At 44.9% G+C, this 144,179-nt stretch overlaps 1 protein-coding gene across 1 annotated transcript; it reads left to right on the top strand.

Annotated features, from left to right (window-relative positions):
- Positions 1-61,380: 61,380 nt before the first annotated feature.
- SMU1 (SMU1 DNA replication regulator and spliceosomal factor) lies at positions 61,381-122,718 on the top strand. The gene is made up of 12 exons (XM_086961692.1): positions 61,381-61,527; positions 72,450-72,660; positions 78,000-78,152; positions 79,370-79,480; positions 80,867-80,995; positions 81,894-82,013; positions 82,260-82,376; positions 86,603-86,730; positions 103,303-103,429; positions 108,506-108,673; positions 112,371-112,523; positions 121,566-122,718. Exons 1-12 carry the CDS (start codon positions 61,502-61,504, stop codon positions 121,662-121,664), a joined length of 1,542 nt encoding a protein of 513 aa, XP_086817818.1. The 5' UTR covers positions 61,381-61,501; the 3' UTR covers positions 121,665-122,718.
- Positions 122,719-144,179: the final 21,461 nt, after the last annotated feature.

Below are 144,179 nucleotides of genomic sequence, written 5' to 3'. Positions count from 1 at the left end.
AATGCAAAACTCAGGGTCTACAAGATAAGAAACATTCCTTTTATTGTTAGAGATGATGACTCTAAGGAGCTAGAGAAGTTGGTTTCTTTTGGGGTGATAGAACCAATATAAGCTTCCGATTGGATTTCGACCTTATTTGTAGCCAGACAGAGCAATGACAAAATCCAGTTGTGTGTTGACTTACACCATCTAAATAACAACCTAATTGTGGACTAATTTCAATTACCCAAAATTAACAAAATTGTAACATGTGTTAAAGGTGCCAATTGGTCAGCTTGCCACCAATTTGTTTTTGACTCAGGATTCCTGGAAACTTACATCCTTTATCACCATTGAAGGATGTTTCCAATTTAAGTGGGTGCCGTTTGGCTTAGCGTTGGTGGCTGCAGTTTTTCGATGCTCAATGTTTCAGCTATTTAGCAAAAAAGTAATTGTAACATTCTTCCAGGATGATGTTTTAGTATTTTGTCAAAACAAAGATGAACATGATGACAGGCTGATGAGAGTGTTGAGTATTTTGGAACCAAAGGGATTAACTGTGAAATGTGTATTCCAAGTGCAAACTTGTAGAGCACGGTATTACTTATCTAAGTCATTTGATAAGTGAAGAAGGTGTTAAACCCAAACTATCTCTCATGAGAGCTCTAGAGGAAGCATCGGCCCGAACAGTAAAGATAATGTACGGTCTTTCATTGGGTTAGCAGAATTTTTTGCATAATATATCACATCAGACAGTTACTAAAGGGAAAAAGTACGTTTGAATGGTCTAGCCCAGTGGTTCCCAACCTGTGATCCGGGGACCCCTGGGGGTCTAACAAGCTTCCTTAGGGGGTCTGCGACTACTTAGAAAATGACATATTATTAACAGATTAAAAAAGTGCATATAAATAAAGAAGATAAATGTATAAATTAAAATGTTAAAAGATCTGTAAATGTGAAAGAATTGGAAATTGGATCCTACAAATTAAATTGGTATCCTCAGATTGATTAGTGGGAGCATTGCAGGTTCATCAAACAGAATATAGTATGGGCGATGAGTGGCCGCAATAGATTTTAGAAATGCTCCAACCTTTGTATTAAAATTACAATTTAGATTGTGGGTTTATTTATATTTCTTTGCTAATTAAATCAAATGTGTCATAATTTGTGTATTTGTTTGATGAATGTGTTTTTCTGTATTTTTTGTGTATTGTTTTTCAGTTCAAATTATCGGCATGCTTAGGTCAGAGTCACCGGCTTCCAGTTATGACTCAGTGGGGGTCTCCAGATTCCAATAATGATTTAGTGGGGTCCCCGGGTTCCAGTAATTATTAAGTGGGGGTCCCCAGAAGTCAAAAAGTTGAGAATCACTGTCCAATGTGAAGAAGAGTTTTGCATGATAAAATTGGCTATTGCCAATGCCTCTGCTTTGAAAAGTTCTGACCGAGGGCTGATAGCATTATCAAAATGGATGCCAGCAGAAAGGGTTTGGGTGCAGTTTGAACACAATTGGATAAGTTTGCACATGCTTCAAGATTTTTATCACCTGCTGAGGAAATATACCCTATCATTGAGCATGAAACATTAGCCTGTGCCTGGGCTTTAGATCACTTCAGAACTTTTTTATGTGGAAAACCTTGTATCATTGATCATGATCACAAACCCCTAGTTACAATTTTGACAACTGAAGGTACAATGAATGCCTCTTCTAGATTAGCCCCATTGTCTATGCACATGCAAGATTATAACTAACAAATTGTGTATGTACCGGTTAAGAACAATGTTGTGGCTGATCTAGAATGCTGATCAATATGCAAGAGCATGAGTTTGAGTGGTGGGGTGGATTTCAGGCAGCATTGGTGCATGATAGTGGCACACCAGCTGTTAAAGGGGAGAAATTGAATATGGAATATAAGAAGAACAGGGTCTTTTACAAGCAGTAATGACAAACAAGTGTGACAAATGGCCAAGGAAGGAGTATATGGGTAAATCTATAAGACCAGTTTGAGAAAGAGTAGCCCAAATGTTTTCAGGCTGATGAATCTTTACAAACTTTGCAAACCCCTATGAATGAAAATTTGATTCCAGAGCATTCATCTGAATCAGTGGCTGCTGACACTGAGGGACGTATTGGGAATCCTCAGAAATATATGTGCTGGTTTTAATTGGTTTGAATTTCCAGTGGCCCATCATTAAAGTTGAAGATAAGGCAGACACAGATTCAGTTTTGGGTTTCCTTGATCAGCTTCTATATATCGGAAGGCATACCTGCCACCATTTCGAGTGACAGTGGGGTGCAACTTATATCCAACAAGGCTAAACCGAATTTTGAACTTATTGGTGTAAAGCATAAAACTACTTCACTATACAATCCTAGTGGTAATGGTATGGTGGAGGGATTTAACCGTGTAAACAAAGGAATAATACAACTAGCTATGGCATGTAATGAAGACTGGACTACACAACTAAGTAAAATGGTATGGGCTTACAGAATTACTAACAACAAATCTACGGAAATATCTCCTTTTGTTATAATGAGAGGAAGGAATCCTACAACCAAGTAGACCCCTGGATGACTGTTTCGCCCAGGAGTGGAGCAATAGTCTATGAAAGATGGGTGTGGGAAAAACAAAGAGAGATATGGTAAAAGTAAGCTGTATTTTGATACAGAAAGGGGCTCTAGACCTGTGAAAGTTAAAGTCAGTGATTAGGTTCTGATCAAGAAGCCGGGTTTTGGTCCTAAAAGTGTCTGACAGTTTTATGAAGCTCAGGAAAGTGGTTGACGTTTTGCATAATTCTGTAAGATTGAGTAATGCTAACGTGTGGAATCTTAATCAGGAGACTGTAGGTCTAAATGAGGTATGGGAACGAGTTCAGAGGAAATCCCATAGGTATGATGATAATTTGCTGGAGGATTATGAGGAAAAAATGATGGGGGAGACTGCATTTAGGAAAAGAACATTGATGTAACCATACATTCTGATCAGAGTGTTCTGGAAGAGAGTGGTGATGCAGATACACTGAATTCTGATACTGTCATGAATGAAGAGAGGGAAGTGGGGTTGGAAGTAGTTGATCTTGGTAGTGGTGAGAAGCCTGGGTTTGATTCTGTGAACGGAGATGAAAAGATGAATAAATGAGCAGGAAGTTGAGCATGAGGTTAACAAAAGAAATAGGAAACCGCCGAAGTGGTTGGAAGATTATGTCTATATTAATATGGAAGTTATTTAATATGTTGTTTAGTTAATTTTTGTTTCATTTCTCTGTGTTAAAGGGTTGGTTCATTCCAACATTACTTTTTCCTGAATCTCATTTTTGATCTGTTAATATATGTTAGTATTATATATTTTTGTGTTATTTCTTATAATAATGGGGGGGGGGGTGTTGTGGGCTTGGTAATACTGTTCAATGCGTGGAACCTGGGATGATGTAGTAGTGCTCTGTGATGTTGCACAGAACATTGTGGGACTGAAGGATTGTGGGGTACGCAGGAAAAGGGACATCTGGGTGATGTTAACCGATTCAATGTATTCTTCAGGCAAGATAATGGAATAAAGTACTTTTCTCGTTCAAGCATCAAACCAATGTCCAAAAGAGGCTAATCAAAGAAACCCAGTGGTTGAAGAGTCGGACTCAAACCCCACTGTTTGTACATGGTCAGCGATAGTTAACTTCCCTTCTGTGCTGTCAAAACTCCGACCTAAAATTGATCGGCCATTTTCTGATCACAATTTACACTTACTACTATTTGTTGGGGTTATGTTGCCATCTAGTGGCTATTGTCTATAATAGCCACTTGCTCTCATCGATTCTCCAAAACCTTCTTAGATGTGTATCCTTCATAAATAATAAGAGACACATCAAACACATGCCAGCAGAACGATTCAGAAGAGAGACTCCATATTTTGAAGCAAAAAAAGCTTTTTTTTAGCTTTATCCCACCTGAAATTACCCCGTTTCAATACAAGTTAATAGGGAACATATATCACCTGTTAATGTTTTTGTAAATCTCCCTCGTTCTGCTTTCCCAATGTTAGCATGTATGACATCACGATAACTTATCTTCATTATTTCAAAACTTGTAACAAAAGTAAACCTTCTCACTCGTAATGTTCATATGTTTCCTCAAAACGATCTGTTAAATTATTCTCGCCTCACATTTTCTGGACTTTCCTTCATAATCTCATACATTCTCTTCAATAGCATAGAAATGCTAAACACCAGGCATATCGGCTTTATGGTGATTTGAAAAGTCTGCCAATGCATAGTGTGCTTCCTAGATTGCACTTCATGCCAGTATACCAAAACATGCTTATTTATGTCTGGTCTGCAAATGTGCACCACAAGAAAATGTTTAACTGGGTCACTGAATCACTAACCATGATTGACCTTGAATCTTGATGGAGTGGAGGTTTTGTTTTGCATTTCGCTCATTTGTAGGTGTGCATCATAATCATGTGTAGAGAACGCCTGCATTTAATTGTGTCTTGTGTTAGAATTGTGTATTGCGGTATCTTCGTGTCATATATTGTAGTTTATCGACAATAGTATGAAGAATTGACATGAGAGCTCTAGAAGAAGCATTGCCCGAACAGTAAAGATGATGTACGGTCTTTCATTGGGTTAGCAGGATTTTGTGCATAATATATCACATCAGACAGTTACTAAAGGGAAAAAGTAAGTTTGAATGGTCTAGCCCAGTGGCTCCCAACCTGTGGTCCGGGGACCCCTGGGGGTCTAACAAGCTTCCTTAGGGGTCTGCGACTACTTAGAAAATGACATATTATTAACAGATTAAAAAAGTGCATATAAATAAAGACGATAAATGTATAAATTAAAATGTTAAAAGATCTGTAAATGTGAAGGAATTTGAAATTGGATCCTACAAATTAAATTGGTATCCTCAGATTGATTAGTGGGAGCATTGCAGGTTCATCAAACAGAATATAGTATGGGCGATGAGTGGCCGCAATAGATTTTAGAAATGCTCCAACCCTTGTATTAAAATTACAATTTAGATTTTGCGTTTATTTACATTTGTTTGCTAATTAAATAAAATGTGTAATTCTTTGTGTATTTGTTTGATGAATGTGTTTTTCTGTATTTTTTGTGTATTGTTTTTCAGTTCAAATTATCGGCATTCTTAGGTCAGAGTCACCGGCTTCCAGTTATGACTCAGTGGGGGTCTCCAGATTCCAATAATGATTTAGTGGGGTCCCCGGGTTCCAGTAATTATTAAGTGGGGGTCCCCAGAAGTCAAAAAGTTGAGAATCACTGTCCAATGTGAAGAAGAGTTTTGCATGATAAAATTGGCTATTGCCAATGCCTCTGCTTTGAAAGGTTCTGACCGAGGGCTCATAGCATTACCAAAATGGATGCCAGCAGAAAGTGTTTGGGTGCAGTTTGAACACAATTGAATAAGTTTGCACATGCTTCAAGATTGTTATCACCTGCTGAGGAAATATACCCTATCATTGAGCATGAAACATTAGCCTGTGCCTGGGCTTTAGATCACTTCAGAACTTTTTTATGTGGAAAACCTTGTATCATTGATTTAGATCACAAACCCCTAGTTACAATTTTGACAACTAAAGGTACAATGAATGCCTCTTCTAGATTAGCCCCATTGTCTATGCACATGCTGCATTATAACTACAAAATTGCGTATGTACCGGTTAAGAACAATGTTGTGGCTGTTTTATTTATCTAGAATGCCGATCAATATGCAAGAGCATGAGTTTGAGTGGTTGGTGGATTTCAGGCAGCATTGGTCCATGATAGTGGTACACCAGCTGTTGAAGGGGAGAAATTGAATATGGAATATAAGAAGAACAGGGTCTTACAAGCAGTAATGACAAACATGTGTGACAAATGGCCAAGGAAGGAGTATATGGGTAAATCTATAAGACCAATCTGGGAGGTAAGATCTGAGTTGATAGTAGATAATGGTACAATTTTGAGAGGACAAAGAGTGGTTCCACTGCATACTTAGAGGACATTGTTGATCAGTTTAGGGCATGAGGGAAATTTGGGGATTGCCAGAACCAACTCCATTGTGAAAATTTTATTTTGGTGGCCTGGTATGGATCATGAGGTGAAAAGGTTTGGGAAAGAGTAGCCCAAATGTTTTCAGGCTGATGAATCTTTACAAACTTTGCAAACCCCTATGAATGAATGTTTGATTCCAGAGCATTCATCGGAATCAATGGCTGCTGACACTGAGGAACGTATTGGGAATCCTCAGAAATATATGTGCTGGTTTTAATTGGTTTGGATTTTCAGTGGCCCATCATTAAAGTTGAAGATAAGGCAGACACAGATTCAGTTTTGGGTTTCCTTGATCAGCTTCCATATATCGGAAGGCGTACCTGCCACCATTTCGAGTGACAGTGGGGTGCAACCTATCTCCTACAAGGCTAAACCTAATTTTGAACTTATTGGTGTAAAGCATAAAACTACTTCACTATACAATCCTAGTGGTAATGGTATGGTGGAGGGATTTAACCGTGTAAACAAAGGAATAATACAACTAGCTATGGCATGTAATGAAGACTGGACTACACAAGTAAGTAAAATGGTATGGGCTTACAGAATTACTAACAACAAATCTACGGAAATATCTCCTTTTGTTATAATGAGAGGAAGGAATCCTACAACCAAGTAGACCCCTGGATGACTGTTTCGCCCAGGAGTGGAGCAATAGTCTATGAAAGATGGGTGTGGGAAAAACAAAGAGAGATATGGTAAAAGTAAGCTGTATTTTGATACAGAAAGGGGCTCTAGACCTGTGAAAGTTAAAGTCAGTGATTAGGTTCTGATCAAGAAGCCGGGTTTTGGTCCTAAGGGTGTCTGCCAGTTTTATGAACCTCAGGAAAGTGGCTGACGTTTTGCATAATTCTGTAAGATTGAGTAATGCTAAAGTGTGGAATCTTAATCAGGGGACTGTAGGTCTAAATGAGGTATGGGAACGAGTTCAGAGGAAATCCCATAGGTATGATGATAATTTGCTGGAGGATGTTGAGGAAAAAATGATGGGGGAGACTGCATTTAGGAAAAGAACATTGATGTAACCATACATTCTGATCAGGGTGTTCTGGAAGAGAGTGGTGATGCAGATACAGTGAATTCTGATACTGTCATAAATGAAGAGAGGGAAGTGGGGTTGGAAGTAGTTGATCTTGGTAGTGGTGAGAAGCCTGGGTTTGATTCTGTGAATGGAGATGAAAAGATGAATGAATGAGCAGGAAGTTGAGCATTAGGTTAACAAAAGAAATAGGAAACCGCCGAAGTGGTTGGAAGATTATGTCTATATTAATATGTAAGTTATTTAATATGTTGTTTAGTTTATTTTTGTTTCATTTCTCTGTGTTAAAGGGTTGGTTCATTCCAACATTACTTTTTCCTGAATCTCATTTTTTGATCTGTTAATATATGTTATTATTATATCTTTTTGTGTTATTTCTTATAATAAAGAGGGGGGGTGTTGTGGGCTTGTTAATACGGTTCAATGCGTGGGACCTGGGATGATGTAGTAGTGCTCTGTGATGTTGCACAGAACATTGTGGGACTGAAGGATTGTGGGGTACGCAGGAAAAGGGACATCTGGGTGATGTTGGCCGATTCAATGTATTCTTCAGGCAAGATAATGGAATAAAGTACTTTCCTCGTTCAAGCATCAAACCAATGTCCAAAAGAGGCTAATCAAAGAAACCCAGTGGTTGAAGAGTCGGACTCAACCCCCACTGTTTGTACATGGTCAGCGATAGAAAACTTCCCTTCTGTGCTGTCAAAACTCAGACCTAAAATTGATCGGCCATGTTCTGATCCCAATTTACACCTACTACTATTTGTCGGGGTTATGTTGCCATCTAGTGGACATTGTTTATAATAGCCACTTGCTCTCATCGATTCTCAAAAACCTTGAATGTGTAATTATCCTTCATAAATAATAAGAGATACATCAAACACATGCTAGCAGAACGATTCAGAAGAGAGACTACATATTTTAAAGCAAAAAAAGCTTTTATTTAGTTTTCTCCCGCCTGAAATTGCCCCATTTCAATACAAGTTAATAGGGAAAATATATCACCTGATAATGTTTTTGTAAATCTCCCTCTTTCTGCTTTCCCAATGTTCACATGTTTGACATCACGATAACTTATCTTCATTATTTCAAAACTTGTAACAAAAGTAAACCTTCTCACTCGTAATGTTTATATGTTTCCTCAAAACGAGCTGTTAAATTATTCTCGCCTCACATTTTCTGGACTTTCCTTCATATTCTCATACATTCTCTTCAATAGCATAGAAATGCTAAACAACAGTCATATCGGCTTTATGGTGAGTGGAAAAGTCCGCCAATGCATAATGTGCTTCCTAGATTGCACTTCATGCCAGTATGCCAAAACATGCTTATTTATGTCTAGTCTGCAAATGTGCACCACAAGAAAATATTTAACTGAGCCACTGAATCACTAACCATGATTGACCTTGAATCTTGATGGAGTGGAGGTTTCGTATTTGCATTTCGCTCATTTGTAGGTGTGCATCATTTATTTATTTATTTATTTGCGGGTTTGTATAGCGCTTGATTCAACTCCCGGAGGAGTATCTCTGCGCTTTGGCAGCCACAACGGTAAGATGTATAGAAGTTTAGCTAGATTGGATGATTAGAGTTGGAACAGATGGGTTTTAAGTTGTTTCCTAAATTGTAGGTGTTCTGAGCATTGTCTGAGGGCTCTAAGGAGACTGTTCCAATGAGAGGGTCCAGCCACAGACAGTGCCTTACCATAATCATGTGTAGAGAACGCCTGCATTCAATTGTGTCTTGTGTTAGAATTGTGTATTGCGGTATCTTCGTGTCATATATTGTAGTTTATCGACAAATAGTATGAAGAATTGACGTAGGAAATAAATGTAAGTAGCAGAAAACACCAACATGAAGAAGCCGTGCTGTGAAGTTTGACACAACTCATGTATTAGATGTGTTTGATAATACTTTTTATAATGTGGTAATTGTGTTAGTCGAAATGCAGGATTAATGATGTCACTCATAATGTTTAAATGATGCACTATTATATTATGCAACTTGGTAGGCCTGAAATGCAAACCCTTGGCGACTATCACTTTAGGATTATTGTTCTGAATTTCATGGGCACTGTGGAAGCTGTTCTTTCCTACGTTTGCTTTGCAGGTGGAGAAGCATTCGTTTAGGCAAAATGATGTCTTTGTTTAGCGTTCAGCAGCTAGGCAAGGAGAGAAGAGGTTACAATCGTACGGCTTGGAGGCGATAAAGGAAAAAGTGGTTTGAACCAAGGACAAATTGCTGCAATGGGATTTACATGGAGTACACAGTGGAAAAGTATGCTCATGAATGAACCCATTGTGGAGTATGTACTAGAAGTGCATCATGGGAACTCTACCAGTGGATAAGGAATAGAGACCCACATTTCTTTGCATTTGGAGAGGGAGCATCTCAGCTCAAGCTCATTTGTGATAGTGGCTTTATGCTGCTTGACCCATCTCAATGATGGAGAGACTTCTTAGGAAGACTCCATGGCTGACACCTTTCCTCCTGATTCGGAATGTTTACTCATTAACATAGGGATGTCCCTATAGCGATAGAGTAGGGATAGATTTAAATGCCCTTCATTCATCATCCATTAATGCAGGGAAATTTGGACTCTTGCTTATTGATTGTCTGTATCCTCCTTCTTGAGCTAATAGCTCTGCTCATGTTTCACCTTCTGAATTGGGTGCGTAGATTTGGCTTTATGCTGTTTCCTTCATATATCTATACCCTTGTGTGTTGAGATATGTTTGTGTTAAATTATTTTTGGCTTTGTAATAAACTTAACTAACCTTCTTCTATTGTCCTTTGGTTATTATGTATCTGGAAGCGTTGTTTCTAAATTGACTGTGCATTTATGATTTTCTCCTCTTCACACTTTCATGCTGCTTAAAAGACCCATCAGAGTGTGTCTCTAGAGAAGTTCCAGAATGACTAGAAATGGCCCTTAACAGTTGGTGGCAGAGTAGGATGGTTTGCACAAAAAGTAAGGGGAGAATCTGGAACTGGTTTAGCATAAGAGGAGTCTAGAACCCCAAAAGTCCCAAAACAGACCAGTCGAGAACGCAAGGCGACTGAATCTGGCAGAGGCTGATGGAGCTTGACAATGCATCAAGATCAGCGGTGGAGTATTACCAGGATGCGTGTAGAACATCAGATTGTGGGAATGATTTGATTGTGTGATGCCTTGTGGAGTTAGAATGTGAGTTGAGGGAATATGATTTCAGGTCTGACATGGTCCAAGGATTAAGGTTTGAGGTGCGGGTCCCGAAGTGACCTAAGGTCCTGGGATATTGAAAGGTGTAGAAGACACCAAAATTGTGATTGTCTGACTGGAGAATTTAGGAGTTGTTCTGAGACGTCCGATTCAGGTGATCCACTCTGGCCGAGGGTTACTGTGTGTGAATGCTCTTGAGTAGTTGAATTCTATCAATCTTTTAGAATGGCAGACGATTACGGACTTAAGATGATTGTGTAAGCGAATGCGTATGGAGAGTGAACTGCTGCGAGAAGTGAGAGTGACGTCGGATTGTCCCACCTTGTGATAGGTCGGTTGGTGTAACGCCCTGCTGGGATTGGTTGGTGGTCAGCGGGAATACTCTGCAGCTGACAACATCATTTTGCCATATCAATTGAACAACTATGGCATTTTGTTAGGGAAAGTCATGAAAGGTGACAGAGATTATACAATGCTTTAGGGTGTTACGGGATCTCTTCAGAGGTGATGAAGGGGTTGTCACTCGAGTGGGCTAAGAGACGCCACCAGAGGATACTCCCGATCACTATTTGGCAACAAAGGGTAAGCTCCTAAATTGGCAAAAAATGACCGAAAAGGGGGGAAAATTGTCATTTCCATGCTTTATCACATTCAAGCTGGAGGTATTGAACCAAATAAGAGGGACGATGTTTGCAATGCAACCTTTGCCCAGACCCACACAGTTTGAGGTGTTAGATGTGTGGATGTGTGCAGCCCATGCTAGGCAGAGAGAGAAATATCAAGAGTGGATGAAGAAAACCATTAAGGCGTATCAGGATGCACAGTGGGATGCTAAGCTCAAGAGGTGGAGACTGGATACCATTGAGGGAGAAAGGTTATACCCAGTGTTGGTGGGGTTTGGAGAATAACAGGACTAGGGAAGAAGGGCAAATAGGAGTGGCAGTAGTTATACTGAGGATAACTTATTAGATGGGTTTTTAGCTGAGAGTCCACCACCTTACAGTTTACAATCAGAGAAGTGGGACGAAGCCCGGATGGCACTGGTAATGTGGGAGGTGTATCAGCCCCAGTGGCTCCTGATGCAGGGGTCGTGGGAATGATATTAGCAGGAACAAGGTGGACAGGAGTGTCCGTATTGGGACGCAGAGAACCGAATGGTGACAACACTACTTCACGGTTGCCAGAAGCTCTTACAGTACCGGTTACCATTTGATCTGTCATTCCTGTTTATGACTCAGGCCCAACCTTCGGGCACAGGAGCTCCCTGCTGCACACAACTCCCTGTGGGTCTGCTCCTTCGGCGCGTGCCTCGCTCCTGCAGAAAAGTATGTTATCCCTCAGCAAAGATGGCGGGAGGAGCGATGCTCTCTTCCCCCTGGAGCTGAATGCAGCTCAACCATGAATTCGGTGCCAGCTTTCTGCCTTGGATGTGAGCGCTGCGAGTGCCCGGATGCACAGTCGGTGCGATCCTTGCAGCTGGCACCCGATCCGGCCCGCTAGTGTCATGGCCTGGGCCAGGATTGCATCTCTGCTCTCCCCCCACCCTCCTCCGGCGACCCAACAGCTGACGGCCCGGGGAGTATTGTCCGTGAATCATAGCCCTCTCCCTTCGGTTGGGGACCCGACGAGTGATCACGGCAGTGGAGCTGAGCAGCGGGTTAGGGGCGGCCTACTGCACATAAAGCATTGTAACAGCTATCTGGGGGCAGCGGCAGGCACAAAAACGGGCGAGACATGCAGGGCAGTGTTTATATACCAACTCCCCTGAACTCTGAGTCAAACTGGAATCAGCGCTGCCTGACTTCAAAATGGCGCCTAGGGAGGGCATAATGCCTCGTGATAACTCCGAGCCATCTCTCGCCAGGGTATCCTTTCCTATGCTGCGTCCTCCCTTTGACTCTACTCAATGGAATCCTGCTCTCTGTGTTCTTCTTCTGGATTCTTGACTTTGGTGCTTCCTGCCATTTTTTATTTTTTTAGATGGTCTCCTTCTATACCAACGACCCAGACCCACCATTTTGTCTGACCTTTGTTTCGTTCCTTTTTCCCTCATGACTCCTCCTGATGACCCTTGATCGTTTTTCTCTTTTTGCTGGACTGCCTTAGATATATATATATTTGTAAATATGTATTATATAATTGTCCAAGCCTAATTGCTGTTAAAATGTAATCCTGTGTGAATTTACTATTTGTATATATAGAACTCTAGCCACTAGTATATGTAGTAGACCTTTGTACTTACTACCATTCCTATGTGATTTTAGAGTTTTTCTGTTTGCATCTCTTCCTTGAGTGACTTTACAACTTGTACATGTGCAATTTTTTCCTGTTCTTATCTCTTCCTTGAGTGACTTTACACGTTGTACATATGCAATTTTTTTCTGTTTGTATCTCTCATGCAACTCGTGTAATCCAATGTCCTTATGTAACGCAACTGGTACTTTTGTAAAGCGCTCTGACACTTTCGGGTAATGTTCGCGCTATATAAAATTGCATTAAATAAATAAACAGGAAGCCTTAGCCTGAGACAATCCATGCATGCGGAGGGGACTCTTTTAGGAGGAACAGGGAGTGCGAATTGGATTTTCTAACCTTTAGTGCCCATGGAATCCAGTACTGCTCTGGCAGTCATAGCTGATCCCGCCAGAGTACGGATTGGTTCCAGCACTATAAGCTTTGTACCTATGGTAAGCACCAGTTCAGATCCGCGAATATGGCAAACCCCTGTGAGAGGACCTAGTGGTATGTCTCATGAAGCAAGTGCAAGTCATAGAACCTCTGAAAATGAGCACGTATTAAACATCGCAGGCTTGAAGTCATGGTTGAGGGACCATAATAACAGCTACGAGACGAGAGCTAGAATAGTAAGCCGAGTCAGGATACCATCGGCCCGCAATGAAGGTGAAGCTAGTGGATGTGGTGAGAATGAAGGCGGAATTAGATAAGATCATCAATGGGAGTCTACCTCGAGACAGAATGGAGATCTTTGTTTTTTTTTAACTTTTTTTTTCAAATGTTTCCTTTGTAACAAAATACAAGTACAGTACCCATCCTGGAAGACATTCTAGAGTAACTTGTGATGTGCAATTATTCAAACCACTAAAAGCATCCTTTTGTAGTACCATCTGTTAAGAATATGAACACAAAAACATTCTTGTTACATCCATATACTAAGCTAGCACGTAGCAGCTAGACAATTTAGTTCTTGGAATGCGAGTGATGTCACTTACAAATACATCGCAAATAATACAATTAACTTCTACGGCAGACTATTATAAACCAATATTCTCAAATACTTTATCCCACACCAGTGCGCGGCATTTCAGTGTCCTCCCCTGTCACAGCAGTTTCTAACAGATACGACCTATATGGCCCCCATATGTCTTTCGGTGCACAACGCCCAGGCATCAGTTCGTTGTAGGCTTCAGACTGGGTATTACAATAGGCTAAATCCGTTTTCCAGACATCTAGCGTCGTCGGTAATGGGCCCTTCATCCATGGCAGGGCTACTCCCCTTTTAGCGAGCATTAATCCAATGGTCGCTAGCTTGCGCGCCGCTTTGGGAATCTGTTTGTCATAACCTACTAGTATTGCAAGTAGAGGTGTTTCTGAAATGACACATCCCAGCATCACGGTCAGAACTCTGATCACTTCCCGCCAGAATTTTTGTATACCTGTGCAATCCCATTCTAAATGCAGAAAGTGCGCATTTAGAGCCCTACATCTCAAACAGCTGTCTGTGTCACAAAGACCGTACCTATAAAGTCAGGCTGGTGTGTAATAAGTTCTGTGAATATACTTTAAGTGTACTAGTCGGTGTCGGCCGTTAGATGAAATCGGTTTTATCTTACTAAAGCACCAGGACCATTGTCACTTCTACACCCAACTCTTCCTCCCAAACCCTTTGGTACTTTTCTTTGGTCTGTGTTTTATGTGGCTTAAATAGTTTATACAATGTTGTAATGCCCTGTTGCGCAGTTGGAGCCTGTAATAAATATGCGAGGGAGGACATTGTGTCTGGTTCTGAAGCGCCAGTACCCAAACACACACACAATGCCTTACGGAACCTATAATAATGAAAGGCATCAAGCTGTGTGATCCCTTCTATAGAGGTCGTTACCTGTTCCCATGTTTTAGTTTCCCCGTTCGTGAACAGGTCTTCAAAGTACAATATATTAAGTTTACCCAGTGTGTGCATTACATCCTTATCATTGAGCAAAAGGAGCCAGTTGCACCACTTCAAAGGCAATTTAGGGGAGTAGATCAAATATATAATCATGTTTCTTAGCGATTTTGGAAAGCTGTTGTCCTGAGCTATGTACAGGGTCAATCTTTCGTGTTGAGGGACGTGCTGCCCCGGTCATAAATAAAAGCAGCTGCTTAGGAGCTATTATATTCTGTTCTATAAGGAGATGTGGTAGATGATTAGGCTCATGTATCCAGCTATGTGTGTGTAATGTCTGTGCTGCTCTGTAGTAGCGTTCCATGTCGGGAGCATGTAACCCCCCTTCTGAGTATGGTTTAATCAAAGTATCCCACTGCACTCTGGGTTGTTTACCAGCCCAGACCAATTTTAATAGTAATGTGCGCAACGTGTTAAAAAAGGATTGAGGCAGACCTATAGGAATATTAACGAACAGGAACAAGAAACGCGGGAGCACCACCATCTTTGCCAGGGCTATACGTCCTAGAAGTGAAAGCAGCAACTTTATTCATTTGTCTATGACCTCTGTCAGCCTCTGTATGGCACATCCGTAATTTGAGGATATAACCAACTCTGCGACCGTGTGAACCTTTATACCAAGGTATCGTACTGGATCGGTGGTCCACTCTAGAGGATATGTGGTCGGCATTTGGGTAGTAGCTGGGGTCAATGGGAATATTATTGATTTGTGCCAATTTATGTGTAAGCCGGAGTGTTTGCTGAACATTTCCACTACATGTAACACGGGTACTAGGTTTGTATCTGGATCACGGATGTATAACACCATATCATCCGCGTAGGCCGCTATTGTGAGATTATAATGTGGGGATCGCACACCGCGAAAAGCCTGATATTTGTGTATGGCACTTATTTGGGGCTCCGCGACTAGGGCATACAGCAGGGAGAAGTGACAACCCTGTCTCGTGCCTCTAGTTATGTCAATAGTTTGTGAAAGCACCCCATTTATCCGCACCCACACTGATGGATTTACGTAAAGCACCTTCACTGATTGTATAAAGACCTCTCCGACTCCCACCTTACGGAGAACTGCATACAGAAAATGCCACTCAACGGAGTCGAAGGCCTTCCCTATATCTATAAACAGTGCTGCTGCTTTGGTTTCCGGCATAATGTGTGCGATCCTACCGAACAATGTACGGAGATTGCCTGTTAAGGCCTTTCCAGGGACAAACCCTGTTTGTTCAGGTCCCACCAATATGGGCAACAGTGGGACAGTCTGTTTGCCAAGATTTTTGCAAACAGCTTAGTGTCCATATATAATAGTGATAATGGTCTATATAATGAGCAGTATTCTGGTGGTTTACCTGGTTTTAGAAGTGTAACTATTGTTGCTTCTCTCATTGATGGGGGCATTTGCCCCGTCCTGGCCATTTCTTCAAACAAGTTGACTAAGTGTGGTAGCAATGTGTCCTGATATGTCTTATAAAATGCCACCGTTAAACCTTCCACCCCCGGGGCCTTCCCATTTGGCATATCTTTTGGTGCGGCTATTATTTTAGTGGGCCTAAGTGGTCCAATAAGATGTTCCCTGTCATCATTTGTCAACCAGGTCATGATGATCTATGTAAGGTATTCGTCATCAGACTCCTCAGCAGTTGCCTCTCTAGAGGTGTATAACCCCTGAAAGTAATCAGCAAAAGTATCTAGAATTTCTGGGGTGATTTCAACCAGGTCGTCCCTAGTGTTACGTACATGTAATATGTGGCTGGCACCACGTTGTGGTTTGATAGTAGCTGCTAGTGTTGCACTAGGTCTGTCTCCTTCTGCATAGTGATGAGCTACTGCATACCTCCCCAAGTGTTTCACCTCATTGTCCGCTAAGTCATTAAAGTCTGTGACCAATGATCTAATTTGTTCTACTATGCATGGATCATCCGCAGTTTGCTGAAGTCTCTCTAACTCCTGTATCTTGTGTTCGATTGTGTGCACGTATCGATGTAAGCACCCCAGCATGATTTGATATCGTAACCCCCCTAATATATAATTTGAAAGCTTCCCATATGGAAGACATTGTAGGCACACTGCCCCAAGTTCGTCAGAAAATATTCATCAATATATTATCCATCTCTGCACGAAATACTGTGTCCAGAAGTAAATATTGAGGGAATCTCCAGGATTGTGTATGCAGGGCCTTAGTGGGGAGAGTTAAACTGAATGAGAGCGGGGAATGATCTGATAATGTACATGCCATATGTTTAACATTCTTAATTGAGGAGAGTAATATGGTTGATGCATACCAATAATCTATTCTAGTGTATGTATTATGCACTGCCGAATACTGTGTATACTCTCTGGCATGTGGTGCAAGGTGTCTCCAGACATCAAACAATCTCTCTTCTAATTCAATACTTGCCACCACCCGTGCAGCGCGTGATGGGAGTCTAACTTTACCTCGCGACCTATCCAAATCTGGATCTTGTATACAGTTGAAGTCTCCCCACCATAACATAGGTATATGTGTGTACTTTGCGACCTTCTGATGTACTTTCTGATAAAATGCTGGGTCTTCATGATTGGGTCTGTATATCCTCACCAGTAAAAACATGAATTGCTCTTTTCTACATTTAACAATTATGTATCGACCGTATGCAGTTGTATGCCCGAGTTACATCTAACCCAAACCAGTACTACCCTGGTATGTGAGGTGAACCCTGCAGCAATGCATATGCCTCTCAACCGTCTGTATGATAATAATCAGTTGTGGGTGCTAAATGGGTTTCTTGTAATATTGCCACAACTATACAATGTCTGTTTAAGTATGTGACCACTTTCCTTGTCTTCCTGTGATCATTTAATCCTCTTACATTCCAGGACAGGAAATGTATAATGTTTACATTCCCGTTTTCTTCAGACATTCTTTGTCTTTAACATCCTATTCCCAACAGGTATACATACGCATTGCACTTTTTGCTCATAATAAACCTTCGATGTTACATATTCAAAAATTCGAATTTCCTCCAAAATTCACTCCCCATAGCCCTCCCACTCCATATAAAAGAGGAAGATACGGATTGATAACTTACCCCGCCCTTCCCACCCTTCAACAATCCAAAACCCCAACCAATAACAACCCCTAACATTAGCAAAGTGTGGTGTACAAGTGAAGGCGAAAACAGCCCAGCCCACAGTGTAAAAAACATTGTGCACAATTAAACAAAGTAAGTCCAAGCCGCTCCTATAAAACTATATTATCTTACTGGTGGAAAAATAAACATAGACCATTATCGATCCTATTAGGGAATACACTGCAGCAGAAAATATTCGAAAATCAAAAGTTCCACTTATTGTAAGGATCATTTAGAGTTCTGGAATCATATACAGGTTGATCATTCATCTTCTGCTGCAGGTCTCGTCGCAGCTGCGCTCGAAGACCCTTCGTCGTCCACTGATGCCTCCGTTGTTTTGCCTACCCTATTCGCACTATACGTTTTAAGATCCTTTTGTATCTGGCTTGGGTCGGTGTAAAAACGTGGCTTGTCCTCAAAATTGACTCTTAACTTGGCTGGATATAACATGGCATAATCTAGCTGAAGATCTCTCAGCTAACGTTTCACCTGTCCGAATTTCTTATGTGCCACCTGTACCAGCGGTGTAAAGTCAGGGAAAATGGAAAGCTCAGATCCCTCATAGCGGAGGGTTTTCAAATCTCTTGCTCACCTTAATACAGCATCCCTGTCCCTGTAATTAAGGAGACGGGCTATCACCAGGCGAGGGCGAGCCACCAACGACCGATGCGCCCTCTCTACCACGAGGATATCGGAGAATGTCTCTCTACCCAGCAACTGGATCAATAATGTTTCGACAAATATCTCCATCTTGCCCATGGGAGTGGACTCAGCTAGACCAGGTATGCACACATTATTGCGCCGCAAACGTCCTTCAATGTCCTCGGCCTTATCTGTTATTGCTGTTAACATTTTATCCATACGTTTTTGAGTCTCTCCCATTTTGTTCTGAGTGTCTTCTGTTTCGGATATTCTGCGTTCCACCATGTCAATCCTTTCGCCGTGTTTATCCACTCTTTTGGACATTCAGTCCATTCTATACGATAAGGAATCCATCTTTGCGTTTATTGAAGTAAGACTGCATTGCATGGCCGCTAAAATTTGGCGTATGTCATCTTCCGAGCCCGTGTTGGCCATTGATGTCAATGCTGGTGTAGATTCTAAGTCATCCTCTCGGTTCCTGGAGGATTGCTTCTGGGTGAAAGGGATTTTAGTTTGAGTCTTGTTGTTTTCCCCATTTCATGCACTGTACAATGGCAAGGGTAGTATATCTTGGTCAGTTCTGACTCACCACTGGTGTGGGTATCTACTGATAATTACGTAAGGCCCACGCCTCAATGCCAACTCAGTACCGGTCAGGCGAGTCCCAGGGCACCCTAATAATCGTTCCCACCCTTGCTACTTATTTTTGAGAATAGCGATGCGCTGCTCAGTTCCCTCCGCATTTACTGGTGTAGAGACCGCCAAGTATTGTCACTGCTACTGAACACTGTAATATCACACGGCCGCTCCCTAAAGGTACCAGGATACCTCAGTGACCCACTTGTTCTACTATAAGGCCACAAAGTTCCACACGAGCATCAAGCTCTTAAAAATCACCTTCTCTAGAGCCTCCAGGGGCCGTATAGCGCGCCAAAACCCTTGTGACCTCTGCGACACAGCTGTATTTGCACAATCAGTACTCCAGAGAACACTATATAGCCACCACTCTGTATCCAGTATCAGCAATGTGTGAATTTCGCACCGCAAAGCATACCAGTGCCTAATTTAACTGTCCCCGCAGATAATGCATGCAAGGCTATCGTGGGTCTCTCTTCCACACAACATCGTTGAATTACAGCCTTTGTGGCTTTTACACCGCTCGACTCACCCGCAGGCCCAGTCCTTTCCGAGCTGCGGCACTCGCGTAGACCTGGCGCCGAGGGCCTCCGATTGTGGGCGGGGAACCAGGAGCAATCATGCACAGTACCTGAAGCGTGCGCACGCCTCACGGTGACATCTCACAGCTGCCCGGTCCGCACAAACGAATACGCCAAGACTCACTGCCAGCTCCCGTCTACAGCTCTTGGGAAGCAATGGCGATCGTCGCAGCTCTGACGGGTGGTCTGCGCTGAAGCCAAGATGGCAGCGGTGCGAGCTGCTCGGATTTCCAAGGCTTATCATGCCGTATCTTTCTCCCTCCAGCAACTGCCGCCGTCTAGTTCAGCCAATGCATGCAGCTAGGTTTCCGCCACCAGCGCATGTAATCTTGCTGTTTTCTTAGCCCATTTAACGCAGGATCTTGCATGATTGTATGAGCAGTCACCAGAGCTCTGTCAAGTTGCTTCCATCCACGAGCTAGGCAAGCCACGCCTCCGACAAAATAGAGATCTATGAGCCAGATGAATTGTTTTTTATGGCTAACAATGTCACCCACAGGGTAAGACAAGTACATAAGAAGTTATCGGATTTGGCTCAGAGGTATGGGGTAGATTTATCTTGAACTAAGACATTGCAGGGAAATAAGAGACTCACCTACAGTGACCAAGAGTTAGAGGAAAAGAGAGTGACTGGATTGAGGATGCACATGCGAGAACTGGTAACAGGGATAAGAGCGTGGAGTATGCTGGACAAGTGGGAAGAGAGGTGGTTGAGGAAGAAGAGTGCAAGAAAGGTCACAGGAGAGACACCACCTCGAGGAGGGGGAATGCAGGGAATAGAGGTATACCTGTTGTGGGAGGTGCTTAGTGGAGGGTATGCGCATGTCCCTTGGAGTTGGGGTGATCTTGCTGCGATCACGAACAATTTCCCAAGATTAAGAGACAAAGCTGCTGAGTGGTATAAGCAAGTTGATCGCTTTGTCAAGATCTCGAAAATGTTGTGGATTTATTTAAACACCTTGTTTGAGATCATGGCCCCCAGTGATCTGTGATATGCTTGTAAGATAGCTGTCGGGTGGCCTAGTGCTGAGCCAGAAAGTGAGTCAGTAACTCATGGTCCTTGGTCATTGGTTATGAAAAAGTACGATTAGGTGATCACATGGAAGCAATCCAAAATAGTCCCACATGACATCGATTGGATCAAGATAGATCGAACAACCGAGGAGTCTAAGGAGTCAGTACATGGCAATTATGAAAGGCTGCTATAAGCCTTCAAGCAGTGCAGTGGGTTAGATACCCTGACCCTAAAGACATGGGACAATTTGTATACAAATTTGTGACTAGACTGAGACCGCAGATCAGCCTCATGATCCAACAGTATCTGATCTGCCAGCAAAACAAATCCGTGGACGAAATCCTACTGTATATCAGGTACTGAAGTGATGAGGTGGACTCCAAACATAGGAGGATAAAAGAAAATGTATGTTAGTCCAAATGGGTAATGCCCCAAAGGGAGAACAGGTGCAGGGGATGATGGGAACTGTACCTCGTGGCCAGGGGAATTCCCCAGAAGAAGTACAAGTACAAGTTGGAAGGTTAACAGGTCAGGGAAGAGGTAGAGGTATCTCTATGGATCAGAAGACAGGTATAGATGCTGCCACTCTGAGGAAGTCCACTGCATGTCATTTTTGTCACAAGATCAGGTATTGGAAATGCGCGAGTCGTCTCAATCCGGCAAATCAAGAGCAGGGAGAAGAACTCATACAGATGGTGTGAACCAGTTACAGACAGTGACCAGGCCAAGATCATTTAATCCGGGAGGGAAACTGAACTAATTAGTGCAAGGGCCTTAGCCTCTGAGAATTCCACAGGGCAATTGGACATTCCACCAGATGCCTTTGATAGAGTCTCTGGATGGATTTGGTTTGGATCCGTCCTTTTACGGTGCCTGAGAGGGGAGGAAGACTGTACACTTGGCACAGTCTTAGAGGTAGACCAGAATGGACCATACGTAGAAGCAGAAGTGGATGGTCATCCCATTACATTCTTGATTGATACTGGTGCTACCCTTTCTATTGTGAGATCTGCAATAGCCCCAAACCTGCCCCTCTCAGGAAAACCGATCCAAGTTGTAGGGCGTGATCTGTTGTGGAAATTAAATTGTACCATCCACTGCACGCCGAAGGAAATTGAATTGCAAACCAATGATGAAGACATTGCTTTCAAATTGGCAAACCAGAACCTTAACACTACATTGTTTCCCTTACTAACAAAGGAAGACATGCCACTGGATCTCAGGGACACCATCTCACCAGTGGTCTGAGTCTTTACAGAATAGGACATTGGACTGATTCGAGGAGTTGAGCCAGTCCACTTACTGATCAAACCGAATGCAGAATTTCTGAGAATGCCCCAGTGCAATCTGACCCCAGAAACGGTAGCAGGGATTACACATGTAATTGAGTCCAGGTTACCACAGGGCATCCTAAAGGAGATCATGGGAAGTCCATGCAACTCTCCTATTATGGGTTTGTATTAACCTAGTGGAAAATATTGCATTTTTCCAAGATCTCAGGAAAATTAACAGCATAGTGATCCAATGTTGTCCTGTGGTACTGAATCCATCTGTGATCCTATTCTAGATTTCTTGTGAAGCTGAATGGTTTACAGTGACTGACCTCTGTCAGGCGTGTGTTCTCTGTTCCATGGCATGAGGAAAGCCAATTTGTATTTGGTTTTCATCTAGAAAACTATGTCTTAACGCTGTGTCATATCTCTCAAGGGTATACTGAAAGTCCATCCATTTTTAACCAGATCTTGAAAAAGAACATTGAGACTCTGAGGCTCCCCAAAAACTCAGTACTGGTCCAATACATCAATGAACTTCTCATTGCGTCCGAGATGCTTGATGCTTGCAGGGACGATACCATTGCCTTACTGAACCACCTGGCTGAGAACGGGCATAGGGTGTCGCCAAGAAAGCTTCAGAAATGTCTAAATGAAGTACAGTATTTGGGCCATCGGACTTAAAAGGGCAAGAGGAATGTGTCACCAGAAAGGGTGGAGGCGATCATGAATATGAATCTGCTGAGTACACATAAAGAGGTCAGAATGCTTTTGAGAATTGTTGGCTACTGTCAACAATGGATTCCTAACTTTTCCTTGATGGCAAAACCTTTTCAGATGCTAACTCACAAGGATGTGTGTGATCCAGTGCCTTGAGACAACAATTGCCTACTTTCCTTCCTGGAGTTGAGAGAGTTGCCTTTGTTGCGCTCCGGCTTTAGGAATGGCTGATTACAACAAAGCATTTTCGCTGTTCTGTCATGAAAGGGAAGGTTGTGCTCTATCTGTGCTCACACAGACACATGAAGGTGCTCGTAGACCAGTGGCCTATTTCTCAGCTACTCAAGATCCTGTAGCTTCAGCATTGCCTGGATGTCTCAAATCCATTGCTGTAACAGGTGTCAGTATTGAATAATGTGAGAGCATCATGATGGGTCATCCTCTTATAGTATATATATATATCACACTTAGTTGAGCTTCTAATGACGAGAACCAAACCACAGCATTTGACAAATAACAGATTGACAAGGTACGAGCAGATGCTTCTTGCCAATAAGAATGTAACCCTGAAGCGATATTCTGTGTTAAATCCTGTTACCTTGCTACCCATTCCAAGTGCTAATCTGGAAGAATGTGAAGACCATGACTGTTTGTATGTCACTGAACTCTGTATGAAACCAAGGCGTGAAACTGTCAGTGAGCCATTGTCTGATTCCGATCAAGTCCTTTTTGTTGATGGTTCATGTTTAAGAGACAATGAAGGAAATCTGAGAGCAGTGTTTGATGTATGTACCATTTCTGGAGTGGTGGAAGCCACTTGGTCACAGAAAGTATATTCCGCTCAAGTGGCTGAAATCGTTGCCTTGACACGAGCATGTCGAGTCTCTTAACAAATACGAGTCACTATTTATACCGATAGGTAGAATGGGTTCGGTGTGGTTCATGATTTTAGATAGCTATAGTCACAGGAAGGGTTCTTAACATCATATGGTTCTCCTATAAGAAATTAGGAGTATGTAAGACAAATGTTGGAAGCGTTACCATTACCTAGGGAAGTGACTGTACTCAGGTGTGCAGCCCATGGAAAGTGGAATGATTTTGTAACTTCTGAAAATTTGTATGCTGATGAAGTTGCACGCTACTGTGCCTTTAATGCATGTGTCTTTAATTGAGAATATGCATGCAAGAGTACAGAGAAGACTAAACTCAATATGATGCTAGCAGAAGTTGACACATGGGATGAAGTGAAGTTTTTGCAAACGAAAGTTACATAGGAAGAACAAGCTGGTTGGATCAGAGCAGGTTGTGAGAAGGGGAAGGACGATACTTGTGTGTCAGCTGACGTAGGAAGGGATGCGATGGTGAGATTGTTCAGGCATACTTGGTTTAATCCGAAGTTTCTGGTGATTGGGGAAGCTGATTGTCATCGGTGTGTCACGTGCCAACAAATAAATGCAGGAAAAACGACTGTTGTTGCCTTGAGCCACATTGGCAGGTCAGGGGTTCCTTAAGTTGGATCCAAATGGGTTTTGTAGAGATGCCAGTGTGCAATGGTTTGAGGTACAGCTTGGTTGTCATGTGTATTTTTTCCCGATGGGTTGAGGCTTACCCAGCTAGGAGACGTGATAGCATCACTGTGGAGAAGTTATTGCAAAGGGAGCTCATTTCCAGATTCGGATTTCAAACTACATTTGGAGTCGGATAGAGACACACATTTCCATAACAAAGTCATGAAGTTGCTGTGTTCAGCTCTAAATGTGGATCAGATACTACATTGGACGCTTATTGCTGCTGTAGCGCTGTTGCTGGCGCTTCACCTGGACTCTCTCGTTGTTGCCTGTTGGACCTGCAACAACCACTCGCCGCACCCGCTCCGCGGGTGCCGCTTCGCCCTGTTGGCTGGGGGCTGCTTGGGAGACCTTCGAGGAAGCCTGAGGCTGGTGGTGGGAGCGAGGCGCAGCGGGGCTGCGAGCGTGTGCAGGGACTCCATTGTCCAGGAGTCCCTGCGTGACCAGCAAGACCTTCCGGTCCGCTCTCCCCGTGCCCCGCCCACCGCCCACAGGAGGGTACTTTACCTCCTCTTTTTGCTCTGCTCCCTGGGACGCTTATTGCTGCTGTAGCGCTGTTGCTGGCGCTTCACCTGGACTCTCTCGTTGTTGCCTGTTGGACCTGCAACAACCACTCGCCGCACCCGCTCCGCGGGTGCCGCTTCGCCCTGTTGGCTGGGGGCTGCTTGGGAGACCTTCGAGGAAGCCTGAGGCTGGTGGTGGGAGCGAGGCGCAGCGGGGCTGCGAGCGTGTGCAGGGACTCCATTGTCCAGGAGTCCCTGCGTGACCAGCAAGACCTTCCGGTCCGCTCTCCCCGTGCCCCGCCCACCGCCCACAGGAGGGTACTTTACCTCCTCTTTTTGCTCTGCTCCCTGGGACGCTTATTGCTGCTGTAGCGCTGTTGCTGGCGCTTCACCTGGACTCTCTCGTTGTTGCCTGTTGGACCTGCAACAACCACTCGCCGCACCCGCTCCGCGGGTGCCGCTTCGCCCTGTTGGCTGGGGGCTGCTTGGGAGACCTTCGAGGAAGCCTGAGGCTGGTGGTGGGAGCGAGGCGCAGCGGGGCTGCGAGCGTGTGCAGGGACTCCATTGTCCAGGAGTCCCTGCGTGACCAGCAAGACCTTCCGGTCCGCTCTCCCCGTGCCCCGCCCACCGCCCACAGGAGGGTACTTTACCTCCTCTTTTTGCTCTGCTCCCTGGGACGCTTATTGCTGCTGTAGCGCTGTTGCTGGCGCTTCACCTGGACTCTCTCGTTGTTGCCTGTTGGACCTGCAACAACCACTCGCCGCACCCGCTCCGCGGGTGCCGCTTCGCCCTGTTGGCTGGGGGCTGCTTGGGAGACCTTCGAGGAAGCCTGAGGCTGGTGGTGGGAGCGAGGCGCAGCGGGGCTGCGAGCGTGTGCAGGGACTCCATTGTCCAGGAGTCCCTGCGTGACCAGCAAGACCTTCCGGTCCGCTCTCCCCGTGCCCCGCCCACCGCCCACAGGAGGGTACTTTACCTCCTCTTTTTGCTCTGCTCCCTGGGACGCTTATTGCTGCTGTAGCGCTGTTGCTGGCGCTTCACCTGGACTCTCTCGTTGTTGCCTGTTGGACCTGCAACAACCACTCGCCGCACCCGCTCCGCGGGTGCCGCTTCGCCCTGTTGGCTGGGGGCTGCTTGGGAGACCTTCGAGGAAGCCTGAGGCTGGTGGTGGGAGCGAGGCGCAGCGGGGCTGCGAGCGTGTGCAGGGACTCCATTGTCCAGGAGTCCCTGCGTGACCAGCAAGACCTTCCGGTCCGCTCTCCCCGTGCCCCGCCCACCGCCCACAAACGCCCTATATATCCTACTCTGAGGCTTCCGCGACGCGGGACGCGCGCGGGTCTAAGCGCGGGGCGAAGACCGGGCAAAGAGCGGGCCGTTTGAGGCCGTTCGAGGTCTGAGCAGTCTGGTCTGGGCCCCCCATCTTGCATCTTCGCCTCGCACTTTGTGTTTGCCTTTTATTCTTTCCTGCCCGGGCTGTTAGACTTAGTTAGTCCATAATTGACAATATGTGTACCCGCGTCACACGCAATAGGGCGGGTAAGGGGGGGCCGGCACCTAACGGGCCCATGGACGATTTTATCACGCGGACAACCAAGGCTATAGACCATGAAATTGACAAATTGCAAACCAGAGTGTCCCTTGACCTGGAAGCGGCCAGGAAGTTGTCACTCGATTTTGCCTCACGTAAGAAATCCTCTCTTGGCCATATAGCTACAGCTACTTCCCCTAGTCATATTGGTAAGCGGGAGGGTGTTATAGCAGTGGTTAATGTCCATGATATGCCTGTTCTGCCCATTGCCTCCCTCCCACTCCCATCTCTAGGTCTACCCGCCTTGCCCGACGGCCCGCTCACTGTTGAGGACAGTCCTCTTGTTTCCCTTACTTGTTCCCAACAATCACTTGATATATCCCTGGCCTCTACCTCATATGGCGGTTTCGATAACATCCCGGGGAATCCCAATAAGAGAAAACGTTCCCCCAGCCCAACTTCCCCTCGGAAGAAATTGCCAACACAGGGTGCTAATCTGCCCATCAGTGGAAATACAATAGCCGCTATCAGTCCGGCCATGTCTCTCCTCTCGCCATTGGCTCCCGGGGGCGAAAACATTGTGGGGCAAGGCATGGTAGATTCTGGAGGCACCTCTCAACCTGAAAGATTAGATACGGGCTGGACAAACCAGGATGGGAGGGAGCGGGAATTTATAGGAGTGGTGTGGGAGTCTCTAAAAAATCTCTTATCTCCCCTGGACTTAAGGCTTTCCCGTATAGAGAACAATCTCCTCGAAATGGAGAAAAGTATCATCGCCTTGGCCACTCTTGGCCTAAGAGGCCTGGAACGCCAGGGGGTGATTGATAGTGACCCACGCACAGAGGTTCCTACCCAATCCCACACAGCTACTCCTGGTTTGCTCCCTAATCCCCCTTTGCCCTGTCCTACCCACCCTATCCCCAAACCCCGCACTAGGAATCTCATTATTGCTAACCCGCCCCCTCAGGCCAGGGCTAATACCCCAAATGCTCCAGCTACACAAACTCATACTGGCTCTACATCAGCTGTACCAAGAGCCCGGAACCCAATTAGCTCTAGCACCGGCCCTGCCCAGGCACCTCGCACCAATACTTCAACAGTGACACCGAGAGCCCAAAATCCAGCCAATAATAGCTCACGTCCCGCCAAGGCCCCCCGGAATAGACCCCCACCTCATTCTGCTAGGGGCCCCAACACCAGGAGCAACTTTCGAGGAGGTTATATAGACCTTCCTCCCGAAGCAAATGATTATATGGTGGTTTTGACGGGCGTCCCGGAGCTGGAGAATGGCCAATATGAAGACCAGCACTCGCTACGTAACAAAGTTATGTACTGGCTCAACACTTATAGGCCTATTCCCAATGGAAGGAGGAGTAGAGTCTTAACGACTCGAAGAGTTCCCTGGGTGGGTACTACGAGGAAATCGACCCCTGGTGACTGTATAGTCGTAACATTTGACGACGTGTATACAGCCAGGCACATTTGGGCTCCTGGGAATCAAGACTGGGGCTCCTCTATTGCCCCGAAGCCCTTATCATTCTTTTATCCTCCCCGTGCTGTATGTCCGCAGGGGGGCTTTTGGCCCACAGTTCCCCAACAGCCTAGTTGGGGTTTCCCTTCCACCGCGCTTAACCCAAGCAGTTGCTGGCCTGGAAGTGTAAATGCTGATGGGTTTGGTAGCCTGGAGGATGTCGATTGACTCCTAACGACTCCAACTAGAGTATTACCTAGCAATCACAATGGGTCCACATCGGGGAAGGGGAGTTTATCCTTGACGGCTAGTGTGGGTACGGCAAGTTGCTTCTCCCCTTCCCAGTCCCCAACACAGGCCCCCCCTACACTGGAACCGCCGACGCACCCTTCCTCTGTTGTATGCCCTTCTATTACACACGTAGCAGTAAATCTGATTGTCCCTGGAACCCCACCACCTGCAGCTTCTTTTCACTCTGCCAGGGTCACTGATATCCACACCATCTCCCCAGTTGCTGAGCCACAGCCTGGTAAGACCTTGATATGTGTTTCCCAGCTTAAAATATTAAGCTGGAATGTGGCAGGGCTTGCCCGAAACTTTAACAAACCTGATTGGGTCTCCTTTATGGAGCCCTTCGGGATTTGCCTTCTACAGGAAACTTGGTGCTTGGAGCCTGTGCACAGGGTCGGCTTCACCACCTACTATGTGCCGGCTTCCAGGTCTAAAGGCAGTAAAGGCCGCCCTTCTGGTGGCCTTATAATCTGGGTAAGTGTAGCACTGGGGTTAGTAGTAAAATATACAAATTCACCATCTCCAGATCTCTTGAGGCTTACTATGCAGTGCCCGGGGGGTAATACTCTAGAGCTCTTCAATATGTACCTAAGGGGGGCTAGGGCAGGGAACCTGAGCCCTCTGTCCCTAACTGGAGTTGAAGAGGAGCTAATCAGCTGCAACATTGACTCCCTTGTCATTTTGGGCGGGGATTTCAATTGTTGCTTTGAGCCTTTGGCCTGTGAGGACATCTTGGACACATGGGAGGACGATGCCAAGAGAGGCATTCCCTTGCTTGCTCTCGATCCCATCAGGAAATGGACCCAGAATGCCATTGATATCAACGCACTCTGCTTGGAACACTCACTCAGAGCCACTAATGGTCGTTGTAAGTCAGACGCTGGAGGAGTACACACTTACAACAGGATTGGACATACCTCCAGAATCGATTACGTGCTGTTAAATTTTAACCTGTGGGAATACGCCCTTGATATGGTTGTCCAAAAATCCACGGATAGTGACCACAACCCGTTGATCCTTGTGCTTGCTCTCCCGTGGGACCAAGGGGCCTCAGCAGATCCACCTCGGCCAACTTGGAAATCATCCCACGAAGTTGTTCCATCAAACTGCGGGAGGCGACTAAAATGGGCTAAGGTCGCTTCGGATGCTACAAGAATGGCACAAGTTCAATCCATAATGATGGAAGCCAAGTGTACAGCAAGCACGTTGGATTGTGACTCTCCTATCCTTGTGCCATTTGTGGAGACAATTGTATCACTTAGCAATCTCTTCCTGGTTCCTGAGGGGAGGGGGAGGTCCAAGCGGAGAAATGAGTCAAAGGGCAGAGACCAATGGTATTCTCACGCTTGCCGACAAGCAAAAAGTGAACTAATTATGGCGGTCAGCACTAAAGACCAGGCTTTGATTTCCCAAGCAAGGAAAAATTACAAGAAAACTCAAGTTGCAGCAAAGATCACTCATGAAACTAACTTCTGGAGCGATCTAATGGAGGCTGGTTTTAGAAAAGACTCAAGGGCTTTCTGGGCTCTGATTAGAGCGAGGGATAGGCCTGCCGACTCCCTGATTACATGTAATATTCCTGGGAAGGTTTGGTGGGCCCACTTTGCCAAATTATATTCCAACTCTCCGGGGGTATTGGGTCCCAATTGGAGCCCTAGTGACTTAGTACTAGCTAATAGCTCTCACCTTGGCCCCACTTTTTCACCTAGGGAGGTGGAGATAGCAATCAGGTGCATCGTTCCCAACAAAGCGGCAGGCCCAGATGGAGTCCCTGGAGACTTGCTTCGTAGCAATGTCGAGGTTTGGAGCCTATACATTGCTAAACTCCTGAACGAGGCAATGGTGGGTGGTGGTTTCCCGGATTCATGGAGGGGTGCGGAAGTTGTCCCCATTTTTAAAAAGGGCTGCAGGGACGATCCGGCCAACTACCGACCCATAAGTCTGCTTGATTCCACCCAGAAGGCAGCAGGGAAGGTAGTTCTGGGTAGGATCCTGCAGTGGGCTGAGGAAATGAAGGTTCTGTCTGACTTTCAGGCCGGTTTCAGAGCTGGAACCGGCACGATTGAGCAGACATTCCGATTCCTGATGCTTTTTTGGAAAGTGGTCAAACTGGGCAAGGGCAGTCTGTATCTCGCTTTCATCGACTTACGGACTGCCTTTGACCTTGTTCCACGTAACCAACTGTGGGCCACACTTGAGGGCATGGGCATGCCCGCGTACCTATTAGCCCTAACCATCAAATTCCACGAAAGCAATTTTGCCCAAATTAGATGGGGTCAGCAAGGCCAAAAAACATCTCGGATTCCTGTCGACAGGGGCGTCCGCCAGGGGTGCGTGCTAGCTCCCACTCTGTTTTCCCTATATCTAAACGGAGTGGTAGAGCACCTTCTCCAGCTATCAGCAGATGCTCCTTCTCTGGCGGGCAGGAAGATACCAACGCTCCTGTTCGCAGACGATACCCTGCTGATTTCGAAATCCCCGAAGGGCCTCCAAACCCTGCTAACGAGGTTTCAGGGCTTCTGCAACGCAAGGGGCTTGGCTATTAACATCAACAAAACCAAGTTCCTTGTGTTGAACCCCCCCAGGAAGACAGTTCACCCACCATCAATTGATGCAGTACCTTTAGAAAGGGTCAGGGAATTTGATTACCTGGGAATCAGACTTTGTGACACCATGTCTTGGAAGGCGCACCACCAAAAATCCACCTTGACATACAGGAGGGTCACGGGTGCCCTCTTAAAAGAGCATCGCGCCTCACCCCTCAAACCCATCGGGGTGATCCTCGACATATACAAGGCAAAGGCTGTGAGTGCGGCCCTTTACGGGGCCGAATTGTGGGGTACCCTGAAACTGGATGCTCTATCCCATCTGGAGAATAAATTTCATAAAGACCTAATGCGGCTCCCTCACAACTCTCCTACCCTACCCCTTCTACTCGACACAGGTACACGACCCATAGCTGACCAGGCCAAGTTACGTCCCCTCCTCCTGTGGGCCCGTATATGGAATGTCCCTGAGCTTTCAAGCTATGCCGATGCACTAGGTGAGCTTCTTTCAACCCCGGGCTGGCATAAGATCGGTTGGCTCGTTGGTGTAAAGCGCCTCCTTTGCGATCTAGGCCTCGGCGATGCTTGGGCTAGCAGATCCTCGCCACCCAAACAGCTGCTCAAGAAAATATTCTGGCTGTGGGTGGACAACGAGAGAGTCTCACAACCGAATATATGTAGATCAGCTAAGGAGTTCTTGGTTATCAAATCCCGCCCCTCTAGAGAACCCTACCTCGATGTGATCTTGAATCCAACAGATAGGGCATTGTATTTCAAATTTAGGGCAGGGGTTCTGCCCCTAAGCTCAAGGACAGCTAAGTGGAAACCACCATGGCAAACTGTGGAAACTTGTCCTTTCTGTACAACCAGGGTAGAATCTATTGCTCACTTGTTATTCGAATGCCCAGCCTACGCTGCTCCCCGTCGCAGATGGTTGAAACCGCTCTGCACAAGGCTGGGCACTCGGTCACATTTAGAGGCCCTACAGCTGTTAAAATCCGACCCTCAACCACTGTTTGCTTGTGGTCTGGCAAAATTTCTGGGGTGGGCCTGGAGGATAAGAACCGCGAGGAGGAAGCTCCTCCAGTAAGGATGCCAACTGACATTATAGTGCCCCGGCTACTTCCTGTATGCGCCCCTTTGTTTATGCAGAAATGATTATTTGTATATTTGCACAAATGTTTTTAAAAATGACGCTTTTCACTAGGTTGTATATTTATAAGATTCTTGTTGAAATTTTTTATAGTCTTGATGTATAACTGTGTTTTACTCGTATGAAGATTTTACTGTAATGCTTTTATGAAATGAAATATTTCGAAATAAAGCTATACATTGTAGCTACAGGCCAGAGGCATATGGAATTCTGGAGCTGATCAATGGTACTCTGAAATCGAGGTTGGCTTAAGTGTGTGCTTCGACATCTTTGAATCGGCCTGATGCTCTATCACTAGTGCTAATGAGTCTGCGCAGCATCTCTGACAGGAGAAATGGGTTGTTGCACCACTAAATGCTCATGGGAAGAGCAATGCATTTGCCTGCCATGCCTGCTAACGCACTTGTGAACATTTTGGATGATTTGGTCCTTGACTACAGTAAAGGGTTGGCTGAGGTTGTTCATTCTGTGTCTCATCAGGTTTAAGCAGCGACTGCACAGACATCAAGGGATCTCTGTCACAACCTGAACCAGGAGATTAGGTTCCCATCAAAAGACACGTGAGGAAGAACTGTCTTGATCCTTGTTGGCGTGGTCCATACCAAGTGATATTGGTGGATGTATGAGGATACAACGCGATCATTTATATTGCTGTACATTACATCGTGGTTTTTACAACGCAAGTCGTTAGAATGACTTCAGCTGAAGGGCGCTCAACTTAGGAATAGTATGATTTACTATTCCAACTCCAGCCTACGTAACAGTAGGGAAGGTGGTGGACTAGTAAATCGCACTATTCCTTAGTCTAGAGCGCCATCCAGCGCAAGTCGTTGTAACGACTTGCATTGTAATGACCGCAAAGTAAATGTATTGCGGTGTTTTGCCTGCGTTGTAAAGGTCGTTTTCCGATATTGGTAACAACGACTGCTGTGAAGTGTGGCAGAGTGCTGAATTGGGTCAATGCCTCATACACATGTCGAGTTTAGGGTCCCTCTGATGAAACAGCTCCTCTCCCAGAAGAATTTCAAGCCGTGACTGAAAGGTCACAGGAGGGGACGAGCCAAGCTGTAGAGGTACATGAAGAGGGTGGATGCACACCAGGTCGATCTGAGGGGGTCAAGCTACACAAGACCCTGGCATAGACTCTGAGGGAGACGGTACTGTTGTGAGTGACACAGAGTCTGATCAGTGGAAGAGGCTAGTGTGACAAGAAGTCATAGGCAGTCCAGGAAAAAAGATGCTGCAGCTGGGGCCTGGCCTGTGAGACAGAGGAGGAGGAACCTGAGACTCGCATCGGAAAGAGAACTTGCACCAATAAGTGAAACTTCAGAGTTGGATCTGAGTGAGACGGAGCAGGACACCGAAAGAGCAAGGAGGTCCAGAAGAGCTTGCGTGCCGGAGAGAGCGAGATCCGAGAACTTGGTGCTAGTGGTCAAGATATTGCAGTGAGTTCCTGGGCTTGAAGTAAATGCACTTCTGTCATTTACTGTTCCTTTCCCACCAAGCCTAAGTGGCTTATGGACTCTGGTGTTGGAAGACATGGAATTTCCAAGTTTCAGAGCACCGCAGCATCCTCAAGAGATTGCAGCATTGAGAGCTGAACTGCTAAAATGAGTTATTGAGGAGATTGGCTCTGACCTGATAAGGGACGTGAATTGAACTGTGAAATGTAAATAATTGTTTGAAGAAGATAACCTAGGCCCAATATCAAGAAGAGAGAGGTCTAGAGAGGTCTTCTGGGCTGTGTAAATCCTGTAAAGAAGGGACTATCGAAAATAACTTTCCAACACTTTAAAAGTTGTTCAAGAACTTTATCATACATGGAGTTTGAAGGAGAAAAGAAACTCTGTGTGCTATTTGAACAGTGATCCCGAGCTAATCTAAAATGGAGTCTGGAAATTTGAATCGTAGGGACAAATGTTTTGTAGGTGAACTCATTATTGGGGTTCTTGTAGTAATAGTTGTAGTCATTATAGAGTCAGTTTTAATATTAACCCCAAAGTGCAGAGCACTGGGTGGGAGTACATGGGATTTCCATACCTACTACTGCTGTCCCAAAAGAGGGTAGACTAGGATCTAAAAAAAGGCTTAATAGAGCCAACTAGTCGCTTCCTTCATGTAGACCTCTGTAAGGGAGATTATACACTAAATCCTTACACTAGGTTGCTGTTAAGTATCTAGACACTATGGCAGTTAGAGGTTGTTATGTGTGCATGCATTTACCCGCATCAGTTGAAGAGGGAATCACTTACCATCCCCTACCCCTGACCCATGGCATTAGTTGTAGCTTACTCCTTAGTATGTTCTATGGAAAGAGTCATTATGAGACCTACTTTTCCAATTATGATGTGGTACTTTCAGAAGTATACGCAAGAAGATGATGAACGAAGCACTGAAACATTTCAGACACTCACCCCCAGTCACAGATCTGGGTTGAGCCCATCATCGTTCTTTAGCTCACTTCATACTCCAGTTCAGACCCAGCCATATGCAAATCAGTCTTCACCCTTTGCCTCATGGGAACATTCCAGACTGACCTGCCAAGCCAGGTCTTCCCTAGACCAGAAACAAGCCTCCTGGGACTGGTTTCAGGACAACACCCCTCATCAGCCAGGCTATCTTGAATCCACTGGCAAAGTGAGCAGGGGACCCGCATCTGGGCATACCCTGCTAACTTAGAGCGAACAAAGCAAGCAAAGGGAGATGATGAACGGAGCACTGAAACTTTGAGGACACTCTCCCCCATTCACAGATCTGGGTTGAACCCATCATCATTCCTTAGCTCACTTCGCCACCCCACTTCAGACACAGCCATATGCAAATCAGTCTTGACCGTGTGCCTCATAGGAACAGTCCTGACCGAACTGCCAAGCCAGGTCTTCCCTGGACCGGAAACAAGAATCCTGGGACCAGTTTCGGGGCAACCCCCCTCATCAGCCAGGCTAGATTGCATCCAGTAGCAAAGAGAGCAAGAGACCCACGTCTGGGCATACCCTGCCAACTTAGGGCAAACAAAGCAAACACAAGGAGATGATAATCGGAGCGCTGAAACGTTTCAGACACTCACCCCCAGTCACAGATCTGAGTTGAACCCATCATCGTTCTTTGGCTCTCTTCGCCACCCCAGTTCAGACCCAGCCATATGCAAATTAGCCTTAACCAAGTGCCTAACGAGAACAGTCGAGACTGAACTGCCAAGCCAGGTATTCCCTGGGCTGGAAAGAAGCATCCTGGGACCGGTTTCGGAGCAACACCCCTCATCAGCCAGGCTAGCTTGAATCCAGTGGCAAAGTGAGCAGGGGACCCACAACTGGGCAAACCTTGCCAACTTAGGGCTAACAAAGCAAACACAAGGAGATGATGAACGGAGCACTGGAACTTTGAGGACACTCAACCACAGTCACAGGTCTGGGGTGAGCTAATCATCGTTCTTTAGCTCACTTTGCCATCCCAGTTCAGACCTAGCCATATGCAAATCAGTCTTGACCCTGTGCCTCATGGGAACAGTCCAGACCGCACTGCCAAGCCAGGTCGTCCCTGGAATGGAAACAAGCATCCTGGGACTGGTTTCGGGGCAACACCCCTCATCAGCCAGGCTAGCTTGAATCCAGTGGCAAAGTGAGCAAGATACCCTTGTCTGGGCATACTCTGCCGACTTAGGGCAAACAAATCAAACACAAGGAGATGATGAACGGAGCTCTGAAACTTTTCAGACACTCACCCCCAGTCACAGATCTGGGCTGAAACCATCATCATTTATTAGCTCACTTCACCACCCCAGTACAGACCTAGCCATATGCAAATCAGCCTTGACCCTGTGCCTCATGGGAACATTCCAGACCAAAATGCCAAAATGCCCTGGACTGGGAACACGCATCCTGGGAGCGGTTGCAGGGCCACACCCCTCATCAGCCAGACTAGCTTGTATCCAGTGGCAAAGTGAGCAAGGTGTGGAAATGTGGAAATTCTAAATTAGCATAAGCGGCAACCATTTCTTTAACAACAGATTTTATTGAGTTTATAACATTGTAAGCGTTTTCACAGTTCGTCCTTAAGTAGCTTTATCGTACGTCTCAAAACAGTCATCGCGGGTAGCAGAATAGGCGTTTTATTCACGCGTCAAATGGTTAAACAGTTTCAAAATACTTGGCAGTAGATAACAAAGTGTGCAGGGCGTGGTCTTTGGAGTTCCGGGAAAACAGTCTTCAGTTTCTCTCTCTTTCTCTAGGTCACTCTTCTCCGTAGGACACTCGTACCGACGTCTCCCAAAAGGCAAACAGAGGAACACTACCGTCACAAACTGTATATATTCTTAAAGCTCTAAGCGTGCACCCGTCACCAAGAACTTGGGGTCACCGAGACTCGTGGTATATTTATTTAGGAGGAAGGGTCTAGGTAGAGAGGAATGGGGGGAAAGGGAAAGGAAAGCGTGTTTCGCATGCAGCGTGCACCACTTTATTTATGCCACAAGCCCAACAGTCCTGTGCCCTACAACCTCCTCCTCCACCGTTCTCCCCACGTTACTTGCCTGGGGCTACGGTCCCCGGTGACTGTAGCAATGGGTATTGCGGTGTCCTGTTGCTTGGAGGGACAGCCGGATACGAGCACGGTGTGTGTTGGGGAAACCTCCCATGGGTCAGCTCCGCCGCTCCTCTTCTCCTCCTCCGTGTCTCCAGTGCCTGGACTCTCCACTCCGGCTCCACATGTTCCGTCTTCCGATGCTCTGTCCTGCGTAGCTTCGCCTCCTCTTCTGCAGCCGTCCGTCACAGCCTCGCCGCTTCCGGATCTCCAATCACCCGCCGGCCTACAGCGGAGCCAACGGCTCTCTTTTAGCTTCTGCCCGGGCCCCTGCTCCTCCTTTATGATGCAGACTAGACCGCTCAACTCCTCTGGTTGGAGTGGACCACTGGGCACCATCTGGAAGTTCCCGGCAGCTCGGTTGATAGGATGCTCTCTATCACATTGCCTCTCTTCTGGAGATGGACGATCGGGCCATTCAGCTGTCCGAAATCTGGAGAGATAATCTACATTCCCTTGGAACTATCCCGGCATTTGCAGAGTCTGAAATGAAAAAGGCTGTAAGTCTAAAAACCATCTTAGTACTTTAGCATTGGTTTCCTTATTGGTTGCTAACCAAGTTAGGGGAGCATGATCTGTAACTAAAAAGAAAGTCCTCCCCAACAAATAATACTGTAAGGATTCCATGGTCCACTTGATGGCCAAACATTCCTTTTCCATGGTGGCATAGCGTGTCTCCCTCGGGAAAAGTTTGCGACTCAGAAACGGCACTGGTTTTAGCAGACCTTGATTATCGGGTTGGTATAATACAGCTCCCAGTCCTTTATCTGAGGCGTCCGTTTGCAACACAAATGTCTTTTTGTAGTCTGGACAAGTCAAAATCAGTGCCTTGCAGAGTATAGTCTTTTGGGCTTCAAAGCTTTTCTCTTGCTTTGAACCCCACCTGATTTTTGCTCTTGAAGGTTTTCCTCTCAACAAGTCAGTGAGGGGGCTGGCCACGTCAGATAATTGGGGAATTATTCTTCGATAGTACCCGACTATCCCTAGGAAGGCTCGTACCTCTTTCCTCATGGTTGGTCTGGGAATATCTTTAATAGCTTCCAGTTTGTCAATTTGGGGTTTTAGGGTTTCTTCACTGATGGTGTAACCTAAATAGTTTGATGGGTGCCCAGAGTGGTCTTCTTTGAATTCATAGTTAATCCTGCCTAAGTCAAGGTCTCAAATACATTCTGTAGGTGTTCTAGATGGGTTTTCCAATCAGGGCTATACACAACAATGTCATCTAGGTAAGCAACGGCATAATTTTGATGAGTTTTTAGTAAAATGTCCATTAGTCTCTGAAAGATGGCCGGTGCTCCATGTAGCCCAAATGGCATCACTTTGAATTGGTACAACCCTGAGGCTGTGAAGAAGGCTGTCTTCTCTTGAGCTGCCTCTGTCAGGGGTGTTTGCCAATATCCCTTGGTCAAGTCAATGGTGGACATCACCCTAGCCTCCCCTAGTTTGTCAATTAGCTCGTCCACTCCAGGCATTGGATAATTGTCAAATTTGGAATTGGCATTTACTTGGCGAAAGTCAATGCAGAAACGGATACTGCCATCCGGTTTCGGCACTAAAACTATGGGGGAACGCCAGTTACTTTTGGAAGGTTCAATAATACCTGCCTGTAGCATCTTTTCTATTTCCTGTTCTACCGCCTCTCTCCTAGCTTCAGGTATGCGATAGGTTCTCACATTCACCACTCTTCCCGGTGGGGTGACAATATCGTGGGCTACCAGGGACGTTTTCCCTGGTTTTCCTGAACTAAGGGCAGAGCATTGGTCAAGCAGTTGCTCTAACTACCGTTTTTCCTCTACAGATAATCGGGGACCCATAGCTGGTCGGTCCTCCTGTTCGCCCCTCCCCATCTCCTGAGGTAACTCTAGTGGTGTGATGGTTACATGATTTATGGATTGGACTATCTTGGCCCCTTGGGATCCTGCGTTTGGTTCCTCCCACTTCTTCAATAAGTTAATGTGGTATGTTTGCTCCACCTTGTTAGTGTGTGGTACTGCTACTCTATAAGAAACGGGTGAAACTTTCTGAGTAATGGTATATGGTCCTTGCCATGTAGCCAATAATGTCTTATCAGAGGAGGGAAGTAAAATCAATACCTTGTCTCCCACCCTCAACTCCCTCAACTGGCTTTTCTTGTCATATTGCTCTTTTTGTCTACTTTGTGCTTTGTCAATGTTTTGATGGACAGTATCCCATAGGGTGGCTAAAGTTTCTTTAAGGGTCTGCATGTATCCTAACAGTGGTTTCCCTTCATCCTCTTCCTCCATCCACTGCTCGGCAGCCATCTCGAGCAAGGTACGGGGTTTCCTCCCAAATAGCAACTCGAATGGGGAGAATCCCGTGGACTTCTGTTCATGTGTCCTAATAGCAAAGAGTACGAGAGGTAACTTCCTATCCCAATCCTTCCCTGTCTCGCTTATCAGCTTCTTCAGGATGGTCTTAATGGTTCAGTTATACCTTTCCACTAAACCGTCGGTTTGTGGGTGATAGACTGCCGTTCTAATCTGTTGGATCCCTAAAAGTGAACATACTTGCTTCATGAGTTTCGCCATATAAGGAGTTCCTTGGTCTGTCAACAGTTCCAACGGAAATCCTACTCGGGAGAAGAAAGATATCATAGCTTGAGCCACAGTTAGCGTAGTCATGCTTGTCAGCGGTATAGCCTCCGGATATCTTGTTGCATAGTCCACTAGCACTAATATGTACTGATGCCCCCTGGCTGAAGGAATCAATGGACCTACCAGATCCATCCCTACACGCTGAAATGGAACATCAATAATGGGTAAAGGACAGAGGGGTACTTTCTTGTCTTTGGAAGGATTTATCAACTGACACTTTGGGCAGGTGGCACAAAACCTAGCAGTTTCTCTATACACTCCCGGCCAGTAAAATCGATCCAGTAAATATTTCAGGGTTAATTCCTGTCCGTAGTGACCCCCACCCGTCTGGTTGTGTGCTAATTGCAAAGCTTGTTCTCGAAAGGCTACTAGGACCAACAACTGTTCTACCCTTCCACTTGCCCCTTCACTTACTTGATTCAGTTATCCCTGTTTTATACAAATATAGGGTCCTACCTTCTCTGGGTCATTCTCTTGCACTTGATTCCAGGCATTCGTGAGGGTGCTGTCATCTTTCTGAGCTGCACGGAAGCTTCGTGCAGGAGTATCTCCATGCTCTGGGGAAGAAAGTAAACATGAAGCAAAAGACTGACAGGCACTGGTATACCTCTCTTTGTCCCTTCTTTTCTCATTTTTCGACTTATGTTCTCGGACTCTGGGTTGAACTAGGTTTTCGCTAGAAAATGGAGCCTCCTGTAACCATTCTGCTCTGGCTTCTTGCTCCGAGGCCTCCATTAAATAATCATGACATTTAGGCAAATCTGTTCCCAACAAAATATTTTCAGGAAGTCGAGGAGCTACCCCCACCCTCCGGACTTGTGGATAACCGTCTATTTCCAGTAAGACTTCTGCTAAAGGATATTCCTTAACGTCTGCATGAACACAGGAAATTAGAACGGTTTGTGGCTCACTGGTTAGAGGCTATATTTTTACAAACAAGGGGGACCCAAATAAGTACCTAAGGACCTTGGGCAATCATTTATTTCAGAAAACAGAGGTCCGTAGGGTTAAGTTATCAATAGGACAGATACAAATATAGACTCCAATCAGTACTATATTTTGTTTTCAGTACCCAGCCGGGCCTGAAAATTTATTTCAAAATATCAACATGTTTAAGAGACCATCAGAGAGGTCTGGTGCGAACGTTGATAGGGTACAAGCCTGTACCTATCCAAAAGTACATTCAGAAAGGAATAAAAAATAGGCAAGAAAGCAAGAGAAAGAGGGTAAAGAATATCAGGCAAAAAGAACATGGGAGCCAATTGTCCCTTGCATCAGTGGCATATTTGCATGGCAAGTTAAGACAACAAATTCATGTAACAGTTTCAACACTGTGGTAAGGTTACAGAATTTGGCAAAGTGTCGACGACGTTTTGATCCCCGGCTCCTAGTGAACTGGGATCATCATCAGGACATAAACATTGTTTTGCCTGTATGTGCTTTTTCTATGCTGACGGTCCTTACGAGTCTCCTATGGGCAGGGAGACACTGTGGGGTAGAGGCTGATGCCTCGATTTCCCGTTATACTACATATAGTATGGTGGCCATCGGTTCCTTAACCAGCTATGGCTTTCCGCTGTAATCGGCCAGTGTATTAAGTGACCCTTTGAGATGCAGCGTTGGATTTAGTATCTTCTAGATGAGACAGTACTTCTTCACTCGGGATTCGATTGAAGAGCGGGGCGGTGTGCGCGATGGCCATCCGCCGGCTTCCACAATCTTGGGAAGCCGGCGGATGGCCATCGCGCACACCGCCCCGCTCTTCAATCGAATCCCGAGTGAAGAAGTACTGTCTCATCTAGAAGATACTAAATCCAACGCTGCATCTCAAAGGGTCACTTAATACACTGGCCGATTACAGCGGAAAGCCATAGCTGGTTAAGGAACCGATGGCCACCATACTATATGTAGTATAACGGGAAATCGAGGCATCAGCCTCTACCCCACAGTGTCTCCCTGCCCATAGGAGACTCGTAAGGACCGTCAGCATAGAAAAAGCACATACAGGCAAAACAATGTTTATGTCCTGATGATGATCCCAGTTCACTAGGAGCCGGGGATCGAAACGTCGTCGACACTTTGCCAAATTCTGTAACCTTACCACAGTGTTGAAACTGTTACATGAATTTGTTGTCTTAACTTGCCATGCAAATATGCCACTGATGCAAGGGACAATTGGCTCCCATGTTCTTTTTGCCTGATATTCTTTACCCTCTTTCTCTTGCTTTCTTGCCTATTTTTTATTCCTTTCTGAATGTACTTTTGGATAGGTACAGGCTTGTACCCTATCAACGTTCGCACCAGACCTCTCTGATGGTCTCTTAAACATGTTGATATTTTGAAATAAATTTTCAGGCCCGGCTGGGTACTGAAAACAAAATATAGTACTGATTGGAGTCTATATTTGTATCTGTCCTATTGATAACTTAACCCTACGGACCTCTGTTTTCTGAAATCACTGGTTAGAGGCGGCAGACCCGAGAGCAGAGGACGGCCCGGGACCAGGGTTCGATTCCCGGCGCGGCAGGTTTCTGGACCAGGGTCAGCGGACTCGATAATTCTCTCGCCTCGGTGCCCACTCTGATCAGCGATCACACTCGGCAACTCTGGGCATTAGCTTGCCTCATCTTCACTAACGGCCCCACCAGACCGCCGGGGATGCCTGGTCTCACCCTGGAGATACCCATTAAGGGACCATCTCTCAGGGAAGCCAGGAAGGGTTTCGCAGCGGTCGAAGCGCCTTGGGACCCTACGGGTAAGTAGTGCGCTATATAAATGCCTATATATACATACATACATACATACATAGAGAGTTCAGGGGTACCAAGTCTTGCACTACTACCGTATGGTGACATCCTGTATCTAATAAAGCTTCAATAGGCTTTCCATTTAATCGGATGGCTTTCTTGTATGTTTTTCAGCACAGACCGTAACCAAAACTCGCCCTCGGGACCAACCCACTTCCTTTGGTTCAGAGCAGTCATTGTTCAATGGACAGTTTCGTGAGATATGCCCCCACTCTGCACACCTAAAGCATTGAGGTCCCACTGAACAGGGGAGTTGATTTTTGGAAAAGGCTTTGGGGCGGGTTTAGTGGTAGGAAAAGGGCGTTTTTCTACACTATCATTGGAAACTCGGGTTGCAGGTTTAGTGAATACAATGGGTGTTCTCCCCGTAGGAACTTTGAAGTCGGGAGACCAATGTTAAGCACAAGCTAGTTCGATAGCAGATTTGGACGTTAGACCAGGATGTTGTTTTAACCAGGCTCTAGTATTGGTAGGTAAAGCATCCAAATACTGTTCTAGAAAAATTTGTTCCGTAACTACTTCCATGGAGGCCGTATGAGGCTGCAGCCACCTGTTCCCCAAGTCTCTGACCCTGTAAAACAATGCTCGGGGATTATAACCTGTAACCCATTTCTCCTTGCGAAAGCGTGCCCTATAATACTCTTGGTCACACCCTAATCTCTCGAGAATTGTCTTCTTAATCTCTGGATAAGGAGTTACTCCAGCTGGGATAGCTGCTTGGTACGCTGCCTGTAGTTCCCCAGACAACAACAGCACTACATATTGTCCCCACCTGTCTGCAGGCCAAGGGGCTGTGGTAGCAACTCTTTCAAAATTGGTGAAGAAGAAGTCAGGATCTTCTTCTTCTTGGAACTTTTGTAACACACTGCCGGGGATGTTAGGGTGGACACGGCCATTAGAAATTGCATCTGTAAGGCGGAGAATAGCTGTATCTTGGACTTTCTGGTTACTGGTCAACAATATTGCTTGCTCTTTCAAAGCCTCTTGAAATGACTCTCTTTCTTTTTGGGCATTCTTATTCTGTTGTTCAAATACTAACTGTAAATGTCTCTGACCTTCTGCCAGCTGCGTTATCATATCTTGCACAGTCACTGGTTGTGTCATCCTATATCAAATGACAGTATCTCACTTCTGACACCACTTTAAGCGTTTTCACACTTCGTCCTTAAGTAGCTTTATCGTAGGTTTCAAAACAGTCATTGACAGTAGCACAATAAGCGTTTTATTCACGCGTCAAATGGTTAAACAGTTTCAAAATACTTGGCAGTAGATAACAAAGTGTGCAGGGCGTGGTCTTTGGAGTTCCGGGAAAACAGTCTTCAGTTTCTCTCTCTTTCTCTAGGTCACTCTTCCCCGTAGGACACTCGTACTGACGTCTCCCAAAAGGCAAACAGAGGAACACTACAGTCACAAACTGTATATATTCTTAAAGCTCTATGCGTGCACCCGTCACCAAGAACTTGGGGTCACCGAGACTCGTGGTATATTTATGTAGGAGGAAGGGTCTGGGTAGAGAGGAATGGGGGGAAAGGGAAAGGAAAGCGTGTTTTGCATGCAGTGTGCACCACTTTATTTATGCCACAAGCCCAACAGTCCTGTGCCCTCCAACCTCCTCCTCCACCGTTCTCCCAACGTTACTTGCCTGGGGCTACAGTCCCCGGTGACCGTAGCAATGGGTATCGCGGTGTCCTTTTGCTTGGAGGGACAGCCGGATACGAGCGCGGTGTGTGTTGGGGAAACCTCCCGTGGGTCAGCTACGCCGCTCCTCTTCTCCTCCTCCGTGTCTCCAGTGCCTGGACTCTCCACTCCGGCTCCACGTGTTCCGTCTTCCGATGCTCTGTCCTGCGTAGCTTCGCCTCCTCTTCTGCAGCCGTCCGTCACAGCCGCGCCGCTTCCGGATCTCCAATCACCCGCCGGCCTACAGCTGAGCCAACGGCTCTCTTTTAGCTTCTGCCCGGGCCCCTGCTCCTCCTTTACGCAGCAGACTAGGCCGCTCAACTCCTCTGGTTGGAGTGGACCACTGGACACCATCTTGAAGTTCCCGGCAGCTCGGGTGATAGGATGCTCTCTATCACAAACATCAAATGGGCGAAACCCAGTATGCAGCAAATAAACAAATGACAGTATGTATGAGCATGAAATACTGGAGAGAGCCTCACCAGGAGGTCTGCAAAACATTTGCTCCAACATCCTAACCCACCCCCACCCCACCCCCCTCCCGCAACCCCTGTACCTTAAGGAACAATAAGTACATGCACGATAAAAAGAATAGATCCACAGCTACAACCAATTAACACATTAGATGGGGGAGTCATTGATGACCAGTCGTTAAATAGGGTCCGGGTTTGCTGGCTGTAAAAGGAAGGCCAGGTCGATACCCCTGTATTTTGCCCACCTGGCTCAGATCTTTCGTGTTTCTGCGGGCAACCCCATGTCTGAAATACTGATACTTCAGCTGACATACATTTATCTAAAGCTGTTTTCCATGCCGCCACCCCAGGGGAGAAGAAGATTTCCAATGTTGCGTGATGTCGCGCTTGTCCAGGGTGAGGCCTAGGAGCAGGACGTGTCTCTTATATCTGTCCTCCCTGCTATGAAGAAGTGTCAGTCGAGGGTCTGCCATGATGTCCCACCCCAATACCCGCCCCAGACAGGACAGCACACCCGACCAAAAGTGTTGTAGTGCACCGCAGCTCCAGACTGTATGAAAAAATGACCCTTCCTCAGAGTTACAGCGGAGACATGTAGGGGACTGAATAGCCCCCATCTTCCAAAGGCGAAGGTGAGTGTAATATACTCTGTAGAGGTATTCAAACTGAATCAGCCGGTACCTAGAGGATACAGCAGCATACCTGGGGCGGGCAAGGGCCTCTGTCCAATCATCATCTGTCAGGGCCGGTAAGTCCACCTCCTACGCCACCCTGGTCCAATGTATGTTCGTCTTAGCGTGCGTGGTCAATGTTTGATAGATCTGGCAGATTTTTTGCCCTCCTAGATCCCCCATTAACAGTCTACCCTCCAGAGGGTGGAATTCAGGTAAGGACTTGAGCTGCTTAAGCAGGGGGGACAGGGCATGGCGAAGCTGTAAATACTATGGAACTGAGATTTGTGTCGGTCAAACTCCTCCTGCAGCCTCTGAAAGGATTTAAGCGTGGGCCCATGCATCACATCGCCTAGTGTACATATTCCTATAGTACCCATCTACAAAATCCAGACAGGGTGGAGAAGGGCCGGAGGTTTGTGCCCTGCCAAAGGGGAGTCGTGCTTGTCAGCACAACCCACCAGCCCATAGACCGGGTACTTCCTCCCACAACACTTCAGAGTGTTCTTTGGATGCAGTCCCACTCATGAGTGTTTAATAGACTTGGTTTGTTTTACTTTAACTCCTGTGCCGATCTCTCTTTGTTAGTCTTCGGACCTGTGGAAGAGACGGTGACCCTGCACCAGTGTGTCCCCACAGGGGTACATTTCCACAATTGGCGCCCCCGTGGAGCCCCATCGGAGATGCAGCCATCCAAAGGAGTGGTCTCGAAGGAAGATCGAAATTATCACTGAGGAAGAGCACTGCATGAGAAGACCCTTGTCTTTGCAGCCAACGTGAACTTTCCAGTTTTCCTGACTTGACCCTCCGGGTGGTAGCCGGTCTCGACTGGGGCTTCTTTGGTGAATTTGCAGTGACCATTAGGTCGACCAGAGATCGGCAGGTGGGAGTTGAAGACTTCTGTTTGGTAAGGTCGCTGATTGTTGATTGTTTGGTTTGGTTTTGGTATTCATTCTTTGCAAAGACTGAAGGCAGGTATTTGGGGAATTTTTCTCCTTCTGAAACTTGTTTGGATAAGTAATATTTTACATATACTGGTAAAAGCATGCCTGCTTTGAGCACACTTCATAAGTGGTGCTGCTGTTGTAGTACTAGGACTATTTTGGAACAAAGTCAGCCGGCTCCCCCAGAGGGGACCCCAAATAGAGATAAGTACATAAAATATGGTATTAGTCCCATAATGTATGGCTCATTGTGGAACAAATACACACAGAAAGAGCCCCATCTACAGTGGCCAGTAAATGGGTAATTTGATACTAAAAAGGTTCAGTACGTGGAACAGTGTTTGTTCAAAAGGAAGAGTAGGCAAGATATGTTTGATTGTTTGCGTATGTGGGATAAGGAAGTGCGAAAGAGAGCAAAGAAAGCGGAAGCTATAGCAAAGAAAGAAAAGCGGAAGATGATATATCAGCAATGTGTTGAATTATGAGATAAGGAAATGCAGGAAGGAATAAAAAAGAAAGATAGAGACCGCGGATTGCGGATAAATGGCCAGTACCCTAATTGGCGTCCTGTCTAACCAATATTGATGTGTTTCCTGATGATTGTGTAGTAACTTAGTCCACGCTGATTGAGATATTTCAAGAGGATTTAATAAGATAAGTTACAGTATTGAAGTATAGATGTAATCAGCCCCACCAGGAGCAGCCAGCAAGGCTGTCAGCCCTTCTCCAACTGTCAGCTGCATGCCCCAACATTCTAAGTGACATCAACATTATAGAGTTCTACAGTGGAGGGGTGTAAAGCATGTAAAGCATTTTAACTAAGATATTACATATCCTCTTCTCTTCCAAATGAAAACAAAGATATTACATATCCTCTTCTCTTCCAAATGAAAACAAAAGAGAAGAAAAAAAAATGCGAAGAAAAAAAAAATGCATTCAGGTGTATTAGCTAGAAGAGAAAAGAGTGCTCGAAAGAAACAAAGCAAAAGAAGAGACAAAGAAGGCAACAAAGGTTAAAAGAAAGAAACAGATAGACATATCCTCTATTCTGATAATTATGAGAAAGAAACAAAGCGAAGAAAAAGTAATAAGGAAGAAACCATCAATGATTACCCACTGCACACAAACTGGCCAGGAAAGCATGCGAGTGAGCAATCGACATCAGGAGAAAAGAAGGTGACAGAGAAAGAGAAATACAATGTAAAACTCCTTCTCCATACATATTAAACATTTGAGTAATAAATAAAGATAAAAAGTACTGGGCTACAGAGTACTGAAAGTTAAAGAAATAGAGAAACGCCCAGTCTTAAATGGACCACTGCAAAAAAAACAACTCACAATATGATTGTGCAGAGGTATTAACAAGAGGGAATAAAACTAATGTGCGCAGTCAAAATAAAACATATAATCCAACTAGACACCTTAAGTAAGGTTACAACGTGCACTGTAGTGAAAGGAAAAATAAAATGACAAGTGTAATGTCATGTCCGTGTGAGGACGCACCTCGACCAGAGGAACCATGAAATGCATGGGACAAACACCCATTAAAACAAAAACATGGGACTAGAACCCATAAGAACGATGTAGAAGGGACTGACACCCACTACAGAAACATGGGACTAGGACCCATAACACGGGGTAGATGGGACTGACACCCACTACAGAAACATGGGACTAGTACCCATAACAACGAGGTAGATGGGACTGACACCCACTACAGAAACATGGGACTTGTACCCATAACAACGAGGTAGATGGGACTGACACCCACTACAGAAACAAAGAAAGGGAAAACACATTTTTGCAGGAAATTGGAACTAAAACTCATTCTTATGCTAACAACATACCTTTAAAGTACACATTAAGAAAGATTATTATGATGTAAAAATACACTAAAAGCATAAATATTTCATAAATTAGTGAAATGTAACATTTCTTCTTAGTTAGAGCTCATAAAAGTTCGACAAAGGTGTGCTTGTCACAACCACAAAACAGATTATGTTATGAAACGTCATTGTTGTGTCTGTCACTGTGTTGTGGCGCAGGCAACGTGGAGAGAACACCAGAGCTCGATCTTTGCCCTCGAAAAATATCCAGATTTAAATTGATGTGACACACTAGAATTCTAGAAAGCATTGTGAAAAGCTCTGTCGTTTCCAATGAAGAAAAATGCACAGTACCTTAATTTCATGACGGAGGTGTGTTTAAAATGAGTAAAGAAAGGCTTCACAAATGAAAGTTAAAGTTGGCTGTCCGACGTGACGTGAAAAACACACTCACTTCACTAGAAACTGTGCAGACTGCCAGTCAGCTCCAGACAGGCAGTCCTCACGGGTGACAAACAATAAACTTCTGATCCTGACGTTTTCTTCACGCACGTTGAGATGACGTGCTTACCGGACCAGGAAGAATAACTGACTGTCTCCCCGATGACGCATGCAGCACAATCGCCGACTCCCCTTGAGTCTTCTACTGCGTCATCATAATCTTTTGGAGCCTGCCCGGTGAAGAGCTCCCAGAGCAACGGACTTCTCTCCAGGGTGAGCATGCGCCAGAGACAGCACGGGACCCAGGCACAGCACGCAGGTGAGTGCGAGCCACGTCACATTTGAACATTTAAATTGGCAGTTTGACGTGGTAACAAAAACGAAATTTCAACAAGCCTTGGATAATTTCACACTTAGGTAGATATGAGCACTGTCACCATAACCAGAACTTTGCACTGCACATTTTCGCAGTATCAGTGAATTAGGCACTCACAGGCACACCAACAAGGCTCGTGCCAGAAAGCAGTTAAACTGTCATTTGAACGAAAATTGCTCATTATCAAAATAATGAACTGGACAGAAATGTACTTGACAGGTTTCACTTTTTTTTAAAATAAATACTCCGTGGATGTTAACTTTTAATAATAAAGAGAAACTTGCACCAACAATTTCTTTTCCACTTTCAAGCTTGGTAGTTCGAGTTCTCTTCCCAGTTTTCTGTCGCTGTCAATTTCAACACATTTCCTAAACGCTTTGCCTTTTCGCTTGCCAGAATCCACTTTGAAAAATGACCATAACTGTGCTATAAAGGCACAAAGCTTAATGTCACAGCGCTGCTTGCTTCCCAGAGTTAAAAATTAGAGTTCGTTTTTGAAAACAGCAAGAGAAACTGTAGAGACAGCAGGCAGACTTAAATTGCGTAAAGAACCGGTTTGTGTAGCATAAGAAATAGACGCTGTAGGAACAGTTACAACAGGCAGAGGCTTGAGGCTTGAACTGTAAAAGGAAGCGCAACTCCTTGTTTCTTGTAAATAGGGAAAGCTGTGAGGACACACAAACTGAATCAAGAGGTGCTGCTTGCGTCGCAAAGAAAGTCTTTTACACACACTGTAGGAACAGCAGGCAAAGTGTGTAGGCAAGTAACAGGCAAACAGATCACGCAGGACGCATACTGGCAGGCTTACCCTCATTGAAGAAACAGGAACTTGAACTGGCACTTAAGCGTTGAGGGCGACCGATGGGCGGTCACTGGTGGGGCTGATGTGCCAGATGAAGAGTTGGAGTAGTTGAAATTTCAAAACTTGCAGAGGTTGTGAGTAGGAACTCAGGATGTCCACAGCGGTCCTCAGAGGTGGCAGATGCAGGTTCTTAGGTTAAAATCGTCGCCATAAAATATGTAGTAACTTAGTCCACGCTGATTGAGATATTTCAAGAGGATTTAATAAGATAAGTTACAGTATTGAAGTATAGATGTAATCAGCCCCACCAGGAGCAGCCAACAAGGCTGTCAGCCCTTCTCCAACTGTCAGCTGCATGCCCCAACATTCTAAGTGACATCAACATTATAGAGTTCTACAGTGGAGGGGTGTAAAGCATGTAAAGCATTTTAACAAAGATATTACAGATTGTATCATACCGGAGCAACCCCGCCCTGTATAAATCCCCCATTCTGAGTGCCCCTGAGGGTGGTCCTTCTGATGAGGAGATCTCCCCCTCAGAAGAGATGGATAAAGATCAGCAATCCATGCGACAGACTCGCTCTACTCTGTCTAGTACAGATAAAGATACATTAAAGAGCAGTGCTAGAGAGGAATCTTGTCGGGCTACTACAGCAACGATTCTCACAAATATGGTTCAGGCTTGGGAAGATGCCAAACAGTTAGATTTTTTAGAAAAATTCTGTTGGGATGTATTATATAATTGGCAACATATCTCTGACGAACCAGGCCCAGAAGACTTGAATGCAGATTATAAGCAGTTAGGAGATGGGACTTACCCTTATAAAAACATATCTGATACAAATAGATGAGCGGTGAAACTACGGGATGACACATTAAAACTTCAAAAGGAAAAAGAATTAGCTAGAAAGAGTAAAGTGGAAGAAACAGAAAAGTCTCAGACAGAGAAAACAGATGTTCCGTTAGATGGGGACAATCCCATTAGTAGTAAAGTAGCTATGAAACCAATGCATGAAGCCCCACCCCTGTAAGTTCCCCCGAAGGGTGCAGGAACAAATGATGCTAAGACTTCTAATGATGCAAAGGGATATTTTATATTTAATTGGTCTACACTCCTTGGAGTAGAACAGATGTTATGGCCCTTAATACTGCCTTGCCCGACCCACGAAAAATCCCGCCGCCTTCTATGAGGAGGTGGAGGGAGCTGCCAGCTCTTGCACTATGACCTTAGTGGATATAGATATGTTCTTTGGGCTTATTTTGCCCCCTGATATGTGGAGAACAATACGAAAAATGAATGACATTGAGGCATTTGGTGACACCTGGGTAAAATTAGAAGAAATAGATACGGACAGGGAACCTGCTCAGAAACCCCTAAAGCTACTGTGACTCTCATACCCCCTAAGAAAATAGATTGGACAACGTTAGCGTCCTGTAAACAGAAAAAGGATGAGTCCGTTTCTGATTTCTTTTCAAGATTTGAGGAGACATTTCATGATTTTAGTGGCCATTCCCTGGCCGACGAAACGGGTAAACACCTGTTTGTTGACAAATTTGTTGCTAATATGTTACCTGAAATATCTAGTCACCTTAAGGCCAGTGAAAGTTCTTGGACCATGTCTTCCCCAGTTTCCCTTCTGACAATGGCCCAGTATTATGAACAACAGGAACAAGAAGCAAAAGGAAGGGAGGATAAAAAGGTTAAAGATTTGAAAACAAAGGTTATGATGGCTCAAGCGTATGGTCCACCCATTAGAGGAGATGGAAGAGGTGGACGTGCAATGCATACACTCCCTTTTCGGCCTAGATAAATTTACTGCAACATGTCCATTCTTGCTCTCCCCTAACACTCCAGATAACATTGTAGGTATCGATATGCTTAAATATTTTCATGCTACAATACGCTGCTCTCCAGAAGGTGTGCGTGTTATCCTTAATGACAACTATCAAATCATTAATAGATCTTGCCTTATCAATGAGGACGCCGCTTTGGCATCCCTGCCTTGTGCTTTGTGGGCTAGATCAGACACTGATGCAGGCCAAATGATTATTCCACCTGTACAAATTCAAGTAGGACAGGGTGCCTCGTTGCCTTGTTTGCCCCAATATAAGATATCTCGAGAGGGCGAGGAAGCACTAGCAGGTATTGTTCAGGATTTGATTAAAGTGGGTGTGGTGGAAGAGGTTCCCTATAATACCTGCAATAGCCCAATCCTTCCTATTTTGAAAAAGGACACTGATACTAAAATGTACAGGTTCATTATTGATTTGCGGGAGGTTAATAAAATAGTGGTGCCCCAATATCCGGTAGTTTCTGACATAACAACCCTCCTCACTATGGTCCCTCCCACTGCCACCACATTTTCAGTGATCGATTTAAAAAGTGCATTCCTTTCAATACCCATTAACCTGGACAGCCGTTATCTATTTGGATTCACACTGAAAAACAGATCCTTACGGTTCTGTAGAGCCTCCACAGGGCTATAAAGAAAATCTCTGCATTTGAAGTCAAGCATTAAAGAGACAAATTGATTCCTTTTCTGTACCAAAAGGGGTGGCCCTCATTCAGTATGTCGATGACATTCTGCTAGCTGAAGATACACCGGAGCAATGTTAAGAAGGTACATTGTTACTGTTATCGTTTCTTGCATCACATAATCACAAAGTCTCTAGGAAGAAATTGCAATATTGTGAACAGTAGGTTACCTACTTAGGTCACCTTCTGTCTATGGAGGGACGTGCGCTCACACCAGATCGCATTCGGACTATTCTAGACACTCCTGTACCTCGTACTCAAAAAGATGTCATCGCATTGATTGGACTCACTTTTGTAGGCTGTGGATCCCCTGTTTTTCTCACATTGCTAAACTTTTGTTAGCTCTTTTGACCAAATACACGCCGATGCCCCTCCCATGGACTGCTGAATGCCAGAGCACCATTCACCATTTATGCCAAGCCCTTTGCTCTGCACCAGTATTAGGTACCCCCGATTACACTAAATCTTTCACACTGTATGTACATGAAAGAGAAGGTTGTGCCCTCTCTGTCTTGGCACAAATACACAGAGATAAGCAACGCCCGTGTGCATATTTTCCATCTCACCTTGACCCAGTCGCTTGCACGCTGCCTGAATGTTTCCGAGCGGTGGCAGCAACAGCTATATCCATACGCCAGAGTGACGGAATAGGTTTGTCACACAAACTGCTGTGTTAGTACCCCATTCAGTTTTGGTCTTGCTAAACCAAACAAAGATGCAGCATTTGACTAGTGCCCACTTGACAGGATAAGAATTGACACTTTTGGCCCCCTATATCACGCTAAAAAGATGTTTGACACTAAATACAGCCACATTATTGCCATTTCCATCTACTCAGCCTCAGTCACAAAAGTCACATGATTGCATATTTCTCACTGAAGAACAAACAAAAGGTCGTGTTGACCTGCAAGATACTCCCTTCTCCATTACAGATGGAGAGTTATGGGTTGATGGGTCATGTTTGAAATTGCCTGATGGCACTACATCTGCTGCCTATGCCATTACGACACTCCAGACAGTAGTTGAGACAGCTCTTATCCCACAGAAATCAGCTAAAGCAGCTGAACTGATTGCCCTATCAGAACATGTAAACTTAGTATAGACCTGATTGTTAATGTCTACACCGATAGTCAGTATGCGTTCAGAGTAGCGCACAATTTTGGCCGCCTGTGGAACGAACACAGTTTTCTTACTTCACATGAAACACAGATAGTGCATGGAGAAGTAGTGCACAATTTTCTTACTGCCTTAACCTATCCTAACAAAATAACTATTGTCAAGGGCAACGCACACAAAAAGGTGACAGATAAAATAGAAGCAGATAATGCCTTTGCGGATTGCACAGCCCGTGAGAACGCAACGCAGCGAAGCACCACATCTATGTACGTGGTTAAGTCGCAAGCTGAACGGTGACATGATGCCATACAGGAAGTGTTGGATATGCAACAAGCTGCCTCCTCTGATGAATTAGACCAATGGGTTAAGGAGGGAGCTCTGGACGATGAGGGCTGTTGGAGGAGCAGGGATATGGCTAAATGGAAGTTACCCACTGCATACCGATACCATCTGATACATATGGCACATGGTCCAACCCAGATTGGTGCATCTTCAGTAGCAAAGTATGTTAAACAAGTCTGGGACCACCCTGATATTGCTGGTACGGCTAAAAAGATAGTCCAGTCCTACCTAGTTTGTCTCCAGTAAAACCCTGGGAAGGGAACGCAAACTCCAGCAGGGGGGTTTGCGATACCATCTGCACCCTTTGAGGTCCTTCGGATGGACTACATCCAGTTTGAGTGCTGCAATAACCTCAAGTATGTCTTAGTAGTAGTCTGCGCCTTTAGCAAATGGGTGGAGGCATATGCTACGAAAGACAACACAGCCCTCACAACTGCGAAAATACTCCTGAAGGAATTATTTCCTCGATTCGGCATTTGCCGAGTTTTATGGAGTGATAATGGGCCTCGTTTCATTGAACAGGTTGTAGAGTATGTTATGAAAGGGTTAGGGGACAAGCAGAAGTTCCATGCAGCTTTTCACCCACAGTCAGCAGGCTTGGTGGAACGTTATAACTCTACTTTGAAATTGGCAAAAATACACGCTTCCACTTCTCTGAAATGGCCTGATGCATTGCCCTTAGAACTGCTTTCCATCAGATCAATACCTCATACACACTCTGGGCTTACCCCTTATGAGGTAGTGTTCGGCAGGCCCATGAATATTTGGGGGGTTCCCAAGCCTCGCCCTATACACACAATAATGAGTGATTATCTGTCTCAGTTGACTGACAGTTTATTTTCTATTCATCAGCAGGTTCGAGAAGCTCTCCTGGACAGGTCGCAAGGTGAAGGACATGGCCTGCGTCCAGGAGACTTTATTATGGGGAAGGCCTTCCAGCGGGCGAATTGCCTGGAACCCCGCTGGACAGGCCCCAAGCAAGTACTCCTCACCACCTGAACTGCAGTCTGAGTGATCAACAGGAAGAATTGAACCTGTGCCAGTCACTGCAAGAAGGTTCTGCTTGCCTTGGTGGATCCTACTACGTTGAAAGATCACCGCGACATCTTGGTCACAGAGACAGGACGAGTTGCATCACCTGAAAGAACTGAAGAAGTTTTACCGGATCACACTATTCCCTGTACATCCAGGTACCTACTTCGATCCAGGAAGAAAGGCACTCCAGGGCAAAACAAAACAGGTGAAGTCATTGTCCTGAGTGGTTAAGCCTGGCTGCAAAGGGGGGTCAGCCTATTAGTGGCTGCTCGTCTCAACCTCAGTAAAGAAACCAACATCCACTCAGGACTCTTAGGGCGCTACCTTTCTTTTCGTTTGCTGAAAGATGATCCCCCTAAGGAGAAGAAGGGGATTGCTTCAACCATGTGCAATGGCTGTACACGTTGCACCCTTGGTTTGACTTTGACTGCTGCCCTTATCGCTACTGTAATGTGGGTAGTGGAGGAAGTAATGCCTGTGGCTTCCTTGCTCAACATTACTGCTACATCGCCTTCTACAAAGGAACACCATTATTTTGATTTGCCACAACATGAACAGGGGTATCGGCAACATCTGTGAAACAACTCATTTCTTCAATTGTTGCATCAGACACAGCAACTAAGCAATGCTACTAAGTGTTGGGTTTGTGGCAAGATTCCTCCTCGTCAGAACATAAAAGGAATCCCATTTCCACCACTGCTATTTTCTCACAATGGCTCATACCGAGCTTGGTTTGAGCGTTTATATGCTTCTTACTAATTTAATCTCTCAGAAACATGGGATGTGGGCAACCTCAATGCCAAACTGAATAAAGTATGCTACCCCAACGAAGATGGGAACCCACAAGTAAAGGGGACCCTCTTGGAGATGGAGAAATATAGTAGAGGGAATTGCAGCAACAAAATATGTGTATCCGAACTCTAGCTCGGCTAAAGGAAATGGGCCACCTGTTATCTCTGTTGTTCTGACTACTGGCCCCCTTTATGTACAGAGTACAAGCAATGTGCTAGTGGGTCATAGTAACTGTACTACAGCGTTGCAAATGTCCACGAGGGGCTTGCATCACATCATACTTATTTTGTTTGTGGAGCTAAGGTATGCTACTTCCCACCTTCACGCTGGTCTGGTACCTGTTACATAGCCTTCCTTTTACCACCTGTGTTTCTAGCTCCCCCAACATACCACCAAGATTTGCAATTGTTCAATAACCACGTTGGTAGTAGGAGAAAATGTGCATCAATGCCTCTGTATTTGATCAGACAGAGACCACATGGGAACAAAATACGGACTTTAATAAAGGATTTTTCTTCTTCGTTGGCCCGGTACAAATCAGTAAGCTGGTCGTCGCCTCACTCGTACAATGTAGGCAGTGATTAACCAGACAACTGCGGCCTTGGGAAACTTGACGGAAGAACAAGCATCAATCAGCATGGTCACTTTAAAGAATAACTTGTTTTAGATGTTGTTCTAGCTGACCGTGGTGGAGCATGCCGTGTCATTGGATCCAGTTGCTGTGTTTTCATACCGGACAATTCACCATCTGTCTATGCAGCCATCCCCAAACTACACAAGATAGCTACCGAAATACATCAAGACCCAGGAACATGGACTTGAACTGGGTGGTTTTGGAACATGCTTTTAGTTTGGGGTTTGAAAGAATTATCAGTCCTGTTCATATTGATAGCTATCACCTTCTCTTGTTGCTTGTCTATTCATTGTGGACCAATGCTCTATTCACTCTGCAGTTCTGCCTGTACCGCCTGCATATCACCTAAAGTGAATGTCCAAAATGTAAATGCCAGTTTAGCAGTGGAACATGAAATAAATAGACTAATGATCATAGACATGGAGGATGTATGATATGCCCCTTAGAAGGGACAAAAACTGTCTTCGCTTATGCTAAAAGGGTCGTCTGTGGAAAAGTATAAATTCTAAGTTAGCATAAGTGGCAGCCATTTTGACTGTTGCATCCATTTTATTTTGATTGTGCTCATTTTACTCTCTGCTGTTCGCCTTTTCACCCAGCCTGTGTCGTCACCTTTAGCTGACCTCTCTGACATGGTCAATCGGATGTACGTGCTGGGGGGCTGCAGCTGCCGGTGCACCTGGTCTCAGATGTTATCAATTGATTGCTTGTTGCCGCCATAAACATTCCTTACTACCCCTACTCATCTCCTGACCACCTGGTCACCCATCTGCTCTTGTGCTTAAACCTGTTTCCTCCAGTTTTCCTTCACATGCGTTTACACTGCCACAAATTATATATAAAGGTGATGGGCTTTGTATTCAATGTACTTCCTCCCACAACACTTCAAAGTGTTGTTCGGACTCTGTACCATTCATGAGTGTTTAATAAACTTGTTTTTTTTTTACTTCAACTCCAGTGCCGATCTCTCTTTGTTAGTCTTCGGTCCTGTGAACGAGAGGGTGACCCTGCATCAGTGTGCCCTCACAGGAACCAACGTGGGAACCCACGTCTAGTCAAACCCTGCCAACTTAGGGCAAACAAAGCAAACACAAGGAGATGATGAACGGAGCGCTGAAACTTTTAAGACACTCAGCTCCAGTCACAGATCTGGGTTGAACCCATCGTCGTTCTTTAGCTCACTTCGCAACCCCAGTTCAGGCCCAGCCAAATGCAAATCAGCCTTGACCTGTGTCTCATGGGAACAGTCCAGACCGAACTGCAAAGCCAGATCTTCCCTCGACCGTGAACAAACATCCTCGGACTGGCTTTGGGGCAACACCCCTCATCAGCCAGGCTAGCTTGAATCCAGTGGCAAAGTGAGCAAGGGACCCACGTCTGGGCATACCCTGCCAATTTAGGGAAAAAAGTTTCAGCACTCTGTCCATCAGCTCCTTGTGCTTGCTTCGTACTTTCAGAAGTACCTGTATATAAACATTCGAATAAGTATGATGCCCAAAGGAGAGTAGAAAGAATGGAAAGGTATTTGGACCTATTGTAAAATTAGACACTGCTTACGCGCATAGACATAATTTAACTTGCATACTAACAGAGATAGAAAATAAATTTATAGACCAGATAAAAGATAGACGTAGGGGATTAGTTAACAACGTTGATAACACGGATAAGGATTCTGATTGGACCAAGGAGGAGTTGGCCCATAAAGAAAGGTAGTTCTAGTCCGATAGCTCTAGATTGGCAACAGTGAGGAAAGCTTAACATATGACAAGCTGAGAGTAGTTACAATTCTCTATTTGTAGGACAGAGTGTATGAGATCATACATTTTTGGTTAATGGCCCTTGGAAGACATTTTTGCAGGAGTCATGGTAAGGGGAGCATATTTTCTGTGTGGAAAGAACGCCTATGTATGTTTGCCACGCAAATGGTATGCTACGTGTTATTTGGCAGTTGTATCTGCAAATATATCAGTTGGATGATTTGGAGAGTCCTGAAGGAAGATCGAAGAGTAGGGAAAAACGTGAATTGAGTGCTGGAGAGGTTATGGGAGACATCGTCAGAGCGATACAACCTAGTTTGGGAGTGGTGCTTAATGATGTCAAGATTAGGAGACTGTCTACCACAGTGGATACGTTGTCTGGTAACACAGCTAAGTCCTTGCTACTCATTGATGGGTAGATGGTCTCGACAAGGGGGCTGGTGATGAAGAATCGACTTACATCAGATGTCCTACTCGCAAAGGAGGAACGAGTCTGTCGGATGCTGAAGGTCTAACAGTGTTGTACTTATATCCGTACTTATATTCCTGATAAATTTAAAGAACTGAAGGGATATATTAGTAATATCACTGATATACACCATGAGATACAAGACTTGGCAGACGAAGGAGTTTGGAATAAGATTGAAAAAGAATTTGACACAGTTGGAAGGTGGTTTACAAATCTGTGAAGTGGAATCTTTAGATACATCTTAAAACTAATAGTGATTATTATAATCTGTATCATTGTTTTAGTCAAAATGGTACGGGCATAATAATGGCATAGAGCGAGACAGTTGGAGAACTCCTTATGGGAAAGGGAAAGAAGGCTGGAGAGACTGCAGGACACTTACTATGGGAATTTGAAGCGAATGGAGGAGTTTTGGCAAAGACAGCTAGCTACTACATCCGTTTAGGTTGGTCTACTCAACTAGGGATTTCGAAGATTATTATGATGACTCAAAGTCCTCAGAGGGGGAACTGATGGTGTGGAAGTTTTGTATTTGCATTTTGATCATTTCTAGGGTTGCATCATAATCACTTGTAGGGAGCACCCGCATTTAATTGTGCCTTGTGTAAATGTGAGGGTTAGAATTGTGTATCGTGTTAATGTATCTACATGACACATTTTAGTTCATTGACAAGCAGTATGAACGGTTGACCTAGGAAATAAATGTAACTAGTAGAAAACGTTAACATGAAGAGACCGTGCTGTGAAGTTTGACACAACTCATGTATTAGATGTGTTTAATAATAATACTTTCTATATTGTGGTAATTGTGTTAGTCGAAATGCAAGATTAATTATTCAACTTGAATGTTTAAATGATACGTTCTTAGCCAAAGTTATAGGCCTGAAATGCAAACCCCTGAGAACTCTTGCTTTAGCATTATTGTTCTGAATTTCATGTGCACTGAGGAAGCTGTTCTTTCTCACTTTTGCATTGTAGGTGGATAGGCATTCTTTTAGGCAGGGAATTGTCTTTGTTTAGCAGCTAGGCAAGAAGTTAGAGTCGTATGGCTTGGAGGTGATAAAGGAAAACATTGGTTTCACATGGGAGAAGGCACAGGAGTCAAGCACAAATTGTTGCAAGGGAATGTACATGGTGAACACAGTGAAAAAGTATGCTCAATACTGTACCCATTGTGGAATATGTGTGAGAAGTGCATCATGGGAATTCTACTGGTGGATAACTGGTTGTTGGAATTAGGGTTAGAGCCCCACATTTTCCTTGCTTTTGGAGAGGGAGCATCTCAGAACGAGCTCTTCCTCTTGTGATAGTGGCTTTATGCTGCTTGACCCATCTCAAAGGTGGAGAGACTTCTTAGGAAGACTCCATGACAGACACCTTTCCAACTGATTTGGAATGCTTACATAAGAATGTCACTATAGCAATAGAGCAGAGATAGAAGTAAATGCTCTTCATTCATCAGCTTTCGATGCAGGGAAATGTGGACTCTTTCTTCTTGATTGTCTGTATCCTCCTTCTTTAGCTAATAGTTCTGCTCATGTTGCACCGTCTAAATTAGATCAGTGGATTTCGCTGTATGCTGTTTCCTTTGTATATGTAGTCTCTCGTGTTGAGGTGTGTTTATGGTCAATTCTTTTTGACTTTGTAATAAACTTAACTAACTTTCCTCAATTGTCCTTTGGTTATAATGTATCTGGAAGCGTTTTTCTAAATTGACTCTGCATTCATGATTTTCTCCCCTTCACACTTTTAAGCTACTTAAAAGACCCATTGGGGTGTGTCTATAGAGAAGTTCCACGATGACTATAAACCTAATTATCATCAATCAATCAATCAAAAAACTTTATTGCGGTTGTTTATAACCATAAAAGCACATTAATTTCCAACAAATTACAAATTCATGGTGTCTTGAAGATAAGAATTCGCTACGTACATGGGAATTTCGGGCATGATACAAATGATAGAATTAAAAAACATTTGAGCATAAAATATCATCAGTGCACAAAAACACTTAAAAAATTTAAGTTATATGTACAATTCTAAAACAGTGAGAACATCACATTAATCTCCCGTCCCATACTAAGTAAAACCACTAAAAACATTGCACTAATCTCCCGACCCCTGCTAGATACGGCCTGTACACCCTCTAGCTAAAACCAGGATTTCATGCTCAGTGATTCCATTACAGAATAGGGGGTGCGATGCACCAATAAGGATCTAAGCCGAGTGTAGCAAGTTTCTGCGAATTGTCCACATGGAAAACAGAAACTTTGCTACTGAAACCACATAAACTGGGTTAGTATTGGTTCTTAGAATCCTAAAAAAAACGGCATGGTTCCTAATACCCAGATTCCTACACAGTTGTATTATCCATTTCTCCCTAGATTTTTTGTATGCCGCACAGAAGAGTACTACATGGACTGCTGTTTCTTCCTCTATAAGGCGTACAGGGCAGGGACTATTAGGGACTCCCGCCCATTTACTAGTAGTTGCAAATAGCGGTAGAGTACCATATCTAAACTGTAGGAAAAGCTTTTTAGCTGAAGTCGGCTGGATGGTATCTAGCACCGGCTCAAATTCGTAATGGCACTTAGAATCCAAAAACCCGTGTGTCAAGCTTGTTAATTTCACAGACCGAAAAATGTCCATCAATTTCAACTCTTTGAATGCATTTTTTTAATGTTTTTTTTATATCTCCGGCCAGAAGACCTCTGGTTTTATCCAGAGGTTTTCCATACCGATTGCACTAAAAGAGTGCCTTATAAAGGCTAACCAGGGTATACTACCTGCCCCTAATGTTGTCATTACCACTCTCAATTCTTCCCTGTAACTGGCTAACTCAGGGGTACACCACAACCGCCCCAATAAAGCAGCGGACAAGTTGCGATGACATCAGAAATTGGAAGAATATTAAAACCATCCTAAGCGGTAATAATGGAGTATTTTTCGGCAGCATCAGGATTTGTCTAATAAAATTGTCTGTTAATGTGAGGGTATTCGAGGGTTTATGCCCCTACAATTCCGCCCCATATAGGGATGCTGTCCTGGCTTGTACTTTATAGATTTTCAGAGGTGGGCCTATAATTTTTAAAACGCAATTCTTTTGTACTTTTAGGATTCCCCCCATGGCCTGCGTTAATCTCAGATTGGCCTTATCCATCTGCGGGCCCCACCCCATTTTATCATTCACTGTGAGGCCCAGATAATCGAAGACAGATACCCTTTCCAGGGGTCTATCCTCCATCATTGGATGAGAACAATTGGCAGAGTTAGCATTAAAAACCTAATCATCATCACTAAACCCTGCGTAAATTCAAAGTCCAACTCTTAAATCTTCTTGTCCTACAAGACTTTCATTTTTCAGACAAAGGACAACTAAAAGTATGTAATGGGAAAGTGGACATTCTGAAAAATATCCCTTGTATGGAAGAACATCCGCATAACGACCTATGCCACATTCGAATGTCTCAAACTTTAAATTAACCTCTACTTCACGTGCGCACTTCACCTATACACACTTTATCATTAGCCAAGGAAAAACCCCAAGGTTAATTAACCAACTTACAGAATGCATAACCGAGGGCTGCATTCTGTTCACAACCAACATATTCATGGGTACCTTCAACCATGACTGTGGAAAGCATTTATATCATTGCACTCATTAACCTAAGATTGGGAATGGTATAGGAGTTGTTATAACTTATATCACATTCCAGACTTGAGCTCCATCCCCGTCTTTTGAAGAGCTACGGCTGAAAAAAAGCCTGAGTTGACGGTTGTTGACATGCGTATTTTTTTCGTTTCCTTTATCTCCTTCATCCGCAGGACAGCCAAGACCGAGCAGACCCTTCGCCCAGGACTTCAAAATAACTTCATTGCTCAACGATTTCATCAAATGACCGATTAGGTTAGCGTTCTAGTTCTTTACTAGACCGCTCTGACTTAGAACGCATGGACGACCATAGAGATGTGCGTGCTGTAGTCATTTGTAAGAAAGAGCGCCCGCATGTTTTGATCCAACGGAAGTAAGTCGCCAAAAAGCGGAAGTTGTGATTGAACGCGCCGGAAGTTAATTCCTGGAGTAGTGTTGTCGTTTCTGAGCTGCTGGCACTGCTCCTACCGAAGGCTGCAAGATGTCCATCGAAATCGAGTCCTCAGAGTGAGTCTTTTCAGGGGCTTCAGAAGGGTTCGGTGGTACAATAGCGCTTACTGTAGGGGCGGGAGGAACCGGGGGTTGGAGATCTGGTTGTAGTCACCTAGTGCTTGCCCAGTACCCTGCCAAGGTTCTCTGCACACTGACGCTCGGTCTCAACATCGAGTTGCTATGTATGTTTGCTATATCATTTAACTTTCCCTAGTTTTGACCACTGATCAGACATTAGACCGTGCCACAGACAGTCCTGGCTTTAAACGTTTTACCCTTCGAAGTGTAGACTTCCTCTTAACTGTTGGTGGCTGAAAAGCTAGGGTCGCCGCAGCTGTCATATATCACACGTCAGTTGCCTTATTGCTCCACAGTGTTTGTCACAGATAACCCCTTGCTTTGATCAAGTGTTCGCCGTCTCTTCATTAAAATAACTACACATAGTTAATAAACGCCTTCATTTAACTTGTCTGATCACATTCTATTAATCAGTTCTTGAAATGTGCAGCAAGTGGGCTAGCTTTCCAACTCTACATGGATATAATAACAGATGGCCACTAATTGATCAGTCCTCATCCTCAAAACACCAATATAAACTGTCTGATAGCTTAAAAGAACATAACTTTTAAAGACTCTCCATTTCTTGGTATCTCAATTTTTGGTCCTCTGAGTAGTGTTAGCAACAAATTGCGCCTTGGGGCTTCTAGAGAGCTGAATAGACACTTCGATTACTTCCTTTCCTATTGTATAGCAAGAACTCTAAATCTTTTTTTGCGGGGATAATCGGGAGGTAGCTAGGTAATCACAGTTGCTTTAATAGTGGTTGGCATGATTTAACGACTTGGATCTGCAAGAACCATTACCCATCCTCCCAATTTTGCTATTCAGTGTAAGACATAATCTGTCCGTACCTTTAGCGATCAATTAGTATTCAAATATTTATTGTTTCTGGCACTTTAAATTTCTTTAAGCACTTTAGCTTGAACCTTCGGGTATATTTGTATGCTAAATATGTATCTGTATCAATGGCAGATCTTGGCCGTCAATCTTCACTCAAGAAGCTCTACATTTTTGTAAATTGTCACCAAGATACATATTGTAAACAATCAGACAATCTTAGAAAACCTGTTACTAGCTTTTGTTGCAATCTAAATGCCATTACCTTGTTGAATTTTAAAGATATTAGGAGCTCATTTTGTTTCATGCTTTTCACGCGTGGTCTGCTCTGCACAATGTGTTGTCTATTATTAGCGCACATTTTATATTAAAAAACCTTCATGCTTGCATAATTCTTTGTATCTTGCACTTGGCACTTTTATGGTCTTGAGTGTCTAAATAAACAATTTAAAGCCTAGCTTCGACCTCCACTGCATTGTTTCTACCAGCACACCTGTGCCCTCTTCGTTGTTTTGGGATAGGAATTAAAACAACAAATGTAATTACTAAACTCTCTAGCTTTTTCCTGTTCTTGTATTAATTTCTACTCCGATGTAATTCAAGCGTAGACATATGCTGTGCCAGCTAAGCCCGTTCTGGCACTGAGTCTTTGTGTTTTGTCTTATGCATTTTTTTAAATGCATTTAAGACATCGCATGGTGTCATATTGATGTATGGAGTATTTTTATATCGTGAACTTATCCAACAGGCAGCGGGCTGCTGTACTGGGTTAAAGGTGAATGCACAGTCAATCAGCGATTGGAGGTATATATGGATTCTGTGGAGGTGGATAATTACTATGTCATGATTTCGGGTGTTATGTTTTTTTAAATAGCGTAGTCTCTTCTGCTCTTTTCTATTTTGGAGCAATGTTGGTGTCATCCTGATGGATCTGTGGATGTAGTTCAAGATCCTCGGAACATAAATGGAGATTGCCAGTTGCTTTGTTTACGAGTCTCATTGTGCCCTGGCTGCAGGTGTTGCAAGAGTCACTGTAAGATGTGGGCTTGTCAGTCCAAGTGGCAGAGGTGCTCAGGAGTCTTATAAAAGTAAGAAAGAGGAACCCCTAGGACTTAAATGGACTGGTAGTCTGTGACGTGGTCAACAGAAGGAGTACGTGGCAATTCTTCAAGACCTTTAAAGTTGAATTCTAATCTTCTCTGAAGGGACACTATTTAGGAAAGATTCTTCTGACCCAAAAACTCGTATATTGTTCATTTCTATCAAAGTGAGAATACGTTTTTATAAAATTAAAGACCTAGTCCATCGTCAGTCAGGGCCACCAGTGGATGCGGGATGTGACACCTTTTAAATTCACAAAATTGTGTTGCTAGTGTGCACAGACTTCACACCCACATGCTCCACTCCCGAACAATCAGAACCAGGTAGGCAGACCACTAGCACAGGCCTACTTGCAGCTGGAAATGTTAAAGAAAAAGATCGCCATCAAATAGCCTCTGTCAAGGGGCCAGTTGGGTATTGCACCAGCCACCCACCGTGGAGCACCACCTGATGATGAAGCATGCCACCTAGGTGGATGGTGGTCTACGCATCTTGAAAAGGATACTCCCTGGGGCCGCAAAACAACTGAAACAAGTTCACACTATTGACTGTGTTTTCTAAGTAGCACCTTGCAAAACATCAAATTTTTTGGTTTATGTATTAGTGAAGGGAGGATATATGATGTACTGATCGCTTCCTCTTGTTCCCTTCTCAGTTGGCCATATTACTTTGAGCCTTTGATGAGGCATTTTGTGGCATGTAGGGCACACTAAAGGAGGCCACTGTGGAGTCTGAGATGCCCTGCAGCAGAGCTTTGTCACTGAATGGTTGCAAGAATAGAAGGGTTTGAACAGTAGTTTAGAAGTCGTTTTCTGAGAGAAATCAAATGTTTTAGTTTCTTAAGTAGAGATTGCATATGCTAGCCATTTTGGGGTTCTTGGTGTTGGTAATTATGCGTAATGGCTGTTCTAGGGGAGATTCAAGTGACTTATAATTAGATAGAAATTGTAGTTCATATCTGTTCAGGTTCCTGAAGTGAGCCTAATTTTGACTAGCTGTTGTTTGTTGCACTTGGTAAACATTAGGAATTCTGTCTTGGTGGTGTTGAGCTCCATTCTTGAATTTCAGTGCTCTACACCATTGACTCTTAACCTGTTTGTTGAAGGACCCCTGGGGGTCTGCTTAGTCTAACCAGGGGGTCTGCGACTATTTTACAAAATGAAACAATATTTCAATAAAAATATATAAGGCATAAACAAATAAAGAAGCAAAATTGAAAATGCGAAAAGTTTTCTATGCTTGAAAGTGAATTAGACAAAAAAATTACATTTTGAGCATTTGTGTGGAATATCCTAGATTTTCTAATTTTGTGTATTGTTTTGAGGTTCAAATCTTATGACTTTCTTAGGGCAGGGGTCCTTGGTTTCCAATAATGACTCGCATGGGTGTCCCCGGATTCCAGTAATGATTCAATGTGGGTCCACAAAAGTCAAAATATAAAGACCTGCTCCTCTACATGCTTGGTGCAATGTTGCCAAAGCAGGAGAGTCCTGTGTTGATCGCCTTGATGAAGTTTTTTTCCTTAGGTAGGCGTGCATGTGTGGGAAAGTCATTGATAAATGCTTCTTTTGTGGGGTGCCAACTTTTGCACAATGTAAGGACATAGGGAGGCAACTCACTGAATAAGTCTGAAGGATTATTTTGCTGATCCAGTAGCCAAAGCCTCATTAGTAACAGGTTGCCGTTCACCGATACAAAGGGCAGCGAATGGGCCTTAAATCAGCTGAAGGGGCACAAATGGTGATTACAAGCCTAGCTTGTGGAAATGAATAGCTGCATTGTAATTATTATTATTATTTTAACTTTTGTTTATTGGCATTTAGTAACATTGAATAAACATTACATGTGTACTTCCATCATACATATCTCCATTTACTGTAGAACCTTAGAACCCATTTGTGGGCCCCATCTGTTGCCTCTTTAACCCGTCGGAAGAACATTGGTGTCATGCTCGGACTACTCAAACACCGTTCTTCTCACCTTCTCAATGCCCCTAGTTTGTGGGTAAAAACTGGGTTTGGGGTGTTCATTTCCCAATGCTGTTTTCTGGGCCAGTATTGCCCGATGTTTGCGACATCTGCAGTGTGGATTCTACCCCGCTTAAATTTGACTTGTATGTGGAGTTACCGATCTTGACGTGTTGAGGGGCCCTAAGCCAACAATAACTTCAGACTGTGACTCAGGAGAAGGTGGCAACCATACTGGGATGATGCCAGCATCGTGGGCTCATTGCCTAACTACATGAGGGAAGGGGGAGGAAAGGGGGCCATGGCTGGGTTACTGGGGAGAGAAAGGTAGAGCCAGGGAGAGTGCCCCAATGTCCGCCCACCCTGTTGCTCACCCCTCTACTACTCCGTTTCAGTAGTCCAACTCTGCCTAAGTGCAACCATAGGTAAACATAGGTAAAACTTTATTTGCATAGTTACTTAAAACCATTGCAATGCATACAATTAATACAACCATATTAAAATGTTCCATATTTAAAAGTGAATGCTCCCTCATGAGCGTCGCAACATGACCTTCAAAAGACGTTTCAATGTCAATACAATTTAAATGTCCCAGATGTTTTTGTCTTTACTGCTTGTGAGAGGTTGTAATCCACTGTAAGATTTATCCAATCACTTAGTAAAATTTCCCCCATAGCGCAATGGACTACAAAGTGACGATCAGTTTGGCATTTTTAAGCGAGCTGCTTCGAGAAATTTAACTAACCTAGTGTTCAGTTGTGGTGCAACCAGTGTTCACCCAGCCATAGTGTCCTGTTCAGGTGACTCCCTATGCCCAACGTCAGCAATGGCTGCAGAACTGGATGAGTCAGGTGTTCTGTGCCTCCCTGTCCCCAGAAGTCCCTGAACATCTGTGAGCGTAGCTCAGATACAATGAATTGGCTCGCTGGGAGAGCAGTCTGCGCCATTAGGTCCGGCAATGGGATGAGGGCGCCCAGCGGGTAGCAATTGCTCGTTGTCACTATTTCCACCTCTGTCCAGGGGCTCAGCTGGCTAGTTTTGAAGTTTGTAATCAGTTCACAATGCGGAAACCACACCAACGGTAGTTCAGGCTGTAGAGTGCCCTACCCTCCGCCCGCCTACGAAAGTGACACCAACAGCTCAGTTCCCTTGCCAGGAGGAGTGCTGGCCTTATTATCCGCGATGCAGGCTGCAGCAGCTTCACAAGCAATGCCCCCTTGTTACTCTAAGCCCCAATCCGGCTGAGTTCTGGCAGCCTTGCCCCAGCCATCCTATGGCCCATCAGATCTGCACTGCCAAGTGATAGAGCTTGAAGTCCGGGACCCTGAGTCCTCCCTTAAGGGGTGTGCGGCAGAGGATCGCGAGAGAGCCCCGCTGACGGCCCCTGTCCCATATTACCCCCTCAGAAGGAGGTCCACCCACTGAAACCATGATGCTGGGACCCACACCGGCAAGTTCACAAAGTAATAAAGCAATCTTGGGAGCATGATTATTCTGGAGAGCGATATGCGCGCCATGACTGGAAGCTTCAAAGAGCGCCAGAAGGAGGCACAGGATGTCCTGAACCATGTCTCCTTTCCCAGGCTTCCCACGCACAGCTAGCAGGATTGTGGTAGATTTGGATACCGAGATATTTAAATGTGTGGGGTGCCCAGAGAATGTCCAATGGGCAACCGCTAGGTCTTGGGGTCTCGTGCATCACAGGAAGAATTCACCGTTTGGCTCGATTTACGCAAAGGTCAGAAAAAGTCTTGTATTCCTGAGGGAGTCGCAAGACAAGGCTAATATCTTCCTCCCCATTCTTCAGGTAAATCAGCATGTCATCTGCGAAAAGAAAGATTGTCTTTCTCCAACTACACTGCGATTCCCCTACCCCGGCACTCTGTTTTATTACATTCTGACAGCGGCTCAATAGCAATCCGAAAAGCAATGGGGACAGTGGACATCCCTGTCTGCTTCCACAGAAGATGTCCTATAGTTCCGACTTAGTGCGTCCAGTTTTCACCCTAGCTGTTGGCCTTGCATACAACAGACATACCCAGTTGGCCTATCCCTCTCCCAGCCCCATGCAGAGCTGAGAGAGGGATGGGCCACTGCATGGGAAGTCTCACTGCATGGGATCAAAGGCCTTTTCCAGGTCCACAGACCTAATTGTGGTCTGACCAATCCCTGCTGTGGAATATATGGGACGGCCGTCTGAGGTTGAGGGAGGTGTTATGGGCTGGGAAAAACCCATTCTGGTCCGCATGTATGAAATCGGGCTTAAGCGTCCCTTGCCGACAAGACAGGACCTTGCTCAGCACCTTGATGTCGACATTGAGCATGGAAAGCGGTCGATAATCCGCCGTGCCAGTCTTGGACAAGGTTGTCTTGGTGGTAAGGTGACCACTAGGGCCTTCCTCGTCGAGTCCGAGAGTCACCCCCAGCTTGGATGCCTCCTTATACAGGGCATCAAGTTTCGGTGCCAGTGTTGCCACGTATTTCGTGTAAAATTCCAGAGGGAGGACGTACAGCCCCAGTGACTTTCCAGTGGCCATACACTTGAAGGCAGCTCGTATTTCTGGGACGGTTACTGGTCCAGCTAACCCCTCAGCCTCTCCTGCCGGGATCCTCCAGAGTTCTATCCTGTCCAGGAGGACCCTGAGGTCCTCCAGCCAGTTCAACCCTTGCGGCCCATACAGGGAAACCTAGTAATCCCGAAATGCTGTGTTTATTTTTACTGTGTAGTACAGCGTGTACCCTCCCCATGTCACCAGACTAGTGATGATTGTACCCCTTCCCTCTGGGCAGACCAGCGAGGCCAATAGCTTTCCCAGTTTCCCTTCTTCATCGTGGGCAATATGTTCCCTATAATTATGGCACTGGGGGAGTTTTACAGCTGTGTTGTACTGTTCCCTGACCTCGTAATCTAGGGGGAGCCTCAAGTTCTGTACCCAGCGCGTTGTCTAGTTGATGTAATGTGACGTCTAATTAGGGCAACTCTCGGTCAAGCTTGTGAAGAATTCTCGCTGTTCAGCCTTTACAGTACCCACCCACATCAAACTTGAAGGCTTCACACTCCACCAGGCTGCTTGAAGCATGTAATATATAGCAAAATACAGCATCCTCAAGGGCTGCTTTGTGCAGGCACCACTTAGGAATCGCCCACGCTCGTTTACTGGCTGATCCATTACAGTATCTAGCACGCAATTTAAAATATCCCGCAAGCAGCAGGGCCTCCTGACAACTGACTCAACTGCATCAATAGGGAGCTCAGAAAAGGGGATGATCTTGGTTCAGGGTATATATGCTTCCCAGCCACACAGCCTACCCTCCATCAGAACATATCTACCTTTGTTTTCAGTTTTGACTGTTATGGCCTCAAAGGGAACTACCTCTCTTCCCCAAATAAGCGCCCTTCTTTAGAACGCAAAGTATATAATGGCGTGTATCTGACCACGCCAGCAACGTTTTAGTCTATCAGCCTCTGCTCTTGTGCGGTGGGTCTTCTGCAGTATAGCTTTGTGTACTCCCCGTCTTTTGAGGTAGATATATATTTTATCCACTAGTTTGCAATTGTCTGCTTGCAACAGGTCCAGCTCTGCTGCCACTGTGCCAATCTCTCGTTGTAGCGTGGTCTTCACAGTGGCGATGGCTGCAAGGATTATGTCTTGTAGGGGTTGGGACAGCTTCTCCAATAACTCCTCCGCCGGATCTTTCTCACCCTCACATGACTCATGGGTGGGATCCTAAATCTTAGACAGTGTCTTGCCCATCTCTGTAGCCTAATGCAGAATGTAGTCTGCCCTCCAGTTGTCAGCAAACTCCCCTCAACAAGCATGTGACTGTTAACGCATCGCACTCTGTCGCTACTCACCTCTCAGAGGCCAGTTGGCTGCTGATCCCTGCAGTTTGCCAGCTGCTTGGCGCAGAGGTCAGGCATCGACACAAGCACCCCCGAAACGCCTGGTCTCTCCTAATATGTTATTGCTCAAGTGGGGGCTCTCAGCACTTTCAGGTGTGTCCAGGGGGCGTCCGAACACTCTAGGTATTGCCTCCAGGGCATATGACCAGACCTCCCAACTCCTCCACGGAACCTGTCCCTCCTGCAATCCGCTAGGGTCTGCAAAACTGTAATTGGTTTAATGATTTTTCATTCTTGTATCTTCGTTTAAGTGCTTATGTAATGTCTTCCACAAATGTATTGTATTTTAACTGCCATGTGCTTTTTAAGATATTTCATATCGAAATAAAGCTTTGTACAAAAAAAAAATAGGGAGCTCGTTTCACTACCTAGGGGTACTCCAAGCAAACCACTCCAATATGACCTTGGACGCTGATCAATTAAAGATCTTATTATCTTGCGCCCGCTTCTCTATTGGGCTCGTCTGTGGCGTACACCTGAGCTATCTAGCTACGCAGATGGCCTCAGAGAAGTCATGAACATGCAGGGGTCCCATAAAATTGTATGGCTTACTAGGATAAAGAAGCTTTTATTGGCTATTGGTTTTAACATTGCATGGGAGACAGGTGTATCAGTGTCCTGGAGATCAAGAGAGCTTATTGGCTATGGGTTGATGTTTAAGATTCCAGAAATACCAACCTGGGCAGGTTGACAGATGAGTTCCGATTACACAAGACAGTACATCGTCTTGAACCCTATCTGGATTTCATTAGGAAACCCAGAGACAGGGCCTTATATATTCAGTTCAGACTGGGAACTCTTCCGGTTCGTGAAAGCACCTGCAAGTGGAAACCCCCCAACCAAACACCTGCCAATTGCCCGTTTTGTACTGATGCACCTGAAACCATCCCACATTTTTTCTTCGTATCTCGCGCCTATAGCAAACCTAGGTCGAAATGGTTAAGACCTGTCTGCTGTCTGCTTGAGACCAAGAATCATGCCTCTGCCCTTAGAATCTTGCAGACAGATCCTAACACCACCCTAGCCTGTGGGGTGGCCAAATTTCTTAGTTGGGCATGGGTGATCAGACTGAAAGTCCTAAGATAACTTTATAAGGCGACTGCTTTTTAATCATGTCCAAAGCTGTAATTGGTTTAATGATTTTTTATTCTTGTATCTTCGTTTAAGTGCTTATGTAATGTCTTCCACAAATGTATTGTATTTTAACTGTCATGTGCTTTTTAAGATATTTCATATCGAAATAAAGCTTTGTACAACAAAAATGTTATTGCTCAAGTGGGGCCTCTCAGCGCTTTCAGGTGTGTCCCGGGGGCGTCCCAACACTCTAGGTCATGCCTCCAGGGCATATGACCAGACCTCACAACTCCTCCACGCAGCCTGTCCCTCCTGCAATCCGCTAGGGTCTGCAAAACAGGTTCCTCATGTGCTTCCAGCCCCCTCTTGGGGGAGTAGAACGGGGAGGCTCGATTGGACTGCTCTCAGGCACTGCGTCCCGCTGGTACCGCTATTCGCGGGCACTCAGCTCCTTAAGCCATGGCCTCGATTTTACCAGGTGCTCCAGCCCTTACTACTTTTCTCGGCGCTGCCTGGCCTCTGTATCGGTTCCGCCGCTAAGGGTCAGCTTTGAGCATGCTGTGGGGTGCCCATATGCCAGACACAAGGTTAGGAGCACCAATGCCCTTCGTAGGTACACCTGCATGATATTTATTAGTCAGGAGGGACGAGGAACAAAGTGGTGAAAAAGGCAGGTTTTAAAAAAAAATTTAAAAGAGTTAGCTGACTTCAGTACCTAATAATAAAAAAGTGCCTACCACTTTTCAAACTGCAGTTTTTTTCGGGTTCAAGTCCAATATGTGACCAATAAAGTAGTACTGAATATTGTTAACTCATTTGTGGAAGAAAAGGACCGCAGAATGAATGCCCATTGATGCATTTGTTGGACAGATGGAAGGGGCGCAAAGTGCCTCAGGTGCTTTTAAATGCAGTCACTGTAGTGGTAGCTTCTTGTGGCATTTGAGAATATTTGTTGATAGAAGATGTGATCATTTTCCAGGCCAGTCTATAGTGAATAGCAGTGAAAAAGTTGGGAGATGATGGTATGTCCATTCATAAAGATGTGAAAATGGATCAAAATAATAGGATGTGGGGATGTACTGTGCAAGCCCAGAGGTCTGTTTATGTCATGGTAGCTAGAGTTTTCCTCCATAAAAGGACTGGTTTATGATGGGTATGGATGTGATCAAGATGATGATGTGCTCTTTCAGGGTTTTTATGCCAGGATGTCATTAGGAAATGTTTTCCCGTGGTCGCCTGCAATGTATAGTGGTGGTGGTTAGAGTTCTATGTGAAAAGAAAAAATACTATTTCATGATTAGTTTTCCCATGGGTTGCTGAAGGTGTTTTCATTTGAGGGTCGGATATTTAGTTGTTTGCTGTTGGGACATACGTCCTCTTCATAACTAGATACAGATTTGCTGGCCTGTTTTTAATGCGTTTTTCTGGCTTGCTGTTTTGTTTTGCTCCACTTGACATGTATGCATGCCTTGTGGAGGCACTCCATATTATTTTAGCTTTGCCAGACACACAAAAGATGATTGCATGAATGCTTGCAAATATTCTATACCTCTGGCAATCATGCTGGATAGCATTCAATGCCATTGTTTTTCACCAACTCTGCTGCTCTAGACAGAGACCGGCATTATTAATTCAGTATGAAGCCCGTTCTTCATGGGATCAGTCTATCCTGGACTTCAAGCTAGTCGCCCTCCAGAAATATATTTGCTCCTTGAAACACATTGTTCTACGGTTGATGTGTGCGTTGCTAGTGGTACAACATTTTCTTTCATGTTGCATACAATATAATTATTTAGTATATTCAATTCTATTAGTGTGCAGTAATACCAACACCATGAATTTAGCATCTTTCTAGATCAGTAGAGATGCTCGCTTGCTGCTGCTAGAAATATGTTAACGTTTTTCTTTAACAAGTCAAACATACACGTTTTTTGATATTCATGAATACTGTTTGAACAAGAGCAAGTAATGAAGTGTGTTTTCCTTTTTTTCAGTGTTATACGTCTTATGATGCAGTACCTCAAGGAGAATGGCTTGCATCGAACTCTCGCTACACTACAAGAGGAAACAACTGTATCTTTGAATACTGTGGACAGTATAGAGAGCTTTGTAGCGGATATCAACAGTGGTCATTGGGACACAGTTCTACAGGCCATACAGTCACTGAAACTGCCAGATAAAACACTCATAGATCTGTATGAACAGGTGTGGTGCTTCATTGATAAGCATATCTTCTGTACAACTGGTGTTTACGTGTATTTCTTCAGTGAGTGTAAATGTTTAATGTTGTATTTTTGCATTTATGTTGTAGTTAATCACTTGGGTCACATCAGCTTTCCTGTGTTCTCAAGCATGCAGAAAAGTAAATAAAAGAAACTATTTATTGGCTGAATGATGTTCACGGTCTTAGTTTACAATTGAGAAAGAGTGGCCCAATTTAAACCTACCTTAAATGTGCGCTTCAGTGCATCCTGTTTCAGACTTGCACTGATAATAGTTGAGGCAAAACATTCTGAAACAATTGATTAGTGTAGCTATCGGCCATAAACCCATCTTCGCTACTGTAGCGGGGGGGGGGGGGTGATAGTAAAGGTTTCTTGTGAGTAATCGTGGCCTACTCCTGACGTTGGTGTGACCTGATAATTTCGAGAAGCCTTATGAATCCTGCCGTCAGAAACCTTGTCAGTCTCCTCCGCTAAGTTGCTGCGTTTTGTTCCACTTTGGAATAGTGGAACGTGTATGCAACTCTTGTTTCAAAGCTGGTTTTCCTTACCAGTTACACAGTGATCACTAGAGTGGTTGTTCAGCCTAGTTTGCAAAACAAAGAGCCGCTCTAAACGGAAGCATAACTGGATATATATGCTCATCCCAACTCTAGGGTAAATGTGCAACAGTTCTGTTGTGACAGTTTACTGCTGTACAAAACCCGCCTTCGTTTTAAAGCACAGCCCATCACCACATCATTTTCCCTACATATATTGTAGACAAAAGACTGCTCTAACGTGTTCTTCTACTCCACTTTTTTTTCAGCACCTACTCCTCTCCTTGGCTGCAGCAACCATACTTCAGTTATTTCAAAACGCCTTGCACCAAAACAGCTAGCAATACACAAGTCGTGACATTGACATTGTGCTGCCCATTTTATCTCTTCGCATGCAAGTTGCTTTATTCTGACCAATACAGACATTCACAGGATTTCTTTCTAAACTGCTGCAGAGGGTTATATGTTCTGACTTGAATCGGACATCATGAAGTTATTTGCCCTTGTGAGCTTGCACTCATAAGCATGTTTAATATGTAGACACAGTAAAGTACAAAATGGACTCAAGTTTTTGTTGTGTGGTTTAGGGGAGCAGTATACGTTCATGTGGATATTGTTTTGTGGTAATTGTATTTAAGCAGGTGGTTTAACTATTTAATGAGTAACAGCCCTTTTTTTTAAATCCAGAAGTAGTAGTATATAAAGAACAAGGAATGTCCCTGGCTTCCCTGTTCCTTAGTCAGAAAGGGTAAAGACACGCGGTCTGGCTAGAGCGGTTCTTTGCAGTAACTTTATTGGAATCCTCTCTGGTCAAACTTCGAGTCCTATTGTACTTTACAAAATAATTGTTTTTATTTGTTTGATAACACCTTTCTACTATGACATTTGCTTTTGATATAACTGTTTAAACATAGACTATGTTAAACTAATTATTGACATTAGTTCAGTTAAGACAATGATTGCAATATGAAGATCTGTCTTCTAAACCTGTGCAATTCACTTGATGGCATTGGAGTGCCCTTTTGTAGATCTCATGCTGCTGTCTGATTACGAAAGACCTACGCGAACCTGCAGTGGGCATATATATTGCCTATTGCTTATCATTGATTGGCTTTATTGTTACTCTCCTTTGCTTGCTTCTTACTTAATGGCTCTCGTTTTTCTTCTTTTATTTATCCCTCCCCTGGAGATTAGTCTCCTGAACTACCTTTTAATTGGATGACTGACGTCCTTTCATTCCTCATTTTTTCTTTTTGGTTAAACAATACAATAGAGTGCTCTATCCCTTGCATCCTTCTGCCCAGCCCCGTATGTCTGTCTTCCCCTGTATACTGCTTTTCTCCTCCTCACTCCCCCACATCATCCGCTCCTCCATCGATTTCCTAAATCCTGTAGTCCTTTTTAGGGCTCGCTAATTATATCCCGCAGGGATTAATAGGCGAGTTTATAGCAGTTGAAACAAACTCTTGACCAAGGGCTTTGGCAGGCGCATTACTCACAGTGCATGTTCCCGTGCACGTGCTTGCCATTTGCTCCCCCCCCCCCCCCGCAACATCGCATCAGACCCGCCACAGCAATGCAGAGAGCTTCAGGCTTCAAAGGAATGCTCTACCCCGCCCCCTCTGCCACTTCACGTGCTCCGCAGAATCAGCCCTCCTCCCAGCGCTGCCTGTCCTTCAAAAGCAATTCACGGCAACTTGGTTTGATATCCATTGATTGCCGTCTACGATCATACAGGCCTCAAAATGGGGGATTCTGAGTCACACTTTCCGGTTTGTGCAGAGGTGGAAAAAGATCCTTGTCACAGAGAGCTAATGTCAGCGAGTGCGCACATTTTACAAGTACAAGAGAAAACACATGACTGTTTGTTTTTTTTTTTAGCTCTATCTTTTATCCAACAGTTAATTCATACCCACAGTCCTCTTTGATCGGAATCTCATTTCATAGGCTGCTTGCATTCCACCTTTATTCGCTCTCCCCCTTCATCATCTCATTAATTCCCTCTTTTGTCCACTTTTAATTCCTACTCATTTATTTGTATGCTTATTGTCTTTTTCTTTTACCTTCTTTTTGTTACACCTTTTCCTCTATTTTTGCATTGCATGCTAATTGAAATTGCAGCCTTTTTAATCCACTTTTATTCCTTCTTGCTTTCTTCCTTTTAACTTATTTTTTGCATCTTCTCTTAAGCCAATTAGATTAATTCATATGATCCCCTGCTCCCCAGCCTTCGTGCCTCATGCATGTGTATGTATTCCTTTTAAAATCTTTACTTTGAAATCTTGACTGTACCACAAACCCCCTGTCAATCCTGCGTTCTCTCTTTTTCTCTCATCCTTCCTCTCCCCCTCTTTCTCCCCGCATTCTCTTTCCAATATCCTCGGCTCTCTCCTTTTCTTACTCTCATTCCCTCTCTTTTTCACTCTCCCCTTTCGCTCTCCGTCCTTCTTTCCTTCTCTCTTTAACCTCAGCTCCCCTCTCTCTCTATCTCTCACTGTCTCTCTCTTTGCCTAGATCGCCCAAACTCAATTACAAACGCCTCTAATAGTGCTCCAGAGCCTCGCAGCAGAGAAGGCGCTAATTATATGGCACCAATGCATGCGCCCCACAGCTCAGACCCCATTCCTGTCAGTCTCCCAGCCACTCCGGTGCGGCCAGCGCCCCTCCCCTTAGGCCCCTGCTCCCTAGCTCCTTTTGGCACTCTCTCCTGCTGTTTTCCATCTGCCCACTGACCCAATTTCCATATAAAAGGATTCCTTTGAGGAGGTGATGCTGCCCTCGCGAGCCCTTTGATTCCCAAGCCTTCAATGAGGCCCGGAGTCATTGCATTGGGATGGCATGAATATGTTAAACAATTGACAGACCTGGGTGGGTAAAGCCCCCATACACCACGTCCCGCACCCCCAGCCCCAAACAAGCCTCAGAGATTAAGCCCTGCTTTATCTCTCAGGCTACAGGTGATAAAAAAAACCTCTAGAACTTGCTCAAAAGTGAATTCAAAGCATCGACAATCTTTATTTGTTTTCAAGACTTCATTGTTTTTTTTTTAGAGGGTGTCAATTGTTTCCAGTATCTGATGCCATTCCAGCTCCATTGACCACCTGGGGCCATTTTAGAGGGTTGAGTATGAGGGCAAAACACACCTGAGCTGGGGCCTCAGGGCAAAATTGTATGGATGCCAGAGTGTGTGCTTTTAAACTAATCTACCACAATATAACTGGAGCAAATGTATAGAATGATTTTCTTGGGAGCACATAACTAACCCCAAATAGCAACCAATAATTAATAACAACTAGATTAAGCAGTAAACCTGCGTTCCAGAGTAGCGTGCTACTCGGTGTAAATGAGTTCAACAGATCGACCAAGAGTAGTAAACACTATATAAATCCACCCTCCGACTCCAAATCCACCCTCCGACTCCAAATCCACCCTCCCGACTCCAAATCCACCCACCGACTCCAAATCCACCCACCGACTCCAAATCCACCCACCGACTCCAAATCCACCCACCGACTCCAAATCCACCCACCGACTCCAAATCCACCCACCGACTCCAAATCCACCCTCCGACTCCAAATCCACCCACCGACTCCAAATCCACCCACCGACTCCAAATCCACCCTCCGACTCCAAATCCACCCTCCGACTCCAAATCCACCCTCCGACTCCAAATCCACCCTCCGACTCCAAATCCACCCTCCGACTCCAAATCCACCCTCCGACTCCAAATCCACCCTCCGACTCCACCTCCACCCTCCAACTATACCTCCACCCTCCAACTCCACCTCCACCCTCCAACTCCACCTCCACCCTCCAACTCCACCTCCACTCTCCAACTCCACCTCCACCCTCCAACTCCACCTCCACCCTCCAACTCCACCTCCACCCTCCACCTCCACCTCCACCCTCCACCTCCACCCTCCAACTCCACCCTCCAACTCCACCCTCCAACTCCACCCTCCAACTCCACCCTCCAACTCCATCCTCCAACTCCATCCTCCAACTCCATCCTCCAACTCCATCCTCCAACTCCACCCTCCAACTCCACCCTCCAACTCCACCCTCCAACTCCACCCTCCAACACTCAGGAACACCACCACGTCACTCGGGGACACCACCACGTCACTCGGGGACACCACCACGTCACTCGGGGACACCACCACGTCACTCGGGGACACCACCACGTCACTCGGGGACACCACCACGTCACTCGGGGACACCACCACGTCACTCGGGGTCACCACCACGTCACTCGGGGACACCACCACGTCACTCAAGGACACCACCACGTCACTCGGGGGACACCACCAAATTACTCGGGGACACCACCACATCAGACTATATGAGCAAACATGACTCACCATATGTAACAGGACATACCTCTTCCATGACTGCTGTACTGGGGAAGTTTCCATGGCAACTCACTAAGTCCCCACCAAGCTAATCACTCTTTTGTATATATAGCACTTCTCACTCAGTGTTAAAATGTTGTGAGCAAGGCGGTCCTGCCGCCGAAACGCGTCAAGCTATCCGTATGGAATAAAGACCACTTTTCTTTGGTAACCTGATCCCACGGTGTCAGCGCCTGATTTCGTATGACAGAATCCAGTATTGGAAACTATATATATATATATATATATATATATATATCTGATGCTGTGCAGCATCTTCAAAAAGCATTGTACTTTTTTCAAGAAGTGTTTGAAAACATGAATTTTACTCCTATTTTGTATTTAATTGCTTTTTTCCACTCTAATGTTCTCCTTTTCTTGTTGTTGCACAGGTTGTTTTAGAACTCATCGAACTCCGTGAGTTGGGGGCAGCTCGATCACTGCTCAGGCAGACGGATCCAATGATCATGCTGAAACAAACGCAGCCAGAGAGATACATTCACCTTGAGAACCTTTTGGCAAGGTCTTACTTTGATCCGCGTGAGGTAAAGTTACTGTAGTAAAACCACAAATTTAGTACACACCCTCTGGCGATATGATGCATATAAATAATTAACTTTATGAAAAATAATTCAAGCAGCAAATGGTTTTAATTCTTTTAAAGCACAGTACTAGTCCAAGCACCACATTTTGACTTGGATAACACAGACCATATACTGGTGGCCATTACACACCTCCACCCTTTCAATAGCTGTCTTTCTCTATGTAGGAGCCCACAATATTCTTCTACGTTTTCCTCATGGAAGAGGAATCAAACTGCTTCTATACACGCGTTACTGTCTTCAGTGTCTTTGTACCACATGTTACAGATTTTTAAAGATGTTCATAAGCTCTGCTGGGGGTATAGTCAGTAGAACTCCACTGCTGTATTTTGAGGCGTATTTATAATTTAATTCCTTATCTTAGCCAGCGGTGCCCTGGCCAGATAATATAATAGGTCTGTGCCAATGAGGCCATGCTTGCAGAACTCCAGAGAGCCATGCTGTTAGTTTTGTTGACTCAATGTAACTGACTGTATTTGACCTAACCAGTGTACAGTCAAGGGAACTTTCTCCTCCTTTACTTGGCTTTCAGCCTTAATTGTGTGAAAGCTCAGCAAATGAGTACATCTTTTGTGAAGTGTAAAACTGAGGGTTTACTAACCTTAGATGAATGCCTAAAAACACAGTTTGAAGCCCATTTTTATTCATTACTAACGTTACTAAGCCTTCAGTAACTATAACTCATGCCCTAAGGTAACTATAACTCGCGCCCTCGCCAATCACTGCTAATAAACCCCACATATTACATCACTCATGGCATCTTCTATGACATCTTTGATAGTATCACTGCAACATTTGTAATGAAATTATTGATGAGAGAACTGCATGGTGGGAGCGCCAGTTAGTTACCTTAAGGTACGAGTTATAGTTACTTGAGATAACTTAAACTGGTGTATGTTTTTTTTTTCTTCTTAGTTTAAAACATTACTTTGTTACTGAACATTGCACCTAACTAGAACGTTACTTTAACCTTTGGTATTTTGATAGAAAAAATATATATATATCTATATCGTTTTATCAGATACAACTAGACTGGTTTGCCATGCTTATTTTTTAAAATGTTCCTCTTTCATTTATCCTTAAAAACATTTCATCCATTTCAGGTTAATGTTAATTGTTCACCTTTTTCATTATACATTTTTACCCATTTGCCTCTGTAGGCATACCCTGATGGAAGCAGCAAGGAAAAGCGAAGAGCTGCCATTGCACAAGCTTTAGCAGGAGAAGTTAGTGTGGTGCCTTCATCCCGTCTTATGGCGTTACTTGGGCAGGTAACCGATTCAGTTGTAACAGTATCATGTTCTAGAATGGCTCAGATAAGCAATGCCACCCTGAGATGTTCGACTGTTTGTGTTTCCGTCAATGCCTTTGATGTTCTGGCAACCTGTTAGAGGATCTCCTCACTTCTGTTGTTATTTTTGATGGGACATATACTATATAAGTGAGAGGCTGTGTCCAAAGCATACCCGAACCATAGATGAACATGAGGTAGCCTGAAATCAGTCTGTGGCAAGATTGTTGGTGGCACCTGCTTATAGTCACTGGGCAGTTTCTCTTTCCTATAATCTCTACCAGAAAACCATAGATAACTGTGGGTCTTTCACCCCTTCTCGTACTCCAGCATTTTCATGTGTGATATGCTTCTTGAATTTGGAAACTGTGCAAAAGTACATGGTGTCTATGTTTGCACTAAATTGGTCCCAGTGCAATATGCCATTTTCCTCTGTGAATATATATTTAAAAAAAAAGTTTGTTGTCCTGGATCCCTGCTCCAAACTCCATTTGAACTTGTTTCAGACTTTGATTGCAGCTAGGTGAGTGGGTTGGAAACTACTATTTTTTTGTGAGATGCTGAGCCATTCCGCCTCACCTAAAGTGATACATCACACCTTCCTTCCACGGCTACCAAAAAACGAGGGCATAGAATATACATATAATACCCAACTAGATACTTCTCATACTGTTGCCTGACATCTTTGCCATATTGACTGCCCAGTGTTCCGAAATGCAGTTAACCCGAAGACTCATGAATTCTGCTGAGAAAGCAGATTTCCACTCATTAGATTACACCGGCTTGGATTTAAACATCTAATTTAGATGTATTTACTTTTAGCTGGCCTAGTTCTACCTGTCAATATAGACAGACGTTTCTTATTGGTGCTAGCTCTGCCTGGTCATTGAGTTTGTGCATTTTTACTGACTTGTTGTACTTGGGTTTCTAAGGAGGACTAATGCTGGATTTAATGCAAGTCTTTTGCGCCGAAGACCTCATTATGTGCCCGCAGACTATATATTTTTTCCAGTAGAAGTAAATCAACCTACACCACCAGAGTGGTCTAAGCTCCAAGGTTCTCCTTATACCAGTAACACAAATTATGATCTGATAGGTGGGTGGTATCTGGCGAGTGGATCGGTCAGGAGCACCAGTCCAGGATTTTGCCACATATTCCACAAGGTTCAGGTCAGCCATAGAAGATTATATCACCCTCATCCATTATCTTTTGACCCATTACCCACGTCTGGATTAAAGCCACCCTGGAAGGGTTCGAGCAGAGTTAAGAAAACGCAGGCTGAATATATACCAGTTTTGTCTATAAAAAGATAACTGGAGAGGTGAAATAACATCTTTCTTTTTCTTCTTTGCCCTTTTCTTTCAGGCATTAAAGTGGCAGCAGCATCAAGGTCTGCTTCCTCCTGGTACGACCATTGACTTGTTCAGAGGTAAAGCTGCTGTTAAGGATGTGGAGGAGGAGAGGTTTCCAACTCAGCTCAGTAGGCATATTAAGGTGAGATTCCCCTGAAAACATTCACTTCTGAGCTGTACCTTCCCTTTTATTATTTCTCATGTGCTTTTTAACTTGTTGCTATGATTTTGTCCTTGTTAGATGTTTGATATATTGTTAAGTCCCGCCTTACAGGTGGTTCAGAGCACTCTTAGACAATGTAGGCACCCATAAATTCTGAAAGAATTTAAAGTTCACATGAACAATATGTATCAGTGGGTCTGCACTTCAAGGTAATTCTCTCTCGGTGGCGGTTTAAGCACTTATGTTGATCACTTGAATGGCCTGAACAACCAGTTTCTTCATGTAATTAAGGTGCATGACGCTAAAAGCACGTTCACATGGAGGAGACTTTCAGTCTGCCATGCATTTAAATGTGCACTGAAATTGAATCACTGACTTCACCTTCTCCATCAGCATACAAAGTGGGGCAGTAGCTTCTTGCTGGCCGAATGATTAATCCTGAAGAAGGAACAAAGCTATTATGTATAAAGACCCCACCCCATAGTATCCATCCATCGACCAACAGTTAGCTAGCCTTTCCATCTCAGAGGTTACATCATCTCTACATTGAGTGCCTGTACAACCCTCTGATATGCCTAACTGCTCACCCACTCTACCACAAAAAAGTGAGCATTTGGGGTGTCATTTGTGTCTCTGTAAACCAGTTTGGGTTTGACTGGACTCTTTACTCAGTGTACCTCTTTTTGGTCCACTATATAACGAGCCAGCTTCCTAAATGTAGCATCCAAATTTTCTAAATAATCACCAACAGTGAGTAAAAGATTATTCATAAGTCTTCTGGTTAAAAGTGTCCTAAATTCCTTCCTTCAGCCCGAAAATATAATCGCGAATAAAAATATTTTAATCAAACTGAATTGTATTTATTCCCCGTTTGCAGTTTGGCCAGAAGTCACATGTGGAATGCGCACGGTTTTCTCCAGATGGCCAATACCTAGTAACTGGCTCTGTGGATGGATTCATCGAAGTATGGAATTTCACTACTGGAAAAATCAGAAAGGTCGGTATAGCTGGGGAATCATTAAGCACTATAAAATGTTTCCAAATAAATACTTTCTGGTATTTTTTTTAATCCGTTTTTAAAATTGTATTTAAGTTCACTTGTACCTGTAAATCCAGCTTCTGTCTTTTAAAAAAAGACAATTCGCACAACCAACATTTTTACTACATAATGACATTAAATGCTTTTACTTTCACCTCAGAGTTAAGTGACAGATTGTTTGGTTTCTTTTTTCCTCTTCTTTAGGATCTGAAGTATCAGGCTCAAGACAACTTCATGATGATGGATGATGCTGTGCTTTGTATGTGTTTCAGCAGAGACACAGAAATGTTGGCAACGGGAGCTCAAGATGGAAAGATAAAGGTAAAATGATGTGGCATAATGTGTGTTTCTGATCTTATAGCCTCATCTCAACTTTTCTTTATAATTTTTTCTTTGTTGTGGGGCTATGCTGTGCTGCCCAACTGAGTGAGTTCATTGGATGTGATACTTGCAGACTGGTGGTTGGGACGAGGACCTGATCTGAGCATCAACTAACATTTATCTGTAGATGGATATATTGATATGAAACCTATACTTACCTGTGTTTCTTAATCCTTCTACAAATCTTTCATGTTGTCTGCCCGTTGATCTACCAGGCAATCAATGGTGACAAAGAGAAACATGTAACCAAGACGGAATGTGGAGAAGAATTAAATGTAAACGAGCACAAGGAAATATGAAAATTAAAAGAAAAGACAGCTCTGCAGAAATAAAGCCCAGATTCCTCCAGTGCAGAGCGACGTGACTGCCTGGAGACCAATTTTATGATCTACTTGAGTCAATTAGATTGATGCTAGAGAACAGGGTTTTCGTATTTAGGAAGAAGTGGCGCTCAGCTTATTAACGTTGGTGTGTTCGGAATGAAACAATTAAGTATGGTGCTAACTGTGAAGGGGAGGCCCTAATAACCCCTTACTCTGTGTAGGGAGACCCTACCACAAGTCCATATATCAACAATCCCGTGCACACAAACAGTATTTAGAACAAGCAATGCAAGTGTAGATCGAAAGCAAATGGTACAATATTCAACGTAGATGTCTTGGTTTCTTTAATTAGTATTTCTACAAGGCAGCCAGCCGACACGTGTTTCGTCAGAGTAACAGTGGTCTCCGACTCTTCAGGGCTGTATGAATGATTCAAAGCGCAGTGTAGTCTCTAGACCGGTGTTAATTGCAACCCGGTGAGGCACAAGTGTCATTCAAACTCGAGATTTCTATTTCCGTGGAAAACAGGTAGCTGGAGGGTGAAGCCACTGATGGCGTAATCGTGATGTCAGTGATAATTCCAAACCGGCACTCGCGCTGCTTGGTCCAGTCACGTAGCTTGGAATGAAAAAGTTATCTTGTAAAAAAAATATGCGGAAAAGCAAATAACGCCAGTATGGTCGCAAAATGGGACACAATCCTCCCATCAACCAAAGGTCCTAATACGATATAACGAGATAAATTCAGCGCCCATCTAAGTCAGACACGTGTGTGTGTCTGCCTCATCCACTTGAGCAGTGTGCAATGTTAGCGTCCTGGCGGCTCCACCTCAGTCCGGGAATCCGGAGACCACTGTTTCTCTGACGAAGCACGTGTCGGCTGGCTGCCTTGTAGAAATACTAATTAAAGAAACCAAGACATCTACGTTGAATATTGTACCATTTGCTTTCGATCTACACTTGCATTGCTTGTTCTATACTGTATGTGTACACGTGATTGTTGAGTTATTGAGTCAATTAGATAGCTGTATTTATCTTGCTGAAGAACTGTAAAGTGAATTCTGCTATGATGCTAAGTTGCATGGGTCTGTTAAAGACTGCTGCATTCATGTGAGATTAGTGTGCAAAAGGGGAAAATAAATCATGAGGAGCAAGACAAGAAAATTAGGAAGCAAAGGGCAGTGCACCCAAGGCAATAATGTGAAGTCATGAGTTGTGGTCATGAAGCGAGGTAGGGCTGGGAGGACAACTGGAGCTGAGAAACCAAAAACGTAATCTCCTTGAGTTGCATAAGTTTAAAACAAAGTCAGCCACATTTAAATCACTTGTTGACTTTCAAATGCTGAAGTGGAGCGCAAATTCCTGCACATTCTTTTCATGTCAGCGTATGCTTTGCCAGGTCATATAGCTGAGACTACCGGCTCATGACTTCTAGACCAGGGTCCAGAACTGTCTGACACAGACTTTTATTTTATGCATTTCTGGAGCTATTTAGGGAGTACATCACAAATTCAGCTTGAGGTGCCCATTCAGACTTTAACCGTTTAATCATAGAAGTGTCACAGGCACACAGAGGGTTTATATCAAAACAAACCACATAAGCGTGAGTCATTCTGAGGTCAAGGGCTACCCTTCAGTTGATATACATCTACTGCTTATTTGTTTCACCCTATGTAGCTGTTTGTAATATGTAAATCTTGTATATATTTTCATTTGACACGCAGTGGCTTATGTATACTAGTTAATTCCTAACAGCTGATTGTTATATGTGAATAACTGTATGTATCTCGGGTTGCCTCTATTAAGCTATCAGCTTTTCTTTCTGTATGTTCTCCATAAATGACTGCTAGTCTTTAAGGTGCTTTGATTTCCTTGGGTAGTTTCCGTGCGATACAAAAGTTAGTAATTAAATTCAATTGCGCAATATAACATGGTGGTCGGTTATACAGATGTGATATTCCCACTCCCAGAATTACTGATAACGTGGTTATCGTGTATTCCAGGATGCAGTACCATCACTGTATTCTGATTGGAGCCGCCGCATAGCTATTAAAATGAAGGATTTCTGTGAGAATCTGTGTTACCTCCTGTAATTCTCAATTTGTATTTTTTTTTAGCAATTTCACACATGGAAATGTCACAAACATTTAGTTAATGAAAGCTGTAAGCTGTGTGGGGGAGGGGAATCTTAAGTGCAGTATTCCCACATCTCTTGAAATTCCCAGTTTGGCTGGACACTCGAGTACCTACTGAATCAGGCATATGCTGTGGCATGGTTAGACTGATGTTAGGATTTGCTTAGGCTTTTCAAGCAAAGTATATTGTGGAAGTGTTATTGGACAATGACCACATACAAATGCTAGTCCACAAACTGCCATTAACCTTTGCTTAAATAGCTCTAAGCCAAACCTTTCAAGAAGGAGTCAGCCAGGAAAGGGAGAGAGAGCACAGCATTTCCATGATGCAAAGACTGTTCTGTTGTGAGATAGCATTACATGGTTCATACAATCTTTAGATTGTGAAGTATGGAGCAGCATTCACTAGCATGTATTGTAGCTCCTTTTATGGTCTCTAGCAATGTGTTTGTAACTTCTTGGAACAATGTGGTTGAAAGCAACAAGAGTACCTCCCATGTCTCAGGTTTGGAGAGGAGAGAGCTGTATTTGCAGGCCTTAAGCAGGGTGCAAAATCAGCTGTGAAATAGGTGTATGGCTGTCACTGTAGGTGGAATACATGAAGGCTTAAGTGAACACCAGAACCATTCTCCATGAGAGGAGCTGAGTAGGTAAAAGGAACTAGTGCCTGGAAAGTGGCACGGCAATCTGCAAGGTAGAGGTTGAAGCTGTCTTTAGATGGTTTAGGATTGGCAGGAGCCAGATAGCATTGTGAGATCTTAGTGGCTTTACAGCTTCATGTGGCATTTAGTTATTCACACTTAGGGCCTCTTGTCTTTCTTTTTTTTTTTTCTTTTTTTTCTTTGGTAGGTGGGGTGTCTTTTTAAAAAAAAAGTTTTTTGTAAAGTTGTAATTATTTTAAAAGGTGTTCTATAATGCTACGTGATCACAAGAAGTTCTCAAATGGTATGAAAATCATAGATTTTCCCATGTTGAATCTTGGCCACAGACAGTGCTTAATTTGAGCCTGTGGTTTCGGGTGCTCACCACCAGCACTTTGTTGTTAACACCGGCTGTTATACCAGTCTGTCACACGGTGGTGTGGTTTGTATAATTTTATGAGAAACACAACAACAGTTGTTTGATAATTAAATAAACATTAAAATCACTAATACCTGCGACCCAAAGCTATAAGAATAGCGTGGGTGGCATGCATTAGGCGTTTTTAATGTTTATTTAAAGTCTGAATCGTCACACTTTTAGGAGTGTGATGTACTATCATTCTTAGCCCTGGCAGGGGAAATAGGCAGTGGAAGGTGCAGTAGCCTCTTAAAAAGTGCTCCGGCACCCTTTTTGTAAACAAATTAAGTACTGGGCTCAGTTAAATTCTGCTTTTGAAAAGTTGATTTCCCGATGTCCATCCTCTTTACCTGAGCAGTAAATGATTTCTTATGATGATTCATATGATGAAATGGATTACTCCTAGTACTAGTTTTTCACCAGCTCTACACCTTGTATTTCTTCATTTGTAGTAGTTTCCCAAAAAATCTTCCCAAAACATTTAACTTGCCTAAACGTTTCATTGTTAATTTAATTGAGGTACATTTTAGCATACAATCTCCTAAATCCGAAAAGCATTGTTCTTTATAAACACATATTTTTTTGCTAACTGTAGTAGCTGCTATTCAGTGCACTTTGTCCTTTTGACCATGTTTCTCTGTCTTCCCTAGGTATGGAAGATTCAAAGTGGCCAGTGCTTAAGGCGGTTTGAACGTGCACACAGCAAAGGTGTCACCTGTCTCAGTTTCTCCAAAGACAGTAGTCAGATTCTCAGTGCTTCCTTTGACCAAACTATCAGGTGAGGTTTACATAAGAGAGACCGGTTTTCAAATGCATTTGTGTTTTTTGTTAAATGTAAACTATTCAGTGATGTTGCTGTTTTGATTACATTCATGTAAAGGATAATGAAGATATCCTGTGCTTTGCTGACCCGCATATGATGGGCTTGACCAGAAAGCTCCTTCCAAAGAAATTGTCATTTTTCCCTTATATTTTTTGTTGAGTTACACTTGTTTGTGTGTCTTGAAGTATGCTTGAGCCTAGCCATCACTTGCATGTCACCAACCATCCTCACTCAGCTCCTGCTTTTCCCCCTTATTGCTGCAAATGAAATGAGGGACAACCCTATATTCCTAGGAACCGTGGTGCTTATGACTTGAAAGTTCTTTCAGGGTCATTTACTCACATTTACAGTTTGGAAGATCAGTAAATAAATGAACCACAATCCTAAACATAATGCAAAGTTACCACATTTTAAAACCTTGGAAATGACCACAAAAAGTGTATGTATTGTATTGTATTGTAATTGCATTTATATAGCGCTTACTTCCCCTGACGAGGCGTCGAAGCGCTTTTTTGGCGGGTAGCACGCTACTCCTGGATCCATAGAGGATTCATTTTGAATTAGTATAGTGAAACATGCAAGTACATTTTAAGTGGTGGATAGGTTAGTCAGTTATTTGGATTTGGAATGATAGCAGAAGGATAGAGGAGGACAAAGGTTTGTATTTATCGCTCGCTTGTTGACGCATGCTATTCATGAAGCCTATAAAGGATTAGTGGGGAATTAATATGGTGAAATATGTGGTAATTTCAGTGGTGGATATTAGTCTGTTACTTGGAGTGAGAAGGATAGCGGAGAGATAAAAGGGGAAGAAAGATTTGCATTCATATAGCACTTGTTACCCCTGATGGGTGTTGAAGCGCTTTTCTGGCTAGTAGCATGCCACTCGAACTCATAAAGGATTAGTGTTGAAAATTAGTATAGTATAAATATGAAGTAATTTGAGTAGTAGATATGTTATCTGAAGCCCAAAGGGATCTTTTATGTAATATGCTTAGAGTTCAGGTTCAATAGTTGCACAGTGGTATGATATCCGTGCTAAATAATGTAATGGTTGCGGATTCTGAGTGATAATGTGAAAAGCAAATGGATAAAAAGCTGTGTTTCAAAGACAAAAAGCAGGAAAACTGTCATAGGATATATTTCTACTCTGAATAAATCTGAGGAATCCAGTGCCAGAGCATTCATTAAGTAGATGTTTAGAGCACAAGGTACACTTTGAGTGCAGTATTCACCAGGATGAAAGTCAGCCAACACTTTAGAAATAGCACCCAATGTACAGTGGGTCAATGTGAATTGAAACCTCATGATAGTCAGAGACCAGTGTGAATTGCAGGGCACAAGGACAAAGAACAGTGTAAGTCCTCACTGTCAAAGAGAGTGTGAAGTTATATGAACACTTCGCTTGGTGTTGTAGCTGTCAGCCCACTCAGTCACATAAGGTGCTACTTCGAAATGCCTCCTTTTCCCTCATTTTCCATTCTCCATGCATGTTAAGCAGTTCATGACAGCTGACCCTCACAAAAACTGTGTGTTGTATTTGGGAAAATTTAATCTGATTAGTTCTTCATTGTTTTATGCAGAAATGAAGCTATGCCCTCTGTGTGCCAAGAAAGGGACTGGGACTGAAGAACACAGTCTTAGGAGCAGGATAGAACCTGGCACATATAAGTAAGAGGGATTAATGTTAGGTTGTGTTCACTAGAATGGCAACACCCGTTAGAAAAGATCACGTGTCACCTCTTCTGTGCTGGAGCACGATGCCACTAATGTTGGAGGGAAAACTTTAAAGCCATTTTGTGGTGTTCTGGGGTAGTCAGATTTTACTGGGCAGTAGTTGGTATAACTAATGTCATTTACCTTTGTATCCTTAGGCGACAGTAGTAAACTGCTCCAATTGAAATGGCAAAGTTCTCCCTTTTTGTACTTGCCTGGATAACAAGGTTGAGAAATCAATGTTTACTGCATAAGGTGGGGGGGTCATAGAAACTTGGAAGCAATTGTACCACAATGGAAAATCCTTAAACTGGATGACCAGTTGGTACTTAATTATAGAATGAGAAAATGACTTTATTAACATGCAGTTAAAATATTCTTTAAAACTGATCTAAAAAAACTTTGAAGGTCAACTATTAACTTTATTATGGCTGCTTTTGTACTGGTTATGTGAAAGCAGTTTTAGCATAGAGCAGTTTGGGCAGTGTTAACTTTTGGGTGATGCTTCGGGTTGGGTTGTTAAATTTCAAACGCAGGACCCTATTCGCTGTAGTGGTGCTGTTCTGCTAATCTTTCAAGACCTCTCAGCAGCGACTCTCACCAAGCGTTAAACTTTCCTGTGTATCGTCTCTTTCCTCAAAGACAACAATGTTCACTACAAATTCCTTCTGGCTCCTGTTTTAGGGCGAGGGCAAACAGTGGGCGATACATTAAGAATGCCGGGTGCTGAGCCTATCTCTCCGTGACGCAGACTGCTCTATCCCCGGATATACTGACATCAAAAAACCAGAACTAGAAGATAGTGAAGAGCCATGGTGTTTGAAGAACTCCAAAGCAGGTAGAGATATTAGCAGAGCATAAGGCTGCCTTGGAGCAAGTTCTGAGAGACGTGAATACAGGAACCTGGATTTTCTGAGCGACAATCTCCTCCAGTACCTGAGTGCTGGGGGGAGAGGGGCCCTATATGGGAACCCACAGTGCACAGTCACTATGTATAAAACAATCAATTGCTATCCATCAATCAAACACATTTATAGAGCACGCTACTTACCTGCTAGGGTCTCAAGGCGCTGGGGGGGGGGGGGGGGGGGGGGTGCTGCCACTGCTCGAAGAGCCAGGTCTTGAGTTGCTTCCTGAAGGAGAGATGGTCCTGGGTCAGCCGTAGGTGGGTGGGGATGGAGTTCCATGTCTTGGCCGCCAGGTAGGAGAAAGATCTTCCTCCGGTGGTGGTTCTGCGAATCCGTTGGACGGTGGCGAGGTCGAGGCTGGCGGATTGGAGCTGGCGGGTGGGTGTGTAGAACGTGAGGCGGTTGTTGAGGTATTTGGGGCCCATGTCGTGGAGAGCCTTGTGTGCGTGGGTGAGGAGCCTGAACATGATCCTCTTGCTGACAGGGAGCCAGTGCAGGTCTCTCAGGTGGGCAGAGATGTGGCTGTGACGGGGGATGTCCAGGGTGAGTCATGCAGAAGCGTTCTGTATGCTTTGGAGTCTTTTCTGTAGTTTGGCTGTGGTTCCAGCGTAGAGGGCGTTCCCGTAGTCCAGTCGGCTGGTGACGAGGGCTTGGGTGACCGTCTTTCTGGTTTCGGTGGGGATCCACCGGAAGATCTTTCGGAGCATGCGCAGGGTGTTGAAACATGATGATGAGACGGCGTTGACTTGCTTGGTCATCGTGAGGGAGGAGTCCAGGATGAAACCCAGGTTGCGTGCCTGGTCTGTGGGAATGGAGGCGGTGCCCAGTGCAGGGTGCCACCAGGAGTCGTCCCAGGTGGAGGGGGATGGTCCGAAGAGGAGGACTTCCGTCTTGTCCGAGTTCAGCTTCAGACGGCTGAGCTTCATCCATTCCGCAACGTCTTTCATTCCTTCCTGGAGGCTGGCTTTGGCGGTGGCGGGGTCGTTGGTGAGGGAGAGGATCAGCTGGGTGTCGTCAGCGTAGGAGATGATGTTTAGGTTGTGTTGGCATGCGATGGCTGCGAGGGGGCTCATGTAGATGCTGAAGAGGGTGGGGCTGAGCGAGGAGCCTTGAGGAACGCCGCTGATTATCTTGGTGGCCGCTGAGCGGAAGAGAGGGAGGCAGACTCTCTGAGTTCTGTCGGAGAGGAAGGAGGTGATCCATTCCAGAGCTTTTCCTTGGATCCCGGCGTGGTGGAGGCGGGTTGTTAGGGTGCGGTGGCAGAAAGTGTTGAATGCGGCCGATAGGTCGAGGAGGATGAGGGCAGCAGTTTCCCCGTTGTCGAGCAGGGACCTGATGTCGTCGGTGGCTGCGATGAGGGCGGTCTCGGTGCTGTGGTTAACACGGAAGCCGGACTGCGATGGGTCGAGGGAGTAGTTTGTCTCGAGGAAGGCGGTCAGCTGTTTGTTGACTGTCTTCTTGATGACTTTAGCGGGGAAAGGGAGGAGCGAGATGGGGCGGAAGTTCTTGGGGTCCGCGGTGGGTTTCTTCAGGAGGGCGCTGATCTCTGCATGATTCCAGCTCTCTGGAAAGGTGGCAGATGCGAAGGAGTTGTTAATGATGTTCTGGAGTTGGGGTGCGATGATGTAGTCGGCTTTGTTAAAGATGTGGTGGGGACAGGGGTCGGTTGGGTAGCCGGAGTGGATGGTGTTCATCACGTGGGTGGTGTCTTCAGTGCTGACGGGGGTCCAGGTGCAGAGGTTGGTGGTGGGGGTCGTTGGTTCGGTGGTTGGGTGCGTGGTCTGGGCGCCGAAGCTGTTGTGTATGTCAGAGATCTTGTGGTGTAAGAACGGGGCGAGTGAATTGCAGAGGTCTTGCTGTCGTTGTTGCTGGCGCTGGTGTTGGAGAGCTCTTTGACGATGCTGAAGAGTTCCTTGCTGTTGTGAGTGTTGTTGTCCAGTCGTTCTCTGAATGTTGTCCTTTTGGTGGTGCGGATCAGCTGGTGGTGTTTGCGGATGGCGTTCTTGAGGGCTGTCATGTTTTCTGTTTACTGGTCGTGTCGCCAGGCTTTCTCGAGGGTGCAGCAGGATTTCTTGGCGTTCTAGAGGTCGTTTGTGAACCACGAGGCTTTCTTGCTGCCAGGTCTGCTGGGAGGATTCTTCAGTGGTGCAAGGGCATCGGCACAGTTGGTGAGCCACTGTGTGAGGTTGAGGGCTGCTTCGTTGGAGTCCGTAGTGGTGGTGGGAGGGTTCTGGCTCAGCGAGGTGGTGAGCTGGTCGGTGGTGATCTTGCTCCAGCATCTTCGGGGAACCTGTTGCTGGTGGTGGTGGGCCGTGGTTTTTCTTAAGTTGAAGTGGACGCAGCTGTGATCTGTCCAGTGTAGTTCGGTGGAGTGGCTTAAGGAGATGTGGTTGCTGGAGGAGAAGACTGGGTCAAGCGTGTGGCCGGCGTGGTGGGTGGGGGTGTTCACCAGTTGTTTGAGTTCGAGGTTGGCGAGGTTGTCCAGCAGGGTGGTGTAGTTGTTGTCATTGTTGTTATACAGGTGGAAGTTGAGGTCCCCTAGCAGGATGTAGTCTGAGGAGGTGAGGGCGAGCGGGCTGATGAAGTCTGCGATGGCTTCGCTGAATTGTGTGCGTGGTCCCGGGGGTCTGTAGATGAGGGTGCCTCTGTGGGTGGTCTTGAGGTCGGTGTGTATCTGGAAGTGCAGGTGCTCGGTGGCGGTGAGGGTGTCGTCTGAGTTGGTCGTGATGCGGATGGTGTTTCTGTGGACGATGGCGATGCCTCCTCCGGTTTGGTTGGCGCGGTCCCTCCGGGTGATCTTGTAGCCATCCGGGATGGCTATGGCGATGTAGGGGGCTGAGGAGGTGTTCATCCAGGTGTTGTGTCGAGGAGGTTCCAGAGTTCGACGGCGTACCTGTGGATGGAGCGGGTGTTAAGCAGGATGCACTTGAGGTGGTTGTTGCTGGTGCCTGGTCTGGCGGGTGCGGTGCAGGTCCGGAGGCAGGTGAATTTGCAGGCTTTGCAGGTGAAGGGTCCGTGGGTGCGTTTCGGGGTGGCTCGGTGGCAGGCGGGGGTCCGGCCGGTGTTGAGTGTGCGGAGGGTGGCGGCGTCGTAGCTCCATCGGGTTGGCTGGCAACGTCTAGGGCCAGGGGTCCTGGCGCCTGGCGCGGTCCGGGCGCCGACAGGCTTGCCATAGGCGCGCCTTTGGTGCGCCCGCTGCTCAGCCTCCATATGAGGGCGAGAGGGAGGGAGGAGCAGCTGGGAGGCGGGAGCGGGCGGCCAATGGGAAGCGAGGGAGCGGGGATGCAAGCGGCGGGAAAAGAGTGTCACAGAAGGCAAGAGGGGGCAGGTGGGGGGGAGAGACGGGCACAGCGGCACAAATAAACAAAAGGAATAACAAGGGGCACAAGAGGAAATGAGCGGGAAGTCAAAAACAGCCAAAAAAAACACAGACCATAGGGAGCAGTGAAAAACGAGCAACAGACCAGTCTGCAAGGCAGCAGACCACAGGAGCGGTAGTAGCGGTACACAGGGGGTCTGGAATGTGGCAGAGGGAGCGACCTACCTGAACAAAGGGTCAAGGGTGCTACTGGCTGAGGCGGAACCTTCACCCTGTACTGACGTCGATAGCACCTGCTCCTGATTCTTGTCTTCTCCTGTCAGATACCTTCTGACAGTGGTGAGTTTTTGGATACCGAGGCAATAGCCTCATTACTCCATATTCGTTTGGAATTTTGTAGTCGCTGTTTAGGTTGTCTTATTGGTGTGTGACGCTTTGTCACAGTTGAGGTTGTATCACATGGTCAGCTCAGTGATGGGCCGTCGATAGCACCTTTACTCCCCATATCCTTTATACTGGTATTTCTACTGTTCCCCCTTCCTGCCCTCAACATACAGGACTTGGAGGACTTGTATTGTAGTCTTATTCTCTGTTCACCTCCCGCGGTTTGACACTTGTTTGAGATAAATGTTGATATGTTTCATGTTGGGGGTTTGGGGAGGGGGAACCTGCAGCTTTCTTGCCATTTTTGGTACACCTCTCACACTATTTAGGGTACATTCATGTACTAGCAAATCACATCCCTCATGACTCTTAGCACACTCGCCATATCCAACAACCAGGGCCTTAACCCCTTTAAACATCAATCCATCCTTCACTAACTAACTCTAATGCCCACTAATGTGGAGCTCGTTCAAGAGACCCAACTTTGCAGTAGGATCAAATTTGCTTGAAATCACAGGATTTCCCTTGCCATTACTATTTTTCAGGTAAGAGGTGGTCCGAGAGTGTGGGGATTCTGATCCATCATCCGCTAGTGGTGGTGTAGTCTCTAAAAGATAAATCGGCCAATGGATAGCAATTAAGGGAACCTTTAGAGGGCAGCCAATCACATTAGCTTCCTTATGTAGTTTTTACCGGGGTCAACAGCATTTCCTGATAGAGGCAATCTGCTCTCACGGAGTGTAATCTCTCACACCAATTTTGATAGAGGGAGACCTCCATCTCGTATATTGTCCAGGGGTCAACACTGACCAATCGGGAGTGGAGGGTTGATGACCCTTTTAACATCAGAAAAACATGCTTTTAGAAGACTTGGGGCTGATAGTTGCTTACAGGACTCAACACCATCTGGAGTGAGACTACTTACACTTTTCTGGGGCACACAAAACCTACACTAGACTTGACTACCTCATTCTCGATAAATGACTAGTCCCAAGCCTGGTAGAGGCAGTCCAATGCCCCATCACTGGCCCAAAGCTCAGGAACTTTAAAGTATATTGCGATTGCAGTAGGGCCTTTTGAAGGACCCAGTCATAATTACCGGCATAAAGACCAGTATCCCAGATTAAATGGTAACATAAAGGAGAGGGTGCGTCCGGCTCCTCCCTTCCAGAGCCCCACAGCAGTGCAAAGGCGCGCGTCACTGCTTCGTAGCGCAGGAACTGGCCCGAGGGGAAGTCCACTATCTTCCATAAGGTCCGCAAATGGGATCAGACCTTTGTCGAAATTACAATCTGCTACAGTTTCCAGACCAGCTTCTGATCATCTTGCCAATTGGGTGTCCGTAAATACAGATTGAGGGACCCCGTTGCGGAAGACCCACTAGGGGAATCAAGGGCGAATACCTTGCCGGGTGCTGCTGCCCGCTACAGCTTAATTTCCATGCCTGGAAGGCTGTACGCTGCAGAAGAGAGCAGGAGGGGACAGACATGGCCGGCAGTAAGAGTTTTGACATCACTAGTCCATGACTAGCCGCTGGATCCGCTAAGCATGTTCCCTCCTCGTTCACCCCTCCACCCATTGCACCAACCATTGGAGCTGGGCAGCCAGCATATAAAATTTGAAATTGGGCACCCCTAGACCTCTTTCCGAAACAGGGCGCGGTAGGGTCTGCTGGTACACTCGCGGGCGTCCATTACCCCAGACTAAGAGCCGCAGGAGAGCGTGCAGAGGTTTAAACCAGCTTCCCAGGATAAGAACTGGGAGATTCACACAAAAATAGAGCAGCCTAGGCAACATTACCATCTTGGACAGCTTAATCCGGGCCATGATGAACAATTGTAAAGAAACCCAAAAATGAACGCAAGAGTGGAGGGAGCGCAACGCCTTACCTAAATTCCCATACCTTGGATCCTCCAGGTCGTGGAAAATTTGTATGCCCAAATATTTAAATGTACGCTGTGCCCAGAGGATATCAGGCAGTAACTCCTCCGGCCTAGCTTAGGGCCCTGCTATGGAAAATAGGTCTTAGCTTTATTGATGCTAAGGCCCGACAGGACAGCAAAATCCCTGAGGATCTGCAGGGCCACAGCAGCCCCCCCACCCCCAATTGCGTCCGCAAGATACAGCGACAGGTCATCGGCGTACAGAGAGACGTGATGGCAACGTCCACCCAAAGGCAATCCCATCCCACCCCCCCCCCCCTCCCCCTCTGTCGGAACTGCTCCACCAAGGACTTGGCGGCCAAGGCAAACAGGAGCGGGGAAAGAGGACAGCCCTGTCTGGAGCTATAGGAGGTCCTGTAGGGCCTAGATATGGCTCTGCCTGTCTTGACCCTCGCAGTGGGCGAGGCATAGAGAAGCTGTACCCACCACACCCAGTCGTCACCCATGCGAGCATCACCTCAAACAAGAACTCCCAGCTTACCATGTCAAACTTTCTCTAGATCTACCGAGAAAACCACCATTTGCTGCAAGTGCTGGGTATCCGCGTGATAGAGCACGGAGTAGAGCCTACGGAGATTATAGGAGGTGCTTCGAGTGGGGATAAACCCGTTTTGGTCGGGGTGAATCGGGGATTTCATATGCGGGACCAACCTACCCGCTAATACTTTACTCAAAATCTTGAAGTCTAAGTTCAATATGGAGAGTAGCCAATAGTCTTACTCCCACATCAGGTTCTTTGGACTTGGGGAGCGGATCACTAATGCTGTCTGAGTGGATTCGGGAAGATGTGGAACATTACCCTTAGTGAGGCCTTACACTAGTAACGTTCTCAAAGGGGGGTGGGCAATAAGAGCAGAGGACAACATAGCTGCAGCGCACAGACAGTTGTGGTTGCGCCAGCACCACGAAACATGATCAGCTTCTGTGCCAGTAATCACCGTCAGCAGATCAGTCGAGAGGCTCCCCGAGTGCGCCAGTCATCACTACGACCAGGGCACATCAGATAACTTCATCAGCTGTGTGTGGCGCACCACCGACATATTCACACTGTCACTGTGGGAGGAGTCCATTTTAACGTCCCCGGGAGCGCTTCCCAAGTTCTACTGGTTTCCTCAATTCAGTTCCAGGGCCCGCAGGCCCTGGATTTGTAGGACTCAATCCAGTCCCAGGCCTTGCCTTGGCTCCCACAAAAATGGGTGGTGCCATCCAACACAAGCCGCAATCAGGGTGGGAACATCAGGGAGTACTGCATACCCTCCTCACTCAGGGCCCTCTTAACCTCCAAGAAGGAAGCCCGCCTCTTCTGCACCTCCAGGGTGTAGTCGGGAGAAAGGGAAACCTTACTGTTATCCACTGTGTAGGGACCCTCCGTGCGTGCCTTCCTAACAGCAAATCCCTGTTCCGGAAATGAAGCAGACGGGCCACTACTTGTCTTGGTGGGCGCTGGGGGCCTGGCCGGGACCCTGTGGGCCCTCTCAAGAGTGTAGAAAGGTGATAGGCCCTCAGGAGCCACCACAGAGCGCAGCCATTGTTCAAGATAGGCCACCATGTCGTTGTTCTCGATTCCCTCTGGCAGGCCCAAAATCCGAACATTGTTACGGCAGATTCGCCCCTCTGCATCTTCAGCTCTCAGTTCCAAAACACCCACCCTGTCCAAGAGGGATCCCACCTGTTGTTCCAGAGTCTTATGTACATGGAATGTTGGCTTCAGTGCCCTTCACTCTCTCAGAGTGCTTCTTGTGTTCCTCTCATAAGAGACCCAACCCTACTGCCACTGTCCTGGTTGAGGGTAGGTTTCGTGTCCGCTATGGCCTCCAATATTTTGTCGAATTGCTGTTGTATCAGGGTGTCCGCAACAATTGTAATTGTTCATGGGCACTATCGTCCGGGTCCTGCGAAGCTCCAACCTGCCAACCCCGGGGCTTGCCCATGGCGCTGATCCTCCTTCCATTGGAGGACCAGCCCGAGTTGTGAACCAAGCAAGCAGTCGGCACTGCATATCTACTCTCCGGACCCAATGACGGGCACAGACCTCACAGGTAGGTTACAACCCCGATGCCCAAACTAGCACACTGATGCAGATCCCGAAAAAGTGGACCCCTCCGCAGTCGCAGGCCAATCCTAGCTTCGTTTAGGGGCAGTCTCGTGTCCCCACTCCGGCCGCGGTCCAAGCGCCTCCGGGCGTTGAGCCTCTCCTGCCACCCACCGACCAGCCCAGGGTGCCCTGGATCGCGCTAGAAAGTGACTCCGTCACCCCGGGGCAGCGGCCAGCAAGTCACATCGCACCCCAGGAGGCAAGCGCTCGAGGCAGGCGACCTCGGGCAGACGCCGCACTCAGGGGACACCAACAAGGTACCCAGGTTCCCAGGTTTCCATCTAGGCCGGGCCCCTTGGGCGGCACTTACTTGCCGAAGGCTTCTGCCGCTGGTATCAAGCGTCACCCCTGCAGAGAAAGAATCCAGAGGACAGCAACCGACCAGCAGCCCACGGGCCCCGACACAGGCCCTGAGTATAAGCGCCAGGTCACCGCAGCGTCACCAAGTAGGCCCAGGATTCAGGCCGCTCCCCCGTCGTACCTTCCACATCACTAGGCCAGGCCCTGACAGACCGCCAGCCCACGGAGGCCACCCTTGCGCCACTGCCCCACGCACCTAGGATCTCAGCTGGCACCACCTACCTGCTCATAGAGCCCAGGCCGCAGGGGAGAGCCGGCCCAGCTCACCTCACAAGGGCAATTGCTTGCAGGCCACCGACGTGTCTATCGCTGCCCGCGGCAGGGGGGTCCAAGCTCCCTCGGTCCTTCCAAGAGACGCCCAGGTGCCAGGTCAGTCTCACGGTCCCTGCACCATCAGGCATCTGCCGCAGACAACCTCCGCTGTTCGGCTGCAGGGCATTCACGCCAGGCGCCCGAGCCCCAACCTGGCTCCGCGGGCTGTATAGCTGCTGTACAAGCGTTCCCCTTCAGCTGTACCAATACTCCCGCCAGGGATGCCGAGTCATCACTAGTCTACGCTAGCAGTGGCAGAGCAGGGCCTGCAGGCTCGCACACAGTACGCCGATCACAGTGAAAGGCAGACTCCACCGTCCTCAACTTCGCGGGCCGCCATCTTAGCCACTGCGCCCCGGAGTAGGTGTTGTGGCTCCAACCTCCCGCAGCTGTGTAAAGAGGCACCCAGATGCTAGATCAGACCCCACTGTCTCTACCCCAGTAGTCACCGATTGCAGGCGTCCTCCGATCAGCGGCAGTAGAGACTGCACACCAGGTGCACGAGACCCAATCAGGCTCCGTGCCTTCTGCAGCCGCAGCGCTCACTTCGGCCACACCTGTATCCCCGCCGGGTGCCACGAGGATATCACTAGGCAACACAGTCAGCAGCAATGTAGTGAGCGCAGGCCCGCCCGCGGAGCGCCGGCAGCAGCCAGAAGCAGGCTCGGCACTCGATAGCTCTGCAGTCACTCGTGGGTCGCCATCTTGTCCGCCGCCTCCAGGAACTGGCGATGTAGTTTTCAAGCTCCCACTGCAGATCGGGGGGTCACAGCAGCACCAAAAGGGGCCTCCGGCGTCCTTGCACCACTGGGCATGATTTGCGGGCGTACCCCTGTCCCCGGTCGCAGTTTACATGCCGATAAATTCCGGGCCAGCGCTGAGTTCCGAGCTCACTCATCTGCCATATTCGGCTCCTTGGTGAGCCTACTAACAGCACCATCTTTAATACTCTTTCTCTGACTAATCGGCTAAAATGTAACACAGCACCTAAGTCCATCGAACTGGAGGCAACAGCTTCAAGAGAATAACGATAACGTCCTCTCGTAAGGGGCTCAGGAACTGGAGTCATCCACGGGACCATCCGGAGAATAACAAACTGTGAATGCGGTAACCTTTCCACAGTATTCTAATTGTGCTTTTGGTCAGCGCCTAGAAGGGAAACAAAGGAATACATGTAGTACTCGGGTGATTGAACATAAAAAATTTGATTATTAATGCATTGCTGTTTCTGGGTGGGTTATAACATTTATGCAAACTGTAGGAAGCTGGCTCTTTATATAGTGAACCAAAATGAGGTACACAGTGTGAAGAGTCCAGGCAAGCCCCAGCTTTGTATACGGACGCACAAATAATATCCCAACACTAAATGCTCTCTTTTGAGGTTGTGTGAACGAGCAGTTTGGTGTATCAGTGGGTAGTGCTAAGCATTTTTTTAACCCACAGAGGCAATAAATGAGACACACACTCAAGAAGAAATCCAAGACCAATTTAGAAAAACAACTTGGAATTTTATATGCATTTTGATACCAAGAACTTCTTCTTTATCCGGTAAGTACTTTAAGAGTTATGATTTTTACAGGTAAGTCAATAGTTCAATTCAATGCCTCTTTACACAGCAACACTTCCCTATGGGAGAAAAGGCATATGTTACATACAGTTATTTATAAACGGGTTTCGGGGTCTTCTTCTGGACTTGCGGTCGTAAGGGGCTGAGTTCCAAAATACCACCAGCAGTTACTTGTTACCTGCCCTGGGGCATCTGGGTGCAGAGGTGCTGGTCAGGTTGGGAGCTGTGTGCTCTACGCCGGTACGTAGAAAATGGGGTGGAGGCACCTGGAAACAGGCTGCGGAGGGTGACTTGAAGACAAGTCCAGGAGGTCCCAATGAGGGCTCGGTTCACAAGGGTCCTGGGAGCAAGGCAGGGCAGTCTGTCCCGGGCAAAGGCGCTCAGGTTGCTGAGGGGTTAGGTCGACTGGGCTTGTGTGTCGCAGGTACCTGCTGTTGTTGGTCTCGCTGGTTGAGGGTGTAAAAATCAGGACAGCTGGGCCACTCTGGAAGTAGCTCTCTGTGGTGCTGACGTCACTCGACGGCTGCTCGGTCTCAGTGTTGTCCGGATTGTTTAGAAAAACAGTCTCCACGGCTTATGTTGAGGATTCTAACTGCTAATTACAATTGCATTTGAACTTGCATTTCAAAAGCAGTACTCCTCTCTAAAATGATTCTTATAAAGTCACAGATCCTGGTATCCTTGCCCTACTATGATCAAGCCACCTGTGGTAACCAAGGATGATCCTTCGTAAAAGGAGGCACCCTTAAAAGGGCGCAATCTGTAGCCTTTAAAATGACTGTCACTAAAACCTCGACCCAAAAAGAATCCCTCCCCCTTCAGGAATCTTTGGTACTTCTTGTAGTATCCAGGTGGCTGATCAGTGGTCACCACGGGGGGAGGGGAGAGGGGTTATAGTCCAAGGCACTGGAGTTCAGTGATCTGTAAAGAGTCAAACTGGTCCCAGAATTTGAAAACGGATTACAAAATAGTGGGACAGTTTCCACTGATAGTCTAACGTGTGCATTTTTCTTGCGGAGACCTGTATCTCGGGATCTAATAGCTGAGGAAGAGGGTTTTTTTCTGATGGTTGGTAGTCACGGTGGCACTGGTGGCCTCTGGATTTTGATCTAGCCACTGATAAAAGTGACTACAGCTTCATTCAGAAATATCACCAGAACCGTAAGGAATGGAAAAATGGGATAAGAGTTTCTAGATTTAGAATGACCTCTGGCAGATGGGAGGTGAGCCCACCCTGGTGGATGAACTCTAGTCGTCTTGGGCCCACTGGAGCGACAAAGAAGATAAATACAGGCACTAAAATAGAATGGTCTTGGTATGGGACATTGCAGACTCACACTTTCGTCTTGTAAAGGCAATGGGTGTATCTTTTGCTTCTCCTGGGCAACAAGGCTCTTGCAAGTCTGTAGCTCCTTGGCAGTCTTAGTCCATCTGGATGGCTGACCTAGTTCCTTCTAGTCAGTTTCTTTTAGAAAATGTCACTCTTCCTGGAAGGCACCCTCCAGTACCTCCGTCAGGTAGTTAGGTCATACTTCTACATGCAGGTCAGGCAGCAATGTTTTCCTTGACTAATGCCTAGTCCAGAGGGAAAATGGCAGCCATGCCAAAGTACCAATTGGGGCTGTCTCTCTTCTCTCCTACTGCTAAAGCATGCGTCTTCATTGTTGAGTTGAAACTTTCAACGAAGTTCTGGCTAGAGGGGCCAGTACTCTGACTCTCTGGGGTTCAAGGTAGCATCCCTTCAGCCAACCAGGGAGTCTGCAGACAAAAGGGCATAATTAGACTTACTAGATGCTGAGGTCACTCTCGGAAAGCACAGTGGTGGTATAAAAAGCGTACAGGGGTAGTGAACACAGCTTCCCAAAGCCTTGCAGATGACCTTTGTCCCAACTGTTAGCATGAAGCTGTGGCACACCTTTAGGAAATGCACTTTTAATCGATTGGTCCCATCCAGTGGTTTCACATTTAAGTGCCTATTTGGTAGGAGCCCAGCTGCCACTTTTTCTACTCATGTGCTAACGCCCTATGCTTAATGGGACGTTCACTTTTTTGACTTGAGCTTTATGAACCTGTACAAGAACAGGCTGAGATGAGGGGAAGGAATCTTTGGCTGTTCTCTGGAGATAAGGACTGAGCCTAATCTTGAAAGGAAGGAGAGACTGAGCTCTGGAGATCCTGCCTCAATCCAGCCCACATGAAGCAGAATGCTCTATCAGTACTTTCAAACCGTGAAGATTTACAAGAACAGAGATGAGTTCCTGCAACCCAGCCTAACCCGAAGGTTCCCTATAGTGCAGCGAGAGATAGTTTTCCTAACAAAGAAGTACAAATCCACTGCAAATGTGACTGTATACTGCAGGGCTTTCTCTTAACTCTGCATTACAGAGCAGCCTTGTGTGCTGCAGCCTGACAAGTGATTTCTTTCCCAACTAGTGCCCAAAGTCTCTATGATCTGATGTAGCCTCCACCTACGCGGAACAGATGCACTTCTACTCTTGCTTTGAGTTGTCCTTCTCTGTCGCGTCATAGTACTCCAGCCAATGCGCACTGCCTGTGCTTCAACTTCCCATTGAAGTCTTGCAGGCATGGAGCTGAAGCAGAATCAACTTTCAAAAGCGACTGCTGAGTCGCCCCTTTCCGCCCTGCAAGACAGCTGTCTGCACAATGACAAACTGAGTAAGACTGAAGTGCAAGCACTATGTGCTTTAGAGATACACGCTGGCTAATGCCGAATTTCCTCTTGAAATTGAATCATTAGCGCCTGTGTGTAGCCTCTAGAACAGCCATGAAAAAGAGTATCAAGAGAATCTTGTCCAGTTTTCCTACTAATGTAATGACCTGCTATGAAGTTACCTATCTGTTTCATTTTTGCATAAATCTTCATTTCTTTTTAAGAATAGATGACATTGCCTTTGTTGTGATTGATAAGATGTGCTAAATCAGCTTGGCGTCTGACTCCACACCATACTCCAAGTGTAAGTGTTGACTTTTTGACCCTATAACCCTCTGCAAACGCATGCCTAAAAAGGAGATACTTTTCAATTCCGTGAGCTTCCTATAATATGAAGGAGACTTATTAAACACTGTTGCCAAATGGTGTCCTGGCAGTGTCTAGCTTCTGTGGTTCCTGGGAGAACAGCAGTACTCATCACGAGGATTGGTTAGTTGCCCTGGAGTTCCACAGGTGAAGATCATCAGCCTGACATCTGTGTTTTAAAAAAAAAAGATTTTTGTATCTGTTTTCATTTAATTTGTCACTCCGAAATGGCCAACCCGTATCGCAGGTTTGTCACGCCGATTTAATCTTCTTTTACCCTTCCTAGATTTGTATATTGGACTGAAATATGGTCCATCTAGAATGGTCTTTTAGAAAAATTAAAACATTTAACACTGTAGCAAAAATAATGTGAAAGACCGTGTTTGTGCATTTTTTACTGAAATTTTTCATTATTCACCTCTCATATTCCTGTTCAATGCTCTAACTATACCAGTTTTGAAACCCTAAAACATGTTATGTTTTCATTCCAAAGCAATTAGTACACATTTTAGCCATAACATTTTTGGTAAAAATGTTGGGCAAGGGTTCGATATATTTGTGTATTTCTTAAAAGTAAGATGCTCGTAGCATAAAATTAAATTTGCCATTATTTTGCAAAGGCGGACCGTCATTTTTTAGAGTAAATGGGACATGTAATTTCACACCCTGAGCTCTAAAACCTAAAAAGTGGCATTCCATTTGGATTGACGGAACTGTTCTAATCAGCCTGAAATACATGGTGTGAATTTATGCTTGAACTGAACATTTCTGTAAATTATTTGAATTATTTTTTCTTGCACAGTTTCAGATTAATTGTGTTAGAGAAAACAAAGCCCTAGATTCTTTGTTTCTTCATTGTTGAAATGTTCTGCTTTCTTTGATCCAGGATCCATGGCTTGAAATCTGGCAAAACTTTGAAGGAATTCCGAGGTCACTCCTCTTTCGTCAATGAAGCAACTTTCACGCAGGACGGGCATTACATAATCAGTGCATCCAGTGATGGTACAGTAAAGGTAGGGCAGCACACATATCCAAATGTGTTTCCCACATGCTGCATCGTTCAGTAAGAGTTTGTATTAGAATTAGATGTGGACTTGTGCATTATATAAATTGGCAATGAATTAAAAAAAATGCATTATGACTAGTGCAGAGGGCAAGCTTGAAAATATGATTTTATCCAGTACTCTTACGTCATTCATCTGAACACTTCCCATAAGGTAAGGAATCAAAAATATATTTTTAGTCATTAGCCTTCTGGAGCAGTAATGTATTTCTCTGTAAATGTGTTCTCTTTTTCACTATATTCGAACGGGGGTGGAAATAAAAAATGTTTGTTGTTTTGTATAAGACGTTTTCAACGCCTCTAGTGCAGAGGATTTAGCAAACATGAATCCGCACATCAGATTTCCCCCCTAAGGCATGAACGGGAGCTCCATTCCCTCCCCAACAACAGCAGCCTCCCATTACTCCCATGAAGAAATAGCTCCAACCTGACTGCCTTTGAGGGCTGGAAAGCAGCACTAGCCACCATGAAAAATGTCTGTAAAATAAATGGATGGGGGGGCAAAAATCTACACTGCTGAAACAACTTTCTCACCCCAAGGAGCCCAAAAAGCCGATTTGACACCAGTGATGGATAAAAAAGAAACAACATATGGTGAATTTGAGAGGGTAGACCCCTTCCTGCCATCGAGCCACACTTCCCATTGGCTAGGAGCTGAGAAGATCTACATATTACCACCAGGGAATTATGAAAAGACATCAGTGGGCTATCGGTCCTGCTTTTCCAGTAGTCGAGCTGCACTTCTCATCATCTTAGGAAAAAAGACATATTCGTTTTCCTTTAAAAGGGTGGGGGGGGGGGTAGATTTAGAGGATCAAAAACAGTTATGACCTCAAGGTGATATAAAAAAAGAAAAAGGTGTATTAGTGGAGTGGTGGACTGGCTCTTCCTCGCATTAGCCACCAGCCATCATATGCTTGAGTGAAGGACCACCAGACACCAGGGAAAAATATAAACCAGCATTTGCAATGCAATAGGTCTTGCATTTATTAGAGTTTTAGTTATTGGCATTGTAAATGACAATAGATTAAATTCTCGCAAATGCAAGACCTATACCATTGCAAATATTTTATGTTTCCAAGCGCCCCATGCCGCACTTGCACGTCAGACCCCTTTCTTTAGATGGGCAGTGCTGTGCACTGCAACGCTTGCCGGCAGCAAGGCACGCCTTCATCTTAAACAATGGGGCAGTGCCATTCTTTACTCTCATGCGTGTCGCCAAACTATTTTTTTAAATTTATATATATTTTGTAATCAACAGTTGCACTGCTCACAGAAAATGTACAATATTAAAAAAAATAGGTCGACAAGCGCACCTTTCTTTTCATCGATGCGGTTCACCAAACTGTATTTTTTCAACATTGTAAATTTTTCGTAAGCAGCACAGCGTGCTGCTTGTGTGGCGCTGGTTACTACAAACATATAATATTGAGAAAATAGAGCAATTGGTTGCACATTACTAAAAGGTTGAGCTCTTTTTTTTTTTTAAGTTTGAAGTTTATTAAGGCATAAAGAAGAAAAGACAGTTCATGAAAAAACAATCAGAAGTTATAAAAACAAGAAAACTCTCTTACATCAGAATAATATTGATTAAGAAATAATGTGAAATAAAAACAATGGAATTTAAAATTGCAGAAATACTGAGGGTTGGGGGAAAAACATGAGAATCATACATCATAGAAGTGATAAAAAAGAAAAAGAAAATTAGGATGCATTAATAAGTTACATATACGAAGATATAACAGTTCACGGTGGTTTTTGAACTTCAACATTACGTGGTGGAGAAGTGGGAGATGGTCTGGTAATTCTAGATAAATACTCGGTGAGGGGAAGCCATAGAAGGTCGCGTTTAATTGCTAGGGAAATAGGGGAGACAAAATTGGTATCTAGACGGTGATTAAAACAAACTGCATTCCACCATGCAGAGAAAGAAACATCCGTAGCTTGTTTCCAATGTGATGTAATGTGATGGAAAGCAATGGCTATCAGGAGATCAAGTAGTTTGTGTTTATAGTGGGGTCCAGAAAGGTCAGGGGAAAGGGAGCCTAGGAAAACATGAAGAACTGAAAAGGGGAGAGTGAATTCAAAAAGCTTTTGTATTTGAGACCAAACTAAATGCCAGAAATGGAGAATGGGAGGGCATTCAAAGAGCATGTGTTTCAAATCAGCCAAAGGGCAGGGACAGGACCAACAAGTGGGAGAAGTGTCTGGAGAGAAAGAAGATAAAATTGCGGGAGTGTATAATGTACGATTATAGATAAAAAATAAGGTTTGGGTAGTATTGGCGGCTCTAGAAGTACTTTGAATTTTAGACCAAATTTTATCCCAAAGAATAGGGGGCCAATTTTGGGACAAATCATCCTCCCACGCCAACTCAACTTTGGATTTAGTGCGTTCAACAGGTGTTTGAAGGGATTTATAAAGAAAAGATGCAGATGGAGATTGGTCAAGAGCATTTGAGATGGAAAGGTGAAGTATGGGAATAGTGTTGGTGGCAGGGAGAGAGGAAAGATACAAAGGTTGAGCTCTTGATGTTGCAATATTGCAACGCCAATAGCTCAAACTTTCAGTAATGTGAATCGTATTACGTTGCAGGTGCTTTATTTTTCTCGCTTGGAGCGAGCTGCTGCTGGCAAGCCTGCTTTCCCAGGGCTGTCCCTCTTGTCTCCATTGTGAGGCTAGTTTTGCCCTCCTTTCCTCTCTCCCACTCTCCAGTGGTGGGAGGGACATGGCCTGTCTTCGTGCTCTTTGGCAGCGATTCCAGCTGCAAGGCGCCGACTTGGTGCTGCTTGCTGATCCCTGACAGAAGATGGCCGTACAGAATCTGGAGGGCAGTGAGGTGTGCCTTGACACCAGCTCCAACATTGACTTTATGCTCTGCAGTTGGACTTTGAAAGCGGCAGTGCCCTTTGCTGGCACAACTTCCTCATTGGTCTGCTTTTTTATTTTAATTTAAATTGTGACATTGTGTTACTTTTTGAGAGTTGGTATAACCTGCACACCAATTTTATTACTGAATACAATATTATAATCTAATTATTCTGTTTTTTTTCAATCTGTGCTACCTTGTACCATGACCAGCTCCTGTCAGGCTGTATTATCTACAAGTGAATTTGTACAGATCCTGTCACATATAACAAGGTGCACTACTCAAACCCTTACGGTGCAGTTTGTTGAAAGCAACTCTTTTTACAAAAATTCGAATGTTCAACTAATTGCAGCAATTTCTACTTAGCCCATTCGTACATAGTGCTTACATATATTCCTTATGGCTAATCAACCAAATGATAAACAAAAAGAAGGAATAACGGAATTAACAATACTCAATTTTCCAATCAACTTTTCGTTGATATGACATTTAGTTAACAATTCACATTTCCACCTCATATTAAACAAATCATATTTTGTGCCGTTTTCCCAATGCATTTCGGGAATCCCTTCATCAGGGGAACTCCGGTCCTCGGGAAACCTTGACCGCCAATATGGGGAATGTAGGATTCTTGTTTCAAAAGGAAATGAAGTCGCCATGGTGTAGAAATAGTTGTGTGTTTCCAAATTTGTCAGTCATTATCTCCTATACATCTTCAGTTCTCTATTTGACACTGCCACTCGAGTCATTGTAATCCATTGGCTTCCTGACATTGATCTTGACAGAGCATTGGTAATGGACAAAAGGTTTCTGAGATCATCAAATCTAAGAGCACAGCATTTTAAGACTCTTTTTAATTTATACTATACACCAGCTAAATTGTTTAAATGGGGCAAGAGACTAGACCATAATTGTCCTAGGTGTGGTAATGGGCCAGCAGACGTATTACATATGTTTTGTAGTTGTGTAAACTTGGGACCGATTAAAAATGAAATTGAAAAGTTTTTAGAGGGGCTGCTAGCTGTAATCCATTGGCTTCCGAGGAAGTGAAGAGTTGGCAGTGGGCAGTATTTCCAAATTTTTAGATATACATCTTGTGAACTGGTGCTAATGGGACTGATTTTACACCGGTGAATGGTCTTGACCCAGATCCGTAGAGATAGTCCTGATAACCCTTACTAGTGTACAGGGTCTCCTTTAACAATGCCAAGGTGCCCTATTTGTGGTAGTGTGCTCGAGCAGCCTTAGGCTTACTAGAGGGGGAGTGTCGGGCAACACAGACACTCAATCTCTCTCTCACACACACACACACACTCACTACGTAGGTCAATGAGCAAACATGGATGTTGCAGAATATTGCTGGTGTATATTTATATTACATATATAACACAGAATATGAATGCAGGAAGCATAGTAAACAAGATAATATGGTTATAGTGCAGTCAGTCCAAGATGATCCACCAGCCATCTATATTCAGCCCTCTGGTCTTACAGTGCTGGGATGCCTCAGGGTAGTCATGCGCTCTATAAAAGCGTATTTCTTTCATTCATTTTCACCAGGGGGCCCCAATTGTTTTCTTCTTGGTCGGACACTCTCTTTCCTCAGTGCTTTTTCCATATGGTCACATCTGTTCATCCCCCTTAATCCCTCCGCATAGGGTGGATCCCTGTTGGACCACCTGTGGTGAGCAATATACCTCTTGCCAGGATGAACCCAACTCTCAATAAAATAAGAGCGTTCTGTGTACCATCCCTGTCACCCATGATGCCTAAACATAGGTTCACTTTTGATTCACCTTATCTGCCCCCTGAAGACTCTGGATGTTTACTATTTACACCACGCATGGAGCCTGTAGTAGCCATCAAGCCAGTGGATGATTGACCCATTAAATGTCTGGTTGGACTACAAAAGGTGAACATTTCTTTGAGTTGTATGAGAGAGAGCACCACAGTAATACTAAAGTTAAAGGTAAGGGATGTGTTTTTTCACTTCAGCATTGACTCCATCGATACTTGGAACATCCTACTCTCCATTTACATGCCAGCATCTCAATAACTTAGGAAACTGAATTTTGTAGTCCTCGGGGCATCTGCTGTAAGTACCTAGATATACACTAAATTAATTTGGTGATCTGCTTTTATCTCCTGACATCACAGATTTGGAACATGAAGACAACTGAATGCAGCAACACCTTCAAATCCCTGGGAAGCACTGCAGGGACAGACATCACAGTTAACAATGTAGTGCTGTTGCCAAAAAACCCAGAGCACTTCGTTGTGTGTAACAGGTCAAACACTGTGGTTATCATGAACATGCAGGGGCAGGTACGTGAGTGACCTTATGCTGTGCCTGAGATGCCAGAATCATAGCTGGACCGAGCAATGTTAGGAATGTAACTTGTTTGTCTATTTTTGGACATGAATGCCTTTCAGAATGTATTTCTTCATTTTGGGGTAGTCCTCATAATGCATAACCTTAGAATCCATCCAATCAGGGTGATTCTGGCCTAGACTTGAACACATGAATGATAAAATAATATTAATTTCAGCCCAGACAAAACAGACGCTATCCCTTTACAAGAGAACCTTCTCAGGCAGAGTTCCTAACTCTGAAACTAGTAGTAGCCTCTGGTTCAATTTAGCGTTTGTGGTGATGACATTGAGCCTTCTTTTGGTTTAGATTTCTTCAGTATGTTGTCTGCCTGTGGCTCCAAACTGCCTTAATGTACCGTCTCCCAGTAGGCTGCTTATTTATTTATTTATTCCTTCATTTATTTATTTATTTTGTGGTGCTGTATAACAAAAATCCACCCTTGAACATGAGAATGCAAAGCATGATTACAGCCTCGCCTACTGCTAATGAATTACTTCTGTATGACCAGATTCTCAGACATGACTAGTTACAATGACATAGATCATGTTGAGGCAAATTTATTGTAAGCTAGTTTCCTATCCTGAAATTGTCCCCACTACATTTTTTCTGTGTATGTGGAAGTGGTCTTTCCATTGAAACATCACTTCTGCTCTTTACGTGTTTTTGTAGTACATCCTCTGTTAGAAGAAATTGCTTTCTTCTTTGGCAGATATTCATAAAGATTAGAATATTTCTATTCTCCTGAATTTGATCCCTGAACATTTAGATTTAAGACCTCTTATTTTTATGTCGTTTTCCTATGCATATCTACCAGCAACTTTTGTGTTTTTATTTTAATATTCAAATCAAATTTTGATAGTAACTGTTAAGATCCCACAGTAAGGAAAGAAGAGAAATGAAGCAGGAAATGTAATAAATTGACACTACTGTCATAAGAGAATTTTAGGAAAGTGAATTGTTATGTAATTGTAAATGTGTATGTAAATGTATTGGCATTTATATAGCGCACTACTTACCCGTAGGGTCCCAAGGCGCTTCGACCGCTGCGAAACCCTTCCTGGCTTCCCTGAGAGATGGTCCCTTAATGGGTATCTCCAGGGTGAGACCAGGCATCCCCGGCGGTCTGGTGGGGCCGTTAGTGAAGATGAGGCAAGCTAATGCCCAGAGTTGCCGAGTGTGATCGCTGATCAGAGTGGGCACCGAGGCGAGAGAATTATCGAGTCCGCTGACCCTGGTCCAGAAACCTGCCGCGCCGGGAATCGAACCCTGGTCCCGGGCCGTCCTCTGCTCTTGGGTCTGCCGCCTCTAACCAGTGAGCCACACTACTTCACTAATTGTGAGACCTCACCATGTAATAATGTCACACTCTTTATAAGGTATAATTAGGTTTCTTTAAGAAGACCTTTAGCTCAGTCCTGGGCATCTGTGGGACAGAACAGTCGGGCTTAATCAAATGAACAAGTGTAAAGCATTTAGAGATACCAAAACAGTAATGAGTAAAAGGAAACCACATAATAAAAATCCGACACCAATTTATAAAAAGAGTGTATTGTAGACACCAAAACACCAATCAAGGGAAACCAGAGATATAACTTTTCAAAATTAAAGACATTTTCATTTTAAAAATGCAATACATAGTTTTAAGCTATTAACCCCTTGGCCACTGCGGTAATTTCACTGCGGCGCTGGGGGGGAGGGGGGGACACGCGGCGCCGCCATGCTTGTGACGGAACCACTCCGTCACGAGCGGGCTGTGCTTATGATGGAGTGGTTCCGTCACGGCTCCGCCCACTCACTAATTCACCCGCACAGGCGGGGAATCAGGGCCGTGTGGGCGGAGCGGCCGCGGCATGACAGAACCACTCCGTCATGAGCACACGCCACCCGTGGCTTGTGACGGAGTGGTCCCGTCACAAGCATGGAATGGGTTAAACAAATCTTAGCCAACTGGCTAGCTCTCCACTTGGGGTGGGACACAAAGTGGTGGGGGTCAGGCACAGGGACCACTTAGGTCCAGGAAGACAGTTGCCAGTCTCATCAAGCAATCTTGGTGTCCTCTGAGTCTCTGCCTCCTTTAACATTTAACACAGCCCATCAATGGTCCTGATGCTGGGGGTGCAGGATGCTTTTTCATTGCCATAATTACAGTGAAGCTTGACCCAACCAAGACCGAATTCAAAGAAACAATACAAACGTTGCACAATGATGTGAACGTTGGCGGCTTCGATGTCACCAAATGCCAAATCACTTGGATTCGCCCAGGACACCAACCTCATCCTCATTGAACATAGTGCCAAAAGAAAAAAGACTTCTGGTACCAGCTCTTTCTTCTAAAGAACGACCAATGTTTCTACTGCAAGTGACTTCCGAACTGTTATTCAAGCTCTTTCTTATTGATGGTGGAAATGTAGTTTCACAGGACCTACAGATGCTACAGGGGCACACATTAGGGGTGTAGGATGCTGGCTCTTTATATAATATTGCCACTAATAGAAGAAAGTATGAGCTTTACTGACCAGGGGAAAGCTACTACTGGAAAAGAAAGAGATGAGGTAGCGTCACCTGACCCAGTTGATACTTTCAGGTTCAGGGGAGAGTGGAGGCTGAACAATGGTATAAGAGGGCTGGCAGGTCTTTAGTTAGAGATGACCGGTTGCAGCTGGGCCATCATCTCATGCAGCCTTATCCAGTGTCCCAAATGGACACACAAGAATTGCAATCTACAGTGAACCGTTCTCTCATACAAGACATAGCACACAAGCCACCAATAGGCAGAGGACGCCAGTTATGTCAGACTGGGTGTCCTTTTGTTTGGGAGAGCAAGTAAGCAGTCCCCTCACATGTAGGTAAAAAGACCTACATCACTACACTAGAGTCATCCAGACATTGCCATTGACCTCATATGAGATGAGGAGTGGTAGCCACCTTCACTATGTTTCAGGTTACACTTTTGATGTATCCTCTTTTTAAAAAGCGAGTCTGTGCTATCTAACCTCTCTAATAAAAAGTGGTACTCCCTAGTTGGGTTTCTGATTATCCAATCCACTAGAGGACAAAATAACTGTGCAGGGCAGAACAGCGCTGCAAAGCTATCTAAAGGGCCTCTATCCCAGCAGAGAAGCCTGGGATAGAGGCGGGGGGGTCACACCCCACTGCCTCTAATCTTACCTTCACGCCATGGATGGAAACTCAGAGTGCACCAAGACACTGATAATATCTCATTATACATAGTCTTTTCAAAGGAGGGTCAGAGGAAGAAGAACTGCCAAATGAGGGTCAGAGCTAGTGATTTACCACTGCCCCTCCCTCATACACACAAGGCAGTAGGGGAGCTGGATCCACGAATCCTCCAAGAGTGGAAAGCAATTCTGTAGGGAACTACGTTTTTGGTCCAGTGATCAGTAATGTCTGCTATCAAGATTCTCAAGAAATGTTATCTGAATTTACTCATGCTTCTCCTATATTAAATTATACACCACCATAGGGGGATTCTTGTTCTCCCTGTGCATGATTTACGGTCCTGCTTATTTTTATTGTTTTGATATGCTTATACACATTTATTGTAAAGCGCTCTGATACCCGTAAGGGTCTTGTTCGCGCTATATAAAACTTTCAAATTAATTAATTAATGTAGTGTATCTGTTTCAGATTGTGAGGAGCTTTAGCTCTGGTAAGAGGGAAGGTGGTGATTTTGTGTGCTGCACCCTGTCGCCGCGTGGAGAATGGATCTACTGTGTAGGTGAAGACTTTGTGCTGTACTGCTTCAGTACAGTCACCGGCAAGCTGGAACGAACCTTGACGGTAAGCAAACCAGGGCAGATTGACTTTAATAAAGCACTTCTTTTTATTAATGTCTTATCACATCCAGGTGCAGAAAATGCTGAAATCTGTTTGGCTGCACTGAAACCAGTAACAGCATCGGATATTGTTGGGATATCTTTCTTAGGAAGATCTTTGCGTATGATATTGAGTGATAAGACCATACTATATCTAATAAGGATGAACAAACTCAATTATTTGTTTAATTACTTTTTTTATAGCTAATGATTACAAACATTCACTTGTTCTGCATTATTCTATTATCTAGTGCAGGGATGCTCAACATATTGGCCGGGGGCTGCATGCGGCCCTCCTGACCGTTAATTGCAGCCCCTGGTGAATAGCAGCACTGGGCTGCTGTTCACTTGACAGAGCAGTAACATTCCGAAAGCTGTGAAACAAACAGACATACTTTATTTACACATTAACTTAACTAACGATAAAGAAAAAAAGGTGCCCTAGACAACTTATCTTTAGGCACACCTTTAATTTTAAATACATCTTGCAATAAACATGTAAAGACATTAAAAAAACTCTCTGCAAACTCCAAAAAGTGTATTTTATTAACATGCATGGGAATTTTACCGTAGTAGATCAGATTATATCGCTGTATTGAGAAGCATTTAATAGCAGTGATAGTTTTCAAACTTGATTTTGGAAACATTCATGCTGCCCCCATTCTGAAAACCATGCCATTAGTGAACCAAGAGGCAAGTCATTTCTTAGGTGCAAATTGTGTGCCTTAATTGTTATAGAATTGGAACAACATTATTGTTTATTTAATAAAAACAAGAGACCGTTTTGTACAGCACACATCCTAAACTCTTATATCTTAAGGGGCTCTCATATGTGTTAATAAAGAAATAGGAGGCAAAGTGAAATTAACCATTGTCTAGGATCACCCAATTTCGTCAAGTGGGGAAGCCAGATCTGATACCAGGTTTTCTGGTTTCACATTTTTTAATTCCGCCTTCAGATGAGTATCACTTTCCCTCTCTCGTTTTACATTAGAAGTTAATGCTTTGACTTTAACCTTGGTGCATGAGAATAAAGCGTTGGTGGCAGACAGAAGTCGTGTGAAGGCTTGGTTTGTTGTCCACACTATGCATTTGCTTCCCGTCCACCTACGCCCACCTTTCATCACCCTGACCCTTGCATTGCTGGCTTTAGTGCAACCCTAAGGCATGCCACAGACAGTATTTTACCCCCCCCCCCCCGGGGAAATGATTGCGAGTACCCATGATCTAGTGAGTAAGTCTTGAAATTCTAGATTTCTCCTTGCACTGATGCGTTTGCAGTGAAGAGTAGCATAGGTGATTAATTTTGTGTATGTGTAATTCTGGAAGATTGGCACTGTAAGATTGCAGCTATTGAGGTTTTGAGTTTGGAAACATAACACTCATGAAAGACACATAGTAGATCAGTGATTGGAAAAAGATTGTGAGGTCCTGGACATAGATGGCAGATGTTGATGTGACTGTAAATGGATGAGTCATTGTCTGTTTGTTCAATTTAGTCTTCAAGATTTCTGCTTGTATTCTGATTGCCATAAAAGTTTGCATAAAAGGATAAACATGACTTGTGGTATCTCGGCCTTTCTTTTCGTGGCAAGGACAAGGTATGTGTTCCTTGTACACTTCTTAAACCAAAATCAATGAAAATGAATGAACCAGAACTTAGAATTCATCATGTCTTTGCTCAAAGGCTCAAGTCCACAGCCTTGAAGATCATGCTGTGAAGCAGACTTTGGAGGATCTGGATCTGAGCTCACTCATGCCTCCGATGTTGAAGGGAAGAAAGAAGGACATGGGAAATATTCTCATTATTTGGTTTGGAGACTGAAGATCTGAGAAATGTGATCCTGATCGTCTTCAGTTCACACAGATCTTTCATGTAAAATATTAATTTCAAAGGCAAACATCTAAGGAGGCAGTTCTTCTTGCAAACCAGTCTTCAGCCTGCAAAACAGACCAGTAAGACAAAATAACACTATTGACACTGAAAACGTTGACTACCAAAAAAAAAAAGAAAAGTTATACATTTAACAATGGCGAAGGCAAGACAGCTTCCGGGTTAAAAAAAGACATCAGCAATACTAGGGGGAAAATACAAAAAAGGCTTCAACTTTACTTTGATCTGCATTTTTACACATGGTTGTCAAAACTGCCTGATAACTTTATTGATATAAATTGATGTTGAAAATCACATGTTTCAAACATTTGAAGAAGATTTGAGATCTTACACTGTTGTACAGAAGACTGGACGTCGGAGACAGAGAGGACAGGTAGAATCATAAATGTTGAGCAAATGGTAGCAACACCGAGCCCATCACCATTGCCATTTTTAAGAGAAATGAGTACAAGATGTTTTCTGCTAGTGTGGATTACAAAAAGTGGAAAGGTTGACAGCTATGTAGTGGTAAATACCAGTCTATATTGTTTTTTTAGAAGACCTAGAAGATGGCGTGCAGCCTCCCAGAAGAACATACAAAAGAAGCTCAAGTAATTACTCGAGGCGGGGTGTACACAGGGGATGACGGTAATCAAGTCATACACTCAGTTAATTACTGAGCAACAGGAGACCTGTATCAAGGTGTATGGTGTTAAGCTAGAGGCATAGACACAAAAACTGACACTCCTCTAAATGGATGACAACTGTTTGGACATCCTGTTGATGATTCCCTTGAGCTGATTTAAAAAGACGGTAAAATAGCAAGAGCCGAGGGAGTCTTAAAGAGAGAACGTATATTGCAGGATTGCACCTACTCCAAAGAGACCACTGCAGAGACTGTTGCTTTCTCAGCAACAAGGATACACTTTACATACCTTGAGGAACGACATCCAACCTCATCTTAGCAACCTGCTTTACCATTCCTAAAGACAGACAGAACATTTGTACTCACTTGTGCACCTCACCTAACGGCAGGTTGGGAGGGAAAGGATGAGGGATTATTCCCCCCTGCAGGAAACTCTTGCCTCAGAAAAATGGGTTTTGTGACTAAGGAATGAGTTTTGCTTGGAACTGCTATAATCACCATTGGGAATAAAGCTGAAGCATTCCAAGGTGAAATCACACCACCTTCCTTTCCTTCTTAAAGGTCATAGCTTGCTTTTAAAGGGAGCATTAGTCACTTCTATAAATTAACCCAAATACTGTATTTGAGACTGTAAAATTCAAAATAGCAATATTTAAGACATCATATCAGTGCTGGAAAAAATGTCTTCGCTAAAAGACACGTCAAAGATGTCGATTTCGCGAGAGTGGGAACGCGAGCTTGATTGGTGCCAAATAACTGAAGAAATGGTATATAGAAGCAGGGGTGTGTTAAAAAGTGGGAGAAAATATGGTCACCATGGTGTAAATATAGAGAGAGGCTGGAACTTAAGGAGCCCACACAGGATGGATGTGATCCAGGAGGTGCAGATACCCGACTTGTTATGATGTTGTATATAACCACTGCATGTATGAAGTGCTACATGTTGGAGGGATTTATTTGGAAATGAGCAGGACCTGAGTCCTCACACCTCACTGGGTTAAAAATGTGGGAATATTGAGAAGTCAACCATGTACAGATTGTAGTAATTGCTGGTTTGTATGGTCATCTGAGCAAAAGTTAATAAAAAGAATTCAAAAGAAAAGTGCAGATTTTCACATTCCAGTGCACCCAGAACTTTTGAAATATCTCAGGTTTGTTGGGGGTGGGGCTACATTATCAGTGTAAAGTACTGCCATTTGAAATAAATCTTGTCCACAGGTGGGCACAAAATGCTTGGCTCTTTTGCCTGTAGACCTAAGTTGGCCAGCAGTGTATTTGTGATAATATTTTGTATTATACACCACATAATGCCACAAGCATTTTTTTAAATAAAGAGAAACATTTAATGACTACAATAAGACTTATAGAACAAATATCTGATAAGGGGAACCGGTATATGAATTTTAGAATTATGTGAAAATTGTGCCAAAAGACACTAAGTGCCAGTGATAGTCTATGAAAGAGGTAGACCAGGACCTAGGTGCATTTTAGGCTAACTGCGATGGAGCTTTAGACAGATAAAACTAGTGGATTGGGCCGGGTAAAAGTCTGGAAGTCAAAAAGCTTAAACGTTTCTAAGGCCCAGTGCAAAAAGGGAATTTGGCCCTATTTGAGAAGTAAATCCTCCTTGGGCGGCACACTGCTGAAATTATAGCTGTTGCCATGGAAATGAAGGCTGAGTACTTTAAGCAGGTTGAACCTTCTGGAGCTTTGGAGATTTCTCACTGAAAATTGTCTTAAGTCTTAGTGCTGAATAGGGCTCAGTCATTTTTTTCTGAAGTGCTGGAAAGGGCGGTTGAATTATTTTTCTTGTGGATCCACCTGAATCTCCAGAGGAAAAGTTTTCAGAAGGTTCCAAAACATGTTCTAGTGCTCAAACAACCACAGTAGGGCACTTCTAAGGCGCCCAGGACCTTATGTGAGGGCACTTAGAGACTATTAGTGTGTCAGGCAGAGGCCAACAACAAAGACTAGTCCAGTTGCCAATGGTCAGTTGGGTGCTTAAAGGAAAAAGCATCTTGCAGCTTGTTGGGTTCCTAAAGCTACATAGTAGGTCAGCTAACTGACCATAGCAGTCCACTCTACTTCACCCTGGTTCCAAGCAGGAGCAAGTCCGGTCCTTCAGGCTTCCTATCAAGTCACAGACAACATGTCCAGTCCTCCTCTGATCTCAGCCATGTCCAGTAAGTGTTCCAAGGACGGTGCCTTGTGAAGCCACATTCATGACTGTCACGAGCTAGTGGATTGGGTGACACCTGAACAGTCCATAACCAGTGGGATAAAAGTTTTCTGGGGCAACCCTCTCCACTTTTTCAGCAGTTTCTGATTACCCTGCTTTATACAATCCTAGTGTCCCTCACTCACAAACTCCAAGATGGGGGAGCCCCCTTTCCCCTAGTGTTCCCACCCAGAGGTGTTGCTGGGTAATGATCAGTTCCATCATCTGTGGTCACTAAAAACTGGTTCTGGAGTAGTTTTCCCCCCACTGAGGCTGATGCCAGCCTGACTAGGTGGGCAATAATTAGGGCTTTTCAGATGTTGCCTAAGATTTACTAATGACAGGCCAGGCCACTTTGAAGTAAATTAAGTTTCTGGGCCCACCACAATAGTTTTTCCTGGCCAGGGAAGAAAACCCTTCCCCACTTCCAGGCCTTTGTCTCTGCTGTGGGAGAAGTTTTCATAACTCATTCAGGCCAAGGAGAGGCTAGACAGTTAGTTGAGAGCTAATTCAAATTAGGCCTCCCGCAGCTTCTGTCAGGGTAAAGGTAACTTTCTAAAAGTTAATTTTAAAATATATCTATTTGAAATTCCCTTTCACCATTATACTCAATCGTTATTAAATATAAAACAAGCATTTGAATGCAGTCTATAGCTGGTTCAGGTCAAAAGTTACAGATTTCAGTATGTAACCAATACTTCGACTTTTCTTATGACCTGGTTACAGAGCAGGAACAATGCAGTTTTGGGCCTAGTCAGTGGCTAAACATGCCGTTTCTAATGTCACACATATGCTACTTCTAAATATTATGCATCCTATCATGTAGGCAGCAAGGTGTGCTTATTGTAGGAAAGTGCCCCTTTTTGACAAGGTCACCCCCACCTTTTTCCTAGTATCGAATGTAAGTGCACTGAGTTCCTGCTTTCCAGGTCCCCAGTGCCTGAACCTCTTTCTCTGAAACTGAACTATTGTTTTCCGTATTGGCAATATCTTAACCCCCTCCTCCCTTGTAAGTCCCTAGTAAATGGGCTCTACACTTAATCATAATGTACAAATACACAACAGTTGGGCTCTCCGAGCTCTTCTCGTACACAATGGAACACAGACCTAGGGTACGAAATGACAGACGAACAATGGGAATACTGTTGTTTACAAACTGAACCAATCTCTGCCAGCTGCAGATTGCGCATCACGCACTATGAATTCTTGCAGAGTTTATACTATACCCCAATCAAAACGTTTCGCTTCAAATTGAAAGCGTCAGATCGCTGTGAGAGATGTGGTAGTCCAGCGGCTGACTTCCTACACCTTGCCTGGGAATGCCCACTTGCACATGAATATTGGGCACAGATTTTTGAAGCCCTGGAACAGATGACGTCCATCTCGCATGAGTGTAGGCCCCTGATAGCCCTGTTAGGATAAAACAAACCTATCCCCCAGTTACACAGTCGATACCTAAATCATAACATTACTGCTTGCCAAACACGGAGTAGCTTGCAGATGGGGTAGAGGACGGGCGCCAAAGTTTAAGAAGTGGCTTGATGATTTAATGTATTGCCAGGAACAACTTACTACATATGCGAAACACTCCTACTCCTAAGGTGGGCTACCTGATGTGGGCACAATTTTTAGAATTCTACCATCTGAGTGCAATCTGGGTCAGGGTTACTTCCCACATAGTAGGTGTAAACCATTGGTTACTAACTGTCACTACCCGTAACACCCCTCAATAGAGAATGTAGGGGGCACCCCTGACACAAGCAGCTTACATTTGATAGATGAAGATGAGTAAGACATAGAGAGCCGCTAGGAACAGTGAGAAAGGAAGAATGCTTTGGACTCTTGGCACCAAACCCTGCCTGCCGCAGTAAGTTTTGGCAATCATGTGCAGTCTATAGGCATCAAAACACAACAAGTGTGGTCTCCAGAGTTGCCAGCATGATGCAGCAGCTCCCCAAGGAGAGGACCCTGTGCGCCTGAAGGTCAGATCTGTCCCCCCGCCAATTGAGAGGATTTGTCATTTAAGTGATTTTGACAGGTCTTGGCTGCAGGGTTCAAGCTGCTGCTGTCAGGCTGCACACTGTAAGCCTGAAGCCATGTTTTCACTGCCACGGTCGTGGATGGCACAATTGGTGCTGCAGTCCACAAGTGGCATTTAACTGTCCATCCCCGACGTATATTTCAAAATCATGTACTATGGCCTTTTAAGAACTTTGAAAGTGCCAATTAAAGTATTAAGCCAATTTCAACATGTTGTATGCAACAGAGCACAGACACTGGGAACTGAACCACCCAAAAAAGGGTTACTTTGCAACAATAGCCATTTGTGGTATTTGTTCTAAGCAATTTGGTCATCATTATATACTTTTACAAAACATTATTATGTAGATTCTCTCACAAGGAAGGAAGTGGAACAAAATGTGTTAAACCTTTTTTTTGCTACTTCTCATACTTCACATCTTCCTTTCGGAGAAGCGTTGCTGCATAACAACATGTGAATCTAAAATCTGTTTACACTGCAATAGAAATTAATTTAAACCCAACCAGTTGATGAACAAATCATTTACTTTATGTGAACCTTGAATAATTTCAACATTCAAAATTATTGTTAGGTAAAAATAATTAATTTCGTATATATGACGTTTTACTTAATGCACTGACACATGTATGGCTCTATTAGTCGCAGAGGAAATTGCACAGTGGCAAATGCCTGGTTGTTCTCCTCATTTTTGCTGACAATCCCTCCTTCCGCCACCATTCCCATTTCCACCTTTCTCCGCTACTATGCCACCCCTTCACACCCTCTATGTTGATTGGTTTCTATTTGTTTTCCTCACGTTTTCCCCCACCCACATTAAAACAATAATTGCCATTAACTTAAGAAGTTTAATGGGCATCTGTTGGACATCCATTATCTTGTCTTTAGCTGCAGAGTGCCAGGTAGCATAGCATTTGCTAACAGCGTGGACAAAGATGTTCTTGCTTCCTATGTGGTGTGTGTTTGTATGTATATGCAGCATGACCTGTTAAATGGGATTGCTGCTTTTAAAGTTAGTAGTTGAAGATAGTGAATAACTGTAAAGATTGATCGTTTAGCATTGTTTAGTGAATTGTGATGGCTTGTGTTGAAAAGCGGTTCTTGTTAACGATGCCAAATAGAAAACGCTGTAAAGGATAACCTTAGTTCACAAAAACTTCTTAACCAGCACTAGACTTATCAGCCAGCTAGTGTGCAGCAACCCCATGCAGGTGGACGAGAATAGTTCTGAAACTTCATCCACCATGGTCAGTTGCTATTTCTGTGCTAAGAATGCACACAAATATGGACAGAATTCAAAAGGTCAGCAGTATGTGTCCAGTAAAGTGAAAGCGATTAATTACTGGAACATATCTTCATAAGTTGCTGCGAGTCAAAAGAATGGTCATTTACTGTGTCATTAGAACAGTAATGATTGTTTCATTGGTTTTAATGTCTGTATTTGTAGAGAGACGTTTGTGCATTACCACTTTGTCACCAGATTCAGATCCGTAGTTGCCAGCCTTACTGTCTTTCTCCTCCCGCTCCAGCAGATGCTCCATATCCTTCTTTCCTGCAAAGAAACCCTCATTGGGAACTTTATGCCCCTGTTCAGAAATGCCTTACTTACCATCACCCCACCAGTGACGTTCATTTTCTTTTATTCATTTGACCATTTCCTTAACGACCTTCACTCTTGCATCCCCCAAATGGTTTTCCATTTGTTCTCACCCAGATGCTAATAATTTTCCATCTCAACACTGAATTACATCTCAGTTGTCGCTTTTTACCCACTTGTGCACCCACAATTTCTTGGATCTGCAAAGTGCCTCCACATTAGCTCCTTCCATCTCTTGAATCATGTTGAATTTTAATTCCCCCCCCTGCTTGTATGGTCAGGTCGGTCTATTCCCAGTGGCAAATGTCTGGTTCTCATTACTGCTGACAATCCCTCCTCCCACTACCATTCCCATTTCCACCTTTCTCTGCTGCTATGCCACCCCTACACACTCACTAATGTTGAATTGTTTCTATTTGTTTTACTTACGTTTTCCCCCACCCACATTAAAACAATAATTGCCACTAACTTAAGAAGTGTAATGGGCATTTGGTGGGCACCGTAATTTCTCACCCCATTTCTGAAGCTTTAAAACCATTTGTGAAGAAAGATAAATTGATCTTAACTAACCTAAATGCCCTTAGTTATTTGTTTAAGCAGTTCTAAGCTTGGCCTTCTGTTTTTCTTTGTTGCAGGTTCATGAAAAAGATGTCATTGGCATTGCACATCACCCGCATCAAAATCTGATCGGCACATATAGCGAAGACGGGCTTTTGAAGCTTTGGAAACCATAAATAGTCTGCATTCCCATTGGCAGGAGAGGAAGACCCAATTGTGTTAGGGCTTGGTCGTGATTGTCCAAAAATATGTGCCATCTCTATGGTCCAACATTGACTATGTGTAATATACATTTTTTTTTTACTCTCCCTTGGATGAACTTTGATTACTTCGTGTTTCTAAGTAAAAGAAAAACAGGTGGTTCAAAATATATTGAGACCGAGTGGTGTGTGCTTTTGGTTGCTTAGTTTTAATGAGGATCCCCGCATTCTAAAAGCATTGTTCTAACCCTGGGCATTAGACCCCACGCTGCAGAATTTTCATTTTCAGTTTGTGCTTAGATTTTGACAAAGAGCTCTTGTTTTTAATTTAATTGACTTCTGTCCAGATTGATGTTCCGCGCACAAATGCTGAAATGCTACTTTTTATGAAAGAAGGTTGTTAGTTCCTGGTCAGATGGTGAACATCTGCACAAAGCAGTGAGGCATATTTCGATTAAACACTCGGCATCTCAGTATATTTTGCATTGATCATTGTTACAATTCAGTAAGTCCCAGTTAACCAGTAAAAGGTTGAAGTTATATCTCCCAGAGTTAAGTAGTTTGTTTCAAAGCTCTTAACCTGCGTGTCCTTCTAGTTAAAATGTAGACTATTACATAATTACTAGTTGGACGCTTCTCCGTTTGCTTACTTTTGTTTTCATTGGTTCCATAAATGTGAGCTCTTGCCTACTATGTTAACTATATGTTGATAAAACATTTCCATAAATCTTTACATTTTTTTGCTCTATTTTATTTAAACATATTTTTCAATGACATGACTTTTTGGGGAGGTGTTGGGGTAAATATCCTGTGGATGTTCCAACAGAGTGCTTTTGGCACCCTACCGTTATCCTATATCTCGAATGGTATACTAATAGCTGCATACTTATTTCTGTTCTAGTAATAATTAAAATGCTGCGTAATATTGTTGCCTAGTTAAAGATGTAATACAGCAATCATCAAGAACTCTTGCAGTCTTCGGGATTTTGTTTTACGATTTGTGCAATAAATGTCATTGTGTACACCCAGACTGCATCACTATGTACAAAGAAATTATCTCCTACATCATAACATCCTCATATTGCTGCATTCATTTTCATGACGTCTTCAGCATTCAGTTATATCTAAAATATTGACATATCCCCAGTACAAATAGCATGTGTCTGTTATCATAGCAGCATGGTAATCCTGACCTTTGAAGAAGAAGCATATTGGTTCCTCAAGTTTTAGTTGTTCCTTCTTAAATCATCAAGGATATTTGAACCTGTTGACAGTGATTGATTTGCTGTGTTTTTTCCACTACCTACATTCTAATTTCTTATGACCTCAAATAGGTTTGAGCTTGATGCTTTGCAAATGTGTGTGTTCTCTTGCTCTCCCTCTTTAACTAGTTCTGCTGCTGCACGCCGGACAATTGGGCACTCCATAGATGTTGTCACATTAAGTCTCAAGGTGGAACCTAGGCATAAGCATATTTCAATATTTCAGGCTTCTCCCCCTCAATGTATCACTTAAATCAATATTGCTCTTTTGTATTTTTGTCTTCTCAACTTCTGCAGCATTGGATTTTTTACATGAAAGGCAGACCTTTTCGGAACTCTGTGTAGAAAAATCACAGTGTTGTTCAGAAAATGTGGAAGGGCAGGGCAGCACACCTCCTATAGTCTCTCCTAGGACATTTATCCTTACATAGAGCATTCATTCCAGCATAAACTTGATCTTGGCCTTGAGAGATAATCTCTCTGCCACCTACCAGCCCAAGGTAGATCATGAGAGTTTGACCACTCCCACATTTTATTCTCATGATGGTCATTTGAGATTATAATGCTATCTTCTTGCTTTAGAGATGTTCCCAATTCTTGCTGTAAATAGCAAAGTTAACTCAGTAGGCCTTTGGCCAAACCAGCACATTATTTAACACTCTGGAATTGATTCCTTGAAGTTGTAAATGTTGTTAATTACAGTTGGGTTGGAATGTTCTATGGAAGAGCTGGGGATTCCAGAACCCTTGAAAGAGGCGGCCTGTCGGGAGTTGAATGTCTGATCTTTTGATCTTCAATAAAGATTTATGTTCAACTGCTGCTTCCTTTAAGGGGCATGGCTAACCGCCTAGAATGCTGCTTAATTCTGAGGCTTCCATTCCCGGGCTGCAGAATCCTAACTTTAATACCCGCTAAACCCACCATCGACTACTAAAGATGGCTCCCACACCTCCCGAACAGCCCTGCAGACCTGTTGTGCTGTGGAAGCAGCCGGCGGAGCGGAGTAGGGCTCTTTCCCGACCTGCTCTGCCGCCAGCCCCAGCTGCCCATTGCTGAGCCCTGCCCGGACACTGGCAGCCCCTGGTGCCGTGTGTGACACTTGGGAAGCGGGTTCCACTTGGAACGGTGCTGCCAAAGGCTTCAGGCCCACGTGGCTCTAGACTATGTGCGGGGGCTGAGCGGACACACTTGCAGCTGATGCTCTCTCCTGCTGCGGTGTGCCTGGACGGGGGTGTTGGAGGCACCCTGAACTGATGCTGTCGCATCTGGGACGGATCTGGTGAGACAGTCAGTGCTGCCACCATGCCACACCTGACGGGTGAGGTACACGTATTCTTTGGCGATGAGGAGCAATGTGATGTAAAGGCTACTAGAGGTGGCCCAAGGCCGTTGTGACACAAGAGACTACTGGTTATTTCCCTATGCAGGAGAACTAGATCTACCCTGGCCCTACGCTGGTAGCCTACTATATGTTTGGGGTCCCGCCAGCATGCTGATGTAGAACTCCTACTTCACTGAAGATGCTTAGCAATATAGTTTGCACTGTTTGCGGTCTGTGGTGACAGGGTTGTCATCTGGATTGCCTTCCTGCTGGTGTGGTGAGTCTAGAAGATATACCACCGATGTTGCTGTCATCAACAAACATCACATAATAGTTGTTGGGAGCAAAAGATGCTAACGGTTAGTTCCCCCGGCTTGTTACGACAAACACACAAAACAAATACTGAGTTGGACGGGAGGTCGAAGCTCCCACTTGTTGACTCACACGTGATACAGGGATATTGGTGTGGCAGTAAACAGGTTGTGCCCCCGGCAAAATCAAACAGTTACTGAAGTTAAACATGGAGGTTAGTGCTCCCGTGTGTCAACTTATCTGTTGTACAGGAGCTACGGCCCTACGGGGGTGTAATGGAGCACGGTGTTGCACCACTCCTTAAAGGAAAGGGAGAGCTGGGTTAATGTGGATAGGTTTAAGCGACGCTGGCAAGGCTTACAGTAGCACCTGGGACTCTGTTCATAATCACAGAAGGGTGGCGCCAACTTGCTTCTAAGCCTACCCTCGCTCCGGTTCCCAGTGAACTGTTGTCCCGGAATCCGCATATTTGGGAAGAAATCCTTGCATCAACTAGAGCGTCAACCTGTACCGCCATCTTGGGGTGGTGTGTGGAGTTGAAAACTTTGTTGAGACAGTTGCCTATGTTGCTCAAAGGTAGACTTGATAGTATCCGGGTCAATGTTTCGGATTAGTATGAGACCCCCGTAAAGTGTTGTGGCCAGGAATGTGCGCGTGACGCCACCCGAGAGTGCATCAACTAGAGCGTCTACCTGTGCCGCCATCTTGGAGTTGATGTGTGGAAAGGAGAACACTGTGTTGAGACAGTGGTAAGTGTTGCTTGAAGAGAGATGTGACAGTAATCCGGTCGCTATTACAGACTAATAGGCAGCCCACGAAAAGTATTGTGGCCACTTATATAAGCGTAACACCATCCATAGGGTGTTAGTCCATGGTGGACGTGTTATGTGTAATTCAGGATGTCTTAGGTTGGCAGGCAAAAAGGAAGCAACCGGGCTATGGGGGGGATGGGTTAGTTGGAGATACGTGCCCGCTTCCATTCGGGAGGGGAGGTGTTGTTGTTATTGGCTAGATGAGCATAGTGGTCACTGTGAACAGCCAAAGAAGGGGGGTAAAGGTATTGCTCCAATGAGAACCCAAGGTTAACAGGTAGGTAGGTTGGTCAAGGGCCAACCGGGCCGGCAGGGTGTAGTTGGCAGCGCATCACCGCATCCTATCAGAGACCAAAGTCAGCCAGTGTCAGGGTTATCATTGCCTTCTGAACTCGGCATCAACTTAGCCAAACGCCAGTATCCAGCTAAACAGATTAAAAAATGCCCAGAAGAGAGCCCAGAATACCAACAGACTGGCGCTCCTAGAGAAACGAGAAAAACCCACTGCTGAAATCCTAACCTGTGTCACCACCTTCACCCCAGAATCTAATCTACTGAAAAAGATAATCAACAGACACTGGAGGATCCTACAGGTGGGAGACAAAACATTTGAGAAACCCAGGTTTGCTTACAAAAGAACATCCAACATCAAAGACATGGTCGTAAACACAAGACCTAGGCGTCAGACCACACACACTAACACCCTTTGGGGATTACCTCCTGTAACAGGTCATTTTCCCTGTGGACAGTGCGTGGCATGTCCTCTAACGAAAGGAACCAAAACAATTGCATTGACTGACACATGGGTATGGACATATCAAAACACACCAACTGCAACACCAATAACTGTGTGTATCTGTTCACATGCTCCTGCAACCACCAATACGTCGGCATGACGACGCGCCCCATCAACACCAGAATCGCAGAGCACAGGACTAATATCCGGTGTGGAAAAACCATAACAAAGCTGTATACACACTTTGCGGAAGCTTGACACTCCCCCAACGATCTCCAATGGACCATCCTAGAACACTACAAAAACATTTCCAAAGAATCCCTGTTCAAAAAGGAACAACGCTGGGTTTTCAAATTATCCGCCCACACACAAGGACTTAACGACGACATTCCTTGGGCAGCCCTGAACCACTAATCCCTTGGCATCTACAACCTGGATGCCACCACTCGGATAACCCCCGGGCCCTGGTCTCGACTGCCTCCCATGTGACCAGCATCACCACCCACTTCTACAAAATACACTTGTTACCCCCTTGCAACCAGACACCCTAACCAGTGATGGGTCCTGTCCAACCCATGGCAACAACCCGGAAGGCTAATGATAACCCTGACATTGGCTGACTTTGGTCTCTGATAGGATGTGGTGATGCGCTGCCAGCTACCCCCTGCCGGCCCGGTTGACCCTTGACCAAACCTACCTACCGTTAACCTTGGGCTCTCAATGGAGCAATAGCTTTACCCCCCCCCCCCTTTTGGCTGTTCACAGCGACCACTATGTTCATCTAGCCAATAACGACACTTCCCCTCCCGAATGGGAGCGGGCACGTTTCTCCCCCATAGCCTGGTTGCTACCTTTTTGCCTAACAACCTAAGACATCCTGAATTACACATAACACGTCCACCATGGACTAACACCCTATGGATGGTGTTACGCTTATATATGTGACCACAATACTTTTCGTGGGCTGCCTATTAGTCTGTAATAGCGACCGGATTACTGTCACATCTCTCTTCAAGCAACACATACCACTGTCTCAACACAGTGTTCTCCTTTCCACACACCAACTCCAAGAAGGCGGCACAGGTAGACACTCTAGTTGATGCACTCTCGGGTGGCGTCACGCTCACATTCCTGGCCACAACACTTTACAAGAGTCTCATACTAATCCGAAACAGCGACCCTGATACTATCAAGTCTCCCTTCGAGCAACATAGGCAACTCTCTCAATAAAGTTTTCAACTCCACACACCACCCCAAGATGGCGGTACAGGTTGACGCTTTAGTTAATGCAAGGCTTTCTTCCCAAATACGCTGCTTCTGGGACAACAGTTCCCGGGAAACTGGAGCGAGGGTAGGCTTAAAAGCAAGTTTCCGCCACCCTTCTGTGAGTATGAACAGAGTCCCAGGTGCTTCGGTAAGCCTTGCCAGCGTCGCCTAAACCTATCCACATTAATCCAGCTCTCCCTTTCCTTTAAGGAGTGGAGCAACACTGTGCTCCCTTACACCCCCGTCGGGCCGTAGCTCCTGTACAACAGGTGAGTTGACACACAGGAGCACTAACCTCCCTTTTTAACTTCAGTAACAGTTTGATTTTGCCGGGGGCACAACCTGTTGTTTACTGCCACACCAATATCCCTGTACCACGTGTGAGTCAACAAGTGGGAGCTTCGACCTCCCATCCAACTCAATATTTGTTTTGTGTGTTTGTCTTAACATGCCTGGGGCACTAACAGTTAGTATCTTTTGCTCCCAACAACTATTATGTGATGCGATGTTTGTTGATGAGAAATGAAGTCATATCCACATTGTTGCACGTCATAACATGCCATTATTTCGATTACCTTCGCATGGTGTGACATTTTACTTACGAAGGGCACAGAACGTCCATCTTGTTGCATTTCATTTTGCTGGTCCACCTCTGGGGCTTGCTCAAGGGTGTATAGAGTAGCCCTTATAACATACGTTTGAACTCCTGCTCGTTTCCCGCCACTGGGGGTCATTAACATACAGCACCTTGGCATCCCCACTCTGGGTACAATCAACACGGGCATAACCCATCCTTAGCTGCTAATTTACTTTATTTATGGCTTTTAGACTGGCCACACGTGATCATTGTCAAGCCTTTTTTGTGAATGCATTGCTGGCATCCGTATCCAAACGTTAGAGGGTTCTAGGCCTTATGAGACGCACACATTCATCTGCCTCCATAAGCAGCTGAGGGCGTTGTGTCCCTCACTGAAGGGCCCTCAGTTCTTCCCACACTCATTGTAGTTTTTACCACGTTCCCTTCCCCTTACTGTAAACTTTTCTTCCCTTGTTCCCTTCCCTCGCCCCTAACATACCCAATGTTTTTTGGTTTTATCCACAGGTCTCCAATACGCCCAGTACAGGACTACTAGGGCCCCACACCAGGCTACCTTCAAAAGTCTTGGAGCCTGTTTGTAGTTGTGCACCACATTTCACATTGGTCCTGAAGAAGTGCCAACCGATTCCTTTGGAACTACTAGGCATGAAACATGTCGACCCCACCTTAGAGACTGCCCACTAGGAACATCATATTCCTATAGGGCGTCCACTCTATATTTTTTAGTTAGGCAGGATCTACCTTAACCATTAAAGTTATCGAGTATAGGACTGACCCTGACCTATTTTAACTCACCACTCGCGTGCACACAACCTCCCACTGCCCCCACACCCGCATGCACCCAACGGCTAATAAAAAAAAAAGTGCCCCACAAGCAGCCTTGGACAGTGCAGATTGTCTACCTCACCTCCACTGACACTAAACAGCACAGGGCGAGGCTACTACTGACTGCCTTGGGCTGAACTCGCAACGTTGCGGATAAGTCGGCCACACACTCCTGCGATTGTCCCACGCCCTCTGAACACTCATAAGGCTCGTCACCTGACTACGATGTGCCCCCCAATGAGATGCCACCCCAGATGAATTAGCTAGATGTTATACCGCAAGAAATACAAGACTCGTGTATAGCAATGAAGCACTGTGTGGGTGCTATGACAACTCACATCAGTATTTTAAAAGATGATCAGCCTAAGCTGGCTGATGGTGAAGATGAACAGGCACTCTATAGCTTCACTGTCACCCTTCCAGAAGACCCACTCATTACAACTAGACCACATGCACCAGCAAGTTCAACAACTAGACAGAGTGGATGACTCCGAAGGTAGGGCCGGACACAACAACATTTGCATCGTGGGGTCCCGGAGGGAGCAGAAGGCCATAATCTGACACAATTTGATGAAGATTGGTTTTGAAACAAGGCGGCCGACTGGGTTGTCAGAAATATTCACTGTGAAGAAGGCACACTGGGGGCCATCACGACAGCCCATCCCTTGGGCAGCACCACATCCCATGTTGGCCAATATCCTAAACTTCAAGGATTGCGATGTCTTGTTACGTGCTGCACAGGAGCAGGGGCCTATCCACTTGGAAATGTACAGATCTCGCTGTTTTCAGACTACAAAATTACAGTGCAACCTCGGAGCTCTTCGTTCAAGGAGGTGAAAACACAGTTGAGGTCAGCAGGCCTCAAATGTGCAATAATCTTCCTGGCTAGATTTAAAATTATAAAAAGAACAACTGATGGACACAATGCAGAACAATGTCATACATTCACCCCAGTACAGAGATCTGGGCCTAAATCCATTGGTTTTTTGCTTACCATGCCATTCAAGTTTGAACCCAGCCATATACAAATCAGTCTTGACCCTACGCCCAATGGGGAACAGTCCGGCCCGAACTGCCAGGTCAGGTCCTCTCTGGACTGGAAACAAGCATCCTAGGACCGGTTTCGGGCTTTCAGCCCTCATCAGCCAGGATAGCTTGACCCCAGTGGCATGGAGAGCACGGGACCCACGTCTGGGCATACCTGTCCCACTTGGGGTGACAAATGCAAAAAGAACAATTGATGGACAGAATGCAGAACAATGTCATACATTCACCCCAGTACAGAGATCTGGGCCTAAATCCATCATTTATTTGTTCACCATGCCATTCCAGTTTGGACCCAGCCATATGCAAACCGTCTTGACCCTGCCCCCAATGGACACCGTCCTGATTTGCATATGGCTGGGTCCAAACTGGGATGGTGTGGTGAGCAAAAAAAATGATGGATTAAGCCCAGATCCTTGTGACTGGGGGTGAATGTTTGTATTGTGCAGCATTCCGTCCATCAGTTGTTCCTTTTAGATTTAAAATTATACATGAACAAAACCCAATTTTCTTTGATACCCCAGTAAAAGCATGGGACTGACTGACATACTGTATTTCCTGATTCATAGCGCCGCAAACAACTGCAACGGGATCCACTGAGGTCGCAACGACCTCTGATACGGAGACTCCTTGGGGCCGCTTAGAGAGACATCTCTGGGACGATCCCCTCCCCGCAACTGGCAGAGATGAGCAGCGGGCTATGATCCAGTCATCGCCCTCCTTAAGTCATAGCCAGAAATCTATCAGCCCCAGTTCTTCACAAGATGGCATCTCCGACTCTGCTGGCAGCATGGCCCTGTTTCCATCCATAACAGCACAGATGACATATGATGTAATGGGTTGATGTTTTAGGTCTACATGTAGGCATTAATGAATATTAATTTTCAGGATTCCCCAGTGGCACCAGAGGCGCCCCATTCCCTTGGTCCGTGTTAAACGGAGTATTGCTATACAGGGGCGACATCTATGTTAATCATATGTTCACTGTCTTTTTACCGATTTCATGCCTAACAGTTACATTGCTAATATCCTCATTATTACAAGATATCCTTGCTACTAAATGGGTTTAGTATCTTTAATTGTTCCAGGCCAGTTCTGATCAACCTATAAGGGTGGAGTTGACTTGCGTTTTTAGATTACTTTCTATCAGAAAATGTCAAATTGTATGCCCCTTGTGCAAACACAACTGCTTGTTTGAAATTGATGTGTTTATTACTTATTCAGTTAGGCCACGCGCTGTGCGACGACGGGACCAAGTATTTGAGGTTGGGAATTTATTGTTTAGAAGTGTCACCTATTTCATTACTTGGAGGGCTCTGGATGGGGGAATGGGGTGGTCTACTGTGTAAGGGTGTGGGGCGGTTTTTCTTGTTTCTCAAATGCCAGTAACTTTGAGTGCATATATTATTATTACCTGGGACTTACGTGGGTTGGGTGTGATACACAAGAGGCACAGGGTCTTGGCACTACTCAACAGATGCAGCACAGTATTTCTGCAACAAAACCCACCTCACCATCACATGTCCCTGAAGACGTGCCGAAAGTGGAGGGGTCAGCTCATCTCCACTTTATATTCTGATATTGGCACAGTGATTTGGATCTGGGCAGGGGTTCCCTTTATAAGCCTGAACACTAAGATAGACCCACAGGGACGCTATGTCCTAGTCAAGGGTACCTTAGACAAAGCACCACTTGTATTAGGATACATATACCCATACCCACTACAAAACAAGATCTCTTTTTTGCCCACCTATCTTTAATATTAACAGACTGGGCTGCATACCCCTGGATATTCGAAGGAAACTTTAATGCGGTACTAGATACCACCTTGGACCATTCACATCTACCCCTTCCGGGCACTGCAATGGTACACCAGTCGAGTGTGCTGAAGCAATGGATTAGGGATGGAGTCTTTCCGACGTCTGGTGTAGTCGCAACACCACAATGAGGGAGTACTTCTTTTATTCATATCCACACACACTCAATTCTCGCCTAGACAGACTTCTTAGCCCCACCACACTATTGCCCATCATTCCCCATGCTACACATATTAGGAAAAACACTGTCTAATCACTATCCTGTGGAATTAACACTTATGTGGGGCGATACCCACATGACGTTTACAGCTCACCTTCTTAGAAGATACAATGTTCGTGAGACGTTCGCTGCCGCCATAGATATGTACTTTTAACAAGTATGAGGGCACCACCTCTTCCCCACTCATAGAATGGGAAGTTTTTAAAGTTGTGATCAGGGGGACAACCATAAACACAGTGGTAGGGGCTCACAGTGAGACGGAAGGGGAACTCATACAGTTGGAATTCAAGCTGGGCCCTCTAGGACCTAAAGCACTGACTTATATTGCAGTGGCAGATGAGCTCTGGGAAGCTCAGATCACACATGCCGATTTGTTGGAGCAACTTAGGGTAATTAGCTGTAGAACCTGTGCAGAAACGTGTTTTGTTTTTTTACTTTATTTATCAATTTCATAATACGCACTTTACCGGTTTCAGCTCCATTACAAAGACAGTTACAAGCACACCTGCTATATTATAACTGCATCTACTTTTCATGGCATCTGATTTCACTAACCTGTGTGCACTTGCCACAAACAGTTTTATTTGCATAGTACAGATCCCGAACAAGTTTCATATTCAACCATGTATCTCAACATCACAGTCAGGACACTGTGCAGAAACCATTTACATGCTGAACTGAGAAATCCAAGATGTGAGCTCAGCAATCAGTGTGTCCGATGTCAGCGAATTACAGCAGGCTCCAGGCAATGAAGGGAGCGGGGTTGGGTAGTGATATTGGTGTGGTCGTATATTGTTTAAAAGGGCCCCAAATATCTCGCGGACGGATTATGCTGTGCAGCGTATTGGCATATAAATCATAATTTGTTGCAATATGCCGGACTAGTTAACCAGTCTTTGCATTTCGGCACTGCCTTCCGCCCCCATCTGAGTGCAAACTCCCTTTTTGCAAATAGCAACCCTAAGGCAGTGAATTTCCGGACCGATTTGGGGATGTTGTTCACATATCCCAACAAAGCTATGGCAGGTGTGGGGTCTATATCGAATCGAACCATGTCTCCCAGTGTGTGAAATATGTCCGTCCAAAATGTGCCAATCTGGTGACAAGTCCAAGCCAAATGCGCAAAGTCTGTATGTGGGGCATTGCATTTTGGGCAACAGTGGGGTCTATCAGGGTCTATTTTATGTGACATCTCTGGTGCAATGTAAATTTTATGTAAGAATTTAAAGTGCAGAAGTTTATGGCGGCTGTTCAAAGACACCTCCTTGGTTTGTAAACAGCACGCAGCCCACTGGTCGTCCGTTATGGGGTGACTGAGAACAGCCTCCCACGCGGCCTGTATCTTGGCATTGTGGACTGGAATTATCTCCACACAGGCCCTGTACAGTTTTGAAACTAAATGGCCCCCGTGTCGCTATCTATTACTGTGGATAGAGGGATGAGAGGATCTGGCTCGATGGGAAAGCCATGAACCCTAGCTCTCAAGGCAGCTCGCAATCGGGTAAGCACAAATTTGTCCATGAATGATGCCTCTTGGAACTTGTCCCCGTCGGAGACTGAGAAAGCCTGGCCCTCTATGTATAGGTCCCCTATTTTGGTCACGTCAAACTTAGCGAGGGTGCGCTGCACTATTCTTTCCCCAGTAATTGGTATCCAGCGTTGGTTAGGAAGCGGTAAACTAGGGGAATACGTCATCGGCGATCCCAGCACCCTGAGCAATTTATGCCACGCCCATCTGGTGGTGGAGACCGTCTGGACATCTAGGGGGTCTGGACATCTAGGGGTCACGTGGAAAGCCCAAAGGCAACACCGTGTCTAATGAGTCCGGTAGGACCAAATCTGCCTCCGGTCTTAAATAGGGGATCCTGGAGTCAGGATGGAACCAGGAGTAAGCATAGCTGCACTGTGCGATTAAATAATATAACTGAAAATTCAGGACTTCCAAGCCTCTTATGTGATATGGGAGGGTCATGACCTGCCAGCCGATCCTGGAGCGTTTGCCCCCCCCAGTTAGCCGGATAAGGTGGGTTTGAATAGACTTGAAGAAATGGCTTGTAAGTGGCATAGGTATATTATTAAATAGATACAAAAAGTTGGGCAGGACGATAATCTTGATCAGTGCCACTCGACAGGCTATCGAGAGTGGAAGCCACCTATCCACCTGTTGCTCCAAGTTGTGTATCGCCGTGCCATAGTTGAATAATAAAATGCCAGTGGTGTTTAAATGTATGTGTATCCCCAGATATTTGACATTCAGTACACCAGGTAAGTGGATATTCACATTCGCATCTAACCGTGCCCATAGTAAGGGGAAATATCACAGATTAATGCCAATTTATACCGAGACCAGAGAAGCCGCAAACCAAATTATCTCTCGGACCAGGGGGACTAGATTGCTTTGAGGGTCCCTGACATACAGTATGAAGTCGTCCACGTATAGTGACACCAGTAAGGGCCCGTGTTAAGTTTGATCCACCTATGTAGATGGCGTTCCTGGAAGTGTCTGAGTGGATCCATAGCTAGAATGAAGAGCAGTGGAGATAAGGGGCAGCCCAGTCTTGTGCCTCTGGACAGGATAATGGGGCGGTAAAGAGTGCCATTTAAACAGTCTAGCAGTGGGGGCTGAATATAGCAGCGCAGTGAGATTGACGAACCCAAAGGGCATACCTAACCTGCGCATAACCGTCCATTTAAAATGCCATCAAAAAGAGTCAAATGCTTTCTCCGCATCCAACAGCACCACCGCTGCTGGCGTGGCCGGATTAATTCTGTGCAGGACTGCGAAGAGAGTGCGTAGGTTTAGGGAGGTAGATCTATGCAGTACAAACCCCGATTGAACTGGGGATATTATTTTATCTAGTAGCAGGGCAAGGCGAACTGAAATTGTTTTCGCCAAAATTTTATAATCAAAGTTTAACAGCGATAGCGGTCTATACGACCCGCATTGCGTGGGATCCTTGCCCGGTTTGGGTAATTAAACAATTACTGTTTCTCTCAAAGTTGGTGGCAACTGGTTTTGTTCCAGGGATTCATGATAGACTTCCAGGAGCCTAGGAGCCAGTATATCTTTGTATTTTTTATAGAAATTGCCAGTGAAACCATCTAGGCCAGGGGTGGAGGTACCTTTCAATGCATCAATCGCATCTATTATTTCTTCCTTTGAAAATGGCTCTGTGAGGAAATCTTGCATATATTTATCCATATATACCATCGCAATCCCCGCAAAGTAATCCTCTCACTCTGTGTCAGTGTGAACAAGATTGGAAGTGTACAATTGCTCGTAATAAGCCAAAAATGCATCTCGGATTTCAGCTGTGTCCGTTAAAGTGACACCAGCTTGTGAGCGAAGGGTTGTGAATGTATGATTTTGAATATGGAGGTCTGAGTAATTGCGCTAGCATGCACCCTGGTCGTTTGTCTTCGCCATACTTGCGAGCCATCACATATTTGCTTTGGAAATGAGTTTCTCTTTCTGCTGCTGCCCGAAACTCTAACAACAACAATGCCAATCGGGCCCGCTCTCCCTCAGCAGCACTGGGACAATCTATCATAGCGGCTTCCACAGCAGCCAATTGCTGCTCAATGTTTGCTAGAGTTTTCCTCCGGTCTTTCAGTACCCCCGCGTGTTTTGAGATGGCAATGCCCCTGATATATAACTTGAAGGCCTCCCATAGTGTCGCCCATGTGTCCACTGACCCTGTGTTTAGTTCAAAATAATCCTCAATAGCTTCCCGAATTTTAGAGTCGAAGAGATCATCATTTAACACCCTGCCCAGGAATCACTACTGACGCTCGTGTCCCTCCGGTCTGGGAATACGTAAAAGGACGGGGCATGATCGGAGTTAATCCGGGGAAGTATCGTCATTGCATTGTACCATGTGCGTGGGAGCGGGGCGAACAGCCAGAAATAGATTCTGGTCCAGGTGTTGTGTTGTGATGAATAATGAGTGTACTTGTCCGGATTGCGGACTCTCCAGATGGTACACAGACAAAATATCGAGTTTTAAATTTCGATATACAATTATCTCGAAGTTTAAATATCGATGGGACAAAATATCGAAGGTAAGTATTATCGACCGTCTTAATATCGATATTAGTATGATATCAGTAATATCGAAGTTTTAAATATCGATGTCAATAATATTGAAATAAATAACTTCGATGTTACTAATATCAATTTTTAAATAAATTTAGTGTATATTATATTGTATTTATTATGTTTTATTATTTATTTTTAATGTAATTTTATTAAATATTGTCTTTTACTACTGTAGCGGGTTGTGGGTTTATAGGGGAATAGGGTGGGAAGTACTTTAATTATGTTAAATTAATTATTAATTAGTAGGAATTAATAATTCATTAATAGGGAATTAATTTTTAATTAATTGTAATTAATTGATTAATTGATAAATATGTTCTGTAGCGGGTTATGGGTTTATAGGGGAATAGGGTGGGAAGTAATTTAATAATAATTAATTAATTAATATATGTTTGTACGTATGTTAATAATTAATTGGTAATTAATTTATATTAATTAGTTAATTAATTAATATAATTTTGTACATATTTTTAATTATTAATTAGTTGGTAATTAATATTAATTAGTTAATTACATTAGAGTAATTTTTTTAGATATAATTTTTTGTTATTCTTAATTAATTAATTGGGAAAAATAATATTAATTATTAAATTAAATTAATTGCAGCTAATGTGCTAATATATTTACTTTATTGTTATTGTTAATTAATAATTAATTTGTAATTAAATAATATTAATTAATTTTGGGTAAAGGAGTATTTTTAGGGTTCAGGGTCAGTTTTCAGTTTTTGGGTAAAGGGGTATTTTTAGGGTTCAGGGTCAGTTTTCAGTTCTTGGGTAAAGGGGTATTTTTAGGGTTCAGGGTCAGTTTTCAGTTTTTGGGTAAAGGGGTATTTTTAGGGTTCAGGGTCAGTTTTCAGTTTTTGGGTAAAGGGGTATTTTTAGAGTTCAGGGTCAGTTTTCAGTTCTTGGGTAAAGGGGTATTTTTAGGGTTCAGGGTCAGTTTTCAGTTTTTGGGTAAAGGGGTATTTTTAGGGTTCAGGGTCAGTTTTCAGTTTTTGGGTAAAGGGGTATTTTTAGGGTTTAGGGTCAGTTTTCAGTTTTTGGGTAAAGGGGTATTTTTAGGGTTCAGGGTCAGTTTTGGGTTTTTGGGTAAAGGGGTATTTTTAGGGTTCAGGGTCAGTTTTGGGTTTTTGGGGTACAGTCGTACAGGGTAAAAATAAAATAAATTTAAATTAAATCAATTAAATGAAATTAAAAAATATAAAATTACATTAAATTAAGTTTTTAATTTATTTTAAATGTATATGTATTAGTTTTAATTTTTTAATTATGTTTTAATATTTGTATTTAATATTTGTAACATTATATGTATTTTATAATTATTTTTACATTATTATTAATACATTTAAAAAAACGATATTTTTAATTTCGATATTTTTGTACTACGATATTAATCTTTCGATATTTTTGTACTTACCTTGTTAGGGATAGGATTCCTATATTTTTGACTTCGATATTTTTGTTCCGATATTTTTGTATTTCGATATTTTTGATTTCGATATTTTGTCAGACATTCTCTCCAGATATCAGATAGTTGGAATGCCTTGCACGTGTCCAACAACCTCTGACGAGCCCTGGGTTTTGAAACCGGCGCCCTAGAGAAGCAGTCAATGTTACGATCTAAGTGCAAGTTGAAGTACCCGCCCAGTAGTACGGTGCCAGTACTCATACGTAATAGTGCAGAGTCCAGTTCTTGGAAAAATTCAGGGCTGTCAGTGTTCGGAGCATATACACATACAAGAGTAAAAGTGTAGCTCATCAGTCTGCCCACTAATATTGTGTATCGACCCTCTGGATCTTTGTGGCAGTAAGTTAAGGAAAATGGGAGGCTCTTATGTATTAAAATCGCTGTGCCCCGGGCATAGGTGCTGTATTTGAAGAATCTGTGTGCAGCCCATCCAGTCTCAAAATGAGTGGAGTCAGACCTAGATAAATGTTTCTCTTGCAGGAAGGCTACATCCACATTATGCCATTGTAAATAATGCAGTACTTATTTACATTTTTTAGGATTGTTTAGATCACGGGTACTCATAGTACGGGCCACCAGCGGCCCGGCAAGCCTTCCCTGGCAGCCCGCGGACCTTGCAGACAATTTACCCTTGTTTGAAACACTGCGCGCTGCAAGACTGAGAGACTGATGCTCTATGGGGGCCAGGGCATTCCAGTGATAGTCAGAGTGGAGCTGCAGGGGTTCTAGGAGGTGAAATACAAAAGCCTCATTAACATACAAATGTTCTTTTAAAGACCTGCAAAGTGCTCGGTGCGGCTGTGTGTGTGTGTGCCCGGAAGCTGTCTCAGCCCGGGCACACACAGGCAGGGGGAGATGAAGAGGGTGACAGAGGGAGGTAGCGGGAGGGAGACAGAGTGAGGGAGGGGGAGGGAGGCAGGCAGAGGGAGGGAAAGGCAGGCAGACACAGAGGGAGAGGGAGGGAGGGGGAGCGAGGGAGGGTGGGAAAGGGAGGGAGAGCGAGCGAGGGAGGGAAAGGGAGGCAGACAGGGAGAGCGAGGGAGGGAGGGAAAGGGAGAGGGAGGGAAAGGGAGGCAGACAGGGAGAACGAGGGAGGGAACGGAGGGAGGGAAAGGGAGGCAGGAAGAGCGAGGGAGTGAAGGAAAGGAGGGAGGGAAAGGGAGGGAGACTGAGGGAGAGCGAAGAGAGGGAGGGAAGGAAAAGGAGGGAGAGGGAGGGAAAGGGAGGCAGACAGAGGGAGAGCGAGGGAGGGAAGGAGGGAGGCAGACGGAGGGAGAGGGAGGGAAGGAAAGGAAAGGATTGAGGGAAAGGGAGGCAGACAGAGGGAGAGCGAGGGAGGGAGAGAAGGAGGCAAAGAGAAAGGGAGACAGACAGAGGGAGACAGAGGTAGAGAAAGAGAAAGAGAGGAAGAGGGAGGGAAACAGAGGGAGACAAGAGAGGGGGAGGGAGACAGAGAAAGGGAGAGGGAGGGAGACAGGGAGAGGGAAGGAGACAGAGAAAGGGAGAGGGAGGGAAACAGGGTGACAGACAGAGGGAGGAGGGAGGGAGGAGGGTGACAGGACAGAGGGAGGGAGGAGGGTGACAGACAGAGGGAGGGAGGAGGGTGAAGGAGGGAGGGGGAGGGTGACAGACAGAGGGAGGGAGGGAGACAGAGAGGGAAGGAGAGGGAGACAGGGAAGGAGAGAGAGGGAGTGAGACAGAGAGAGTCAGGGAGAGAGAGAGGGAGTGAAACAGTGAGTGAGACAGAGGGAGAGGGAGATATATATATATATATATATATATATATATATATATATATATATATACCGGGTCTGATGGCTCAGTGGACGAAGGCGTCCGCTGCAGGGACCTGTGTTCAACCTCATGGTCACAGTTTTTGTTGTTGCTCTTTGCCACCCCCTCCCCCACTGGCCCCCTCCCCCACCGGTGCGGCTCTTGGACACAAACCACACTGTAAATTTGGCCCACAGAGAAAGTTTGTGAGTACCCATGATTTAGACCCAGACATTCCAGGTTAGAAGAGATAGATTTGACTGTGTAGCCAAGTCGGGGGCGGCTGTCATTGATGACATGTAGTGAAATAATGAAGGAAAGTAGCGTGCAGAGTGGCAACTGGAATGCAATATTTGGAGCTGGTAAAGAAATGGCAATTAACAATTCTAGAAATGTCCCCACTCCCTCCCAACCTCGCGTCCGTGGAAGCAAGGAAAACACACAATTAACCAATAAACAAATGCATCCTGGTAACACCCGAATTGACAGGTCAGAGTCGAGAACTGATGCATTATAATCTGAGAGAACAACAGTGTGCTACGCACCTAGGGGGGTGGCAACACTCCAGTGGCGCCCAGCTAACTAAAACAGTGTGAAAGAAAACATATTCATGCTGTCACAATTACCATACTAGCAGAAGTATGACATATTATTAATGCTGTTACGATATAAAAGCAGAAAATTACAGAAAGGGATTAAGGGTCATTCGCGGGAGAAAAGTTCATCACTTGCTGCTGATCCGCTTTGAGAAGGGGAAGAGTCATTGCCCACATCTCTTCGCTGAGTATCACGTTTTTATAGGCTTTGCACAAAGCTTGAGCGTCCGTGGGGCTATCAAATATGCAGGATTGACCATTTACATCTACCGTCAGCCGTGCTGGATAGAGCATGGCATATCGGAGGCCAAGATTTTGCAGCGTCGCTTTGACACCTGTGAACTTGCGGCGGGCTTCCTGAACGATGATCGTAAAGTCGGGGAATAACACGGTGGATCCCTACCATGTGAGCGCACCCCACTCTCTGGCCAAGCGTAGGGCTGTGTCTCTGTCTCGAAAGTTCATTATTCAAGCTATCTTTCGGCGAGGTGGGCAGCCGGGATTTGGACTTGGGCCCAAGGATCGATGTGCCCGCTCCACTACGAAGCCAGGGGTGAACGCTTCTGTACCAAAAGTGTCCATCAGCAGCGAATCCACAAAGGTATCCATTCCGCCCGTGTTTGTTGACTCCTGAACTCCAATGATACGGAGATTGTTAGGGCGACTGCAAGCTTCTAGAAAATTTCCATGCAGTCCAGTTGCTTTGTTGATTTAGCAGCGCTGTCTTCAAGGTCCGAGATGCGACCTTCAGCTGTGTCCAATTGTTTATCATGTATGTCCAGTTTGGCCCCAAGGGAGTCCAGGCGCTTATCGAGCGTGTCAAATCTGTTGTCAATCGATTTGAAACCCGCCCTGAGTTATGCCAGGAGATCGGGGTGAGAGGAGGATGCTGCCGAGCCCCGGTCACCGTCTGCCATAGTGACGTTGGTGTCCTGCGCTTTGTCAGTGGTGAGGGGAAATGTGAGAACTCTGTGCTTGGGGTCTTTTCAGCCCATGCCAGTACACCAGGAGCCGTGTCGCTGCTACAAACTGCAGCGAGATCAGGGAGAGAGGAGGGCGTGCTGTTGTGCTGACAAGTTGAGTCAGAGGGGCACCTCGGTCCACAAGCTGAGAGGAAATGGGCGAAAATAGTGGAAAAGCCAGAGCGAGTTTCGGAGCTCTATGCTTTAATTCTTCCTATTCTAGAGGAGATCAGTGCTGCAATTAATGACGAACACACTTCTGACATTTTCTGTAAGTTAGGGACCCTATACGAACAGTTAATAAACAAATTGTCAGATGTGTTCTACCCTTGTGTTGCCAAGCGGCCAGTAAAGGTTACCAGGGTTACATGGTACAATTCCACCTGTAGAAGAGCAAAGGCCGAACTTGTTTCTGCCATAAAACACAAGGCTGCTAAGTTAGTAGTACATTCTATGAGAGCTAACTATAAGCATGTAATGAAGTGCGCAAGAGAGGAATGGGACCATGACAATTGGACTGGCTTATCTAATGCGCTTGCAGCCAGAGACCTCCGTAAATTCTGGTCCATTGTAAATACAGGCTCGACAGAGCCAGCTGTAGCTGTGGAGGCTAACATAGCTGAAAGTGTTTGGGAAAAACACTTCCGAAACCTCTACGCAGTAGGACTCACTAACCTGGAGGGAGATCTAGGGGCGGTGCTGCCAGATCAAATACGGCATTCAGACGTTATTGACTTCACGGTGAAGGAGGTCAGTGATATTATCTCTAAACTGGCAGCAGGGAAAGCCCCGGGGCTGGATAAGCTCCCAGGTGATCTCTTTAAACATCAACCCGCAGTATGAGCCCCATACCTCTTAGTTATTTACAACACAGTCCTGAGAGGGATGCCAATACCTGGTACTTGGCTGGGCCCAGAGATTGTGCCTATCTTCAAGAAGGGTTCACCTCTGCTCCCAGCCAACTACAGGCCGATCAGTTTGATGGATGTTCCGCAAAAGATCTTTGGCAGGTTATTGGACCGCCTCCAGGACTGGATGGAGGAAAATTCCATACTAAGCCCCTACCAGGCAGGGTTCAGAAATAATATATCTACAATGGACCAGATTCTCCGGCTGAACTTGCTGTTCTGGAAGTCTGTTAAGATCGAGGGGGGAAGCCTTAACACGGTTTTCGTGGATTTGCGAGCAGCCTTCGACTTGGTTTCAAGATGCAAGCTATGGGCAGTACTTGCCGAATTGAGCATTCCCCATCAAATTTTGCATATTTTAATACGGCTCCATCATGACAACTTCGCACGGGTCAGGTGTGGAAGAAATGGTCTCCTATCAGCAAAATTCCCCGTTGGCAGGGGGATGAGACAGGGTTGCGTCTTGGCGCCTACCCTGTTTTGCCTTTATGTCAACGGGGTAATTTCTCACTTAAATGGGATACGATATATTGACGCCCCCAAACTAGCTGGCAGCAGGGTGCCTGCGATAATGTTCGCAGATGACACCCTGCTGCTCTCAAAATCTCCAATGGGGATACAGAAGGTTTTGGATGGCTTTGTGGGATTTTGTGAGGAAAGGGGTTTGGAAATCAACGCTTTGAAAACCAAATTCATGATTTTCAATCCCCTTGTACCCACGAGACCTAACCCCTTAATTGGAACAATTAGGCTGGAAAGAGTTCAGACTTTCAACTATCTAGGGGTAACCCGCAATGAAAATATGACGTGGGCCCCACACCAAATTAAGTCTCAACTCAGGCAGTCCCAGCTTACAGGGGGTATTTTAAAGCTCTCTAACACCTCTACAATAAAACCTATTCGACCAGTTGTGGAGATTTATAAAACACAAGTGAGAGGGGTGGTCACCTATGGGGGTATGCCTGCAGGCCTGAGATTGTTGTCATAGAAAATAAATTCCTCAGGCAACTGTTGACGTTGCCCCCTAGTACTCCCCTGTTACCCTTAGATTTGATATGGGACTTAGGCCAATAGATGAGGTCGTGGGCCTGAAGCCTCTAGCGTTCTGGCGGAGACTATGGAGTACTCCGGAGCTCTCTGCTTATAGACAGGAATTATTAGAAATTCTAAGTTTACCAAATGAGTAGAAAATCCTGTGGCTCGCTTATATTAAAAATGAATTTATCAAGCTAGGGCTCCCGCAAATGTGGTATAACCCTGAAATTGCTTGTCCCAGGACCCCAAGAAAAAGCTTGTCCAAACTCTTTTATGATAGTAAATTAACTGCCTCTATATGTAGTGTACACAGTGGCACTCTAACAGATTGTTTTTTAAAGCAAAAGGATTTTTATCACTTTGAAATTGTCATGGATGATATCTTCCCTGTTTTTACGAGGAAGCTGTACTTGCAGTGGAGGTATGGCACATTACCAATCAGAGCTTTTACATGTAATTGGTCTCCAGCTGCTCTGAAAAATTGTCCTAATTGCAGTTGTGACCTGGAAAGTAAAATACATATTCTGTTTTTTTGCCCTGCTTATCGAAAAACGAGGAGGCACTGGTTGGTGCCCTTCTGTAAAAACATGCGAATTATACACTGCATGCAAGCCTACCGCATTCTTAAAACTGATTTGTCACCTATAGTTGTTTTTGCTGTTGCAAAATTTCTCGCGGCGATATGGCTTAAACGCAGGGGTGTGCTGAACACTGTATAATTTTGCTAATGCACATGCACTTTACAAAGAAAACTTTTCAGCTGATGATGTAGAGGTTATGGACTGATTTGAATTATCTACCACACAGATCTTGTACCAGCATGAACTTGTTTCTTCATCCAATGTTTTTTTAAATGAGAAATGTTGTTTTTATGATTGTATGCACGTCTTTTAGGGCATGTATTGCCGAAATAAAGATTATGAAATGGAAATGGGCGTGGGCATTTTGGTAATCGGATGGCAGAGCTGGCCCCAGAAGGAACCTTAAAGATAACAGGACCCGGTATCCAGATGGGATCTCCCCTGCCAAGAGAGGGCCGGTATGCGTATTTACAACAGGAGAGTCACTGTCCGCACCCTGCGAGCAGGCCGTGGGCTGAGGACTCGCACAGCGCGGGAAGAGCCTTGTCTACCCAACAAGCACAAAGCGATCCCAGGTACAGCTGAGGGAAAGCCTACCCTCTGTGTCGGAGTATTACTCACCGGCTCCCATCAGTATCCATGCGGCGTAGACTGGGCAGTGTCCCCAGTCAGAGGTGCCTCGAGGCAGAAGACAGCGCCACACGCGGTCTCCCTGACTTCAATTAACTTATTTCATGCAGCGATCCTGCAGCAGATTGACCGCGGGGCCCAGTGCTCCAACCCCTCCCCCCCACTCAGCCCCGGCGCACAGCTGAGCGGCTGCCTCCCTGGCACGCCCAAGGCCCCTGTCTCCC

The sequence above is a fragment of the Lissotriton vulgaris genome, chromosome 3_1 (genome assembly GCF_964263255.1).
Source record: "Lissotriton vulgaris chromosome 3_1, aLisVul1.2, whole genome shotgun sequence".
Lineage (NCBI taxonomy): Eukaryota > Metazoa > Chordata > Amphibia > Caudata > Salamandridae > Lissotriton > Lissotriton vulgaris.
The sequence above is the reverse complement of the archived record's forward strand: the minus strand, read 5'-3'. Positions and strand labels throughout refer to the sequence as shown.

Coding starts and splice junctions, on each gene's coding strand:
- SMU1 (XM_086961692.1), top strand. CDS start 61,502: ATGTCCATCGAAATCGAGTCCTCAGA. Junction 86,731..103,302: donor TCCTTTGACCAAACTATCAG/GTGAGGTTTACA, acceptor TCTTTGATCCAG/GATCCATGGCTTGAAATCTG. Junction 103,430..108,505: donor CCAGTGATGGTACAGTAAAG/GTAGGGCAGCAC, acceptor CTGACATCACAG/ATTTGGAACATGAAGACAAC.